This window comes from Passer domesticus, chromosome 15 (genome assembly GCF_036417665.1).
Source record: "Passer domesticus isolate bPasDom1 chromosome 15, bPasDom1.hap1, whole genome shotgun sequence".
Taxonomy (NCBI): domain Eukaryota; kingdom Metazoa; phylum Chordata; class Aves; order Passeriformes; family Passeridae; genus Passer; species Passer domesticus.
Genome location: NC_087488.1, coordinates 11,850,341 through 11,972,236, shown reverse-complemented (window position 1 = coordinate 11,972,236; position 121,896 = coordinate 11,850,341). Strand labels below are relative to the sequence as shown.

The 121,896-nt window shown below is 50.0% G+C and overlaps 6 protein-coding genes and 4 long non-coding RNA genes across 24 annotated transcripts in view; 6 read left to right on the top strand and 4 right to left on the bottom strand.

Annotated features, from left to right (window-relative positions):
• Positions 1-18,022: 18,022 nt before the first annotated feature.
• On the bottom strand, positions 18,023-27,765 carry LOC135281563 (uncharacterized). Of its 4 annotated transcripts, none has more exons than XR_010348166.1 (4): positions 26,291-27,765; positions 20,505-21,658; positions 20,240-20,323; positions 18,023-19,607 (listed from the first exon to the last, which is right to left on the bottom strand). It is a non-coding gene; the product is annotated as an uncharacterized LOC135281563 (long non-coding RNA). The 4 variants fall into 4 exon arrangements; XR_010348167.1 differs by having other exon boundaries at positions 18,023-20,323; positions 20,505-20,628; positions 21,489-21,658; XR_010348164.1 differs by having other exon boundaries at positions 18,023-20,323.
• LOC135281562 (uncharacterized) lies at positions 26,510-28,043 on the top strand. Its single transcript, XR_010348163.1, has 3 exons — positions 26,510-26,774; positions 26,890-26,968; positions 27,651-28,043. It is a non-coding gene; the product is annotated as an uncharacterized LOC135281562 (long non-coding RNA).
• An 863-nt stretch (positions 28,044-28,906) lies between these two features.
• On the top strand, positions 28,907-32,373 carry PSMG3 (proteasome assembly chaperone 3). Of its 4 annotated transcripts, none has more exons than XM_064390545.1 (3): positions 28,907-29,068; positions 29,609-29,831; positions 31,819-32,373. In XM_064390545.1, the coding sequence occupies exons 2-3, from the start codon at positions 29,611-29,613 to the stop codon at positions 31,904-31,906; spliced, it is 309 nt and encodes a 102-aa protein (XP_064246615.1). In that variant the 5' UTR covers positions 28,907-29,068; positions 29,609-29,610; the 3' UTR covers positions 31,907-32,373. The 4 variants fall into 4 exon arrangements, with proteins under 4 accessions (XP_064246615.1, XP_064246614.1, XP_064246616.1 ...); XM_064390544.1 differs by having other exon boundaries at positions 28,914-29,068; positions 29,609-29,826; XM_064390546.1 differs by lacking the exon at positions 28,907-29,068 and adding an exon at positions 29,137-29,260 and having other exon boundaries at positions 29,609-29,826.
• Positions 32,374-32,435: 62 nt separating this feature from the next.
• LOC135281561 (uncharacterized) lies at positions 32,436-34,131 on the bottom strand. The gene is made up of 2 exons (XR_010348162.1): positions 33,808-34,131; positions 32,436-33,176 (listed from the first exon to the last, which is right to left on the bottom strand). It is a non-coding gene; the product is annotated as an uncharacterized LOC135281561 (long non-coding RNA).
• A 3,349-nt stretch (positions 34,132-37,480) lies between these two features.
• TMEM184A (transmembrane protein 184A) lies at positions 37,481-46,487 on the top strand. Its single transcript, XM_064390543.1, has 8 exons — positions 37,481-37,705; positions 38,363-38,528; positions 39,349-39,439; positions 39,527-39,602; positions 40,154-40,245; positions 40,651-40,820; positions 40,920-41,117; positions 41,540-46,487. Exons 1-8 carry the CDS (start codon positions 37,481-37,483, stop codon positions 41,788-41,790), a joined length of 1,269 nt encoding a protein of 422 aa, XP_064246613.1. The 3' UTR covers positions 41,791-46,487.
• On the bottom strand, positions 46,168-60,324 carry MAFK (MAF bZIP transcription factor K). 4 transcript variants are annotated; one of them, XM_064390552.1, is made up of 3 exons: positions 60,132-60,324; positions 52,189-52,268; positions 46,168-50,990 (listed from the first exon to the last, which is right to left on the bottom strand). In XM_064390552.1, exons 2-3 carry the CDS (start codon positions 52,222-52,224, stop codon positions 50,556-50,558), a joined length of 471 nt encoding a protein of 156 aa, XP_064246622.1. In that variant the 5' UTR covers positions 52,225-52,268; positions 60,132-60,324; the 3' UTR covers positions 46,168-50,555. The 4 variants fall into 4 exon arrangements, with proteins under 4 accessions (XP_064246622.1, XP_064246621.1, XP_064246619.1 ...); XM_064390551.1 differs by lacking the exon at positions 60,132-60,324 and adding an exon at positions 56,295-58,189; XM_064390549.1 differs by lacking the exon at positions 60,132-60,324 and adding an exon at positions 53,163-53,588.
• On the top strand, positions 58,345-74,260 carry LOC135281557 (lysosomal alpha-glucosidase-like). Of its 2 annotated transcripts, none has more exons than XM_064390542.1 (20): positions 58,345-58,502; positions 64,574-65,105; positions 65,311-65,456; positions 66,406-66,571; positions 67,064-67,160; positions 68,404-68,523; positions 68,785-68,903; positions 68,972-69,103; positions 69,859-69,969; positions 70,773-70,886; positions 71,045-71,129; positions 71,473-71,590; positions 71,939-72,072; positions 72,161-72,312; positions 72,605-72,753; positions 72,834-72,975; positions 73,154-73,252; positions 73,369-73,533; positions 73,613-73,759; positions 73,936-74,260. In XM_064390542.1, exons 2-20 carry the CDS (start codon positions 64,584-64,586, stop codon positions 73,996-73,998), a joined length of 2,781 nt encoding a protein of 926 aa, XP_064246612.1. In that variant the 5' UTR covers positions 58,345-58,502; positions 64,574-64,583; the 3' UTR covers positions 73,999-74,260. The 2 variants fall into 2 exon arrangements, with proteins under 2 accessions (XP_064246612.1, XP_064246610.1); XM_064390540.1 differs by lacking the exon at positions 58,345-58,502 and adding an exon at positions 63,309-63,466.
• Positions 74,261-74,954: 694 nt separating this feature from the next.
• On the top strand, positions 74,955-102,863 carry INTS1 (integrator complex subunit 1). Of its 2 annotated transcripts, none has more exons than XM_064389913.1 (47): positions 74,955-75,129; positions 75,329-75,619; positions 76,178-76,374; positions 76,565-76,702; positions 77,299-77,458; positions 77,831-77,936; positions 78,192-78,378; positions 78,508-78,653; positions 78,956-79,097; positions 79,436-79,612; positions 79,862-79,970; positions 80,391-80,511; positions 81,158-81,235; positions 81,738-81,895; positions 83,064-83,160; positions 83,555-83,646; positions 83,963-84,023; positions 84,405-84,602; positions 84,870-84,999; positions 85,165-85,344; positions 85,434-85,583; positions 86,094-86,273; positions 86,461-86,565; positions 87,354-87,521; positions 87,839-87,950; positions 88,393-88,551; positions 89,302-89,448; positions 89,826-89,924; positions 90,293-90,417; positions 91,103-91,447; positions 92,033-92,192; positions 92,781-92,921; positions 93,303-93,477; positions 93,561-93,684; positions 94,215-94,333; positions 95,328-95,415; positions 96,009-96,235; positions 97,236-97,359; positions 97,836-97,969; positions 98,337-98,529; positions 98,780-98,907; positions 99,393-99,505; positions 100,059-100,172; positions 101,024-101,094; positions 101,592-101,683; positions 101,757-101,866; positions 102,252-102,863. In XM_064389913.1, the coding sequence occupies exons 1-47, from the start codon at positions 75,072-75,074 to the stop codon at positions 102,365-102,367; spliced, it is 6,645 nt and encodes a 2,214-aa protein (XP_064245983.1). In that variant the 5' UTR covers positions 74,955-75,071; the 3' UTR covers positions 102,368-102,863. The 2 variants fall into 2 exon arrangements, with proteins under 2 accessions (XP_064245983.1, XP_064245982.1); XM_064389912.1 differs by having other exon boundaries at positions 88,390-88,551.
• LOC135281223 (uncharacterized) lies at positions 98,830-102,253 on the bottom strand. The gene is made up of 3 exons (XR_010347936.1): positions 101,871-102,253; positions 100,999-101,204; positions 98,830-98,956 (listed from the first exon to the last, which is right to left on the bottom strand). It is a non-coding gene; the product is annotated as an uncharacterized LOC135281223 (long non-coding RNA).
• A 9,058-nt stretch (positions 102,864-111,921) lies between the features above and the next one.
• MICALL2 (MICAL like 2) overlaps positions 111,922-121,896 on the top strand; it is a 24,381-nt gene continuing 14,406 nt past the window's right edge. For 2 of the 4 annotated variants that reach the window (XR_010348012.1, XM_064390129.1), the window contains exons 1-2: positions 111,922-112,190; positions 118,729-118,777. Coding sequence is in view for 2 of the 4 variants with exons in the window: in XM_064390129.1 (XP_064246199.1) it covers positions 112,048-112,190; positions 118,729-118,777 (192 nt within the window). In the remaining 2 variants the exon portion in view is untranslated. Of the gene's footprint in view, positions 112,191-115,346; positions 115,458-116,002; positions 116,047-118,728; positions 118,778-121,896 lie in introns of those variants that run through there. The other 2 variants (XM_064390131.1, XM_064390130.1) reach the window with 2 other exon arrangements.

Here is a 121,896-nt window from a genome sequence, read left to right as displayed (position 1 = left end):
GAGCCGGAGATGAGCAGGGAAATGATGCTGAGTGGGGTAAAGCCCCCACTGCAAAAGAAATCAGGAAGGGAAATGCTGGGATTTAAAAGCAGTCAGAAGTGAGAGGTGTCTGCACCGAGGCCCAGTCGTGCACTGAGCAGGTGTTGGCAGCAGGGTGACTGCAGGGACTGAAGATGCTCTCCTGAAGGCACTACAGGGCTGTAGCTGGAGCACAACTCAATCTTTACTATCCTTTTCCTCCTGCTGAGGACATCCCTTCACCCACTCTTCATCCCTGGCATTCCCTCTGCCTTCGTGTGCATCACCAGGCATGACCCAGGCTAACAGTGAGTCACTGTTCAAAGCAGAAACCGAATTTAATGCATGAAAACATGGCTCTTCCAGAAGGGCCACTGAAATGAAAAGGCCCAGTCAAGACACCAACCACACCAGCAATATTTGGATAGAAAATCTTTCCAGACAAAGAAGTAATCTGAAAAAGCAATTTCCATCCTCCAGTACAAACTGAAAGGGTGGAACATCTGCCCTAATTATGAAAAGGATTTTTGCCTTTCATGCTTTTCTCCTTTTCTATTTTGTTTTTACTGACTCTCCTGCCTCACCTGTGAGATTCTTCCACACAGACCAGCCAAGGACTGCAGTGGCAGCAATAAAAAAAGGGGAAATTTGTCCAGCTGTCCCCACTGCCCGCCCCGGGTGGCACATTCACTGGGACACAACTCAGTAAGCACATCCTGCCCAGCTCACAGCTGATTTGGCCTCAGTGGGGGTGACCACCATGTAACATGTTCTTCTCCATCATGTTGCATCAGAGGTCAAGGAGAGCAATCGCCAAAACCACTGTCTGGATCCAATCAGCGTGGAGGGCTCTGCCTCAAGGAGGGAGAGCCCCAGATATACTCCCTGGAGAAAAAAAAAAAAAGTGAAATTAGCCTTGCCACACTAGGGAGTGCTTTTAAATTGCAGCAGAAGTGTTTGAGAGATAGCTCTGCTCTCCACAGGAGCTTCTCCCCATCCTTGGGATTTAAGCCTGTTAATAGTGGAGTATGATGATATTATCTGTTCGTATTGCACTTTTTATCATAAACACTCCCCAAAGTGATTTGCTATCATGTCCTTGGAATGCTGCTAAAACACAGGCCCTGGTGGGATGCAACAGCAGCAAAGCAGCCACCACCCTGCTTTTAGGGGAGAGGAAGGGGGAATTTGGACCAAGAAAACCACGTCCTTGGTTCCTCAGACCCTCACAAACCAGCAGGGATGTGGGATTTATGGTCCTACCCAAAAGATCTGTGTACTAAACAGTCCGGCCTGTGTTCACCTCATCTGCCAGGCCTGAGCCACCACCCTGGTCCTCAGTCGAGAACACATGGAAATGCATTTCTCTGCCCTCCTTTTGGATAGGTCTTCACAGAGCAAAAGCTGGGATTATTTCTGTAACCTCTGCTCAAAAACTGACCCACCAATATTAGAGCATGGACAAGGGAAAGGCAGTGTTAGAAGGAAAGGTGGAGAACTGAAAGGTGGAGGGGCAGGGGAGTGGGAGGAGATAAGGAGTGCAACTGGAAGTGGAAATTCAAAGGGAATATTCATCCTCCATGAGCAAAGGCAGGACCAGCTTCTGCCCAGCCACACTGAGGACTCACAGTGGCCTGTGAGCATCACCTGGAGATGCACACAACTAGAACAAATATTTCTGTGTGCTTTCTTCTGACACAAGGAAGCATTTCCTTCCCAAAAGCCAAGCACAGTTGCTGTGCCCAATTCTCCTTCCTACAGCCATGTTTTAATGAGACATCCTGGGCAGAGGCAGAGCTCCAGAAGCATGGTGGAGCATCCAGCTCCGTGCTGGGAATATCAGTGGAGACACAAAGAGATTTCACTCACAGCTACGTCGTCGCTTGACTGACACCCTCTAATAAAGAGATTTGCCACATAATTACTGTGCACTTGGGATGCAGCACCAGGGATTATTTTAACCCAGTGACAGCCTTAAATGGTAGTTAAAGTATATGTTTATATTAATACCATTAGTTATTTTTGTGTCTTTTACACAAAAGGCTTTTCCTCAAAATGGCAATACAGTAAGCAACAGCTCAGGTGTCTTCCATCTCTACCCCTCCTTCCTGATGAACTGTTGAAGCAAACAGGAAGATCTGAGCTGAGATTCAACGAGCAGCACCTTGAGTGGAGGACAACAAGTGGTGCAGGATAGGCACTGGTGTCAGGAGCCTCTCATCCTACAGGGAAAATGCAGGAGCTTGAAACAAAATCTCTTCCATACTAAGTGTCCAGCTGTGGCAGTAAGGAATTGCCACTCATGACACACTGCCAGTGGCTGAGACCTCTGTTAGCACCTACACCTGGGTACAGCTGCAGTCATATTCAGGTATCTATTCCAGCCTTGCCACAAAAGATGTTAATCTAGACTTACAACAAATGAGAGAAGGAGCTGAGCATTTACTGGTAGGGAATAACAATAATAAATGATGGTTTTTATTAAGAAATATTACCTAGAAAGTTTATTTCTATTTAAGGGCCTCCAACAGCCAGCAATGTAGTAAAAAGGAAAAAGAATATGGGAAGGGGAAAATTAGAAAAATGAAGGTGATCAAATAAAAACGCACGCCTATATACGCCTTAAGTCAATAACATCCAGACAACATAGTTGTGTTTGTGTTCTTCTGCAATGAGAGAAAGGCCACATTTCATAAACTGATACAAATTACCCTGGAATCCAAATGAAAATGGGTACAAAAGAGGGGGTGAAATATTGTCAGTCAGTAATGGGAACCCAGAGCCTTCCATCACTGTCACGGTGAATTGTGCTGCCAGCGGATGCACAGAGCCTGGTACAGCTCCTGGTGCTGCCCCTGTGCCACGGGTTCACACACCACCTGGGAATGGTGCTCCTCTATTTGACTCACATCCCTGTGGTGCTGAGATGGACACAACAGGCAGTCCTGGGGCTGGGTTGCATCTCTGCAGTGTGGTCACCCACCATTAACTACGTGACTCAGGCATTTTTCCCGAGCTGCTGCTCAGTTCCCAGCTGGTAGCAGAAGTTCTCCTCATCTGCCCTTATGTGAGCGACCTTGCACTGCTGGCACTCTTAGATTTAATCACTTCTACTCATGTTGAGATCACCCAGGTCTTCTGGTATGACATTATGTGCCTCTCTATTGAGGGTATTTCACAGCATTGCGTCTCTAGAGCATTTCATTAGCGTAACACTAATTTTTATACCAAGGTCATTAATTAAAACATTAAATGATGAAAACATTGGCATTCCTAAAACCTGCCCTTGAGAAACCTGGTCAGCCCTTTGCTTAGTGCTTTCCTGCTCCTCACCACCCCCACCTTTTATCCCATTAATTCCCACCTCCTCTTGTTTAATTAACAGGACATGAGACAGATGAGGCAGCCAGGCTGTGAAACTGCCCAGAAAGTCAGTTTTGGGGTAATGATGGAGTAAAGGACACAGCTTAGGGAGGTGACAGGTCTGCACAGCTTGCAAAGGTGACCCAACCCTGAAGTGTGCACCTCAGCAGCCTTGTCTCTGAGGGAGGAGGGGACAGCTGCTCTTAGGGACAGACTGAGGCCCTCTGCAGTCACAGTGACAGCCTGCTGCTGGTCACTGCCTTCCCAGGAATTTGAAGCAATGTGGGCATTTAAAGGTCTGTATCTGAATTTCATTAGAAAACACCCCAAACCCTTCCTCTTTGCATACATCCTTCCACAGTGATGCCTGCACTCCTTGGCAGGAATCTCAGCCTGCTCCTGGAGCACCACAAACCTGTCCCAGAGATCTTGCCATGGAAAAGAACAGCCTTCCAGCATCACCACATCCCAGAGGGATGTGTCTGTCAGCACTCATCGCTTGTGGATCACCAAAGCTGCTCTGTGTGTGTACAGAGCCAGGAGGCCTGCAGAGAGGACACTGAAGTGCAAGGGACAGGAAGGAGAAGGTCCCCAAAGGATGGAGGATGCCACAGGGTCCACAAGGAGCCATTCCAGAGCCTGGCTGGTGGGAAGGTCAGTGCACACCTCCTCATGGCCCAAAGACTTTTTAACTCTTCTCTCCAGCTGAGTGGCAGGCAAGAAGTAACCTCAGTGATTGCATTTCTTTGTATGACCCCATCTAAAACTTTCTGCATCAGATAAACAACTCCCAAGGGTCAATTAACATGTCTTGAGATGATTAGAGTCTGACACTGATGAAACCCAGCAGTAATTAGCAAATTAAAAAAAAAAAACAACCCTTTTGATTAGTACTCAGCATAATTCCCTCCAATTATTCAAAGTTCATGACTACAGGGGGTGGAATATCTCCAGGAATATTTATTTATATCCCTATTTTTTTCCAATCAACTTTGTGAATCTAGTTAATCATCAGCACTTGAACTTGTTAACTTGGAGAGTTTCAGAGCTGTCACTCTGTCTGATTGCTGGAGACAGCCCGGGGAAGAGTTTGGGGAGCACAGAGAATCCAAATACCTGTCTCAGGCAAAGAAAAAAAAAAAAAAAAACAAAAAAACAAAACACAAACCAAAAACAAGAAGAAAGAAAAAACTCCAACTGAGTGCAGCAGCAGAGAAAATAAAAATACCCTGTTTTCCCTCTCTTTGTTTCGAGTCACAGCTTGGTGCTGGCATGTTTTGCATTAGCCTGTCAGACAGTGCTTTGCAAAGGCAATACGTTTCCTTCTGCACACGGACAAAATCCTCTCTGAAGGGATGCTCCTGCCTGCAAAGCCCAAATATCTGGGCAGGAGCAGCCCAGGCAGCCAAGCTCCTCTGGAAATGTGCTCTATGGTAATGTAGGCAAAGAATGGTCTTAGTTGTGAAGCTCCTTGTCTGCAGGGGCAGTGAATCAGCTCCCCAGGCAGCCCCCTGCCGAGGCCGGGGCAGGGATGACCTGCCCACCATTCACAGGAAGGGCAAGCCACAAAAAAGCTGGAATTGCTCTGGAAGTCGCTGTTGCCTGCAGGGAAGCTTTGCTAAAGCATTTCATGCCTGTCTTCAGATGGTATGAGAACAGTTTTCCTGCCCTAAATCCTCCCACATCCTTTCCAGCAGGAGGGAAGGGACTGGGAGCCATGAAACCACTCCTTCACTGTCCCTCCCCGAAGGGAGGCCGCTGCTCCAGTGACCAGTGCTCCTGGCTGAACGTGGGAGCAGCATCCCCACCCTGCTGTCAGAGGGGGAATGTGTGATCCCATCCCGCTGCCACATCTGCTCCAGAGCTGCTGCTGTGTCCCTGCTCTCAGAGGTGGCTCCAGACCTATGGGAGAGGCAGATGAGGAGGGAGTTGGAGATGCCAGCATTTTAAAGGATCACAGTGGGCAGAGCACCACGAGGCTTTATCAGGAAAGTGCTCCAGTGGAGTCAGAAAAAAGCTACACTTTGCAGAGAGGACAGGCACTCTCTCATCTCCTGGCACAGGCTCTCAGCATCCCCATTTCTGCTGGCCCTTGCCTCCCACCAGCCCCATCCTTTGGGCAGAGACACTGCCCACCCTGCTGGCCTGCAGGGACTGCCCTTGTTGATCTACATGGGCAAGTGGCCACATGGAAAGTGGGCTTGTCAGGCTCTGAGCTGCAACTCCTCCACTCTCTGCTTCATTAAAAATTTCTTCCCTGCCTGACTGAGCCCTGAGGGATGGAGAAGTCTAGTCCTAGATAGGAAGACATACACTTAAACCTTTCAAAGCCATTTTTCATTGGACTTTTCTATATTCATCACTGCAGACTAACAGAGATTTTCTCTCTAGTTTAGATGATTTTTTTTTTAATTTAATCCTATCCAGAGAGAGCCCTCTAGGGAGCTCCTAACCCTGCTTTAATAACATGCTCATTAGCGAGGTTATTCAGGGAGTGGTTTCTATTTGACACTCCAGCATCTTTCCAATTAATGTTGCTTTAAAACAAGCAAACCTTAAAAAAGAGAGAATATCAAACAGCTCAGAGTCAGCACTGCAGGAAGCCAGCAATTTCCTCTGGATTTTCATCTCACTTCTCTCCAAAACTTGGTTCTCAGTATCGCAGCCATTTGATGAGACAGAAGTAAATTAAAAGACTACAAGGCCCTGCCATCTCCATAGCTCAGGGATGTCAAACCAGAAGCCACAACACCAAGTGGGACAACAAGGGTGGTTTTGTTGAGCTGGATCAGGTCCAGCACATGGCATTCTCTGGGCCATGCAAATGCCAGGTTGTACCAATGCACACAGGCACCCCCATGGCCCAAGGGACATCTCAGTGACATTTCCTGCCATCTCTACAACTGGAAATCCCTCCACCAGCTCAACACTGCCCAGCACAGGAGGTCTTTCCCTTGGTCCCTCACTTGAGGCTCCCAAAGGGAGGTCACTGCTCCAGTGATCAGTGCTCCTGGCTGAACGTGGGAGCAGCATCCCCACCCTGCTGGGAGGGGGTGGGGGTGTGACCCCATCCCACAGCTCCATCTGCTCCAGGTGCTGCAGAAGGTGAAACATTGCACTATCAGGACATGAGTTATTGAAGACCATTTCAAAACGTGCTCAATTTACCCAAGATGAGCAGGACTGAAGCACTTCCTCTCCTGCTCACCACTTCCCCTGCTGCAGTAGCAGGACATATTAATTTCATTTTGGGTGTAGAAAATTGAAATCTGGGTCGGAAGCGTGGAAAGCAGAGGCACACAAGGTACACAGTCACTGCAAAGAAATACCACCCCTGGCAAGTCAGCAGCTACAAAGGGAGCAGAACAGGGACAAATGCTGCACTGTCCAGCCCCAGTCCAGTGGCCAAAGAGAACTGCAGCAATTTGTACCCAGCTGAGCTTGGCCCCAGAGGCTGAGAGCCAGGAATGAAATCAAAGTGGTGAAAGAGCAAGAGAAAAAAGTGTTCAGAGCCTGTGAGTTCCTAGAGCTGGTAACAGTACCAAGACTTGTTGCCCTTGGTGCTGTCCTCAAGGCATTGCCCACAACTTGGACTGAAGGAGTGCATAACTGTGCTGCCTACCAGAACTCGCACACCCTGCTGCTGTGATGCAGGGAATGTCAGCCTTACCTGGCTCTGGGAACAGATCAACTCTGAGTAAGTCTGCTGGCATCCTCCGCTCTCTATTATCACAGGTCTCCCTCAGGCTCTTCCCTTTGCCTTCCCCAGTCTTACACAGAATTTTGGCTCTTTCCTTGTTAATTAAATGACAGCCGTCTGCAGCCAGAGCTTGAATTACACCTGCCTAAAGCGATCAGCAGTGATTGGAATTGTCGTATCATTTTGATTGCAAAGATTCCCACATGAGTCAAAACAAGCAGGGAGTGCAGGCATATGCTGAGAGCTCTTATGAGGCTGAGACTCCTTCCTTTCTGCTCTCACACACACCCAAGGCCTGTCCCAAGCTCGTCTCTGCAAGAGTTTAAGAGCAAGGCTGAGCAAAGTGCTTTTTTTCCCTTGGGCTGCAGCTCCTTGCAATGGTTTGCAGTGGGAGCAGATGATGCTGTTGCTGGCCAGAGCTGTTTGTGGGACCCGAGGTAGTGCTAGAGATGAGGCACAGCCCACGTACATCCTGCTCTGCTGTTTCAGGATTATTTCTTCACATCAGGCTTGCAGCAGTTGATGTTTCCCTGGCTTGTTTTACAGCTGTGGTGGAAGAAGAAAAGCCAATGAAAGGGCTATAACTGAAATAGAGCAACTTAGAAGCAGGCACATAAAGATGAAAGAGTACAGATCAGTGAAGCTCTATGGAAGCTCTCCCCAGCAAGCATCCTGCCAGGATTTCCCCAGGGATTGTCCACTCCTCTCCATGCTGCACTGCGGTGCAAGCACCAGCCCTCCTCTGCAGCTGTTCTCCACTCCCCCATAAAGTCTTGACCATACACACATCAAATGGGATGCCCAAGACTTCCCAGGACATGAGGAAAAGTCTGTGCCAGAGCTCATGGGAGGCAGTGATGGCACAGCTACACTGGGAGTGCTGTGAGAGGACTTGTGAGTAGCTTGGGGAAAGGAGGGTCAGGCATCAACTGAACCCCTGATCCCCTGTTTCCATCAGCTCTTACATTGAACCAGGCACATGTAAAATGTTCTCAGTAAATATCAAACCAGCCAGGAAATGGGCAATCCAAGAATTCAAAATCATTGGTGAAATCAGGCTGAATTTGGGAAAGCTGCAATGAAAATCCTGGGGGAAGAAGGCAGAAGAAAGATGTTGCCCTCTATAAATGAAATTTCTAACTTTGGTTTCAAAGGACAGTTTTCCTTAAGACCAGACCTCATTTTTAAAGTGAAGCAGGGAGAAGGCAGGAAAAGTGTGTGTCAGGTCAAATAACCTAAAGTAAAATATTTCAGTTCAGGTCTAGTGAGACAGCTGGGGTCCCCAGCTGAAAGACGAAGCAGGGGGAAACTGAACCAGATTTCCCTCCCTGATTTATTGGATCAGATACCAGCCAAAAGCCTCTGACTTGCCAGCTCTGCTCTCCAGCCCAGGCCCATGCAGGGGCACCCACAGGACGCTGCTGGGGGAACGTCTCCCTCCTGCTCGATCCCGCTCAGGAATTGCGGTGCCCCTCTCTGTTGCTACAGAAACAGCCGTGATGTCATCCCAGATGAGGAGCTCCCGGGAAGGGCACAGAGGTCACCCAGGACTGTGTCCTCCCTGTGCCAAACCCCAGGCACTCTGTCCCCGGGCATGCAAAGGTGTGCCAGGGAACACAAGAGCTGCAGGAGAAGAGGTGAGCAGATTTGTGTCCTCGAGAAGCACATTTTAAGTACTGAAAACTCACTTTTTTTTGGAGGTCTGGAATAGATTCTTCAATGTATTGGTTTGGAGCAATAATGACATCCAGTGGCTGGTTGGCTTAGTTCTCAAGGGGAATTGTGCATGAGCATCCCCCGTCCTGTTGCTGCTCAAGGGTGTTAGAGAGGGGCAGGCTGGAGCAAACGGGGCTGTCTGCAGGTCACTCCACACTCCTATTGCACCTGGCAGGAACAGCACTAGGATGAGAGGTCCAGCAGCTGCAGAACCTGCTCCCAGGACATGTTCCTGCTGCATCCTCCCCAGCAAGCCCCAAGCCTGCTTGTTTTGAAGTAAAGTCTCTTGGTTTCAGGGAGAGAGCAGAACGAGAGCCAAGAGCTCTGCAGCTTCCAGCAACCCTGGGCTTGCTGGAGAAGCCTGTATGGTGAACACCAACCTACAGCAGCCAGTCAGCAGCATGAACATTGATATGGTCTGTGGAATTGAGTGACAAGAGCTGAGACATCCGAGGCCAAGCTGAGCAATTTCTGCGCCCAGGGAAACCAAGGAACCCTGAAACACTGGGACATCATGGCAGGTTACATGGGCTCCAGGAGGCAACACAGAGCAACTCCACTGGATGTCACTGTGCCCATGCCAAGGCTGACACTGACTGCTGTGCCCCACAGCTTTCTCAGCAGCTGCCCTAAAAGGAGTCCCCAAGCACCATGGGGAAGGGTCCAAGGCCTGGGACACGTTGCAACCTCTGCATAGGAGAAACACTTTTGTCTGCATGGTGGGCAGGAGCACGTTTCCTTGGTGTCAGGCAGATGGTCTGGAGTCAGTATCTCTTCCCAGCCCTGCTGTCCCTCCTTCAGTCCCAGCCAGGCTGCGTGTGTGGCATTTGCAGAAGCAGTGGCTGGAGATCCTCTTGGCAGACCTCCTCCTGCAAGGTCAGGCTCCCAAGCAGGCACAAAGCCAACCTTAAAAAAACAAGCAGCATCTCAGGGCCTTCGGCAAGATGCAGAGTTGTGACCCTGTTGCCCAAACCAGGGTGTGGGACAGCACAATTTGGGGATCTGAGGCATAGAATATTAGCAGATTTACATGGGATTAAATGACACTCAGCCCCTGGGGGGTGGCTTCATCACATCTCCTAATGACATCAAAGGCAGGAGGATGATTTATTTGAAGCCAGAGCCCAGTTGTTGGGTTTTTAAGGTCTCTGAATGCATCCCTTGCAAAAAGCCAGGTTGGCAAAGCCTGTCAGGAGTGGTTTCTCTGCTCATCCCTGCCAATGATTACTGGGTCAGGCAGAGGTTTCACTCCGGAGCTGATGGCTTTACATGCATGGATGTTCCCGGTTCCCCTCAAGGCTGCAGCAGCAAACTCAGCTCACGTGCGCCTGCCCAGACCCCAACCAAGCCAGTGAGACGTGAAGGATACAGTTATGCAAGCAGAGAGCGAGCTCCAGTGCCTGTTCCCTCTGAAACTCAAAAATGTTGCTGTCAGAGGGGCTGGCACAGCATCCCCCCACATCCCTGCTAGAGCAGACAGGATGATTGGGATCAATGCTGTGCAGACCACGGCCATGGCATGGTCCCAGGAGCCTCTCACCCCTTGACAGCAGCCTTAAAGCTCTCTAAGAATGTGAGGTTTGTCCCACATCTGCTTCTCATAAGTAACTGCATCTCAGGGACAGCCACCTTGGTCCTGGATGAGCAGATGGAGCCATTTATCTCTGAGGAACTTAAAGCCAATTAAGCTAGGGTACTAATTGCAGAGGGTCAACAGGCATCTCTCACCGCCCTGGAAGATGTGCAAAGACCCATGAACAATCAGGGACACAGAAGATCAGTTGATTTGGGGAATCATCTCTTTAAAAAGCCACTTGAGCTGTAAGGCCACCACCTTATAGAACAATCTGTGCTCTCTGCAGTGACATTTTCCCAGCATGGATTGCACTGGTTTCCATCACAGCCTCTAAACTCACAAACACTTTCATTTCAGTGCTGTGAGGGCCTTGCTCACACTTCTCACTCCTTGGAGAGATTTACTCCATGTGCCCAACGCCCAAACACAACTGCAGGAGGAAAGTGCCTCCTGGCATTGCTGTTAGCAGGGCAAGTGTTTGCTTTAACAGCTGTATGGGCCTCAAAACTGCCTCTCTCCAGCTCCCAGGGGAAAGGGACTTTGCCAACACAGTGCTTCTCCGTGGGATGTTTCACCCAGGTGATGAATGAACAGGCTTCTTGTTCTTTTCTCCTTTTAAAATTAACAGCAAATGCTCAGAGTCACATCTGCATGGGAGATGCACTCTAGAGTCCACCGTGTCCCTCTCCTGCTGTTTCTGACAGGCCACCAGTGTCTCAGCAGTGCCAGAGAGGAGATGCCCTGAGGCTCTCTCCTTGAAGTGCCACGTGCTACTGTGACAGGGAAACCTCTGCTGAAGTGAGGGAGAGATCAGCCACAGATGGTCCAGGTGTTACCTTGGCCAACCATTGTCTGCATGGGATGTCTTTGTCTTTGCAGAGCCTCAGGAGCCTGGGGGTCTCAGCCAGCTCTTCTTGGCCAGCTGCTGCTGCACAGAGAGTGGGAAACAATCCAGGACAGTTCTGCTATGTAGGTTTCTCAAGCAAGGAGCAGAAGAAAGAGATCATTGCACAAATGCAGGAAAGCTTCTCAAATGTGTGGTAGGGATTCTTTCTGAGGGAGACATAAGGGTCAGCCAAACTTTGGGAGAGCAGAGAAACAGAACAGGTCTGGCTTCCCTGCTTTCATTTCAGAATTACAGAAATGATGGAGTTAAAACTCACATGGATTATCGAGTCCAGCTCTTAAGTGAATAGTTCATATAGGGACCAAACCCACAGCCTGGGTGTTATTAGCACCATGCTCTGACCAAGGAAAAAGGAAAAGAAATTGAAAGGAAGGGTAAAAAGAGAAAAGAAAAAAAAATAAAAGAAAGAAAAGAAAAAAGAAAGGGAAAAGGAAAGAAAATGAGAAGCTATTCCAAACCCAAAGGACCTTCCAGGCCAACATTTAGTAGGTTTTCTTCTGTTATATTAGCACTAGACAATCAAACTGTTCAGCACAAGGTTATTTCCCTCAAGAATAAAGCAGTGACCTGGTGAATGCTTAAGAAGATCTAACAGACATGTTATAGTGTTCCTGAAAGCTGAGGGGTCGCCAACAGCTCCTGCTGGTCTCTGATGGCCTCGTGCTGCTGGGCATGATGGGTTTGGAATGAGACAAACTGCATGTTTCAGCTGAGGGAAGCCATCCCAAGCTCTGCCTTTTGTCCCAGGGAGGAAGGGGCCCCATTCTCTGGCCAGCCTGAGACATGTGGCAGCTCTGTCCCAGCTCACCTGTGCAGACACGTGGCTCTGCTGGGCTCCCCATTGTGCTCTCACCAGCTGCCATTGAACAGCTGCCATTTGCCCCCCTGAGAGGTTTCCTCATGCCAGCATCCAATCCTCCGCTGCCTCTCAAAATGTGGGAACAAATACAGATCCTACCCACAGCATCCTCCAGCCACTGCCACAGCCCCTTCTGCCTGCACTGGGGACACTGAGGGATCTGCTGCCCAGTTCCACTGCAGCACAAACCCCAGCCAGTCTCACTGCTGAAAAGTGGGTTTCAGTTATGGTAATGGATTTTTTTTTTTCTCTTGCAGCTCATGGCCACAAGGTACAGTTTTGTCAGTCACTAATTAAGCAAAATCATGTATTTCCTTCCTCAGGCAGGGCTCCTTACATCCTTATGTCTTAGGCTGAATATCCCCTGCTTTCCTATACAGATTTAATTTCTTTAATCTTTTGTTTGTAACTCTTCCCTGCAACTTCCCATGCTGGTCCCTTATTGATGTGCCCCAGTCTGGGATTCATCTGTAGCATCCCCTGAGCTGGACAATCCAAACACATCCTGGGTCTTACACACAAAACCTCCACGTGGTACCTCACTCACCACAGGGTCTTTTCCTTCTCTTCTCTTCTCTTCTCTTCTCTTCTCTTCTCTTCTCTTCTCTTCTCTTCTCTTCTCTTCTCTTCTCTTCTCTTCTCACCTTGTTTCTTTTGAGTGCTCTGATTTCAACCCACACTCATCATTTCTGTCATATTCCCCCTCATTACACCTCATTTTAGGCCTCTAGTTTAGCAGGATAGAGTTACATTACAAAGACTAGAAATGTCCATGTACTTAAAGCTCTGGGGCTTGAGACAGGGGTTTAACTGCTCTCCCTGAGACACTGTTTGTACAATAAGGTGCTTAGATATGACACCAGTGAGACCCATAGAAAAATCCCTCTGAGGCTTATTTATGGAGGATGATAAACTGCATTTGAACATCCAGTCCCTACAGGTGCAGAGCTGCTCAATCTCACTCCTCCTACTCCATGTGACACTTCTGTGGAGTTTAGAAACCTCAATATTTCCCCAGCCTAGCACTGCTCTCTTGCTATCATAAATCCCAGCTCCCCCGTGCTGCAGCAAGCCCTTTAGAGCTCTTTTAAATGACATTACCTTTTCTTTGTATATTTTTGATCCAAAGCACAGGAGAAAGCTAGCAGAGGGAAATCAGCATTTTAATCAGCATTGGTGATGTGGCATTTCATAAGCAAGTCAGCTTATACATGGGTTTGGATGATACAAAAATTGGTTAGTGGGAAGAATATTTACAGGAGTCTTTTCCCAGCTTTGGAATTAGAGAAAATAATCCTACTAAATTAAACAAAAGTGATAATAATATAAGAAAGTGCTTCTTAAACACAACAGCATCCTTCCTTGCCAGCAACATAGAACTCAATGTTTTCAACACATGTATAATGCATTTTTAATGTAAACGGCATGAGGCAAAATTCCAGCACAGGATGTGAAATAGAAAGAGAAATTGTTTAGGAAGGGAGCTGGGGAAATTGCTAACAGTGCACACAGAATGAAACTTTCTCTAAATCCCAAGCTCTGTCTGTGGGGCATTACAGAATCAATACCATTATCGCTGCACACCATGGGCCGCTTATTGCTTTTAATTATGTTAGCAAAATAAAGGATCCTTTCTGGCCGGACTGGATGGACAATGTTAAGCCATGCTGGCAAAGCTGGATAAACCTCATTAAGGAGAATTTGGCACAGAGAAAGATAAGGCTGCACGCTCACCGAGCTGAGGATACTTCAAAGGGAAAAAAGGCTTTTGATAATGGATTTCTCGGGAGTCACAACATGACTGGGCACCTTACTCATCCTGCAGCCAGCTGCTAGAGGAGGGGAGGTGTTCCCAGGAAAAGGCCCTCTGCTTGCCTTGCCACCTCCACAGCCATGTGATGTAATGGTGCTGCATCACACCCTGATTGTGGGCTGACAAGACTCTGCCCTGTTGTTTTAGTTCCCCTGAAACCACCGAGCACGCAGTGAAAGGATCATGGCCCCAGGCATGCACAAAATGGGATGGCAGAGCCCTGCAGATCTGCTGCATCCAATGGCTCCCAACTGTAGGGACAGCTGGGCTGCACCTCCTCCTGTTTGCTGCACTCTGTTTGAATGGAAGACACAGTGAGGGATGAAGGAGAAGGGTTATTATGCATGCAGACAAGAGTGACTGGGGAGGGATGGCAAGGACACTTCGGGGACAAGGCTAGAATTCAGAATTATTTAGACAAGTTGGATGAAACGGCCCCAAATACTGAGGTGAAATGCAAATGGGGGACAATAGCCAGGCACTGCATTTCAGCAGGAGGCACAAACTGCTCACATCCAGGGGGGGATGAACAGAGGCTTGGCTTTTCTTCCAGAAAGGAACTGGGATAATGGCAGTTACAGGGTAATGGTCTTTCCTGCAGCTCCAAATGAGGAATGGTTCCTCTCCTTGCATAGTTTAACAAGTAGCAGAGAAGAGATGTTAACCTTGTCTCCCTCTCAGCTTAACTATTCAGTTCTTAAGGCCTTTAAAAGATAACCTTCTGAGGAAGGGAACAGTCTGTCCTGCACAGCTGCAGCAGACAGGACAAGATGACACAGGTTTAAATTGCAGAGAGAGTAATCAGGTTAGACATGCAGGACTGTTTAAGGGTCTGGAGCAGATAACTTTGGGATGCTGGGGAGTCTCCATGCCAAGAGCTGTAAACTTTTCTTTCTAGTCTACAGATCTTTTCTTCCTTCTGTGATGTCTAAAATGCTGTGTGGCAAAGGAAATTTAGAATTTTACCCATCCTTGAGGAGAGGAGCTTGTCTGGGTTCCCCTGAAGCATTTTACCTACCATGGGGGAGGAAAGGCCAGCTCATCATCCTATGTACTAACACTGCCCTGAATATTGGGAAAAGATAGAAGCAATGCTATTTTTGCAGGCAATATTGACTATAAATAGACATGGCAAGGTGCCAGCTTCAAAACAGAACTGTTTCCAATAGAGCTGGGCGAGGCACTCAAAGAGTCTTTTGAAAAATCCATTAAGGCTCCATCAAAACAAGGAGCTTCTCAGGATGACAGACACATAGGTGGCTCCTTCAGCTCATTCACTGAAATAGAAAAATCAGGCATGTTTTCTCCTTATTTCCTTTCATTCAGATTCAGCCTCTTAAGAGAGGAAAAAAAAAGTAAACTAAAGTTTCTGTTGCAGAGAAAAAGGCAGCACCATTTCAAGTTTTAACAGATCTTCTATTGATCAGGCTTAAATCAGATGTTAAATCAGCTGCATGCTGCCTGCAGTCGAGCTCTCGGCTCCGCTGCACTGCTGCTGACATGGAAAGGACTTAGCAGGCAAGCAGAGAGCTCCTGAGTCTGCAACCCTCATCTGGTGCTCAAAGCTTCAAAATGCAGAAGCTTTCAAGTCTGAAAAGCCCAGGCTTTTTGCCTTTCCACCAGTAGGTCTTTGAACACCTCTGGGTCTTTGTAATAGCAGCATCTGCTTCATCATTTCAATTTCTGCATGAGTCACAGTTCCCCTCATGTACTACTTTTCCTTTCCCACTCTGCCTCAGAGATAAGAATTCACTGTCCCAGAGCAGAGATTTGAGAAACCTCAGGCAATGGATTCATGTCCAGAAAAAAATGAATCTTATCTATGACAAAGAGGGAAAAGGAAGGGGGCGAAATATGTTTGTAGTAAAATTGTTAAGAGACCAAATCCGTGCTTCCTTAGGAAGTTCCTGGGTTGTAAAGCACCAATTAACGTGCACATGATGTGAAATATGAATAGACCAGGGCTTTGACTCACCCCCCAGTGCAAAGCAAGGGAAGAGCTTGAGTTGGCAACGCAAGCGGCAATTTCAGGAGGGAAAAGGAAAGCCTTTCATTTGAACTGGATGTGCCTCCAGCCACAGCAGAGGGACAGAGGAAGTAATACAAGTTAGGAAGTGCCAAGAATGGAAGTGGAGATGTGAGAAAAGGGCACCCGGGGTCTGCCCTGGCCCCGTGCCAGATGACAGCCCTGGGTGCACGCAATTATTTCCGTCATGAATCCAACAACCACCGCAGGTTTGCACACATAAGCAAGGAGCTCATATTCCAAAGGAACAATACACACTTCAGCTCTGGATCCCCAAGCACTGGGTCATGCTGATCAACCAACCCACTCAGTGCCTCTGGCAGCAGTGTATTTTTAAAATATTTTAGGAGACGGGACAATGATAAAATTGTTGAGAAAGCCACCAGAACTAATAATTTGATTCTTTAGAAGACGCTTGTTCTACATGATATCAGCTGAATGGTGGGGACACGAGGAGATAGATGGGTGACACGTCCTTGGTTGTGACCCCCAACTGTCCCAGGCAACACAGCATCAGTGCCCCTGTCCTGCCTGATCCCCTGACTGAAATTTGGGACCCAGCAGAGTTGGTGCTCAGATGCTGAGGACAAACCAAAGCCATTTCTGGTGCACTCTCTATTTACAGCTGCAGCACAACCAAATCCATCAAACAGGAAGAGGAGTTCAGTTGTCACTGTCACATCCTGGAGGAAGACTGGGCTGACTCAATTAGAAGACATACATGAGTATTGATTATTGCCAAGTACAAATTCTCTCTCCCTCTCGACTATGTGGTATACTGTTAGTTTATTTTCCCCCTCCAGGTTACTCTTAATTTCAAAATAACGTGATTGTTGTTGTTCCCAATGTACAATACAAATCGACAATATAATGTAGCTTGTACTACCACAATCCCTACTGGCTTCTGATGAGTTAGTAATTCAGCCATTTGATTTCCTTATATTTTTTTCCCTTTTCACTTGTGGATTCCAAGTGCACTGAAAATGTATTTCTTGTTTATGTTCAAAGCAAAGCCACCTCACAGCTGCAGGATGCCTGAAAAATCTTTCTTGCCCTTTGACTGTCCTATAGAGGGGGCTGGATCTGTTCCAAAGATCTCATCCTGTAATTGCAGCCATCAGTCACTTATTCCCAGGGAAACTTATTTACAGGGCATCAAAGTGGGACGAGGGCAGATTCCTGGGAGCCAACCCCCTGTGTATGCTGGGACAACTATTTTGGAGGGGGCAGCAGAGGCTGTGAGCTCTCTACCTCAGCTTGCAGGCTGGGAGTAATCAAGAAATGGATGTTGCAAGCTACAGTCTCCCAGGGTAAATGAAGTGTTAGAGCCCACCAAACAAATCTGCCTAGAGACCTGTTTATTCAAGTGGGAATCCATCATCCCTGCCTCTGGAAATAAAGCTATTAGGATACCTTGCTATAAACTCATAAGACTAAAAAAGAGTCTCCCTCATCTGAAAATGGAGATCTCATGGTCCTGCACAGAGCAAACAGAAAAGTCCAACTTTCTACACAAGCATCATCACTCTCCTGCCCTTGCAGGGGAGTCTGGGAGCCCAAATTCTCCCACACCTGCAGTTTCCTGCATGGAACTGGCAAAATGCACTGACTGCATTGAATAAGCCTAGAGACTCAGAGGTCCCATGATCTCACCAGGACATATTAAAATTCTTCATCTTCCTCTTGCCTGATGAAAGAGGCATGAACTGTGCTTGGACCAGTTAGAAATTAAACTATTTCCAGTGTATAACATCTATTGCTCTCCTTGGGGATGACTCAGGATGTGAGTTACACATTTCTGGTGGAATGGTACTGGAGAGGACAGCAGGGCCAGCACTTCAGTTCTGTATTTATGGATATCATCAGAAAAGTTTTATTGGATACATATTTCGCACCACTCTCTCTGGAGGATCTTGCTTACTTCCACAGTAGTTTTGTTTCTCTTGCTTTCAGTAACTGATTTTATACATGTAGGTATACACAGGGGATTTGGGTAAGAATTCCTCAAAGTATGGAGAAACACTGGTTGTTTCTTTATATAGGGAAGGAACATGGAATTCCAGCCTTGACTGGAAATCCAAAGGGGATGGAGGGGATCTAACCCTTATACTTGTCACCACATCACATCTCCTTCCTCTAAAGGAGGACTTCCATGCACTTGTCTTGCACAAAGGCCACCTGCCAAGGCTGTTTTTCTCCCCAGCAAGATATGCTGCTTTCTCCATTTAAATCACCCATCAAGGGCACCTGAGTACCCTCCTTGAGGGCTAATCCTGCTGGTGATCCCCTCAAGGAGCCCTGGGCTGTGTTTCAGAGGGTGAAAGTCTGCAGCACATGCTCCCAAAAGCCTTCCTGCCAAGCACTGAGCCCAGCTTTCCCCAGGGACAGTGCTCACATGGTGGCACGACTGAAACATTGGATCACTGTGTAGATAAATACAAAACCCATTGCATTCAGATGCACCAGAGAGAGACTCAGTACCAGTCCTGGTTTAGCACCTTGGTCTAGGTACCACATGCCCTCAAGTGTTGTCCTTTCTCCAAAATGTGAGACATCCTAAGATTTTCACCCAAATAGAGAAAAGGAATATTTTAAATCTTTTCACAAAAACAGCATGTCCTGCAGGTAGTTTGGGTCAATCAAATGTTTTCCTTTGCTCACTTCTCCCACGTAAGATAAAATGTGGATAAAAAAATAAAGGAGAAGTGAAATGACTGCAACTTTGTTTGAAAAATCATCAAAGCAGAACACTGTAACCTAAAAGTTACTTTTGAAAAGGGAGTGATCAAAACAATATAGCCTGATGTGTCGAAATAACATTTCCAAAAAAAAATTCCTTCAACAACACTTTCTCAAAAGCTCTTCATTGCACCATTCCCAAAAGGACCATTCCTAGTGATAACATAAAGGGATCACCTAGGAATTTTCTCCTCTTATTCTTCCTTTTAAGGCAGTGGTGACATGCATTGGTCTCTCCTTCTCTCTTCATGTGTTGGCTTTGAGACTTTTAGTCTTTTGTACCAAGTCCTGTTATTAATGTTGGGCATGAGGAGCAGGTGTGTGAGATGTACAGCACCACAGACCCTGCACAGCTGCATCACATCTGCCTGCAGTAATGGGAGACTGGTTGCACTGACACTGATGCCCCCAAGACAGAAGTGATCTTGCAGAAGGAAAGGCAGCCCCACGTGAAGGTCACACAACAGCTTTTTTCCCCATTCATATTGGTAAGTCCAGTGTGCTGCTGTTTGCTGCTGTGCATGGACAGAGCAGACACCCAGATAAGAGGGGATGTCACTTGTCAGCAGAGCATTGAGTTGTCCAGCATGTAGTAGAAATATATAGAGGAGATTGTTGGAGCATGATTGTGTGATCCCTCAGCCCAAGACAGTACATGCTGAACTCTGTCCACACCAGTAGGCTGGTACAACCTGAACAGAGCAGAATGAATGCCCTTCTTCATCACGCAGGTGTCACTGCTCCTGACTCAGATTCAAGTGCACTCATGGAGCTGATTGCAGATTTCAGCCTACTCTTGCATATCAAGCACATATTCAATATTCCAGGGACTCCATGAAACAAATAGTCAGCACGTGGTCTTCCTTACAGCCCCTGAGGCTTGTTCATCCCTGGTGGAGCCATGTAAAGAATGAGTTTGGCCTATTTTGTCAGATGCAGGGATATCTGTGGGATAGTATGTTCAATCCTTTATGCCATCTACTTCTTCTCAGCAAAATGTATCTGTGATTACTTCTCCATTTGCTGGGTTTTTTTAATGCAGAATTATACAATAACCCTCAAACTGAATGAGAGGGGAATAAAAATGTTTAATTTAAAAGTTTAACTAGTTAAAACAAAGTTAGGGAAAGCACTGAGCATCTCAGGTGCTGGTTAACCTACAAATGAAAAATAATGAAGGCTGGAAAAAAGAATATTAAATTAAATATATTCTTAGAGGAATCATATCTTGGCTCATATGCAAGTCCTCAGTGCTGCAGGAAAGGAATGGGAAAACTGAGCTGGAGGAAAAGTGGAAATCAGTGTCTTCTCATGGAAAACAAGGGAAAACATCAATGGAGCTTGAGTAAAATGGAAAATAGCTCCACTTTAAGAAGTTTAGGTCACATTCATACCACACAACAGCAGCAATGTGTTTTGCCCTCAAAAACAAGCAGCAAAGCAAGTCTCATGCTCACATACAGCTTATCCATGCACACAGCCCTGTAAGGATTGTTCCCAATGCATGGAGCTCCTGCCTTACCGAAAAGATGGAGCTGTAGTGTCAGGAGAGCACCCAGAGATGGAGCTGCACACTTCTCTTTCTCCTCCAGACAGGGATACAATCCTGTGGGAACACACACTGGCTTTTGCAGATACAGCCCCCTTCATAATTGATGGCAAGTTGCCTCTACATCCTCCCTGGATGCTTTCCTTTCCCCGGTGCAGGCATTTGGGACCCAGGCCCAGTGCAAGGGCCATCCCCTCCAGCAGCAGGTTTGGGGACAAGGATGGTACAGACACATCACCTGCTGTCTCCAGCTTCTCTGTGGGAGCTGATGCTGTGGGATCCGTGTTGCATTGTTGTGTAGAAAAGCAGAAACTCCTCTCCAAAGCTCTAATGTAGCTTCCAAGTCAACAGCAAATAAACTTCTGCAAAGAATGCTGAGTTGTAATGTTGGTCCCAGCTGGTTTGGGGAACATTGTTCTGTTGGAATCCATATTTCATGGTCTGTAACTGTGACAGGGTTTTCTGAAGATGGCCAAGCATGTGGGAACACTTCTCAGTCCCTGGAAGCTAATGGTTGTTCCTCAGCACATATTTACAATTTAATTGGAAAAAAAAAAAAAAAAAAGAGAGACAGAAAGAGAAGAAATTTTGATTAACACTGTTCTTAATCACCAAAGCTTTAGCTGGAAACCACCTGGTTTTCCCAGCCCAAGCCACAACATGTATTAGAGGATTAACAGTAGAAACAACCAGAGAGGAGAATAAAATGAGAATGGGGTAAATGATGGTCTCACTTGTTCATGAGCAACTCCATGACATAAATAGCTACTCTGCATTTGTCCCAGTGCCTTCTTAACACTGAACATCTCTCCTGCTTTCTAATCTTTAGGACCTTCCCCTAGCAAGTGTTCTGTCAAGCTTTTATTTGTCCTGTTTGCATGATATATCAGGAAACTTCTCTAAAAAGAAACATCAGTCTATGGCATGGAATTCTCTCTGGGAAATAATCTGCTGTGCTGCAGGCTGTGTAGGGGAGATCTGTTACCATTCAAGAGCTGTCCCATTCAAAAACTGCTGAAGCAAAAAGCAAAAATTCTCAGAGTCAACCCTGAACCAAAGTCCAGGCCAACATGAGGGAGCCCTTTTCTGTTAGAAGAGCCTCTTTTCAGTTAAGACTTTCATCCAAGGTTATCTGAACACTTGCAATCAAATGGCATTTTGTGCTAACATTAATCCTGGTGTCCTGGCCACATTCCAGTTTGAGTAACAACATTCTGCCAACCTAAATTCCTCCAGAGGTTTTAGTAGGATGGAATTTTCTTCTTCCTTTTTGTCTTCCATTTCTGGATAGTCAATTCTGGACAGTGCAAAAGACTCACCACCTTCCAACCCAATGCTGGCAGCACCTCTATCAGGAGGAAAGTGGACTTTGAAGTGAGAAGGACCAGAATCCTGCATGAAAAGACGTAATTAATAATAAATGGCTTTTCAAACACTTCAGTGCTTTTCTTTTAAATTCTGGCATCAGTTAAAAATGTAGAGCTGGAATACTACTGACATCTCTGAGAAAGTTTATCAGCAATCCCAGCAATCAGAACAGAGAGGTGCCTTTTAACTCCTAATCAATACACTTGTGACACAAATGAAAGGGAGATGTTACATAAGGAGGTTTTTTCCACTGGAGAGAGCCCTGACAGCCAGTTATTGCACTGAGGAGAGGAAGTCACCCAGATGGACTCTCCGTCACACTAATGAAGCCATCTCATAACTGTAACAGAGACCTCATGTATCTGCTGTGACACTTAGCAAATCCGGGCATGAATAAATAGCCAAAGTCCAATTGAATTAACCTCCAGCTGATCAGCCCTACTAAACAAATTATCCTAAACTCTGAACAAGATTAGAAAGACTGGCACAGGCCAGAATCATGTGGCAGGAGTGTTAATTCTGTTTAACAAGTTTAAAACTAATCCTCCAGTGTTCTCAGATGTCAGGGTTGCAGGGCAAACTAGTTCCAAAATGCTCCTGGAAGGGTTAGAAAAGGAGGCTCATATGAAGTTGAGAACAAAAACATGAGCTCAGCCTAGACTCACCTAAAGAGAGAGAAGAGGAATTGCAAATGCAGAGCAAAGAAGGATTTAGGCAGAGCATTTATTACAGAAACAAAAGAGAGTAGGAAAATAACATTGATTTCCTCATGGAATATTCCAACCTCATTTCCAGGATGAAATTTAAAAAGTTGATAGCATATCTGGCTTTCTTAATTATCATGTTTCTTGTGCAGAAACAGAAGATAAGCACCTATGAAATAAGGGACAATACTCTATTTTAATGCCATTTTCTCCAGTATATAATTGTATTTTCTTCTAAGAGTACATTTGTACAGTCCATCAAAAGCACAATTAAATTATCACAAACTTCAGTTCATTACTTAGAATGGCACTAACAAACAACTTCAGTACTTGTTTCTTTTTATGTTGATTCATAAAAGAATTTATATGGTCAGTTAAAATTAACTTTGAACTTCAACTTTAACCGATTCAATATTTTGCAGGGCTTTGAAATATTAAAACTGCTTCCAAGAGGAAATATTTATTTGATTACTCTCTAGACACAGGAGGAGATGTAGTAAACTCCACAAGTTTTCTGAAATAGAGATAACCAGGATTAGAAACTCTTTTAAAAACAAACTCCTGCAGTACATGCACATGATGCTTCACAAAATCTTTGAAATTGCAATAATCTTAATAAATATGTTTCCAATCTTCTGTTATAGGTAGGTCCTTCCCAGATTCCTAAAATTTCTCTCTTTTCAGTGAGTCTGCTTAATATAGGCAGATGAAGACAGAAATCTGAGAGTCTCTATGGCCCACTAAAGGACACCTGCCTGCACTCTCCTGCCTTGCCATGGAATGTCTTTATGCAAGGCTCACTTGGATTCTTTACTGTGGCTTCAGTTTTATGTGCTAAACTTAAGCACCAGACAGCATGATAATTTTGACTAGATGGAAAACAAATTTAATGTATCAGGAAAGAGACATTCAGACACCAAGCATTTCTATCATCTTCAATATCTTCAACACATAAAGAACTTAAAAATATGAGGCCAATCTTCACCTAATATTCAGAAGTAATTCATAAATCACTTTGTTATTGTTTTATTGGCAAGGCATTGTTGTCCATTTTGTTGAGAACTGCCTAAATGCTTCCACATATTTGAGTGTTGAAAATGAATACTCCTGTAATTCTGAATTTTTTGTTACACAACCCTCAAAATGGAATCATGACTTGTCTACTGTGTACTCTGCTGTTATTTATGCAGTATATAAATGCAAGGTAAATATTTATTCTCATTTTCCACTGCGTGCACTGACTGATATCTCCAAAAGTTAACAGCAGCATTATGAACTGCAAATGATGACACATTGTCAAAGTTGAAACCATTTGGTTAGATGCCTCTTACATTTTCAAATATTCCCAATGTAATTTCATAACTGTCTTGTACATAATGAGGCAATGGATTTTTCCTCTTTCAACTGTGTAACAATGAACAACTATTAGAACTACTTTATTATTTCCAGAGTTTGAGGGATCAGTGGCCACAGAGAAAGTATGCCCTTTTCAACCAAGTTTTTAATTGTTTTCTCACTTGAAAGAGGAGCTAATTTATTACTGGCAGCACAGAAGGCATTTGTCTCATCAAGATATATCATTTTAACTGTGGGTGAATTCCAGACAACAACACTATTTAATTTGCTGTCACAATTAAGTGATTTATAGGACTGACTATACTATTAGCATCATACTAATACTCTGACATTCTCGTTACTTCTGCAAGGGCCATGGAGTTATTTTCGGAGCTTTCACACTTCTCAGGAACAGAGGAGTATGAGTTTTACTCTTAGAAGCTGTGCCACAGTAATTTTTACAATCCACTCCATTTGCATGTTGTCTTCCATCTGACAGATCACCACAAGCACCTGAAAATCTCCTACATAAACTATAGTGAGCTTTAAGGCAATTACTGCTGTCTTTACTGATCCATGGAAATAATTCCTTTGGCCACTGCAGCAATACAAAGCTTCTGCTGCTCACAGAGTAGATCTGCTGATGGATGATACCATCCACAGGCGCTGTCATGGCTGTGATCTATGAGGGGCTGTTATTTGACAAATGAAAATTATGTAAACAGTACTCAAACTCAATCTTGCCTCATGATGACTCTGTCTGTTCCATACCCCCTGCCTGCAGTGCCCAGAACAGCCAGCTGTTATCTCATGATAAATATCGAGGATAAAATTATCATCAGACAGCACCAGGTTGTCTGCATGATGTAATCCTGACTCTTTTAGGTAGCTGGAGCTCTTTTAGCTCTCTTAGGTAGTCTGGAGTGTTTCTGGAGGTGTATCTCACACATTTCCAGAAAGTAACTTTCATTTCAGTGGTTGTTGAAATAATTTCTGCAGAAATTTTTGCTAAGAAATCTAAGATGTGCTGTTTTTAAGGGTACTGAATACATTAAAAATACTGTTGTTTGATACCAAGCACCCCAAAAACTGTTTTCAGCAAAGTCCTTCTGCCAGTGTGACTTGCTTCACTCCTGCCAGGCTCTGCAATCCTGGCAGGAGCCCCTTCCTAAAATTCTCCTTCAGCAACAAGGTTGCTCCTTTTTCCTCTTAGCCCCATGGATCTGTAATCCTCCTCCCCCAGCCTGCAGAGCAGCTCAGAAAACACCAATGACACAGCATAAAAAAGTCCTACAAGGGCTGGAGTACTCCTCTATTTATAGGTCGCTAAATCTGACTAAAAAAAACTTCCAGAGAGCACCAGTCAAATTGCTACCTAGACGTTTCCAGGCCCAGCCAGGGCATGCTGGCTTACTGCCATGTTTTTAAATCCTACCCTGTGCATTGAGCTTTCTTAGGAAAATCTGCTAGTGCTCATATGTGGGCTGTTACTATTGACACAAACATTAATGAACATTCCCCTATTGCTTCCTTACTAAGCTGCAAGTGCGAGAAACCAAAACAATAGCATGACCTGACAGTCTCAGGCATGTAAGCACATCCAGCACTTCTATTTCAGATGTGCAGCTGAGTGCAGCTCACTCAGAAAGGGAATAATTTGGGTTTAAGTGTTATGTTTGTTTTTTCTTCTAAGACTATGTTTTTTGCTGGCTGAATTCTACACTGGGAAAAAAAATGTTTCATCAACAACAAAGTAGGTTGGAGTGGTTCTGCAATTCGTGATGGATTGGCTGAGCCTTCCTCTCACACAATCAGTGAAATAAGAGATGTTCCATACAATAAGAGTCACAGGGACAACTTCAGAACAAAGCAAACCTCTTAGAATTGTCTCTCAGAATAAGAACTGATAATCTTGTTATCCTAGGGAGCACAGAAAAGGGACCTACACACAAAAGAGCCAGAATCCCCTCATCTTCCTTCAAAATATGAGCACATAGACTGAGAGCCTCACAGCTTTAACTCTGAGATGCTGTTCAGGTGTCACCTAATCCAGGACACATCTGAACACCTCAGCAGCTCACACCCCAGCCTCAGGCTGCCCTGCACACCTGATGTCCCATGTGCAGAAGCAGCTGAGCTGTGGTCGTGTTTTGCAGGCTCATCCCTCTATCAGAGGAGCTCCAGAAACCCAGAGATAAACCAACCAACCTGAGGTGCAGCAGGGGTGACTCCTGACTATGGACAGTCGGGTTCAAAGCTGTTTCCACTCTGCACCAAAGGCCAAAGCCTCTCTCTGCTGACTGCAGAGAACCATCCAGGGAGACTCGACTGCTGGGCTAACCAGCCCCAGGTGTGCTCCACTCCCTGCCTCCCCCAGGGCCTCAATTCACTATTATTTTCTGAACACGGTCTCTTCCAGACTAATTAAATGCCGTGGGGATGGCTTGAAAGGAGAAATCCAGGAGGTGAATTTCTGCCATTCTTCTACTCGTTTTATAAGGGCCCCATAGAGAGAGCCCTCACACAACCCCACACCACCCACACCCCGACCTTGCTGTGACAGTGATAAGGGGAAGAGGAGAGTTCTGATATTGTCTGGCCCAAGGAATGTACTCACAGGCAGCTCCACTTCATGTACCTGATTTATAACAAGGGTCAGAATAATTCCCAAGCAGCTCCTGCATCAGGGAGCAAACTAATTCCTTTCCTCTCTCCTCGGCTGCGCAGCCCAGAGTCCAGCTGCACCCGAGGTTCCAGCTCACAGTCTATATTCTGCATCATAAAAGAGACAAGAGAGAAATCTAAACTGGAGAAGTAATAACCTGTAAACTAATAAACCAACCCAGCACTTTGATAGTGAGGCACTCCCCAGAGCAGGGATTATTAATGGGTGTCCTGAAACAGTGTGTGTCTATGTTTGAGAGCAGTGGGAAATATTTCTGATGCTCTGTGGATCTTACACATATGCTCTTATAAAATCAGTTCAGATAAATGTAAAGACTAATATAAAAGCAGCCTCCTTCCAGTCTACAAACACAGAGACTCTTAAGCAGTTTAAAAAGAAAAGCAGCACAAAACTGCTTGAATAAATAATAATAAAGGTATTAAGCTGCAGTATTAGGAGTAGTTTTGCTTGTCAAAGTATGGGGCTGCACAGTCATTGATTTTCTCTTATAATTGAGATAGTGACATGCATGACTTATGTTTCTTTGGCAGCGAGTGCATGGGAATGGAAGAAGGGATCTTGAAATCCAGTGAAATCTCCAGCTGAGGATTTGATGGCTCTGAAACTGCTGTCGGTCTCGGTTCTTTATTTCCCTCGAACCATAAAATGGGTTATATTAACAATCTGTTATGATGAAAGACAGTTCATGAAGCTAAATGTAATAACGTTTGCAATGTGATCAGGGATCTGTGGAGGTAAAGTGTGATAGCAACCAGGAGTGTGAGTATGGATACGGACCCTTCTCAGCCAGAAATGCTGGGAAGCAGATGACAGGCAGACAGATACCCCCCGGGAAGGTCCCATTACCTGTCCTGGTGCTCATTCTCAAATCCCCATCCCCTGCCTCAGTCACACAGACAGGAGTCTTCTCCTTAGTTCATTTTTTAATGTATTCATTTTCAGTGATGAGGATTCAGTGCTCAGTTGCTTCAGTTTGCTATATCCCACCTCAGCTACATGCCATAATGAGACATCCAATTGACTGAAACTCTGAAAGACAACTCTTTTTTTGTCCCAAACTAATGCCAAACAGCAAAGAATGATGTTTCCATGTAAATCTGAACTACAGTGGACTCCCTTTGTTCCCCTGTCATGTAAAAAATAAAATAAAATCTGGCAAGGATGGCAGGAAGAATCCAGTCCTTTGTGTCCTGAAGTAAAGTTACTCTCTGGAGAAGGCAGAACAGGAATAAACTTCTTTATGAGTCAGGAGGTTTTACTGACAATAGCTGCTATTATCTCTGTCAAACAGGCAAAGCCTCGAGTGATTGTGGCAAGCAAGAAAGAGGAATGCTGTTTATTCAGTGCTGGAAAACAGACTATTTGCCAGACTGCAAAGAGTACCGAAAAGGTATCGAGTCTCTGTTTGAATTAACCACAAAAATAACCTGCTGAATGAAGAGCTTTTCCATGGACCTCTGCTGCTCTCTAATGGTGCCTTAAAGGATTCTCAGCACAAAGTCTATGTGTTCCTCCTGTAACCAAGTTTCGTAAAACTTTTAATGCAAAACAAACAAAGGAAGCATTCATTAAGTCCTTCAGATATGTTACCTGAACAGATAGCCCACAGGTCAGGTAGCTATTGCTGTACCCATGGCCAGGACATTTGGGATGTGGTGAGGATGCTAATAAAGGAGAGCTAAAACATGGGAATGCAGGTTTGGACTGTATTTTAGATGCAGCAATTGCAGGAGTCTGGGAGATTGCAAACTTCTGGGAAATACCAATTTTCAGGGCTTTGTATAAATTAGAACACAAAATTTTTGTTCATGACTACCAGTATTTCAAAGGAAAAAAATAGCACTGTATTAATTTGGTATAATTAATATAAACTAATATTAATTGCACTTGAGACAGAACATTTGGTTTCACTCTCCTCACACAGATGCCTTTATTTTATCCACCAATACAGTTCCATCGAGCATCTGCCAATGCTCAGTCAGCTAATAGCAAGGCCAGTTCCACGACCAAAACCAGCCTTGTTTTTATAGAATCACAGAATGGTTTGGGACCTTAAATATCATCTTGTTTCACCCTGTTGTGGGTGACACCTTCCACTATCCCAGGCTGTTCCAAGCCCTGTCCAACTTGGCCTTGGGCACCTCCAGGGATGGGACAACCACAGTTGATCTGGGTCAGGGCCTCGGCACCCTTATAGGGAAGTCTGAGCCCTGACAGCCAATATACATTTCTTCCCTTTAAGTTTAAAAGCATTCACTTTGTCCTAGCTCTGTCTGCCTATGTAAAAAGTTGCCTCTTTTGCACAAGCCTCCTTTATAAGCCACTTTTATTACGATGGGAAAGCACACTCGGGGTCTCACAGCGTGGCCTAATAAAATCCATTACTGGGAGTAATCGTATCCCATGGGGAAAATGAGGGAAAAACAGTATTCACAGCCCTTCTCGGTCCCCAGGTCACCTGTCCCCTCACAGCCACCCCCTCATGGCGCAGGGGGGTTCTGCGCTGTGACTCCTGCCCAGCTCCCGGCATGAAACGGGGAGAAAGGGGGCGTGGAGACCGGACCGGGGGAAGGGGTTCATCCCCGGAGAAGGGGCTCATCCCCGGGGACCATCCCGCAGGAGGGAGCGGGTGCGGCAGCCCTGCCCGCGGCCGGCGAAGGGCCGTGAGGAGAGCGCGGGGGGGCCGGAGATGGCGCCTTGCCGCGGCGGGTAATGGCGGCGGCGCTGAGGGAAGGGGAGGGGACAGGCCGTGAGGGCAGCGGCCGCCCTGCGCCATCGCCCCCCGCCGGCTGCGGGAGGGAGAGAGGGAGGGATGGGAAGGGAAAGGAAAAGAAAGGCGCCGCTTCCGCCACGGCGGGGCGGGCCCGGGCGGAGAGCGGCGGCGCGGCGGGGCTGGCAAGGGTAGGGGCGGTGAGGGCCGCGGCCCGGCGGGATGGGGGTGGCTGTCTCCATGTCTCCCTCAGGAAAAGCCTGGTGGAGCCGGGGTGGAAAGCAGGGTTTCCCCCTGGGTACCAGCTATCCGCGTTAGCGGGGCCCCTGTCAGAGGCAGCAGGGCCATGCGGGGGCAGTGATGCCATCGCTGCGGGGCTGCGAAGTCCCCCCCAGTCAGGGGTGCGGGTTTGCACTGAAATTAACTTAACCGTGGGTATTTCAACTTATGGAAAGGATTCGGTCTTTTTGTAGCTCGTGGCGCTTGTTTTTAATCCAATGTTGTCATACTGTTGTTGTCGTTTTGTTCTTTTTCGGAAGCGATGGAAGCGAGTCCCATCGTGACGTCCAAGCAGCGAGAGGAGGTGGTGCACGGCGTGCCGACGGAGGTGGTGTGCACGGCCTTCTCCAACTCGGTCCTCGTGGTGGTCACTCAGTACGGCAAGATGGGGACCATCGTCTACGTGGACCCCAACACCATCGGCGACAACGTGGGCAGGCCCTCGCTCACCACGAAGGTGCTGCTGGGCAAGGATGAGGTGAGGTGAGAGCGGATGCGAAGTGCAGAGGCAGCAAGGATAAGGGGGAAATGTGGTAGGTGGGGCTGTGCGAGTTGCCAGGGAGTTGATGAATCACAGCAGTTAAGCAGTGTTTGAATAGTGATAAGATTAATTTTAAAATGAGGAAAGAGGGGCTCATCAGAAAAGTATGTGTGCTCGTCTGCTCTTGGACATAAAAGTTTAACTAAGCGTGAGTGGTTTGCCGATCTGTTGTTTTGTGTCCTGCAGGATATGGATTGCTTCTGCATGTTTATGGAAAGTTTGATAAAGTTCTGTTGATTTAAGGGTTGCAAGATTAAATATGCAGCCATTGATAACCTTTTTGGGTTTCTGTTCCAGTGAGTTTGTTTTCTTTTTCAGATCTATTTTCCCACCCCCATCCTCCCCCGTCTATGCCAGCCCCATGGTGAACTTTAGTTGCCCACTCCCAAGTGTGCCTGCCAGCACCTTCCCTTGATAAAGTTTAATTTGTTTTGCTTCAACAAAATGAGGTTTTTATCGACCATTTCACAAAGCTAGAGAGAAAGCAGAAGCAAATGTGTTTCGTAAAGCATCAACTGGTAAAACATTAAAACAGAAAGTTACAGAGCTACAAGATTATGAGGCTTTCCACCAGGGTTGAAGAATTCATGAATATGAATCACATATTACTTGCTACCTTTAACTAGACAAGCTATAGCAGCACAAGTTCCTGATTCTATCCATGACTTCCCCTTGTGGAGTTCTTTCTCTTGAGCAATAGCCTTCCCTTTTTGGGAGATATTTTGCTTTCTCTGCTTTGATATCTGCAAATGATGACCACCTCCACCCCCAAGCTTATTTTGGGTTTTATTTGGAGATGGGAAGTGCTATGTTTACTTTGTTCATTCTGTTTTTAAATACTTCTAACTAACTGATCTAAAGTTCAAGAAAAGACTTTCACTAGTTTGCTGCTTTCCTGCTTGTCACTGCTAACATCCTTCTCTGGGATGTTGCACACTTCCAAACAGCAGCTAAAATCAAGCAAACTCATCCTTCCAACAGCTACACAGCTATGGGTGTAAATAAACCCTAGACAAGCTGGGTGGTTCCAAGCTGTGCTGGATGAGGTTGAGACTGGGCATGAGACAACACCTCTTCACCAAGAGTGTGGTCAGAACTGGAACAGGCTTTAGGTGGTTGATGCTCTGAGCCTGTCAGTGTTTAAGAGCCATTTGGACACTCCCCTGTGTTAACCTGGTCAGCTCTGAGTTGTTCAGGCAGTTGGGCTAGATGTCATCGTAGGTGCCTTCCAAGTGAAATAGTCAATGCTGTTCTGCTCTATTCTTGTTAAAGAAACCTCATGGAAAAGGTTATATCCCTTTTTTTGCCTCCTTCAGCCTCACTACTTATTTCTGCTTTTCATTATTCTATTAAAATAAAAAGCAACATGTCTGTAACACCAGGCATACAAAAACTGTGTATATAACACCATTTGGGGATCTCTAGGAATTACAAAAATAACAGCTTTTTTCCAGAGCTTGTCAGTGGAACATCCCCTCTTCAGAAGAAATTTTTAAACAAAAAAACTGTACTTGCAAACTTCTTTAGAAACCTGGCTGTGAAGGAAATAAAGGCATTTGGATCCACAGCATTTCATATAATTTAACACTGGTGCCATAGTTTAGGTGGGAGGATTATGGAAGGAAGGATTCTCTGTACTGAGTTTCCAAGTTTCCCAGACAGTGTTGAACTCAATTCAAGTAGTTTCAGGGTGGTGTGGGTGGCTGGCACACTCATGGGACCAAACTCTTCCCTTTTGAGCTGGTTGAGAAAGTGCTTTCTGAAGTTCCCTGTCCCATGGCTTCCCTTTGCTGACCATGTTGGAACTCCTCAGTGGGAGTCCAGGATCAACAGGTTCTCCACGTCAGTGCAGGACTCTTCCTCTCCTAACTCCTGCAGGAGGGCTCTCCCATCTGTAGGAGTGTACATCTGTATCCCTTTGCTTTTCAGCCCCTCGTTCATGTTTGTGCCAAAAACCTGGTGGCATTCGTGTCGCAGGAAGCTGGGAACAAACCCGTTCTCCTCGCCATGGCTTTGAAGGACAAAACCATGGAAGGAATACAGGCTCTACGAGAAGTGATCCGAAGTTGCCAAGTGTGGTGAAGTTGTGCCATCTGGATTCAAGGAAATGATCTTGAGCCCATGACTCATCACCACCTATTTAAAAGGACTAGAAATGAAAATGATGGAATGTCTTTGTGGTGGTTTTGGACGTCCTGAGGAATTTCATGAATTTTTCTCTACTGTGTAGAACATTTGTGGGTTTTATTACTGGGACAGGTTTGCAAGTCCATATAGACAGTGGTGAGACGAGAGCAATTGTCTCAACATAGAAGTGCTACTTTTATCATGGTGGGTGGGTCATTTTTTTGGGAAAGGGCTCAGCTCTGCACATGTGTCCTGAGCAGCAGCAGATGCCAAGCTCTGTAGCTGTGCCATACCGCAAAGGGGGAACACCCAGAACACCCAGTGCAGAGGGAATAAAAGGAACATTGTCCAATCAAATTTTACCTGTTTTCTTTTTTTGCTCTGTGAGAATCACTTCAATTGAAATACAAGCCTTGGTAAGAAATCAACAGTTGTATAATGGGAAAGGTTTTCTTGCCTTTTTTTAGGAAATGATTCCTAGGTGGCTGCTTTTGTCCTTATGTCCATTCCTTTCTGGATGTAGTCTGAATTCATTTTCTACTTTCACTCTGATTTTAAAGAGAGGCAGATCGTGACGCTCTGCAAATTTCATGAAAGCTGATGTTAGGGTGGAAGACAGGAACCCAAAAGAGTTGTAAGAAATAATCTCTGCCAATGGATTACGTGGTACCAACGCATCGGAGAAACAGAACATCCATAGGCTGATCACCTGCAATGAGCATCTGTCTTAGGAGACATGGGGACAGATGGTTTGAGGGGTTACACAGGGGTGTTTCTGCCAATTCATTTACAAAAAGTGTCAGATTATCTTGTTTTGAGGAGTTACACAGGGTTGTTTCTGCCAATTCATTTACAAAAAGTGTCAGATTATGTTGCATGAGCTGATGCAAAGATTAGTAGCCAAACTTTTGCCTTTTGCTTGGAAAGCACATTTGTTTTTACTTCTTGTAACAAACAGCAACAAGTAGTAAATTTTTAAGTGAGCTGTTACACACTTTTGTCACTTATGAACTTGACAGCCCGGACAGAGGCCAGGTCTTGGATTGTGGGCAGGGAGGAATTGTGCTAGAACCAATTGGTGCAGCAGAATTAACACTGAGTCTGTGCCTGCCCCATCATGGTGATCCAGCTGCCAGGTCATTCTGCTGCTAAAAAATCCCCTAGAAGTAGAAAAGCAGAAAATGGATTTTGAAAGGACTCTTTTCTCTGAAGTAAGAGTTATTTACAGCATTTAAAGGGATTATGAGAAATGAAAGTCTTTTTTAAAAATACAGTCAAACACTGCAGGCTTCCAGCTGCCCTTGACAAGAAATTTCATCTAAAAATAATTTTCTAAACTGTGCTTCCAAGAATCAAAGATTCGCATCTGTCAGAGCTATAAATTTTTCCTCTTTTACACTTCTCTTTTTTTTTTTTTTTTTTTTTTTTTTTTTTTTTGTCTAGGAAGGCTGAGAGAGACATGTGGAATTAGTTATTGTCAATCTTGGTTTGCTAGTAGGGATTCTCTCCTGACAGAACTGAGGCTCTTACTGTGTCCATAGTTCCAGCAGGTTGAGGAGAACATGCATGAATCAGCAAATTGGATGGAAATTGCATTTTCACTGTGGCAATACAGTGGCATACCACTGCTGTGCCCTAAAGAGCTGTGTGTTTACTACCTAAAAGCCAAGCACAAGTTAAGCACCTTCATTTCCTGGCTGTGTATGTGCCACCTGGTCTGCACAGGGTGGTGGGTGAGGAAAGGATGTGGAAACCTCTGTGATTTGATGCTTGGAGCCCGGACAGACTTACCTTGCTGCCTTTCCATGTGCGATAAATTAGAGCACGAGCAATTGGTCCTTCGACTTTGCTCCTCTCCGCTGCACAATAAACCAAGGGGAAGGCCTGCTCAAACAACAGGCACAAGGTGCCACCAGCTGCCTGCCTTTTAGTCGTCGCTCTCCTCTAGGCAGGGATTAATTCCCAGTTGCTGGGAAAGCTGCCTTTGCCACCCAGGCAGAGCTCTTGCCCTCGGCCGCAGGACGTGTGCTGGGCGGGGGGCAGCGGCGTCGGGCCGCACCGCGGCTTTCCATCCGTGTTTGCTTTCCGGGCGTGGGTGCCGAGCACGGCGGACTGGAAAGGTAAGTTGGGTAGCTTTTCTGCGGGAGACAAAGCCCGACCTGCTGCTCCAGCTCCCGCGGGGCCCGGGGCGCAGGGAGGGCGCTGGCAGGGTGAGCCGGGCACAGCGAGGCGGTGCTGTAAGGTAAGCGGGGCCGGCCGGGCCCGGGCCACAGCAAGGCCCGTGGGGGGCTGGCAGGGACAGTGGGACACTGGTGGGAAAAGCGGGGTGCTGGTGGGACAGGGGAGCAGCGAGGGCGAGTGGGGTGCTGCCAGGCCCAAGGGGAGCGGGGCACTGGCGAGAACCGGGGAGCAGCGAGGGTAAGCGGGGCAGCGGCAGGGCCCGCGGCCAGCGGGCGGGCAGGGCCGGGACGGTGTCCGGAGGAGGAGTCTCCAGCCGTGCAGGTGGAGCAGGGCACGGGGGATGCAGAGCCCGGTGCACGGCAGCCGGACTCCCTCCCGGAGCAGCCCCAAAGGGTGAGTGGGGCCCTGGGGGGTGTACAGCAGCTGGGGGAAACCCCACAAAGCAGGGTTGGCCCAGCCAGTGGGTCTGAGCACCTGTGGGAGCCGCTGGGAGGGCAGAGCCTGCTCTGAGAGCCCTGTGCCTGCGTCATGCACTCCTCCAGATGGGCTTCGGAGAGGGCTCGCTGCTGCCCTGCCGCGATTTGTAGCTGTGTGCTGCCGGTCCTTCCCCCTGAGTGGCCTGATGGTGGTGTGGAGAGGCTGGTCCCGTAAATAACCCGAGTGTCCTGGCTTTGTCTGACAGCAGTCCGGAGGAAAGGCATGCCTCCTGCTCTGGTGGGGCTAAACCTGGATGCTCCCTTCCCCAGGATGTGGGTCAGGGATCTCAGAGGTGCTGCTGGGGGCTGCGAGGTTTCACCTTTCCCTGCTGACTTGCTTCACCCCACGGGGGGCTGCCACTGAAGTGGGAATTTGTCCTGGGTGCTGCAGGACACAGGGAGGGACGTGAGCTGGGACTCTGGGCTCTGGCAGCCGGCAGATGGAGGGGAATCCCTGGCAAGGTGAAAAGCCCCATTTGCAGGTGGTCTGCCTGAATACAAGCTTCACTGCTCAGTTTATCTTTTCAGTTCTCACTTAGCATCTCTAATATCCCAGGGAGTGTGCGTAACAGGTAGGCACTGTATGGCACGTACCTGCAAGGTGTCTGAAAACAGACAGATTGGATATGGCTCAGTCCCATGGAGGAGCTGAATTTTGCAGCTGGTGTTATTCCCGGTGTCTCGTTGCTGCCTTTGTTTTGAAAGCAAATGGCTCTCTAACTGCATTGAATTGCCTGACTACCTTGCACGGCCGGGATCTAATTACCTGTGGAGCTGGGAGCCCTGTCTCTGAACGGCACCGAGGCTTTTGCTTTTAATGACTTGTTCTGCAATGTTCAGAGTGTGACAATGTCGGGGAGGCTGCCAGGACTGGCTGTTGGTGCCACCGTGCTCACACCGCGATGGCTGGGAAAGTTAATAGGAGATGGGATGTCTTGGGACAAGCATCTGTGGCACAGCACTGCGTTGAAAACAGAATAAATGGATCTAGTGAAGAGCACAGCTCTCTGCCGTGTCTTGGGGAGTAGGCTGGATCACTAGAAAAGTGGCTAGAAAAACACAGCTAGAAAGAGTGAGCTTTCATCCTGCTCTGTCATGATGCTCTGACGGAGGCAAAGCATGACCAAATCCAGCTATTTAGCCCCAGCCAGCATCAGGGCAGCCCCAGAAGGAGTGAGGAGTGATTTGGGATCTGGGCACGGCCGGACTCTCATCTCCTTCCCGGTGCCATCTCCGTCCTCCTGTTAATGTTTACACGGCAGGTCCGGCAGCATCCAAGTCTGTCCAAAGACCAGCTCCCGCCCCGGCTTTCCCGGGATCCTTTTTCCTGCTGCCAGGGCAGGGCCACAGGACGGTGGCAGGGGGAAGAGCGCGGCTCCCTGCTGCCTGTGTAACACTACCGGCCCCGCTGCTGTCCCGCAGCAGCTCCAGCCCCGCTCCCAGCGCGCAGCTCCTCCGGGCTGAGCTGCTGGGGCCTCGCCAGCTGCCCGGGCATCTCCGCTTACAGCACTGCTGCCAGGCGGAGCCGGGGAAAGGTATTTTTAGGGCTGTTGATCTGACACCAGCTGAGTTTGCTCTCCGGTGAGGTTGGGGTTCGGTGAGAGGGCAGAACAGGGAGCCGCAGGGTCAGCTCTTGCTTTGGTTTGTTTAATTGGACCAAGGTCATTCCCTGCCACTCTTATCTGTGGCAGATATTTTTATGCTCCTCTCCAGTTCATGCTTACAGTTTTACCACAGGTGATAGTTACCCAGCAGCTAAAATACTTGTTTATTAACAGTGCACTGAGAAGCGTCTATATTGTTAGAGTTCAGCTTGCAGGTTGTTGGGTTTTTAAACCACTATTGTTATACTTGGGAAAAAGCAGCTTTCCATAGATTAACAGAAAGAAAACCCAAACATGGCAGTTTATGCATCTGTTGGCCTTGAGATATGAAGCTGCCCTATAAATAATTGCTTATTATTAGGTTGGTCCTTGCTGTCTGTAACCACAGGGTACACGATGTCCGTATGCCCAGCCACCCTCTGCACCAGGAATGCTCAGTGCCTTGGGGCAGCCAGCTTTGAGGAACACACACCGAGCAGGGAGATGCCAGAGCACTCCTGCATCCCCCAGGGCAGCAGCTCTGCCTCTGCCATGGCAGGCTTGCTCCCTTGTGCTTAATTTGGGTGCAGGAGGGACTGCTGGCTGTCCTTCAGGTCTTGGGGTTGGCACTGCTGGCACACTGACACCCCCACAATCCCAAAATAGCTGGGTGAAGAATGTGGGTGACACTAAATGTCTGGTTTCTTGGGCATCCCCAGGCTTTGCCCCCAGCAGGCCACACATTATGAAAGGAGCTAAATTTGGGGAGGACCTGGTGTTTTCTGGGCTCCCAAGGAAGATGACACGAGTGTCCTGATGGCTTGTTGGTAAGGGACTCTTTATTATCCTGGATGAGGGACTGGTTTAACCCTTAAGTCTCTGGTTTCTGATTAAAAGATGCATAGATCATTCCCTTTCAAGTGGGAGTGATTCCTGAGAAAGCAAGGAGCAAAGCTGGGAAGGAGAAGTGTGTCTTTTGGGAGACATGGGAACTGCACAGACCTCAGGAAAAAGAGGGTCTGCTTCTGAAGGATATTTGCATTTTCTTTTTGGGAGAAGTAAACACAGTCATGGCAAAGGGGCTGGTTTGGGTGAAGGACACCCTGGAAAAACCCTGGGGAGGAGATAAACCTCACAGGAGGTTTGTACATGCTGTGTGGGCTGGGAAATCTGCTGGGACCTTCCCTGTCCTGCACCACTCCCCTTCCCTCTCCCTCCCTGCAGATGAGTAATGCCACACGTGCTGTGCCCTCTCCCGTGGCACCTGGCACGCCAGGGCCTGGCACAGCAGCCAGGCTGGCCTCAGCCCCGCCATTCTCAGCTGTTGCCCTGCTTACGGCTGCCCACAACAACTCCCAGGAGAGCCAGCAGCTTTTCCTGACCACGACAGCAGCACAGGCCATCTCTGGCATCTTCGTGTGGTCAGCACTCATCGTCACCTTCCACCAGGTATGGGCTGCAGCACACGTGGGGCTCAGCACAGGGGTTCACATGAGAGCAAAACTATCGATTGCCCCCAAGTCCCTTGCAAATCACTCAGCTCTGGGTAAGTATTTCTTCCTGTTGCTGCCCAGAGGAGATATCCCTGCTGTCAGGAGCCTGGTGCTGGCAGCTCGTAAGGATGGACTTTGCCCACACTCTCCCCAGGTGGTTGCCAGAGCCAGGAGAGGCTGCAGGGCATTGGCACTGCCCAGAGGCAACACCCAGTGGGGCACTTGGGGTGTTTGGGGTGCCCAGCAGCAGCTGCCTTGAGGGATACCCCGAGTGGGCATGGTTTAGGGGGTTGTGCAGGTCCATGCTGCTGAAGGCAGCCCTGGGGCAAGTGGCTGTCTCCAAGCACAGGGATGGGGCTGCACAGGGGAGGGCACATTCCTCACACAGCCCAGGGAAAGAACCTGATTTCCACATTTTTTCGTGCAAGGGATGGGCTCAGGGACTGGGATGGAGCCTGTTGTGTGTGTTCACTGTGATGGGTCTGTGGTGGAAAGCTGGCAGAGCTCTCACCCCAGAGAGGAAGGTTAACACAGCACCCCCGTGCCTTGGGGGCACCTCTAGTTCCCATCTTGACTGTGGCAGCCACAACTCTGCATGCTGGGCACTTTGCAGATCTACACACACCTGAGGAATTACACCATCCCCAAGGAGCAGCGCTACATCATCCGCATCCTCTTCATCGTGCCCGTCTATGCCTTCGACTCCTGGCTCAGCCTCCTCCTCCTCGGCAGCCACCAGTACTACGTCTACTTCGACTCGGTGCGGGACTGCTACGAAGGTGAGCACAGCATCTGCTCAGCAGGGAGGCTGAAGGCAAAGCAGGGCTCTCATCCTGCTCACCTGTCTCTGGAGCATCTTGCGTTGCAATCTCCATTGCTTCGCTTCCCACTCTCCCTTCCTCCATGAAGAAGGTTTCCCCTTCTCTGTCAGCAGCAGGGAGGGGATGCCTCACAAACAAACATGAGCTGCTGCCTTTCAGACACAGGCTTGGAAGGACCCCAGCACCACATCCCTGGAAAAGAGGTTTTCTGGCTGCCTGTGTGGTAGAAGTGCAGCTTCTCTAAAACACGAGGCAGACGTACCCAAGAAATTGAGGAGTTGGGGTGTGTTGAAGTGCAAGGGAAACTTGGCAGGATTAAGGCTGTTTTTCTACCTTGGTCCTCTCTTCTTCAGGAACTAAGCTGTGTGGGCATTTGCATTACTTCAGGTTTGGTGTATATGAAAAATAAGTGGTGAGGATGTCCAAGAAAACTTTCAAGACCTGCAGCTTGCTGGCCACCAGCCATTTGTGCTGCCCCTTAGTAATTCTGAAGTACTTCCATGCAGATGGTCCCTGGATAGACTGTGTATGCCCAGAGGAGCTGCTGTGTCTGTAATGAACTCTGTGCACATAGTGCAATGTGTCTGACTCCACTTGGAAGTCAGATAGATTTGACCTGCTGCTCCTCTCACTGGGCTCTCACCCACCACCATCCCAAATCTTGATGCAGTGCCAGGTTGGATGAGGAAACACCTGAGCAGGAAGGAATGCGAGATGAAACAACCCCCTCCAGGACTTCCATCAGTCCTGCTGATCATGTCTGCCCTTGCCTTGGCAGCTTTTGTGATTTACAGCTTCCTGAGCCTGTGCTTCGAGTACCTCGGAGGGGAGAGCACCATCATGACAGAGATCCGAGGGAAGCCCATTGCGTAAGTGCCAGCATCCTGGGGGTTCCTCCTCCACCCACTTTTCCCACCCAGCACCCCCAATGGCATCCCCTTGCCTTCTGCCTCCAGGTCCAGCTGCTTTTACGGGACCTGCTGCCTTCAGGGTATGTCCTACTCCATCGGGTTCCTGCGCTTCTGCAAGCAGGTGGGTACCCCATGGGGAGCATTGACTCCACTTCCCTCAGATGAGGGCTCTCGGGGGGCAGGTTCCTTCCCCACTGCCCTGCCCTGCCAAGGGGGCTTAGCTTCATTATTCACTTAAGATGCTGGATTTGGAGGCTTTTTTCCTCTGAGGGAGGCAGGTCACCAGCTTGCTGGCACCTGGCCAGCAGCAAGGCTGCTCGCTGTCCTTGCTTCTGACTCACTGCTGAGTCAGGGTCTCCTCCCACTGCAGAGCTCAGATTGCCATCTCTGTCCAGTCCCAAGTTAGCCTGGATGCTGTCTCACTCTCCAGCACTGCACTGTGGGCTGAATCCTGTCACCTGTTTGTCCCCAAGCCCTCTGGTCCCCCACCTTGGACTAGCTATGCTTCCTTTTGAGAGCTGCCTTCTGGAAGCCCCACTCCCTCACATCTGTAGACCTTGTGCTGGTTCATATTTCACCCCGGAGCACTGCTCTGTCCTCTGTGTGTGTCCCTGGAGCAGAGGGGTGGGATGTCCTGCTGCCCATGGCACACCATGTCTCTCCCCTGTGCAGGCCACGCTGCAGTTCTGCATTGTGAAACCCCTCATGGCAATTGTCACCATCATCCTGCAGGCGTTCGGCAAGTACCACGATGGAGACTTCAAGTGAGGATGCTGGGTGGGGCTGGGGGGGTGAAAGGGAGAGGATGGATCCCTGCTCCATCACCAGTGTGTCCTGCCAGTCTCCCCAGGAAGCTGCTCCATGGACAGTGAGAGCATTGTGAGCTTGAAGTGCCAGGGAACAGAAACTCACTGCCCCTAAACAATAAAGGGACAAAACTCCTGTGAGCCATAATAAATAAAATAATAAATAATAAAAAAATGAGGTCCCACCAGCAGAGGAGAAGCTGTTACCTCTGCCCTCCTCCCCCTCCTGGGCTGTGTTCTCCCCCACAGCAAAGCTATGCACCCTCCCCTTCCCCATTTGATCTCTCTTTGCCCCCAGCTGCACTTGCTTTGCTCCCCACAGCCCAGGGCAGCAGCTCTCCCTCTCTCTCTCTCTGCCTGCAGTGTCCACAGTGGATACCTCTACATCACCATCATCTACAACTTCTCCGTCAGCCTGGCCCTTTATGCCCTTTTCCTCTTCTACTTTGCCACCATGGACCTGCTGCGCCCTTTTGAGCCAGTCCTCAAGTTCATCACTATCAAGGCCGTCATCTTCCTCTCCTTCTGGCAAGGTTGGTCCCACCATGGACACCCCGTGCTTCTCCTCTCATAGCCCCACCTGGATCCAGGGTGGAGGAGCAGAACTAATCCCTCTCCCTCCCCCCACATAGGGACACTGCTGGCAATCCTGGAGAAATGTGGGGTGATCCCTGAAGTTCAGATCATCGATGGGAAGGAGGTGGGAGCTGGGACAGTGGCTGCTGGCTACCAGAACTTCATCATCTGCATTGAAATGTTCTTTGCTTCCATTGCCCTGCGCTACGCATTCACCTGCCACGTGTACAGGGAGAAGAAAGAAAACTCAACAGGTAACTCTTCCTCACTTCTTCCTTTCTTCAATGACTAAGGAAAGAGGAAACCTCCCTTATTTTATTAGTATCCCATTACCAACGGGATGCTAAAAGCTACAAGAGGAATTTCTTTATCCTGTACTCCATGCATTTCTTCTCCCTCTTCCCTCATGACACCCACAAGCTAAAACAAGGGGGCAGATAAGGAGACCTTGGTGTGGCTGGGTAGGATTAGGGGATGGTGATGTTACCCACATGCTCTTGGAGAAGATCTATCCTTTGGAACATGGAGCTGGGATTGCCTTCCTTCTCCTTGGAACCGCAAGCTGACGTGGCCCACAATGAGCCCCTGATCTTCAGTTTCTAAGGGGAAGTGTCTTGGATCACTTTGGGCTCATTGTCTGCTGTCCCATCACCCTCCTGCTCTCCCTGTTTTGCAGCAAACCTCGCCCCGATGCAGAGCATCTCAAGTGGGCTGAAGGAGACCATCAGCCCCCAGGACATTGTGCAGGATGCCATCCACAACTTCTCTCCTGCATACCAGCAGTACACCCAGCAGTCAATGCAGGAGGCAGAGCGCAAACCACCAGGGGAGAACGGGCATGTGGCCTCCAAGATAGATGGACAGAGCAGCAGGAAGAGCAAAAACATTGAAAAGAGAATGCTAATCCTGTCAGATGAGGAGCTGTAGGAGGTATCAGAAGAGACACTGACACTGAAGAGGTTGTAATCCATGCAGAGGGCAGGTGTCTTGAGGCTGAGACAACCTGGCTAATCAGAATACTGAGAATCCAGGAACTCTATCCAAAAAGCCAGTCTCTTAAAGAGAAGATGCAATAACCCAGAAAAGGTTAAGTGAAATAGTGCCAGCTCCTGCTGTCATGGATGAAGCTGTGTTGGACCCTGTGTTGCAGCCTGGGCTTTGCTGCCCCACTGCTGCTGTCTCTCTGCCAGCCCTGTGCCAATGCTGGGGGATGCCAGGCAGGGAGGGGAGCTGGAGTGCAGGACAGACCAGCCGCCCTCGCCCTACTCTTACCTCCAAGCAGTGCTGAGGCCTGAGAGAAATGCTTTTCTCAGCACAGTTCTGCTCTAATTTCTCCCAATTTGAGTAAAAAATGATCTCCAAGGGCTCCGTGGAGAAAACCAGCCCAGGAAGGTGACTTCGCTTCACCTCAAAACCCGGTAAAGGTTGAACGACGTCATTCCTTATTTTTACATCTTTCTCCCTCTCCTTCTCACAGCAAGCTTATAGAGATGTGCAAAAGACCTTTACCATGGAGAAAGAGTAAGTCATCCTCTTCTCCCTCCAGATGTGGATGCAGCTGTCCAAGTAACTCCCCCGGGAGTGTGGCAGGACCTCACTGGGACTAACCAGAGGTCTGCAGCTGCATTTCTGAGAGCTGCTGGTGACAGAAGTGCTTGTTTATGTCTAAACCAGCTTATCTATGAACGGATCAGAAGTTAAAAGGGATTCCAGCTTCCTTATCAGAATCTTTATTAGGGAACCAGACTGTGACTGGTGGTGGTAGGAATTCACTTAGTGGGAACTGTCTGTTCCTCCTAACCCTTCACTATTCCCCATCCCTGGGTTTTGCCTGACCTGTGGGAAGGCAAGCAGGAGCCGAGCCCAGGTGGGTGACCATGGTGAGGATAGAGAGGTACTGAGGGATGTTGCCACGTGGGGCAAGACCACAGGCAAGGGAAGACTGTGTATGGAGGGATGCTCTTCGTATCAGTGATGGCGAGCTCATATCCTTCTGTTAAGACTTCTTCTCCTTTCTTCCCCATTTCTTAGTCTAATTTCTATTCTTCTGTTAATGAGATGATCCCTGGGAATGAACTTAGGCACTGGTTGGGCTGTTGTCTGGGATGGTAGCTAGCTAGTGGAAGGGTGAGGGCAAATCTATAGCCTCAGATTTGCAGTCATGTGGCAAACAAACCAATGGATAAGGCTTGGAGCCCTTTTAAACACAACTCATAGAATTTGGATCTTTTTTTCCCCTGCTCTTAAGCTGCAAAATGTAAATCACAACACAAATTTTTTTTTTTTTCTAATAAACAGCATTTTCTTGCACAGAGCAAGCAAGCATTTTCACTGAGCTCAGCAAGCAAAGCCCACGATCTGCCTGTTCCTGCTATAATGCTGATGCTCTTAAGCTTAACGTCCTCCCTGCCCCTCAATGCTGGCCCAGCAGAAATACCTGCACACGCAGCATCCTGCACATTTTGGCATTCCTACAGGATTTGTGCTCATCTTTTTCACTCCACAAAGAACGTGCGTGTCTCTCGCTTCCTCTCCTTGCACAGCACCTCTTCCACCCCTCACCTAAGCTGGGGATGCAGTGCTTCAGAGGTGCTGGATCTGGTTTAGCTAAGCTAAGCCCAGACTCCAGCACCAACAAGACGAGCTCTGTTTATTATTATTATTGGAGAAATCTTAGCATGCTATAGCCCAGACTCCACATGAGCAACCTATAGCTCAGCCAGTCGTGCAAGTCCCTCTGGTTGGACGGAGCGCTGCTCATACCTGCTCAGCCGGTGAGACTGCTGCCACTTTTCCTGCAGGAAGGTCCATAAACAAGAGCCAGATGCTGTGCACATCCAGGCATTCATCCAGGATCCTGCACATCCTGGGAGCAAGACTGTCCTGCATAGAAAGTGCAGCCTCAGTACTCGGGGACAAGGCTGCTTGGCTTTGTAATGCAGCCAGAACAGAAGCAGGGACATCTCAGCTGAACATCTTGGTCTTCACCCCTCTGGGAGAGGACAGCCACAGCTGCAGGAACAGAGGCTGCTCTGGCTCCTGGGGCGAGGACAGACTGCAAAGGTGATGATGGCACATCTGCTGGCGTGCTCGCAGCCGCCGAGATAAAGACTTGCACAAGAACACAGCAAGAACCGTGGTTGTACTTCATTGCACAAATGATCGACTCCGCTGCATAATGGGCTGCCTCCATTGCTCTGCCAGCAGGTGCAATTCCCAATGCAGACAATAACATTTGCCTATTTATGTCAAGCCCTGATTACTGTATTATATGTAAAACAGATCTTTCTTGCAAGCCAAACAAGGGGGGGAAGAAAAAAAAAAAAGTCAGCTGTGACTCATGCAAGTCAGCAGTGTGATACCAGCCTGAAGGAGCCGTGCTGGGCTGGACACCAGCTGGCTGCCGCGACGGCAACAGCAGGCACCCTCCCTGCTCCAGCCGGCGAGAGCTGGGCCTCCTGCTCGTCCTTCTTCTTGGAGAGGGGAGAGAGGCAAGAGCTGATGGCTCAGGCTGGGCGCTGTCACAGCCCTCAAACCCTTAGGCTGTCAAAAGGCATCCATGGGGAACAGAAATGCCAGTGCTGATGTTGGCTGGACGCGGTCTCCTCTGCTAACGCGTCTCCTCCACCTCCTCAACAAGGACACGGGAAAGCTGGCGGTGAGCACACGGGTGACCTACACAGGAGCCTGCTGTGCCTGGAGCCACGCCAGCAGGCAGCCCGGGAGGAACAGGCGTCTCTCACTGCCAGCAGCAGGCTCCAGTGGTCGGCAGATTTGTTTTCCCGTTGTCGCTTTGTCCTCGGGCTTTCCCCAAGGACAAGGCTGAGCTGCAGCTATTGGATCTCCTGGTGTTTTTGGGCTTGGATCAGGCAGGTTTACACCCCACTCATGTCAGGGATGGTCATCACAGGCACACTCTGCCACTACACCTGCAGGAGCTCAAGCTGACCTCCCTAAAAGCAGAGGGGAAGGAAGGCAGCCACTGGCACCACAGCAGAGGCAGCTCTCATGCATGGCTGCTCGCTGCACAGCACCCAGTCAGAGACAGACACTTCTTTTTTTGGGTGCTAGCACTCACCAAGTGCCTGGGCACAGCTGCTGGCAGGCACCAGACTGCCAGACCTCTGCCAGAGAGCAGGATTTGTGCTTTCACCACCTTGTTCAGAGACCTTCTATGCTCCTCCCCTATGCATGGTGAACGTTGAGCTTTCTTTCACTTATGAACCTTCACCTGGCCCATTCCTGATGCCCCTTTCCTCTGAACTAATGTTCCTCCATTCCTTCAACAGTCACAACTGGCCCATCTCCCTGTCCCCTCTGTTGTCACCAGCTCCTTGCTGCAGTGACTCCAGGCAGGAGCCAAAGCAGCTGATGATGCTTTTTTTGCTCAGCACAGAGACTGCCATCACCCTCAGGCTTCAGCCACGTGCCTGCTCAGCCAAGCCTGCCTGGCCCCAGCTAATGACCATCCATTACCTGCTGACACACAAAGCCTTTCAGCCCTGCTCCTCTTCACTTTGCCCTACCTCTTAATTCCAGCTTTGGCCAACACACCCATCTGTCTCCAACCTGCTGCCTCAACACAGGCCAAGTGTTTTACCCCCTTCAGCTGTTCCCTCAAGAAACTCTCCCCTTTGAAATAGGGAATTAAAGCCAACACAACCCATGAAAGCTCACTGGCAAAAGGTACCACCTTTTCAAAGGCCCCAGTAGGGAAAAGCAAAAAGATGAAGTATTGATGTAAGGGAGTTAAAGCAGTTTATTCACAAGCAGTCACACAGGGAAACCATGAAGGGATATTCCACAACCTGAAGGAAGAGAGAGGAGTGTCTCTCTCCAGCACTTCCAGACAGGTCACAGTGTCTCTAAGCCACAAGTGGCTTTGCTCAGCATCACAACTACAGGCAGGTGCCTGCTGAGCTGTCAGTCCTGCTTGTGATAACACAGACACCCCCTGATTGTGCAGAGCCCCTGGGTCAGGAACAGACACACGCGGTCTGAGCACGGCATCGACCTGACAAACAGCTCGGACAACAGCTATCCCTGGAGCACATTCCAAGTGTCCCAGGAAAGCACCACAGCAAGGCTGAGATGGGCTGCAGGAGGTTGGGTCAGATGATTGCAAAAGCCCAAGCTGCCATCCCACTCGCCTCAGCCCAGCCTGCCTCCAAAAAACACCTCGGTCACCGCAGCGCCACGGCCAGCCGGGTGCTGCACTGGGGACAGCCAGCAAAAAAACCCGAAGAAAACACTCCCCTGAAGATCAATTCAGGCTCCAAAACGCTGACCATAGACCAGGGCAAGTCTGAAACCAGAAAATGCTTTATTGGAAAGGTACAAAAAAACCAGTCACTGCAGCTAAATTTACAGCAATAAATTACGTTGTGGCTGTCAAGAGAAGTAATGGACACATACACAGGGCTATTCGCCTTACAAACAGGAATCCACATTGCTTGGTATATCAATAATTTATTTTATAATAAAAAAGCAGCACAAAAATAAATATTGAAATGAAATTACTGAGTAACCACAGAGGATAGAATGAGCTGGTGATAAAAAACAACTTAAAACAGAAGACCTCTATCATTAAAAAAATGAAAGCAAGTATCCACCATCTACAGAAACACCCCAGCAGACTGAAATACAGACGAAGGAAAACAAATCCACATTACAAAAGTTTTTCAGTTTTGTTTTGTTTCTTTTTTTTTCCGCTTTTTTTTTTCTTTTTTTCCTTTTTTTTTTTTAAATAAAAACAATCATGACAATGAAGTTTAAATGATTCGAGAGAGAAAAAACTGCCACCTTCTCCTCCTCCCCGGGTCTGAGCCATTCTGTGGCGCAGCTCGCCTCCGCCCCGGCGCAGTGCCAGCGCCTCGTCCCTCCCGCTGTCCCGGAGCTGCCGTGGCACCCAGGTCTCTGCACTTTGTGGTCTCCTCCTGGCAGATGTAGAGCTGGGCAGGAGCAGAGATGCTGCCTTGTTTCAAAGGGATCTGGAGCTGCCCTGGAGGGAAAGGTTCCCCACTCCCAACAGAGAGCACAGCAAAGTCTACGAGAACAGAGGTGTCCCTTCCCGACGCCTTCGTCTTCTCCTGCCTCCCACCCAGCCCTCGCTTCCCACGTCACACTGCGGATGGGGAGCAACCAAAGAAAGGCCAGGCCCAGGGGAGAGGATCCCAGCACCCAAAAATCAGATCCCCCACTCCTCCTCAGCGGGGTTGGGGGGACAAACTAAGAGGGGCAGAGAAGGGAGCCCCGGCATCCAAAGCACTGCAGCAGAGACAGGCGGGAGGCGCGGCTGTGCGTCCCACGCCGCCAGCGCCCCACGCTCGCCCTGGGCGTCAGGCTGGCAAGTGCAGGACGGAGAGAAAAAAAACAAACAAAACAAAACAAAAATAAAATAAAACACAACAGAAACAAACCGAACCCCAGAGGAATGCAACGCGACAACCCCAAGCTGGAGGGCCCTCCAGGGAGGAGGGTGGAGGAGCTGGGTCTCCAACGCGATCAACAGCTTTCGGGTCATTCCTCCCTCCACGTTACCTTGCAATTCTGATCCCTCTGTGGAAGTTTAGCCAGGACATTTCATTCTCCTCCAGGTCACCACCCAGGGAGCCCTGGACTGGCAATTTCTTTTAATAAAGATTTACAGTATCAAACTTGGAAAAAAAATTATTTTTTTTCTTTTTTACGAAAAATCTGTACGATAAAATGTATATAATTATATATTTATATATATATTTCTCTCTCTTTAAATATTTCCACGTGGTCCTTATGGATATCCAATATGGATTACCTACCATGGCTATGGTATCAACAGCTTTAACAACACCCAGGCCTCTTGTTCTTTATCGAGTGACCAGAGATTTAAGTGCCTACCAGCACTAAACTAGCAATCACTTGGACAAGCCTTTGGCACCCTTCCAAGAACTGGAAAAAAAAGAAATACTTGGCCACAAGGGAAGTGCCACATAAAGATATGTTTCTCAACTCATTCCAACAGCAAGAAGACCCCAGGAACAAAGTTCAACCTCTGTCCCCTTCAGTGAGACAGGTCTGATTTCCCCGGAGGGGTGTCAAGGGCAGCCAGAGGGTGTTCCTATCTAGCCAGGAATGTTATGGAGCTCTGGAGCTGTTTTAAAGACTGGAAGCATTTGGGCATTTTCAAGTCAACTGGCCTTTTTCATTAAAGTTTTCACTTAAAGCCCCAACAGTGCCAGGAGTCTCCATTTTGCCTGTTTTTGGAGGCACCTGTAAGGTCTGGGAAAGTGTCCAATGTCTGTGAGCTGGAGAACATGAGAGGACCAGGAAATGACCGTAACATCTTTCTCTTCCTCAGCTTCTGCTGTGGGAGTCAATAACTGGTACTGATACACAGGACATCGATCTGCCTGTTTGGAGATAGGGAGGGAATGGAGGAGAAATGAGGTAACACTAAGTGCCATCCAAACTCTACGTGTTGGAAAATCACTTGAAGGAAACTCCCTGCTCCCCTCCAAAACACGTGGATCTGGCAGGGGGAACGAGCCTTCAGGAAGCGTTTCACTGACACCCTTTCTGGCTCAGTAAAGTCACGGATGTCGATGTTGGGGACTGAATGAGAACCAAGTCTGAGGTTTCTTCTTTTCATTAACCTATTTCACAATGGATCCTCCTGGGAAATCCAGAGACTCCGATGACAAGGTGAAAAAAAAAAAAAGCAAGCTAACAACTTCTTCCAAAGACAAGTAGGGCTTCACTAAATTTCTACCAACTTACTGCTATTCAAGGCAAGACAAAGCCTCAAACAACAAATTATACTGGGTGTCAGATGCCAGTTCACTGTCCTCTTTCCAACAATGGTAGCACTTGATTATTCTCTTTCAGTCCAAGCCACTTATGAATTCTCCGTGATCTTTGTTCCAGAGCCCAAATTCTCTAAGCTCTTCTCCTCATCTTAAAACCTCAGTAATCTCATTCTTTTCTCACCTGCATAACAACAGGCATCGTCCATTCCGTAAGTCTCTAACCTGCCCTACAAAACACACAGTCCCTTTCCTTTCCTACTTCAAGAAGAAAAAAAAACAACAACAAAACACACAAACACCAACATAGCTATTTTTTTTTTTTTACAGTGACCTGGAAACATTCATTGTTTCATCACTGCTGCGTGACAGCAGATTCTCTCCTTTCAGCTTCCCAAATCCTGCCCACTGCCAAGCCAGAAATCCCTCTCCCAAACCACTGCTCAGAGCCAAACAAACGACTTCTCGATCCCAATTCTTCTGTCCCCTACACGCACATTGATTTTCCATCCTGCCCTCATTGTAACTCACCCACTTGCAAGAGAAAGCATCAAGTTTCAGGGTCACATTCACACAGGTTGTCTGAACACTGAGGGTTGTTCACTGTACTCTTTGGATCCCAAATTCAGCATCAGATGTGCTATGGAGAGGGAAAGACTCTTCCAAGCTCCCATCTGACCTACCCACAGCCCTTCTCTGACCACCAAGGACTGATGATGAGCACAGCTCTCCAGCTAAGAATGCTCATTGCTAACATACCAATGCTTTCGTCAAGGAGGAGACTCTAAACTTCTCTCCTCCTGGCTGAATGCTATTGCCCTCTAGTTACACTTCAGTGCTTTAAAAACATCCTTCTGAAATCCTCTGCACAAACCCCTTCTCGTAGTGCTGATCCCAGCAGAACTGTCCCACCTTCTCTCACAGCCAATTCTGCCTCCGCCAGTAATACATGCAGCAGTTTTCCTCCTCATCTCCTCTTCTCCTCCTTACCAAACTGCTCTTCACAGCATTTACTGTGCCTCCCTCCCTTCAGCTTCAGGTAACCCAGGAAAAAAAAAAAGCTGCTACTTCAAGACTGTGGATCATTTGGAAGAAATAAACTGCATAAATATACCCAATTCACAGGCACACCTTTGGGAAGGAGCTATCAGGAAACTTGGGCTTGGAATAAAGGAGGCTGCAATGTAGTTTTTTTACAGGCCACACAGGTAATGGGGCATATTAAAATATGTAAAATATATATTTTTCCATATTTTAACAGCATGGATTGAAAACAAAAGGTTATTCTTAATGGGTGTGGTCAGACCCAAGCACTTATCTCCATCATCCTCCCACTCCCATCCACTGTTAGCAGGATGAAATCAAACCCAAAAAGCCTACATTCCTGCCCTCATAGTATCAGATGGAAGTGGGGAAGGTAGGGGAGACCCTTCTTACAAGGAGTAGGAGGCCACTAAAGGAAACTCTTTTTCCCATACATTCATCTCACACGATGATTTCTACGGTCCATATGTTCCTGGCTCTTGAGCATCATTCACGAAGACTCCGGAGGCTCCTCAGGTATCTTCTCCCAGCTGGAAAGCTGCCCAAGCTGAGAGGGGTTTGTGGAGGCAGAGGGAAGGAGGAAGCAGATCTTGCAATTTGTACTGCATACAGAGCTCAAATCCTGGACACGAGAGGTTGATGGAGCCACTGAGTCCAGACAGAAGCAGCCAGTTAAGTTCCCTTTGTAGGAACCCTTTGGGTTTGTTTGTATTTCTCTTTTCTTTTTTTATATTCTTCTGTTTTTTGCACTTTTGGAAGAGACTTCTTAAAATGCCAATTCTTGACGTGACCAAGGACTCCGGAACAATGCATAAGAGCCTTATCCCCTCCCCTCTGAAAGGCTGCTAGTTCCCCCCACCGAGGGCACTAGGAGGCTGCTGAAAAGGGCACAGAACTGGATGAGATTTCAGCTGATTTCACGATGGTGATGACACTGGTGGTGGCAACTTTGGTCGGGGTAATAGGCCCTCGCGCCACAGTACGAGCAAAGGTCTGGAGTGCTTCGTACTTGGAGCGCAAGGCATCCAGCTCTAGCTTCATGCTGCTGTTTTCTCTGGCCAGCTTCTCCACCTCTTGCTGCAGCTCAACCCGCTGCCTCTCGAGCTCCTCTTTCTGAGTCACACGCTTGATGCGGCAGCTGGCAGCGTAGCCCCGGTTCTTCAGCGTGCGCCTCCGCTGCTTCAGACGGATGACCTCCTCTTTGGTGAGACCCCTCAGGTGCTGGTTCAGCTCCCGTACGGACATTGACACGAGTTCATCATCACTCAGCACTGGGGCATTCTCTCCTGACTCCTCCTTTACCTGCAAATACCAACAGCACAGGGGTAGCAGCAACCCGACGTGAGCGGATGCTCTGGGCAGCAGAAGGAGAAAAGGACAGCCCTCAGCAACGTGACATTCCTACATGGAAAATACTCCTGATGTGCTGTGGAGACCACAAACTCCACTAAAACATCTGGGTTAAACATGGCAGAGATCTGAGCACTGCAGTTGTCTGAGTTTGGGTTAGCCTCTTAGGTCAGAGGAAGCAGTGATCTTTATATACCCAATGTGAACCCAACAGCACGATTTTCAAGAGGATAAATGTGAAGTCAGCTGAAGCCTTTTTATGTGAAGTCCTTTGTCAGGACCTGGAATTCATAATGAATGCTAAAGATGACACCTTATCCCAGCATTATGCTGGGACACCAGTGCAGTATCCCAAAAGCAGAATAGCTACTTCTGTGCAGGGCTCAATTCAGCATTTTGTGGTTTTTTGTTGAAGATTGCTCATTTGAGTCGTGAACAAAACCAACCATGCTTGGCTTCAAGGACAGCCTGATTTGGTTTTGCTAGGGCACAGCATTTAGTAACTGAAGTTACATGGAAAAACCACCAAGGCTTTGCCCTTTCCTCAAGCACATTTGCCACCACCATTATTTTCAGAATCACAAAATTGTTTAGGCTGAAAAACACCTTCAATATCACTGAACACAGGACTTTTAAGACACCATCCTTTTGTCTTTTCAGAGACTGCAGGAGATATGGAACGAAAAGCCAAAACACTAGAAAGAGATTTCAACCACGCATGAACAGCCCAGGCACAGAGCACCATCAAGCTGGTATGTCTGAGGCATTTACTGTCTCATGGATCTGGGAGACACCAGCTGAACAAGCCCCTTCCCCAGTGCCGACCAGTCCTGAGAGTAAAAGTAGTTCATTGCCAAGACTGGGAGCACTGGTTTCAGGATGCTGCCAATACCTCCTGTAGTCAGAACTCTCTTGGGTAGCTGCTGGGATATGCCAGCCTCCATGGCATCCCAGAGACTTCAAGCCTCTTTCTGGTTAATGCCAGTATTCTTCTACCCTAACCTTTCCTGCAGACAGTGGGAAATGGTATCAGCACCCATTGCTAAGAGTCTCTCGGAATGAAAAAGAACAGTCACGTACGAGCAGCACGGCACAGCTCTGTGACAGCCTCCCCAGCCACCCAGCACCACCCACTCAGCTTCTTCCCTACCTTTAATGCCTTGTTCGGTTTGGGATTAGTCGTCATAACCTGAGCACAGTCTTCCGGACAAAACTGCTCAGAAATTGCAACTGGAAAAACAAAACAAGGTTTCCAGGTTAATCACAGAGACGAGGGCAGGAAGAAGATACCAAACACATCACCCAAACCCCCAAATCAACCACCATTAAAAGAAATAAGCACACAGTTGTTTGAAGCACTGGGATGGATTCAGATACCCTTTACCCTGTTCAGATAAGAGAAAGAGAAATTGGTGTTGACAAGTGCATTCCTTTTTAACACCCAGACCTCGTATTTTGCTGTTAACCACTCTAAGATGCAGCAGAGAAGACAGTGCAGGGAGGAAAGAAGGACACACACATTCATCTGTAAACAAGAGTCACACTAAGCATCACGCACCACCTTGCCATGTGCCACCCCTTCCCAAGGGGAGAATGGAGCGTGGCCTCCAAGGCCCCGTCACCGGCTCACCTCCCTCTGGAGGCATCCCAGACGCTCCAAATGGCCTATTAGGGACTGAATTAAGAGTTACCTCTGCTCATAAAAGGGAATGAAAAGCCACAAGACAACAACTCCCTTCATTCTCATTTTGATGATTATTAGCTCGGCTCGAAATTGAGGCAGCAACCCAGAGAGAAGCTGCCTGGTTTGTAACCTGCTTCCAGCGCTGTCCCCACCCAAAGGAGACGCTACCAGCAAACCCAAACAACAGAAACAAAAGCCCCCCAATAACAAAGCCAGGAAGGAGTTCACCTCTCCCAAAGCACCAAGACTGTTGCTTCCCAACCCTCCAGCCCCAGACTGCGAGACCAGACCTGCTTGATATTTCTAGTGACGTGGAGACGTGTCCATCGACAGCCTGCCGTGACACTGCCCTTCACTCTCACCTTAGCCAAGACTACACCCCTCCGACCAGCGCCCTGCAGAAAATCCACCTGCCCGCCCCTCCACCCCATGGTACCTACCCCGGGAGAGGCAGCGGCAGCCGTGCCACCATCACAGCCTCTGCTATGGCTCCCCAGAGGGGAGGGGTGAGGCGCCGGTGCCCCCGACACAGGGCGGCTTCGAGGGCTGCACACCCGCGGCACCGCAGAGCTCCTGTCTGGCGGGAGTCCTCTGTCTCCCCCCACCTTCTCCTGCCCAGCCCAAACCCTCCCCATTTCCACGTCTGCATCGTGTCACACATCCTAATCATTCATGAAAAATCCAGCCAAAGCATCCCAAGCATGATTCCCTTCTGATAGTTGCCATGGTGACCTTGGGAAAGTAGCCAACCCGGAGACAGTCACCATGGAAACAGAGAAGCCCAAAAGCAATAATGACTTCAGGTCATGTCTGTGCAAAGACATCACGAGGTCGTCGGAGAGTAAACAAACTCATTCATATCTGCAAACAGGGGTGGCGGGATTTGGGGGGGTGCAAAGGTGGGGCGTGGGGACCAGTGGGAGCCGGGTGGCTGAAGGTGCTGGCTCAGCCTGCGCTGCTGTCACTTGAATTTTATCAGTCAAGGCACCTCATCATCACACGACTTACATAAAAATCAAGATGAAGAGCAGGAGGGGGAAAAAAATAATCCTGTAATTGCAGAGCTGCAAGATACTATCCTAGATATTAGGGAGTGTATTTAGGCGCCTCCTCTATTTTTAAGCCTGAGACAGCACAGCTCTTCATGTCTGGAGGAGGGACAAGGACAGCCGCACAGCACACAAGCCAAGATGCTCCGTGATGAATGGACCACTTACAGCAACTGGTGTGCGCTGCATTTTCTAGAGCATCAGCGAGTCCTTCCCTGCTCTCCTCCAGCACTGAGCCCCACCCCGGGCACACCTCCAGCCACAGCCCCTCGTCTCGCCAGGACAGCAGGAATGGGCAGGGCACGGGGCAGGGGGGCGAGTGCCAGCCCCCCTCAGCTGCCTCCGATGGACGGGATGTGCCCAGCCTCTGTCTGCGCGCTCTCCTGCGAGCACGGGCACTTCTCCAGACCCCAGCGCTGCCCTTCCCCTCCGCACCGGGCATGTGCTGCCCACCCCTACCTCCCGGCCGGAGCCGCAGACCACTGGCAGCCGGGGGGGGAAGGAAAAAGCTCCTTGTCTTGGCCAAGAGGTCTCGGAGTTGAGGAGCGCCGAGGCGCTGCCAGCGCGCAGAGGAAAGGGCCGGCAGCCCCCTCCCTGCAGAGGCGCAGCCGGGCCGCAGGCAGTTGGTGCCATAGTTATGCAGTGAGTCACCAGCTGTTTACAGAGTTTGAGCGCTCACATTCCCACAGCATCAGAAACTCTTCCTTCCCTCGGCGGCATCCCCCCTCCCTCGCCGCCCCCGTCCCTACAAGGGAAGGGGCGCGCTGGCCACCGGCCGCGCTGCGAGCGCCGGAAAAGGAAAGGCAGAAAGGAGGGGGAGGCCAACGACAGCCCCGTCACACCCACCGACTGCACAAAAAGCCTTTTGATCCTCACCCAGCGCGTCTTCAAAGCGTTCTGTGCGCCAGCCGATGGAAAAACTGAACGCGGCCACTTGGCCGCGCGGAGATGGAAAGAAATGTAAAGTATCATGGAAAACAAGAGCCTCCAGTGGGGGTCAGCGTGAGGGCTCACCTGCCACCCTGAGCAATGCTCCCGCTCTGAGTGATGAAACCCTGCTGGTCACCTGTTGCTCCATGTCACCAAAGCAACAGCTCCTTACCCTGCACATTCCTCAGAGGACAGCACAGGCGCTTGGCTCAGCGTCCTCTGCTGCACACCTGTCTCCCCCACACCAAAACACCCTGGATGGGTCAGCATCCCTCTGACATGGGCTAGGATCCACCCTACTGCACCAGGGGCCATGGCCAGAGCTGCTGCTGACACAGGTTAACGAGGAGGTTCAAGGCACCATCAGGAATTGTGATGCCAGACCCTCTTAAAACAAGGGTGGGAGACTGTGGGCTGGCCTGACCCAAAGGGCAAGATTTCATACAGCAAGTAGAAACACTCAAACAGGCTCAAGTCTCACACTCATATCTGAGTGCAAGGGTGAGTCTTATCTCTGCACTAGGTGAAGGCACAGGTGTGGTCCCAGCTCTGCTCGAAACTGATACAACAACACTCGCAATCCTCACCAGCAGTCCTCCAGGGCCTTGGGCCTCATCTCATCTACCAAATCCTTCCCATCAGGATTATTTGGGACTATTCAGCTACCAGCAAGAAGACACTAAAAATCAGCATGTCATCTCCCTTACATTTGTTACTTACAAAGCAAAACCCCGCAATGAAATCATAAACCACTCTGCAAACAAGTCATACCCAGCAGCGTTCCCTAAACATGCTGCACAGGGGTCTTCTGGGACCCTGCCTGCGATTTGATTATTAGAACCCTTTTAGTCTTTACCCTGCTCCTGCCCTTCTTTCCTTAATTGCATTTGCTGCATCACATCTAAAATTAGGAGCTCAGCTTTTTGGAACAAGGACCGCGCTACATCTCTGCTCTGTAAGCAGTACGGCACATTCCGAATGCCACATCAATAAAACAGCAAGTAGTATTACACCAACTGTGAGGGGAAAAAGCTTTTCCAGAGCAGCTCCACGCTCGTATTTACAGCAAGTGTTTTGACTGTGGGTTACATAAAGAGCCCTTGTAATTCTGCAATAAAGTTACCCATTGACAGCCTTGCCAACGCCCTCTCCCTCTCTCAGACAGCTCCTATGCCTCCTGCAGCATCCTCCCAAAAACCTGGAAGTCTCCAGCTGACATCCTAAGTCTGACAGTCTCAGAGCATCTAGAGATCCCAGCTCCTTTGCTTTGAAAGGGAAAGGCAGCAGAAAGCCTGACTCAGGCAGAGGTAGGACAGAGCTTTCCACACAAGGCTTGCAATTAAGAAAGAAAACATGCCAGAGTGAGATTTCAGACTTTCCACGCTACAGGGCTTTCCAAGCGCATTACACATTAAGGAATTACTATAAAATCACTGCCGACACCCGACAACTGCAGATGAACTTGAATTTTAGAACTCTTTCTACACTGAAAGACAGCCCCGGCCAAAACATCAGTGCCTGGCAGACAGCCCTGCTGGTGTTTAGCTTCCATCCTCACACACATGCAGCAAACTGAAAACATGCAAGCCTCACCTTCCGCCAGGCCAGCGACGACTTTCCGAGGGCAGAAAAACAGCGCAAGGTTCAAGCGGCGGCGGGGATCTCTGCCATCACGTCTCAATCCGGCACCGACAGCTACGCAGGGAATACTCTACTCACTCCCAAACGCAGCCATTTAAATCCTAGGCAGCTGTTTAAATTTCTCGTTTATCCTCAAGTTGCTCCCAGCTCCAGAGCCAAACGGTTGTGCCTACCACGGGTAACATCTGAGCTGACAGGTGAAGGCAACTACAGATGCTTAAATCCTCATCGCCGTGCCTCTGCCGCTCGGAGGCACGACACGGATTTCCAGCACATTGCAGCATGGTAGGCAGAGCACCATCCTTCTCCCCATCACTCAAAAAGCCATTCTCCTGCTCTGACAACCTTCACACATCCTGTAAGGCAGACTGACGCTTGTCACTCATTTGTAATGAGAGCGGGGAGGGACGGGCTGGTGGTGTGAATCAGAGAGTAGAGAAGCATATGCGAGGCAATATATTTGACATGAAGAGAGAGAAGACACAAGGAGGGGGTGAGTCACTGTTTACTGTTCTAGAGGAGCTCCACGCAGCCCTCGCCCAGCTGGCCAGCTTTCCATTTCCCTTATGGATCGGAACCAGCATCCAGCAGCAAAGGGGAGATTCAGGAACCTTCAGAGCACATTTGAGAGCTGCCAGGACACAGCTCTCTGAGGCGCTCTCTGGGGAAGCCTGGACACGGATCAGACAGTCTTCACTGGTTTGGTAAACAACCTAGTCAGAAGCTGCAGAGAGCCTGTGGTTAGGGAGCAGGGATATGGAGCACCAGGCGGGTACATCCGTGTGTCACCTCTGAAACTTCATGGAGGAGGAGGCTGAAGGGGAAAGGTATGCGACAGCCAGCCCTGGTACTGACAAGCTTACAGCACTTTTTCCATCACGTGCTTGTAAAACGCGGTGACAGAGATATACTGGAATTACACCTCAGCATCACCAGCCCAGAGTTGCAGCTCCCCAGCTGGACAAGCAACAAATAACTTTCTAGGATGCACAGCCAGACCCTGGGGCAGAACTGGGATTCCTGACTTTGCTGCTCCTGACCCTAAGTGCCAGCCATCAGTCAGAGATCTTCACTAACTGCAATAATGGGACATAGCATCACTATTTGGCGTCCTGCAATATTGCAAAGCAGTGGGATCCACTATGCAGCCTGTCCCTCAACTCAGGAGCACAATGCCAGGGTAATTGCTCTCATTACTGCCTCTCCCCAGCCCTTGTGCTGATGGTCACAGAGCACTGCATCGCTTGTGCTTGCTTCATGCTTGGAAGACTCTCTGCCCAAGTTTGAAGATAGCCTCAAACAATAGCTGAGGCAGAAGTGGAAATTGCCTGTTCATCTCTACAGGGTGCTGAGCCTGAAACTTCCTGATAATTGAAAGTGCTAGCACCGCTAAAGTATTTCACAGCTGGATGTTTACAAAAATGATCAGCGAGCGAGCTTATCCCGCAAACCCCGACTGCCGCAGGGGCCAGCGCTCCCAGCTGTCCTTTCTTCGCTTCCCAAACATCTCACACAGCTAGAGATTTTCAATACCAAGTCCTGCAGCACATTCCATGCCATTAATCATCTTCCAATGCTGATGGAAATCAGAGGGTATCAAGCTGATCTGTATTTCTCCCTTTCAGGAGGCACACAGCAGTACTGAACTCCATGCCGCAACAGATTGCTGAGACGGGCGACGGCGCAGAAATGACATAAAACATGACAAAGCACGCTGTCCTTGACAGGCAAGCAGAGGGAAAAAAAATAAAAAACCCAACAAATTTCCACCTCTGGTTCAGAAACAGTTGTGAAGCAAGGCAAGAAGCTGGCGTAATACAGCCAGGAACATTTCACAGGGCTCAGAGCCCTGTCAAGCTCAGAGCCCGCAGAAGCGGGCAGGGCGTCCAGAGTCACCGTGTGCCCAACCTTGCGGCAAGTGCCCCGTCGGTGTCGCCGGCAGCCGCGGGTCGGGCAGCCCGGGCGGGCGGGAGCGGGGCGAGCGGCGGGGCCGCGCTGCCATTGGGCCGCCGCGGCGTCCGTCAGCCCGAGGAAGTGACTGCACGAGGAAGGCTCGAGGAAGGGCTCTCCGCAGGCAGCACCGCGGACACACACGGAAGGAGAAGGGGGGAAAAAGCGGAGGGACGCACGCTCCTTTCACCAGCGAGAGAAAACCAGCAGGTAAACTCACCCGCTGCTAAAACCCCGACGGCAGCCGCGGCTCGACGCGCTGGGCTGGGGCGCAGGGCTGCGTCCGCCACGGGGCTCACAAAAAATGAAAGTGCAAGAAAAAGGCGTGCAGCTTTTCAGGGAAACACTTTGCTCTCACTGGCTCCCTCCACCTTCCGCAGCCCCAGCTCAGCTTTAGGCACGCTGGCAAAGGAGGGGGCGGCCAGGTGAAAGCGAAAATGGAGGCCTTTCCCTTTTCTGTAACAACTTTGCCCAAAGGGGGCTCGTTCCTAATTTGAGACCTCATGGCCTGCTTTCAGCAGAATCTGTAAAATAAATCCTCCACGGAGAAACCCACGAGGGAGGGGAGCGGGCTCTCAGCCTGAGGAAGAGGAGGAAGGAAGCAGACCCTGACACACTGTGAGAGTTTGGAGATCTCAGTTCCCGTCGCTCTTGGCCTGGATGCTTCCCCGCTGCCGTCACCGGGAGGTTGAAGAGGTTCCCCCCCACCCACCTCCTCACTTCTGATTAAATCCCCAAACCGTCCCGCACCCACCAGACAGTCACGCGGCAGTGCCCGCTCCCGGAATGTCACCGTCCCCTTTCCTCCCACGGCCGGTGCCCGGGCGGCCGCAGAGCGCCCCGTTTCCAGGGCGGCCCCCCATGCACACGCATCCCTCCCTCCCTCCCCACAGGCTGCGGGACCAGCCCGAACACACCACTCTCCTCTCCCTCTTTCCACCCAACCAGCAGCTGTGCTCAGCAGAGATAAGCCCCCCACCCGCCGCAGCCCTGACCCCCAGCCCATCCGACGGGCAGCGACGCGCCCGCCTGGCATTTCCCGGTGGCGGCGGCTGCTCCTGCCCGATAACCCGGGGCGGACAAGCGGATCACGAAGCCGCCACCACGCCCGGGCAGCGCCGCACGCCGCGGCCACGCCGCCCGGCCCCGGCTGCGCCCCGGCTCCCTCCGTACTACAAAAGCTGCTATTTTTAGTCGGCGGAGCGCGCGGCGTCACAACAGGTTTCCTCACATGTATTTTAAGAGCCATTCAAAGGCAGAGGCAGGCAGCGCGCTCATCCTCGGGGGGAAGAAAAATAACAACAAGAGACCGGGAAAGCATCACCCCGGCAGACACCCAGGAGACCCCCAGCGCCGTGTCCCCGAGGGTGCGGGGGCGCTGCCGGAGCCCCGTCCCGCGGGGGTTCAGCGGCGCCGGCTCCGCACCGGTGCGAGGTGACAGGGCAGCCGTGCCGGCGGGGCCGCTGCCCCGCGGGGGCCGCTCGGCGGGGGCGGGCGGCGCTCCCCGAGCCCCCTCCCGCTCCCCCTCGGCGGGGCCGCCGCCGCCCGCCCCTCGCCCCCCGCCGGGCCCCACGTGCGCGCCCGGCCCGGCCCGGCCCGGTGCGAGGGGCGGCGGCACCACGTGCCCGGCGCGGTGGTGACTCAGCACTTTTACCTCCGCCGCCCCGCCCGCCCGCGCCCAACCGGACCCGACCGGACCGAGCGGGACGCGGGCCGGACCCCGACCGAGCCGCCCCTTCCCCCGCGATCGAGCGGCAACGCGCGGCCACCCCCCCTTCCCTGCTCCGACCCACCCCCCCGCCCCCGCCCCCTCCGCGCCGCGCCCGGGCGGCTCCTCACCTGCGTGCCGGCGGGAGCGCCCCGTGGCGGGGGCGGCTGCGGGGGCGGCGGGGGCGCGGGGGCGGCGGCGGGGGCGCTGCGCGGCTCCCTCCTCCCTCGCTGCCAGCGAGTCCCGCGGACAACAACAAGCGCGGGGCGGCCGCCTCCCCCCCGCCGCGCCGCCGACCAACCAGCGCCCCCGCCGCTTCCGGCATGGCGCGTCACCGCGCGCGTCACCGCCCGGCCCGCCCCGCCCGCCGCGTCACCGCCGGGACCGCCCGCGCCGTTCATTCATGGGGAAGGGCGCGGGGCGGGCGGGGCGCCGCTGCCCGCACGTAGTCGCCCCCCTTCATCCCCATCCCCGTCCCCATCATTATCATTATTCTCACCCTGGTCCCCATCCCTCTTTCATCTCCATCTTCCTCACCCCGATCCTCGTTCCTCTTTCATGCCCCCTTCATCCCCATCCCCATCCTCATCCGCGTCTCTACACCACGCCCCGTGCCCCCGCCCCGCTGCGGGGCTCACCCCGCTCCGACAGCTCCCTGCCGCCCGGATCAGTCCCGGTGGCGGGGCGCAGCGTGGCCCCGGGTTTTGCATACTGACACACGGGTGCGTTTTGTAGAGTCATAGAATGGTTGGTTAGGGAGGGACCTTAAAGCTCATCGCGCTTCAATCCCCCTGCCATGGGCAGGGACACCTTCCACTAGACGATGTTGTTGCAAACCCCATCTAAAACTGGCCTTGAACGCCTCCAGGGATGTGGCATCCACAACTTTTGTGTGCAACCTGTGCCAGTGCCTCACCACCCTCATGGAAAAGATTTCTTCCTGACATCTAATCTATACCTGCTCTTTGTCAGTTTAAAGCCATTACCCCTTGTCCTGCCACCACATGCCCCGGTCAAAAGTCCCTCTTTAGCTTTCTTGCCGGCTCCCTTCAGACAGGGAAAGCTGGCAATAAGATCTCCCTGAAGCCTTCTCTTATCCAGGCTGAGCAATACCAATTCTCTCCTCATACAGGAGGTGTTCCATCCCTCTAATCAATTTGGTTGCCTCCTCTGGTCTCACTCCTACAGCTCCGTGTCCTTTCTGTGCTGAGAACCCCCGAGCTGGACACAGCACTGCAGGTGGGGTCTCGCAGAGCACAGCAGAGGGTAGAATCATTTCCCTCGACCTGCTGGCCCCTCGGCTTTTGGTGCATCCCAGGACATGGTTGGCTTTCTAGGCTGCAAGTGCTTTGTTGGCTCATATCCAGCCTCACATGCACCTGCACCCCTAAATCCTTGGAAGCCTGCTCTTGATCTTTTCAGCCCCCAGTCTGGATTGATACCAGGAGTTACCCTGACCCAGCTGCAGCACCAGCAGAGCGTTGTTGCAGAGCAAATCATGGTGGAGAAATGTGTCCTGGGCACCCCAATGCTCTTAGGAGGACTCACTTGTTCCCTGGGCTCCTGGAGGTGGCCACTGACCAGCCTTGTCCTCCACTAGCTCTGGGCCAGCCTGTGCCCAGCAGTGCCTGTCCTGCAGCTCCCTGAGCATGGCACCAGGGCCAAATCCTGCCCAGGGCTGGATCCTCAACCCTATACTTGCACTTTCCTTGTGCAGTTGTGTGAGCTGCTAAACACAGCCCCCTCACCCCAATTGTGTGAACAGTATTTCAGACCCTGGGGACATCCAACAATGATGATAATGCATAAAAAATGCAATAACACAGGCAATTGACTAAACCAAACAGCATACATCTCAGCTGTGCTTGTTTTGATTTCTTTGCGTCCATAACAATGTTGGAAAGTCTGTGTCAGCCCCATGCAATTTGTGCTTTCCAGCCTTGGGGCCAAATACTGGAGCAGTTCTAAGGGCCATAACAGGCTGTGAGTAAGATCCCATCTCTCCTGCTCCCTTTGAACTACACAACACTGAGAGCCTCATATCTGGCACAGCCCCATGGATCTGGGCAGCCAGAGCAAGGTTTAGTGAATGCACCTCCCTGATGTTAAGAAATCCCTGTTTATCACTGGAATTGGGCTAATGGGGTTGGCTGAAGCTCCCAGGTGGTGGGTGGCATGAAGCTGCTGTCCAGTGTAGCTGCAACAGCTTTGGCCTTCACCTCTCCCAGATTTGCAGGCACTGGCTGAAATCCTGCACTGGGTGCTGGGGCAGGGTGAGCTAAGGGCTGGAGGGCAGATTCCAGCCATCACTGTGGTCTCCACTGATGCTTTGAAGTTTGTCTCCAGATCTCCTTTCCATCCAGGAAGGTTCTAGTGGCTCAGAGAGCCAAGACAAGCAAGGAGAGATGCTGGGTGTGGGAGCCTTTGGGGCCACTGCTGTCCCCAGCACAGCCACCTGTGCCTGTGCTCTCTCTGAGTGGTGATAACCAAGAGTGATCAGAGCCACCCTAAATCATCCAGGGTTTATCCCTGAGACATCCACGAGGTGGTGATCCTCAAGGAGGACCACCAGCAGGAATGGGCTGGCTGCATCCTGGATGGGCGTTTCACCCTCTGTGGTGACAGCCCCACACATAGGGCTCACCGGAATTAAAGTATTGCCCCCAATTTTTGCAACAACATGGGGTTTGACAGATCACATATGGCAGGAGGGGAGCAGCTGTGTCGCCCAAAATTCTGTTTCTGGATGAAATGTGCTATTCACAACAAGTTACTTTTCGTTTCCATTCCCTGGGGAAAGTACCTGTGCTCCAAAGGTCTGGTCTTATTTGCTGCTGAACTTTAGACAGCGGTGGCCTTCAATAATAAACATGCAGCAGCTCTCCAGTCCCTTGAAAAGTGGGAAAGCCTGTGCAGCACACACACTTGTTAAGCAAATGAAGAGGAGTGCATGGGAGACAGGACCTCTGGTGAGAACTTGGATGGAGAAAGGGTCTGGGATGTTTGGGATTTTGTGAGTCTGGCCCAAAACACACCCAGCATCACGATTCCCTGAAACCACTGAGCAGGGATAAAGTGCCACCCTATAAGGGAGCACAGAGGTTTAGTCACCTAAACAGATGTTTAGTCACCTAAACAGAGGTGTTCGTTCTTTGGGTTTTGACACCCTGCGTGCATCAACTGTGGAAAAACCTAAAAAACCCGCTGCTCTCCCATGCTCTCCACCCTTGAACAGCACCGCGTAGACACAAACATTAAAAATAAAATTTAAAAAGCGCCCAGCGCGGAAGAGCGAGCGGAGGAGGGGCGTGCGGCGATGCGCTGCTACTAGAGAGGCGCGGTAGGAGCCGGCGAGCGCCTCGTCGGGTGTTTACGGCGGGGCCGGCGGAGCCGCAGCGCCGGGAGCGCTGCCCGCCCGCTGCCCGCTGCCCGCTGCCCGCAGCCACAATGTCAAGAGGAGACCCGTGTATGTAAGCGCCGGCACGGCCGGAGCGGGGCCCGCAGGCGGGCAGGGGCTCCCGGGGCGCGGCGCTGCCCGTGCCCGCCCGGGGGCCGTGTCCCCGCGGCTGTGTCCCCCCGGCCGTGTGTCCCCCCGGCCCGGCCGCAGTGTCGCCGCTGCGGAGCGGCCGGGCAGTGCCCCGGTGTGCCGCGGCGGGCGCACGGCCCCGGGGCTCGCTGGCAGCGCCGGGAGCGGCGGGCGGCGGCATCGGGCGGAGGCGCTGCCGCTCCGGGAGGTTCGCGGCCAGGCCCCGGCGGGTCCAGCCGTCGGGGTGGGAGCGAGCTGGGGACTGAAGCTGTTTGTGGGGGATGGAGCCGTTTTCTGAGCCTTTGCAGGGAGGAGGGTGAGGGGAGCGGGATCTGAGTGAGAGTGAGGAGACGAGACGAGAAAGTTGTGTCTCTTTTTTAAAGATGCTGAGATTGCTGCCTGCAAACTTAACTAGAGCATGAGGGTCTCCTTTGCTCAGAGTCCGGGAGATGTTTGCCTGAGAGGTTGTCAGAATCAGCATTTATCAGTGGAAAGCAAGGACTAATGGCATATTCCCAGCCATCCCTTGCTCAGCCCTCCTCGGGTCTAAAACCTCTGAGTCAGGGCTTTGGACGATGATGACAGAGGATGCTCAGAGCAGAAGAATGCTTGGAGCAGAAAATGCTCCACACCTCGGAGCTGCAGCTCTCAGCATCACAGCTCTGTTCCCACAGGAAGAGCAAGCTCGGTTTTACTTGCACCTTCCAGAAACACTGCAGCCCATTAATTCAGACCAGTGAAAAACTCCTTGAGGGGCCACTCTGCCACCTCCCAAAAGCAAATGGTGCTTTGTCCCTCGGGATTGGTGGACAGTCAGGTGTCGGTGTCTCCCCACACTTAGCAGGTCAGGACCACCTGACCCTGGCAAAGCCTTCCTTTGCTGAGTGCATCTTGGCTGAAGGTGCAGATGTGATGCTGCAGGGTGCTGAGGCGGGCAGGCTCTGCCCAAACCACAGGCATCAGGAGAGGGGGAAGCTGTCCTTGAGGCCTGGGCAAGCTCTCCCTCTCTGTCTCCATCACACCTGCCACATCTCCCCTTCCATCCAGCACCAGGACAATGAAGTCGTACCAGAAGCTGAGGACAGCACAGCCAGCAGCATGCCGGGTGGAAGAGGAGGGGGCTGCCCCAATGCCCCCCGGCCATGGGAAGCTGGCCCCGTGGTGGGTGGGCAGCGGGCTGCTCGTGGCCGCTGTTCTGCTGAGCACCATCACTGTCTGGGTGCTGCGGCAAGTGTCGGGGGGCTGGCTCGGACCCACAGCACCCCCAAAATGTCTCGTGGTACCCGAGAGCCATCGCTTTGACTGCTACCCAGAGCGGCGCGTGGTGGTGACCCAGGAGCTCTGTGAGAGCCGAGGGTGCTGCTTCATCCAGAGTCCCCCGCTGGCAGAGGGCAAGCAGGGGGTGCCCTGGTGCTTCTATCCCCCTGACTTCCCCAGCTACGCCCTGGAGAGCCTCAACCAGACAGCGCTGGGCGTGGTGGGGCTGCTGGTGCGAAGGGAGAAGGCCTATTACCCCCGGGACATCGAGAAGCTGAGGCTGGATGTGGAGTTTGAGACGGACACGCGGCTGCACATCAAGGTGAGCTTGCTGCTGGCTGCCCTCAAGAGCCTGTGACTGTGCTCCTGACCCTTGCACCTGCCACCCTGTAGGTGACCATCCCTTGCTTGGATCAAGTCTGGAATCTGCTGTGCTCCAGGCATGGCTGTGTGGGGCCAGTGAGCTTCTCCAGCACTTTGCCCTCTTGCTTTGCTGGTCTTTAAAGCCCTTTTTCTCCCTTTTGCAGATAACAGATGCAGCCAACCCACGCTATGAGGTTCCCCTCGATGTTCCCCGGGTGATGAAGAGAGCAGAAAACCCCATCTACAGCTTGAACTTCTCCTGGGACCCCTTTGGAGTGCTGCTGCAGCGCAAGGCAACAGGGACAGTGCTGTAAGAACCCACCTGATGCTCACACTGTACCAGGTGCAGAGAAGCTTTTCCCACCCTAGGCAGGCTCCAGCATACTTTCTAGGGGTTTTCCATTAAGAAAACCCATGCTGTGAGGTCTCCAGCCAATTATTGCTCTTTCTCTTGTATCTTTTGAGCAGTGCTGACATGGGGATGTGGCAGCAGGTGCCTTCCTGGCCCCAGGGGCTGGCCACGTGCTTGCTCTGGCCATGGCAGACCTGTGTGGGATCAGCATCTCTCCAAAAACTTCCCAGTGCTCTGATTCCTCCCAGGGTGCTACAGAAGCCAAACATTGTGTAGACCCCAGCACATCACCAATAAATGATCTGGTGGCTCAGGAAAAATGTCAGAGAACAGTTGTGGCTTTGCCCTCTCCCTGCTTTTGGGTTTCCCTGGCTGTCCAAGCTATAGGCACACCCACAGCTCCAGGCTTTTTGTGGAAAAGCGCTGTGGGTGACTTTGCTGTACAGCTTCTGTCACCTCCACAGCTTTGCCCACACTAAGTTTGTGGCAAGCACCACCAGCTGGACAATGTCTGGTCAGGGTGTTTTGGGATCCCATCCTTTCCTCCCCTTTTCCATTTGCTGGTGGCTGTGGTCTATTCTGTACTTGGGAGCTACTTATCAGTGACAGCAGGCTGAGAAACCCCATGGCCATATCACCTCAGTGGTTAATAATAACCTGGGTGGAAACTTCTGGTGTCAAAGGGAAGGCTGTGCTGTGCTGGCTTGTGCTATGCCTTGCGTCCAGCCAGACCTGAATTTGCTCCTGGGCCAGGGTGTTGGGGCTGGATGCAGGGTGGGATGTGCTGCTAGACTTCCCCTTGAGATGTTTTGAGAGGCAAGAGAACAATTATTCAAGGGCAAATGCATCCTAATGAGTCCTTGAACCTTCTCTTGACTCTCTCTCTTTCTTGGTGTCACCCTGGCAGGCTAAACACCACCGTGGCCCCCTTGATCTTTGCTGACCAGTTTCTCCAGATATCCACATCACTCCCATCCAAGTTCCTCTATGGGCTGGGGGAGCACCGTGGCAGCCTCCTGCACAGCCTGGACTGGAACACCCTCACACTGTGGGCCCGTGATGTCTCTCCCACGGTACGTCTGCCCTCTGTAGAGGGTGCAGGGGCTGAGGGCAGGAGTGCCACTCTCCTGTGCCTTGGAAAAACCCTGGGAAAGCATGGCAGGGGTGGGCAGCAGCACTGGGAGAGGCTGGGGATGGTTGAGGCTGATGAGCAGGTATGTGCCAGGGAGGATTTCAGAGCAATTGCAAAATGCTCTTGGCACTCCAAGGGCTCTGGGTGTTTCCGCTCCACCCTGCTCCTCGTGCAATGTGTTGTGGTGAGGCAGGAGGTTTCCCCCTCACCCAGCCCAGCTCAGTAGCAGCCCCTGAGCTGGAGGAAGAAGCAGCCTCCCATGTGGCCTTAAGCAAACCTATCCTCATTCCTTGCCTTGTGCTCCAGAGGAGTGACAGATGCCTGGTTAGGTGGTGGCAGCATATACAGCTCAGGGTCATTTATTCACCTTCAGTGACATGGGGCTCTCCTGCTTTGCCCTCTTTTGTGTCTTACTGAGAACCTCTCCTTGCAGGAATCATTCAACCTGTACGGCGCCCACCCCTTCTACCTGCTGATGGAGGAGGGTGGAAATGCTCATGGTGTTTTCCTACTCAACAGCAATGCCATGGGTAAGTGTCCAGGGGACCCCAGGCCAGCTTGTCCATGGTGGAGGACCTGGCAGATTGGGACAGATGGGAGCTGCTGGAGTGGCCACTTTGGGAGCTTGGGGTGAGAGGAAGCCATAAAAAGGAAAGATGTGGTTTGATGGCTCCGTTATTGAGCGCAGCCATCTGTTTCCTGGCTACGGCGAGGCTCTTTAGCAACTGCCGAGCAGTTTAACCACACGCCCAGCTGCCGAGCTGCCATCAGGAAAGCCAGTCCCCTGCGTGCAGCTCCGTGCCCATTCCCCTGCTCTGGCAGCAGTGGGGTGCAGCCAGGGGTGCCATCTGTCACCCACGCTCTTCCCAGCTGTGCTGCACCAGCTGCGCCATGGGGTCTGCCCCTGTGTGCCAGCTGATAACACAGCAGCTCCTGCCGTGCCAGGGGCAGCACCAGGAGCACCCGTCCCTCCCTGCAGCTGCCTCTTGCAGCCAGCTGGGATGATGCTGCTCGCACCGGGGCTCCAGCTGTTGCTGTGAGGCTGCTGAGGAGCTCCTGTGAGATGCAGCCAGCTGAGCTGAGGTGAAAAGGCTGCTCCATGTGAAGAGCCCTTCCCAGGAAAGGCCTAGCTCCCACGTGCTTGCTTGTACAAGTGGCTCTCAATTCACTTAGGAGGGGATTTGAGGGGAGGACATGAAGGAAAGCACTGCACTGAAGTGCTTAGTCTTGGTCCAGCAGTGGAAGCTGGCACAGATTTGAGATTAAAGAGCAGATTTTCAAGATAGCATAAACCCATGATCTCTCTGGGCTGTGATGATTTAAGCTTCCAGACACCCTTTTAGCATCTGCTGAGTGCAAGACAGGGATTTCTCTATTCCCCTGAGCATTGCCTGTGGTGCTGCCTGGGCCCCATCATAGGGGCTAACGTCTGGGGTCTGCTCCCCAATTGTGACCACCCTCTCCTCTCCTCTCCTCTCCTCTCCTCTCCTCTCCTCTCCTCTCCTCTCCTCTCCTCTCCTCTCCTCTCCTCTCCTCTCCTCTCCTCTCCTCTCCTCTCCTCTCCTCTCCTCTCCTCTCCTCTCCTCTCCTCTCCTCTCCTCTCCTCTCCTCTCCTCTCCTCTCCTCTCCTCTCCTCTCCTCTCCTCTCCTCTCCTCTCCTCTCCTCTCCTCTCCTCTCCTCTCCTCTCCTCTCCTCTCCTCTCCTCTCCTCTCCTCTCCTCTCCTCTCCTCTCCTCTCCTCTCCTCTCCCCCTTTCTATTTTCCCACTCAAAGAGGTGGCTCTGCAGCCTGCTCCAGGCCTGACCTGGAGGACCATTGGAGGGGTGCTGGATTTTTACATCTTCCTGGGGCCTGATCCCAACATGGTGATCCAGCAGTACCAGCAGGTGATAGGTAAGTGCCCACACCCCAACACAGCTCTGTGCAGGCACCTCCTTCATGCCCACATCCCTGTCTCACCCAGCTTCCCCACCATCCCCAGCCCTCTCAGCTGGGGAGGGATCAGCATCCCCCAGCTGTCCCATCCCCAGCCCTTACAGCACACTGCTGCCAGTTATCACCTTTTATCCTCCCTCTGCCCTTACCTTCCCATCCTTTTGAGATGCTGCTGTCATCTTGGGAAACCCCATCCATGCTCCCACTGTCCCACTGCAGGTTTCCCAGCCATGCCACCCTTCTGGGCTCTCGGCTTCCACCTCTGCCGCTGGGGCTACGGATCCAGCAATGACACCTGGCAGACCGTGAGAGCCATGAGGAACTACCAGATCCCCCAGGTAACCCCCAGGCCTGTGGGGCAGGGAGTCCAGTCTCCATCACCCATTCCTGAGCCTCTTTCCTGCAGGATGGGCAGTGGAATGACATCGATTACATGGATGGGTACCGGGACTTCACCTTGGATTCCCAGAAGTTTGCCTCCCTCCCCTCCCTGGTGGAAGACCTCCACAAACACGGGCAGCGCTACGTTATGATCTTGGTATTCCCCCTCCTCTCCCACGGTGCTGTTTTTGCTGCAGGGATGTCAGACAAGGGCATAATGGATGCTCCTGGTCCCAGCTGGTCATTCCTGGCTCTGGGGATTTTTGTAGGAGGCCAGTTCCCAGTGCTGGTCAGGCAGCTGGAAACTGTGACTGGAAATCCCCCTAATGCAGGGACCTTGGAGACACAGCCAGGTTCTTGTGCTGTTCTCCTGTCTTTCTGTGGGTACAAGGATCCTGTGAGAGAAGGAATAGAGGAACTGTGAGTCAGGCAGTTTAACTTGTGGATGCTCAGCTCAAGTGCTCTCACATCTCCACAAGTGCTAGCATCTTGTGACCTGGCTGTGATGTCCCTTCTTCCCTCTTCAAGGAGTGGAGGCATGGGTTCTGCTTGCTGCAGGCAGTGGGGACCAGCAGGTCCTTGCAGGGGGAAGTTGGATTTCCTCCTCATTGAACTCTCTGTAGTAGCCCTTTCCATGACCTGACATTTCTTGCATAAAAACAAGAGTTCTTGTATTTGTCCCCTCCTCCCCAAAACACCATAATGGGTCTTGGGGACTTGCAGAAGTGGCATTTTAGAAAACATGCCTGGAAGCGTTGAAGCAAGTTTCTCTTCCCCTTGGGGGGAAACAACTGCTGTGTGTGGGCTCTGGCTGACCCTGTCTGGGTTCTCTTCTGTGAATCACACTGGTCTGGCCGGGAGAAGGAGCCGTGGTCTGCCTGGAGTGGCACTAACCCTCTGCTCCATCCCCAGGATCCTGGCATCAGCAGCACCAGCCCCCACGGCTCCTACTGGCCTTTTGATGAAGGCTTGAGACGGGGCTTGTTCCTCAACACCACCCAAGGGCAGCCACTCATCGGGCAGGTGAGCAGCTCCAGGGGGAAATCCCAGCCCGGTGGGTTGTGCAATACCAGGGCTGGGATTTCATCACAACACAGGGAAAGCCAAGTGGCCAAGGGACTTCTCTGGGATAATTGCCAGAGCCTGGCTCAGCCCTTGTCCTCCTCATGTGTCACCTCCTGGTGTCTTCACCAGCCTGGGGACCAGCCCCTGCTCAGCAGAGGAGCCTGTGGAAGTCATATGAGCTTAACAGAGTCAGCAGTGCTGCCTGAGGCTGATCATCTGATTTCTCTCCCTTCCTGTTTCTGGGGTGAGGGGAGGTTGTTGTGATGAGCAGTGTGCCTCGAGACCTGCTCTGCAGCTGTTCCTCCCACTTTGACCCCTCTGGCTGTTTTCTCCCACCTGCTCTCTCTTGCTGCCTCCAAAAAGGGAGCTTTTGATGTAGCCTGAAAGCATGGGGGAAAATGAATTGGCTAAAATTCCTGGAATAAGGCAAAGCACAGAGAAATCATGGCCTTTCCCTGACATGTTCTTGGTGAGGTGGTATCAGGCCTTGTGCAAGTGGGGACAGAGCAGCTCCATCAGCTGCCACTGCCCACGGAGTGTCGGGACTCCTCAGCACCTGGTTCCTCCTGGTACCATGGAGTAGAAGGGATGCTGTGTGTGTAGCACCCAGGACTTGAAGCATTGGCTGGGTTTGTCTTCTGTTTCATTGCCTGTTTCACCCTCAGTTGAAATCCCTGGCGTGCTGTGGTACCCTGTTCCCCATGGTGGCTCCCCACAAATCAGCTGCTTGCTGAACTCATGGATTTGTGGTGTCCCCACAGGTCTGGCCTGGTTTCACTGCCTTTGCAGACTTCTCCAACCCAGATACACACCAGTGGTGGCTGGAGAACCTGCAGCACTTCTATGCCCACGTGCCCTTTGATGGCCTCTGGATTGTAAGTCCCTCCTTGCCCGTGGGTTGCTCCCTGCCTGCAGCTCAGCTCATGCCTGGCGTGTGTCCTGGCAGGACTGTCCCTCAAATGCAGCTTTTCCAGGTCTACCACTAATCCCAAAAACACACACCCGAAATTGCAGCTCAGTTTTCTTTGCTTAGGACATGAATGAGCCATCCAACTTCATGGATGGGTCTGAAGATGGCTGCCCCCCAGGAGAGCTGGACAACCCACCCTACACTCCGGGTAAGGAGGGAGATGAGATACAAGGCTGTGCTCATAGGTACTGTGTGCTTTGAGACAGCTGCCAACTGAGTGTGGTGACAGAAAACCATTTCTAAGAGACATTGTGTCTCTTTTACACCCTGAATGCCTCCATCCCTTCCTTCATGTGCCAGTATCCATGTCTGAGCCATGCACACTTGTTAGGGCCATGTCAGGGTGCAGCATGGGGCCATTTGCATGATCTTTTGGCACTGGGTTGGCAGTGCCAGCTGGCTGTGGGAGGGCTGACCCAGAGCCAGCAAGTGTGGGGAGTCCATATCCCCTGCACCCCAGCTGAGTCCACCTGGGCTCTCCCTCCTGGCAGCCGTGCTGGGCGATTCCCTCTCTGCTAAGACGGTGTGTGCCTCGGCAAAGCAGAAAGTCTCAGTGCACTACAACCTCCACAACCTCTATGGGCTGATGGAAGCCAAAGCCACAGCAAGGTACCTGAGCATCCCACTTCCTGACAGCCTGGGAATGGGTTGGGACAGAATCCTTCTCAGAGCTGAGTGGGAAAAGGATGGGGATTTGTGAGTGGGATCTGAAGCGGAGAAGCTCTGGCTGCTCACAGCCTCTGGGATGGGAATAATCCAGGAGAAAAGGGGAGCTGACACTGCTCTGGGAGGAATGGGGGAATGAGGCTGCTCCTGCTGCGAGCCTTTGCCACACTGCTCGGACTGACTCTCACCCCTCTGCCAGAGCTGGAACTTTCCCTCAGCTGTTGTGGGGTAAGGCAAACACATGGTGGGCTGCTCTTCCCTTCTGCCCCCAGCTCTCCTGTTGTTTTCCAGCGCCTTGATCAAGATCCGGGGGAAGCGGCCCTTCCTCATCTCCCGCTCCACCTTCCCCAGCCAGGGCCGGTACTCGGGGCACTGGCTGGGTGACAACCGCAGCCAGTGGAAGGACATGCATTACTCGATTCCAGGTGGGTGGCACAGAGCCCCTACCAGCACTCCTGGAGCTTTTGCTTGTTCGGAGATGTCTCTAACCCTGTTGACTGTCCCTGCCCCCAGGGCTGCTGAGCTTCAGCCTCTTTGGCATCCCGCTGGTCGGGGCAGACATCTGCGGCTTCTCCGGCAGCACCTCGGAGGAGCTGTGCACCCGCTGGATGCAGCTCGGGGCCTTCTACCCCTTCGCTCGCAACCACAACACCCAGAACGAGAAGGTCCAGGGCAGTGTGCCCCGTGGGAGGCATCCTGGGGCTGGGATGCAGCATATGGGATGGGGATGCAGGATATGGGGTGTGGAATGGGGGATGCAGGAGGTGGAATGGGGGATGCAGGAGGTGGGATGTGGAATGGGGGATGCAGAATATGGAATGGGGGATGCAGGATATGGGGTGTGGAATGGGGTATGCAGGAGGTGGAATGGGGGATGCAGGATATGGGATGTGGAATGGGGGATGCAGGAATTGGGGTCGGGGTGGGACAGCTGCTGACTGCCTGTGTCTCCCCCAGGCCCAGGACCCAGCAGCGTTCAGCCCCGCAGCCAGGACAGCCATGAAGGACGTGCTGCTGACCCGCTATTCCCTCCTGCCCTTCCTCTACACCCTTTTCCACCGTGCCCACCTGCAAGGGGACACCGTGGCCCGGCCCTTGTTCTTTGAGTAAGGCCATCCCCACCGGGAGCTGGGGAGATGCTTGGGCTGAATCGGGGAGATTGAGCTGCGTCTCCATCCCGCCGCAGGTTCCCTTGGGATGTGGCCACGTGGGAGCTGGACAGGCAGTTCCTGTGGGGCCGGAGCCTGCTGGTAACCCCAGTGCTGGAGCCTGGCGTGGACTCAGTCACAGGTTATGTCCCCCAAGGCACGTGGTACGACTTCTACACGGTGAGGAGCATCACGGCATTTGGCCAGGGTGATCCCTGCTTGACCCTCCTGGGGCTGTGGGTGGGAAGCCCTGGCTGAGCCCAGGGAGCCCTAGTGAGGGAGAGTTGGGGATGGCTGCCCTGCAGACCCGTGCCTGAGCCCTGGTCCTTCACACCCATGTCTCCTGCCTCCTGCCCAGGGCTCCTCAGTGAATAGCAGTGGTGAGATGCTGAAGATGTCAGCCCCTCTGGAGCACCTCAACCTGCATATCCGGGAAGGTTCCATCCTGCCCACCCAGGTGAGTGCCCACCCATCACCTCCCTGGGTGCTGTCCACAGCGTGTGTGTCCCCCAGCACCTCAGCTCCTGGACCCAGTGGTCATGGCCCTACAGAACCCATTTCTTTGAACCCCAGAAACCAGGAACCACCACAGAGGCGACCCGAGGGAATCCTCTGCGTCTCATCGTGGCCTTGTCCTCGCATGCCACTGCCTGGGGTGACCTTTTCTGGGATGATGGCGAGAGCCTGGACACCTTTGAGAAGGGCAACTACTCCTACGTGGTGTTCAATGTCACACAGGTGGGATGTGGTGGGGAGGGCAGGAGTGGGGGTCCCATGGTAGCTGGTCACCTTGAGCTCATGCTGTCCCTTCCTACAGAACATCTTCACCTCCACCGTCCTCCATGCCAGCACTGAGGCCACCAAGGTCACCGTTGGCACACTGAGCATCTTTGGGGTGCAGAAGCCGCCCAGCAAGGTCCTCCTGAATGGCCAGGAGAAGCCCTTTTCCTACCTGGACAACCAGGTATGGCCCCATTTCAGGGTGCCCTTTGCTGGGTGGGTGTCCCCATCCTGAGGGTCTCCATCCCTCCTCCTCAGGGTCACAGTGTGACCCAAGAGGGGATGAGGACTCTCTGTTGCTCTCCTGCCATGCCAGGCTTTAGGGGAAAGCATTCTCCAATGTCTTGTCTCCCCCCACAGGTTCTCAGCGTGAGTGACCTTGGCGTGATCCTCAGCCAGGGCTTCTCCCTGCAGTGGCTGTGAGCAGGGGGCCGTGGGGTCCCCCTCAGCCCACCAGGACACCCTGCTGGGACATGGCCCATGCTCCAGCCCCTGAAGCCGGGATGCTGCCACGGAGAGGGCACTGGGGACTGTCACCTGCTGCTGCTCGTCCCCCTCCAGCACAGCTGGGCACAGGGGGCGTGGGATGGGGGCTTGGCTGCTGGGTGCCCCCTGCGTGCTCCTGGGTGGGTGGGTGGAGGTGTGGGTCCCTGCGGTCCCCACTGCAATAAAGGCATGTGGAGAACGTGTCCTGTGAGTGTGATATGGGGACAGAAGGGGTGGCATGGGGGAGAGGGGGTGGGCAGCCAGTTGCTGTGGGTCCCCTAGTTTTAGTCCTCAGCCTCAGTTCTCCTGGCTCCATCACCCTGAATTCAGCTGCTCAGACCCAGTCCAACACCCCCAATTCCAGCCTCACATTCCACTCCTGCAACTTCAGCCACTACTTTCAGCTCCCCAATTTCAGCCCCTGACTCCAGTCTCCAATCCCACCTCTTTGATTCCCCTCTTTGATCCCAGATCCCCCAATCACAGAATCATTTAAGCTGGAAAAGACTTCCAAAATCAAGTCCAGCCGTGGACTAGTCACTTTTTCATACACCATGGTGCTAAGTGCCGCGTCCAGTCATGTCTTGAACACCTCCAGAGACTCGATCACCACCCTGGGCAGCCCATTCCAATTTGTAATCCCCCTTTCCGTGAAGAAATTCCTCCTGATGCCCGGCTTAACACCCCCTGGTGCTGCCTGAGACTATGTCCTCTAGTCCTGCCGCTAGTGGCGTGGGAGAAGAGCCGGATCAAGCACCAAAGAACACCTTTTTTTAGGAAGATGTTCACATTTTCCGCATCCCGCAGCCCCGCTGACCTCGGGCTCCCCGGCGGTGCAGTTCCCCTCCCGCCCGCCGGACGGCGCTGCCCCGCGGGGCGGGCGGGGCGCTGCGGCGGTTCCGCTTCCGCGTGGCCGCGGCCGTCGGTCTGTCCGGCCGTCGGTGCCCGGTGTCTGTCTGTCCGTCCCGGCCGTCGCTCGGTCCGTCCCTGGGCCGGTGCTCGGCGGCGCCATGAACCGGCCGAAGGCGGCGGCCGTGCGGCGGCCCAGCGCCGTGCCCAAGCCCTCCGGTGAGTCCCGCGGGGCGGGCGGGCGGGGGGCTGCGGGCGCTGTCCCTCGCTGTCCCTCGCTGTCCCTCGCTGTCGCTCCCTGTCCCTCGCTGTCCCTCACTGTCCCTCGCTGTCCCTCGCTGTCCCTCGCTGTCCCTCACTGTCGCTCCCTGTCCCTCGCTGTCGCTGTCGCTCACTGTGGCCGTGTCTCCCCTCGCAGCGCACCCGCCGCCCGGAGACTTCATCGCGCTGGGCTCCAAGGGGCAGAGCGGCGAGGGCAAGGCCGCCGTCACGCTGCTGAAGCCGGCGCCGCCCGGGCTGCCCTCGGAGCGCAAGCGGGACGCGGCCGCCGCCTTGGCCGGCCCGGCGGGGCTGCCCGGGCTGAGCAAGCGGCCCAAGCTCTCCTCCACGCCGCCCCTCAGCGCCCTGGGACGCCTGGCAGAGGCGGCCGTGGCGGAGAAAAGAGCCATCTCGCCCTCCATCAAGGAGCCGTCTGTCATCCCCATCGAAGGTGAGGCGTCGCGGCGCTCCTGCCGTCGCACGGAAGCGTCCGGGAAACTTCTCCTTGCTCTGGCGTCTCATCCCAGGATCTTTCTTGAAGCCCACACTGCAATTATGTGCTCTTCTCGAGGGTTTCCTTGGCTGGATATTGGGCTGAAGTCAAGGTTTTCTCTTCTGCTGGCGTTGGGTTGTGTTCATTCTGTCTGACAGCTGTTTAGTAGCTGTATGTGAAATGCTCCTTTGAGGAAATCTCAAAGTCTGGATTGTGGTATTTTATTCACATACTGCTTTAGCAATCTCGGGGTTTGGATGCTGCCGTTTGAATTGTCATTCTGTTTCTGATGTTGGATACATTTGCAGAGGAGTGTGCTAGCATGGAAAAACAATGAAGGGGCATTGTCAGTTGTGAAACAGAACTTTTAATGGCAATTGAGTAGGGAAAACCTATTGCAGGGGCTAAAAGTGAGCTGGTCTGTGCTTTGCTGTCCCTTGTGATTGGTCCTGCAGCATCTCAGGGTGGTTATTTGGCGTGAGGGTAAATGCTGATGCCTTGTGTTGGTGGTTGCAGTCGTCCCCACGGTGCTGCTGGATGAGATTGAGGCAGCAGAGGCAGAGGGCAACGATGACCGTATCGAGGGGGTGCTGTGTGGAGCTGTGAAGCAGCTGAAGATGAACAGAGCCAAACCTGACACCACTCTCTACCTGAGCCTCATGTACCTGGCAAAAATCAAACCAAACATATTTGCCACTGAAGGGGTCATCGAGGTGAGGACTCCCAAAGTCACTGGCAGATCATTCCTGCCAAACTGTGAGCAGAGCTGCACTTTCTCTCAGACCAGAGCGTGGTCTGCATGGCTTTGTAAATACAGAGCTCTGCAGTTTGTATTTCTATTTCTGCAGCTTCTCTGCAAGCTTTCTCAATAGATGATTTGTTTATTGTTTTATGTTATTCCAGGCACTGTGCAGCCTACTCCGAAGAGATGCCTCCATCAATTTCAAAGCCAAAGGGAATAGTCTTGTGTCTGTCTTGGCATGCAACCTTCTCATGGCAGCTTACGAAGAGGATGAGAACTGGCCAGAGATCTTTGTCAAGGTCGGTGAACTGAGGGGGCTTCTGCTGGACTGAGGCAGTGGTGGGCAGACTGGGCTGGGAAATGTGCATGTGTTGGAGCAGGAGAGCAGCACAGGATTTATTATAGATGTAGGGAAGGGGGTGGCTAGTGTCCTCTTGTCCACTGTGGGAATGCAACTGAAAGAGGCAGAAACTGGAGCCTGGGCCCATCCTTTTAAAGAAAAATCTCCATGGGTTTCTGGAATATAGCCTCCATTGCCTTTTGTTGCCTTAATGCTGCTCTTCTGAGATGTCTTTGAGAGTCTGTATTGATGTAAGTGTTGCAGAGACTCCTTGCTCTTTGGTGTGTAGGGATTAAAACAGTCCATTAACTTAAAAAGGTTGAGCTGACCAGCTTCTGTATTTTGATGGCAGAAGTCGTGGTAAAGTCTTTCTTGAGAAGGTGCCCAGTAGAGCTTGGGGTGTGGTGGTGTATATTTTTGCTCTTGTATGATCATCTGGTCTGGTTTTCATCCATACATTGGTTATGCTAGTTTCCTACTCTGTGTATTGGAAATAAAAACTCACAAATGCTCCTTAATTAACCCCATGGAAATGGGCTGTGCTCCCTGCTGCAGGTGTACATCGAGGACTCCCTTGGGGAGCGCATCTGGGTGGACAGCCCTCACTGCAAGACATTTGTGGATAACATCCAGACGGCTTTTAACACAAAGATGCCTCCTAAGACCATGCTCTTGCATGGAGAAGTTGGACGTAGTGGAGGGGACCTTAGTGCTGGTAAGAAGATGTTTGGGAACCAGGAGCAAAGGTTTAGGGAGAGGATGGAGCCTGCAGTGCTTATTGACTTGTGAGAATAGTTTGGTGTTAGATGGAGTCATATAGACCAGGCTTTGAGTTCTAGGCATTGCTTTTCTTCTTTTTGGGGCTCTTTCATGTCCAGGGGATGTTTGGGGGTAGTGAAAAATGGGCCTCTATGGGATGCAGTGTGAGAGGCTATGATCTTTCTGAAAGGGATCCCTGAAAGATGCTGAACAAACCAGAGCATAAGTGATTGATCTCTAGAGAGAGGAGTTGTGTGCTGTGTCCAGTGATTGATCTCTAGGGAGAGGAGTTGTCTCATGGAGTGTGCTGTGTCCTGGTCTCTCTTAGGGAGTAGCCCACACCCTTCCATGACAGAGGAGGAGGACAGCCAGAGTGAGCTGCTGATTGCAGAGGAGAAAATGAGCCCGGAGCAGGCGGGCCAGCTCATGCCCAGGTACAGTGCCTCTTCCTCTCCTAACAGTTGTGTGCAGGTGTGTCTGTAGAGGTGTCTGTGCTCACCCACCCTGCAGAGCTGTGGCAGGAGCTCTGTGCTCCTGTGGCATCTGCTGGGGGACGTTGATAAAGATAAAACTGGTTCCAGGAGAAAAGAGGGGATTTTCTTGGTTTGCAAGTCATACCACAAAGAAGAAAGAGTGCTGATCTCTGGACTGGCTTTTGTGGAAATGGGTAAAGTTCAGTCTGTGTGCAGGTATGAAGACCTTGCAGAGAGTGTGGAGGAATATGTGCTGGACATGCTCCGGGACCAGCTGAACCGGCGGCAGCCCATGGACAATGTCTCCAGGAACCTCCTGCGGCTGCTCACAGCAACCTGTGGCTACAAAGAGGTGCGCCAGATGGCCGTGCAGAGGCTGGAGATGTGGCTGCAGAATCCAAAGGTAAGGAGAGGAGCTGCTGAAGCACAGCCCTGGTATGGAATCCAGCCAGGAGGGCTGCATGCTGTACTCCAGTTGTGTTTCTGGTCTGTAATGGCGAGTGGCTGGAGTCTTTCTGCTCTTTTTCTGCAGTTGACCAAGCCAGCTCAGGACTTGCTGATGTCAGTCTGTATGAACTGTAACACCCACAGCTCCGAGGACATGGAAGTTATCTCCAACCTGATCAAAATTCGTCTCAAGCCAAAAGTCCTTCTCAACCACTACATGCTGTGTGTCAGGTGAGTGACTGGGTCTGTGACAGGAAGGGAAAGCACTGTGGGAGATGTGCCCAAGGACTCGACAGTCTCAGTTTCTCTGCACAGTGGTGTTAAATACCAGCTTGGGGCATGGAGTGTCTTGTGTTCATTTAAATGAATTTCATTGTCCTAGAAATCTTTCAGTAGTCCTTTGATATTATCCTTTGATATGTGCTGTTCTATCCTTTTCACTTTTGTGTGCTAAGTACTTCAAGGAGAAATGGAATGAATGTGTCCAGCTTCAAAGAAATGTCAGTTCAGGTATCCCTGGTCTTCCCTTGCAGGGAGCTGCTGAATGCACACAGGGATAACCTGGGCACCACCATTAAGTTTGTGATTTTCAATGAACTATCAAATGCAAGAAATCCCAACAACATGCAGATCCTGTATACTGTGCTTCAGCACAGCTCAGAGCAAGCTCCAAAGGTAGGTGCAGTGTCTTGGATGGCTGATGATAACCCCAGAACCCCACCTGGCAGATTTAGTTGTTTTGAGGCTCAGATGAATCTTTTCACAGACAGCTGTCTGATCTGTATCATACTATTTTGAAATTATATAATTATTCTTGGTAGGAATAAACTTAAATGGGCATTTTCTAGCTCCCACATTCTGGGTGATAATGCAGTTTCATGAGAGAAACATCATTACAGCTCCCAGGGGTCTGAAGGACAGGATACCTCCAGCATGGTTTCCCTGTGTCTCTTCATTCTGTGGATGCAGACCCATTACAGTGCACTGAAAGTTTTCTCTCTGTGTGGCCCCAGTACCTGGCAATGGTGTTCCAGGACCTGTTGACCACCAAGGACGATTACCTGCGAGCTTCACGGGCTCTGCTGAGAGAGATCATCAAACAGACAAAGCATGAGATCAACTTCCAGGCCTTCTGTCTGGGCCTCATGCAGGAGCGGAAGGAGGCCCTGTATGCAGAGATGGAATTCAAGGTACCATTTTTGCCCTTGTGCTGCTGGATGTGCCAGTGATGCACTGAGCTCTTCTGTGTCTGCTTTCCTGGCCATTCTTCCTTTGCTCTTTGGTGTCTGAGTGAGTCACTATTTGTATGTCTCATAGCAGCACTTCCATATCTCATTTCCAAACATCCATGTTCATAATTTTTGATGACAGAACACTTCCAGAAGGCAGCTCTGGGTGTTGCTATTCAACTCTTTTTTTTTTTCCTTTTCTATTTTAAGGAGCGATTTGTCATCCACATAACCGACCTGCTAGCTGTCTCCATGATGCTTGGTATCACAGCCCAGGTGAAGGAGGCTGGAATTGCTTGGGACAAAGGAGAGAAAAAGAGTAAGCAGAAGAACCTAGGTTCTCTCTGAGGATGAGCATTTTAGTAGATATCTGCCCCTGATGTTGGGAGAACATCAGCTGGGGTTAGGAGTCTGCTGTCATCCTGGGGCTGACAGAGATTGGGGGTGTGGCATTTGCATGGCTGGGGTTTTCCTGTAGCACCTGTCAGAAAGCAAAGATCATGTTCTGTCAGGGCTGGGGGACTCAAGTCTTTCTCATACACTCTTCTGGCTCCCCTTCTCTAGTGGAAGGTGTGGTGCAGGAATTGAAACAAAATTATCTTTAAGGTTCGTTCCAATTCAAACCATTCTGTGATTCTATGATTTACTGTTGATGTTTCAGAGTCCTGGTTACTAATTTGAAACCACCATACTTCTGATGAGGCCCATGTGTGTATTTTGTGCCCTGATTGTTTTTCAGACCTGGAAGTGCTGCGCTCTTTCCAGAACCAAATTGCTGCTATCCAGCGTGATGCTGTCTGGTGGCTGCATACAGTTGTTCCATCTATCAGCAAGCTGGCTCCTAAGGACTATGTGCACTGGTGAGAATCAGCCTGGTCATGTCTGTGCATAACCAGTCCCTTCCCCAACACTGATATATTATGAAGAGCCAGGTATGCACCAGGGTTTGGTTAGATTTCTCTCCCATTTTCAGACAGGGTGCAGAAACAGTTTTAGCAGGGACTGTCTCCCTCTGAAATTGCTTCAGATGCATCCTCGTACCAGAAATATATGATAGTGGAAAATATTTCAGATTTATATTATTTGGATCCACTCAGTAGGGGATTTTTAGCTATCTGACCAAACAAATTCCCTCTGGACTCCTTGTTGTTTTTTTGTTTGACATCCTTTTTAAGGCTGTATGGCTGTGTGCTCGACAGATAGTTCTGTCTTCTGGAGGACAGATGGTATTCTGGGGTCTTGACACACACAAAGCATTACTGAGGCAGTTCAAGCCAGAATTAATAGTAAGCAAGGTAGGCTACTGAAAGTATAAAAGCCCAGAGCCCATATTGATTGTACAGTCCTCTCAATTCCGAATCATGTTACTGTTGTTAGACTCACTTATCTGAGGGGGCTCCTTCATGTGCAGCTTGGGAAGCTTTAGCAGGATTTGAGGGAGACTGGACTGTTGTATGTATTCTTAAGCCTCACAGATGGTGTTTACTGTCCTCTTCATCCCTACAGCCTCCACAAGGTGCTCTTCACAGAGCAGCCAGAAACCTACTACAAATGGGACAACTGGCCCCCTGAGAGTGACCGCAAGTGAGTGTGTGCCCCTCCCGTGGTGGGTGCAGGTGGGGAGCTGCTCTGGCTGGAGGCAGAGGAATGGGTGTTTTCTGGTGATCCTTATATAGCTCTGTGTTGGAAAGGCTTGGAACTGTGCTCAGATTTTCTTCATCTGTTACACTGCCATAAAACTGGGGGGTGTTGTTCCACTCTCCATCTGTTTCTCTTCCTCCTTCATTCCAGTTCCCTGTGCCAAGCTGTTCTGTATCTTGACAGTGTAATTGTAAGGAGAGCAGCCCCACAGTGTGTGGGTAACTGGGGTAACATTAGGGAGCTCAGGCTTACGGAAGCTGAAGCATAGAGGTGCGAGGCACTGCAAGTGATACTCGGATAATAATTTGTTTCAAATAGTTGCCTTTGAGATCGGAAAGAAGCTGTGATGTATCTTCTGCTCAGACGAGCTGTAGGGTCTGTGGAGTGTTCCAGGAGCCCTGGCACTGTTGTCCAAGGTGTGATTGATGTCTGGTGTGTCCTGCAGCTTCTTCCTGCGCCTGTGCTCCGAGGTGCCCATCCTGGAGGACACGCTGATGCGCATCCTGGTCATCGGGCTGTCGCGGGACCTGCCCCTGGGCCCCGCCGACGCCATGGAGCTCGCCGACCACTTGGTGAAGAGGGCAGCAGCTGTGCAAGCAGATGGTGAGGCTGCACACAGCTCCCACCAGCCAGGGGTTGCTTCTGTCTCCCTCCTATTGCCACCCAGGGCTGAGACAGCTCCTACCACCTACCAAAGAGCCTTTGCATCACTTAAAGCATATTTTAGTCGTGATGGCTAAACATTTGGCTCAAAGCCAGACATGCTGATGTTGCTTTCTCACTAGAGAAGCTTCTTATTTTTTCTTACTGTTTCTAATTTTGTATCGTGGAGTGTTTGGGAAATTATTGGTTGTGTGGAGAATGAAGGACTGTGAACAACCACCCAGAGTTTTGAGTCAGCATTTTAAAATTCAATTTAGTCCTTTGTACGTACTGTAAAATGAAATTTGTAGGCTATGCAGAAATGGAAGGATTGGAAGTTAAATTAATTAACCAATTGTGTGCTCTTCCCAAGTCCATTATTGGAACACTTACAGAATAGCAGTTACAAAAGCAATCTTTACTCTTACTCCTTTTATGAATTCATTTAGCATTTGTCTAAATTCCTGCATTGCTGGTAAATACATCCATTCAGCTGAGCTGTATGTGTTTGTGGCAGAATTGAGGGTGTTGTCAGAGTTTGATTCTGAAGCATCTTACATGCTCTTAGTGCTGACTGGTTAATGGCAAAGAGTGATCTTGAACTGCTCAATGCTTGTGGAAGGATCTAGACTTTGCTTGCTTTGTTGCTGTTCAGTATCCTCTCAAAATGTGTCCAGCCTCTCATTTAGGATTTTAAATCCTGTCCCATTTCATGTACTGGAAAACTCGGTTTGAATCTGAAAACTTGCAACAAAGTTGAAATGCATTTTTAGTTCCTTTAAGCCCCAGGAGTTCTGAGCAGATTTGTTGCTTACCTGAAATAGTGTATCTAAGTTCTAAAAAAGTTACAAGTATCATATTGGATGCATTTGGGAAAAAAAAGTACCCTTAAGAATTTAAACCAGATTGCTGCTGAAAAGCTCCATATCTTTATATATTGACTTATAGGATTTTTAAAGTGTTGTTGCTCTTTAAATGTTGATTTTTTGTTTCTGTAATATCACAAGAACAAGCCCACAATAACATAGTTGCTTGAAGTAAAATTCTTTTATACTGTGCTGCTTTTTTTGAAGGACTTTCAGGTAGGTAGACAGGTCAATAACTTGTTCAGTCTTTTCTTCTCCTCCAGATGTTGAGGTCCTGAGGGTAGAAAGAATCCAGCTGATCGATGCAGTCTTAAATCTGTGCACTTATCACCATCCAGAGAATATCCAGCTACCTCCAGGGTAAGACTTATCACACAGCTGTGATCTAGCTCACTTTCACCTTGTGACTAACATTACCAGCTCACAAATTTTAAGATGCTTTTCTCTATTAAAATTTGTAATAAAAAAATGACAGGGATTTTCAGGGTCATGTTCAGGTGGGTATTTCCCTAGAGCAGTCCAAGACCCAAGTTGTGGAATGTACTTTGATCTGCAAGCACTGACCTTTCTGCCCTAGAAATCTTCAGCTGAATCCTGCTTCCCCTCCTGAAAGGATTTTGTGTGGGCGTGGCTGTCTTTTTGTTGGGAAAAGCACTGAACTGGCAAGACTGAATCTAAACAGTGCATGATTAAAGTGAAAAGCAGGCTTAAGGAACTAAACTTGACCACTTATCTCTGTTGATGGCTTTTGCAGGTACCAGCCTCCAAATCTAGCTATTTCTACTCTATACTGGAAAGCCTGGCCTCTCCTGCTAGTAGTGGCTGCATTCAATCCTGAAAATATTGGTGAGTTTGGACATTTCTCAGGGTACCAGTTCTGCTGCAAAAGGTGGCCAAGGTGCTTTCTGCAGAAGTCTGGTTGCTTGTGTGCAAGGCCTGTGCTGGGTTGGTGAGGTACCTGCACTTAAATACCCGTGTATCTCCTGTGGGTGAAAAATGTGTGCAGGTGGGGTTTGGACCAGCATGTGGCTGGAATTGCCTTGTTTGTGCTGAGTGTTATGAGCTGTTCTCAGGTTTGTGTTTCCCCACCTTGCAATGTGTTAGAGTATATATAAAGGCTCTATTTTTTTCTTGTATTCCTTATAGTTCTTCTCTGCTGCAGGTCTGGCTGCATGGGAGGAGTACCCCTCTCTAAAGATGCTCATGGAAATGGTCATGACCAAGTTAGTATGGTTAAATCCCTATGTATATCAAACAGACCACTGAAAACACACATTTCTGAATTAAGTTTGTGCCATGCAACTGCTTCCTTTCCAGTGGGACTTGTGTAAGATAAACTGGCATCAACACTGCAGTTGGAGTGGGAAAAGTGCCTTCCCTTGACAAAAATATTATAAGCAAGGGAATAAAGCTGAGAAAAAGGGGGAGGGGGATGACTGCTGTGCCTTGCTGAGAAGGTCTCAGCCTCCTGGTTCCACTGAGAAACTACTTGGTTTTCCTATGTTGTCTGTCAGAGCTGGGGTCCTGTGTTCTTTCTGACTGTGGTTCATGAATTTTGAATAGAACAAGATAACCATTTCCTTTTTTTAAACTTATTTTCTCAGTAATTATTCCTATCCTCAATGTACCTTGACGGATGAGGAGACACGCACAGAGATGATTAATCGTGAACTTCAAATCTCCCAGAGAGAAAAACAGGAGATTCTTGCATTTGAAGGTCATCTGGCAGCTGCATCCACAAAACAAACAATTACAGAGAGCAGCAGCCTCTTGCTGTCCCAGCTGACAAGTCTGGACCCTCAGTAAGTAGCCTTCTGCGTTCTAGTACCATCATGAAATCTTAGTTAACAGCACTAGTGAGGAAACCCTGCTCCTCCACGGGGTGGTTGATGTGGGGAAGAAGAACCCTGTGGGATCACAGAATCATAGAAAGGTTTTGGTTGGAAGATCATCTGGTTCCAACATGCCTGCCACCTTCCTATAAACCCCTCATGCACTACAGAGCTGACTGATCCTCCTCACATCAGAGTGAAGGTCTGTCAGCCTGTAACTTGCTGTTTCTGTGGCAGGGGCCCCCCTCGCAGACCTCCACCCCATGTTCTGGAGCAGGTGAAGAGCCTGAACCAGTCTCTTCGCTTGGGCCACCTTCTGTGTCGCAGTCGCCATCCTGACTTTCTTCTCAACATCATCCAGAGACAGGTGGGCTGTGCTGGGACTGGATCCCTTGCCTCTGAAACGTGGGCAGAGCGAGGGGTGAAAGGGACCTAAGTGAGATTCAGGGGAAGGTGGTTTGCTGCTCAGGAATTATATTATCAGTATGCTACATCTATGTTCTGCTGACCTTGCTACTCTCATCCTTCTCAGGCCTCATCACAGTCAATGCCATGGCTGGCAGATCTGGTTCAGTCCAGTGAGGGCTCCTTGGACGTCCTGCCCGTGCAGTGTCTTTGTGAATTCCTGCTTCATGATGCTGCTGATGAATCAACCTCAGGTGAAGAAGAAGAGGAGGGTGAAAGTAAGGACCAGCGTGCCAAGAAACGCCAGGTGAGCAGTCTCGGGGATCCCTTCTGCTACCTAATTTCTGTGCAGCCCAGATTTGATTTCACTGGACAGACAAACTTATCACTCCACAGAGACAGCAGAAACAAAGGCAGTTGCTTGGACGCTTGCAAGACTTGCTGTTGGGACCCAAAGCAGATGAACAGACAACCTGCGAGGTGCTTGACTACTTCCTGCGGCGCCTGAGCTCCTCCCAGGTGGCTTCCAGGGTCCTGGCCATGAAGGTGAGCAGAATGAAAATCATCTTGACTAGGGTCTGGCTGAAGCCCAGGGCAGAGCCCTTGCTTATCTTGAGTCCAGATCCAGCACAGTGAAATTGTTCCATGTCATCCTCCTTCTGTGACTTGTCTCAATCTCCAAACCCCATCAAATGCACTTCTGCTCCCTGCTGCTCAGAAGTTATTGTTCAACAGCTAAGTTGTACTTAAGATAGAGCTGGATTTACTATGTTTCCTGTAGAGTTCAGGTGTAGGCTCAGGAGATCATGTGCCATGTGGAGTAATTGGCAGAGGCTGTTCTCTGTGAGTAGTGTGAGTGAGTGCCTGGTGCTCAGACTGAAACTTCAAGCAGGGTATCTGTCAAGAAAACACATTGTATGAGATTAAATCTGTTGTGTGCTGCATTTGGAGCATTCTGTGGTGTTTGAAGCATGTTCCTGTTATATTCACTAATATGAAACTAGCAGTCCAGCTGTGGCTTCATGTACAACAGCTGTATGTGTGTGACTTGTGCAGGGCCTGTCCTTGGTGCTGTCGGAAGGAGGAATGCGTGATGGGGAGGAGAAGGATCACCCCATGGAAGAGGACTCTGGTGATTCCGAGCTGCTGCAGGGATATCAGTGGCTGCTGAGGGACCTCCCAAGGCTGCCCCTGTTTGACAGTGTGAGAGCCACGACAGCTCTGGCCTTGCAGCAGGTGGGTGGAAGCAGCTGAAGGGAGGAGTGTCAGGTTTGTTCTTTTTCTGCTAGTGCTGAAACAGATCTAAACAAACTGGACCTGGCTGTGATATTGTCATGTTTGTGTGCTTGCAGAAGAATTTTGCTTATGCTGGTGCTTGTTTTCATTAAATCCTGATTTTTAATTAAAGGAATTCTCATTCCAGGCTATCCACATGGAGACAGATCCCCAGACCATCAGTGCTTACCTGGTGTACCTCTCCCAGCATGCCCCAGTGGAGGAGCAGGGACAGCACAACGACCTTGCTCTGGTGAGAGGAGGGATTGTGTGGGGAACACATGGCATGTCCCAGGACAGTGGTAGGCATGGGACTTGCTGTACCACCAGGATGAGTTTTGGGGAGTGTGTTACTCTGATAACTGCATGTTTGTGTCTGTGCATGGGTTGAAAGGCAAGCCTGTGTCTTAGGCTTATATAATGTAATGGTAATCAGAGCAATAACCTCTGGTGCAGCAGCCCATCAGCTGGAATGGGGAATGCAAGAATGAATAGTGTTTTGATGGAAATCGCACCACCTGGCAGTGTTTCATAAGTAAGCAGGTGCTAAACCTACAGTCATATGTGTTTGGGGAGAGAATGGGAAATCAGGAACTTCAGTGGTGGGATATGTACTCCCCATAACCAAAACTAGATTGCTGGGTTGTGTGAGTTTTTTTCTTTTTAGAAAAGCTTTTGGTGATTTTTTTATAATGATTTTTTTCTTCTTTTTTTCCCCCGTGTATTTTTTTTGTTGCTTTTAAGGCTCATGTGCTGTGTGTTTGGATGCACAGAGGAGGTTGAATGATAAGCATCAGGAGATCTTTTTCTTCAGAGTAATGCTATGTAAATGCTTACTTTGTAATGGGGTGCATCAGAATGCATCTGTGCTCCACTGGGGCACTGTGAGATGCATGCAAAGCACCGGCCTTTTCCCTCCTGTGTCAGTTCTGATCTCCAGAGTGGTGTGTACTGGGCTGGTGATGGGAGCTGGAGAACATGGTGCAGTGAAACAGTGCGACCTGGCTGTGTAAAGACCTCCTGAATGTTTTCTCCCTGCAGGATGTTGCCAGACTGATCGTGGAGCGCTCCACCATCATGTCCCACCTGTTCTCCAAGCTCTCCTACAGTGCTGAGTCAGATGCAGTGCTCGTGGCTCTGCTCTCCATCTTCTCCCGCTACATCAAGCGCATGCGGCAGAGCAAGGAGGGCGAGGAGGTGTACAGCTGGGTGAGTGCCTCCTGCCTTGCCCCAGCAGGGCACAGACACTGGGCAGCTTAACAAAACAGAAGCCCTTAATGGGTTACTCAATTTGAATAAACCAAGTCCAGCCCAAGAATTCCCTGTTCTGAAAATAATTGGATTGTGACATAGTATCAGAGCCAAGCCTATGTGTTTGTAAAATGCCTTTTTAACTTTTCCCTAAGTATCTTTTGTGGCCACTGTTGGAGATGTTGGGAACTGTGGTCTGACTAAGTTTGTCCATTCTCATATGCTGCTTTCTCTCCCCATCTTTGCTCATCCTGTCTTACCCTGCCTTTTTCCAGTCAGAGTCCCAGGATCAGGTGTTCCTTCGCTGGACTAGTGGGGAAACAGCCACCATGCACATCCTTGTGGTCCATGCCATGGTTATTCTGCTGACACTGGGGCCACCTCAAGGTCAGTGAAGTATGCTCAGATTTTTTTTGGGGGGGGGTAATGGTCAATACAGGATATCTTTTCTCTGTCTTCTGTCTCCTAACAGGTCAGACTGGTATTAATCCTACTCACAGGTTTGACCTTGTAGTACATGTTTATAGCTGTTATTGGAATATTACTGCAAAGAGTGACGGATTTGCAGGCTGGTTTTTTTTTTGGGGGGGGATTGTTTTTGGGGTTTTGTTTGTTTGTTTGTTTGTTTGCTTGGTTTGTTTTGGTTTTTTTTGGTTTTGTGGGGTTTGTTTGTTTGTTTGTTTTTTGTCTTGTTTTGTTTTGTTTTTTCTTTCTGCAGACAGCAGGAAATGCCAAAACAATGGTGTGTTCTGATGTATTGATAGAGAAGGGCAGGGCTTTCTAGGTGCTTGTGAACATGGGAAATAATTTTTTATCCACTCTTAAGCAGGGGATGGTGATTTTTACACCTTACTGGATATATGGTTCCCTGAGAAAAAGCCCCTTCCTACTGCATTTCTGGTTGACACCTCCGAGGAGGCTCTGCTGCTCCCCGACTGGCTGAAGCTGCGGATGATCCGCTCCGAGGTCCCACGGCTCGTGGATGCAGGTGAGCCTGTGCCATGTCTGCTGGTGTTTCAAACCCTGCTGGAAGGAAAGGGAGAGGCTTCCTTGCTCAAGTGTGCCCAGCCATCCTATTTGGATGCCTTTGGGTGTAGCCATCTGTCTCCGTTATTTTTAAAGTAGGGGAGTGAGTCTGAATGGATATTCCCCTTCCTGTGTATTTTAAAGGAGTGGGAGACTCTGAATTGAGGTCCCATCTCTTCTACAATGCAGATGGAACTAAGCTATGCAATCACCAGACAACAGGCACAGCACTGTGGAAAGCTGTGCCTAAAGGATGTAAGCTAAACCTCTGGTTACTCTGGTCCTCATACCACTCGTCAGGGCTCTCTTTCTTCTTGGTATTCAGAGCTTTCATCCCATTTTACTAATTAAATGACAGCTGTCTATAGCCAGTGATTGAATTATTCAATAATTCCTGCCTGCAGCCATCAAGAGATAGGGTGGAAGTTATTTTTTAATACGAATGATTGCATTACTGAGGTTCTAATAAAATTAAAACAGAAGATCAGATTAGCCAGTGAGTGAATTAACTGGAAGATGCAATAAGGCAGCAATGATTTGCAGAGGAAAGAAAATATAGTAGGCAGCTGTCAGACTTCTGGCTTTAGGCTCTCTACAGCTCTGTCATTAATGTGTCACTGTTGGTCCAGACAAAATCATAAAGATCAGGTAATAAATGTGACCCTCCATGGACAGTTCAGAGGTCTGAGGACTCAGTGTTTGTCTGTTGCAGCCCTGCAGGACCTGGAGCCACAGCAGCTGCTTCTCTTTGTTCAGTCCTTTGGAATCCCAGTTTCCAGCATGAGCAAACTTCTGCAGTACCTGGATCAGGCAGTATCTCATGACCCACAGACACTGGAGCAGAACATCATGGACAAAAGTAAGAGTTACAGAGGAGGCTGACTAGGCATTTAACTTTTTCTTGAACAGATTCCATGAGTATCTCCTGTGACTTCCTTGGAAAAAGCCAAGCTAGTTCAGCAAACTTTGTGCACAGGCTGCTTTGGCAGCGTGTTGTCACTGTAGACACCTGGGTGGCCCTTGGCTGTATTTCCCAAAATAGAGGAGGAATTTTTGGATTGGAATGTACAGAGTCAAAAAGAACTTTGGAAGGTACTTTGTAAGAGAAATAAAGCTTTCAAGGCATCATACAAAGCAGATTCTCTTGTCTGTAGGAGCTGTACAAACAGCCAATTCTGTCCTGCTTTAATGAAGAGGGCAAGATGATGATGTGCTTTTATTTCCTTCTTTCTTCAGACTACATGGCTCATCTTGTGGAGGTTCAACATGAGAGAGGAGCAACAGGAGGCCAGACTTTCCACTCCCTGCTTACTGCCTCCTTACCAGCCCGCCGAGGTACTGCCCAGGGTAGCCTAAATATCAAAGTCATCTTCCAAACGTCCCTCCTTTGTTGCGGTTGAGAGGAACAGGCAGAGATGTCTTAAAAAGCAGTCATGTTGTAATAAACCAGCAAGCTACAGTTAGACACCAGTCCTTGCTAGAGTTTTTTGCTTCTGGCAAAGAGAGAAATTCCAGTATTTTTGGAGTTTATTACAGTGAGTTTTTCTGAGTCATATGGAAAAGTAGGTCTTGCTTGGAGTTAAGAGGAAAGCTACTGAATTCCTCAGTAGAGACTGTAAAGCTGAAGGTGATCTGGTGTTGGGGCTCCAGATGCTATCTACCATAACAGCATTTTCATTCTTTTCCTTTTATTCCTCTTGCAGACAGCGCTGAGACTGCAAGGTCAAAATCCAGTCCTGAAAACTCTCAAAGTCAGAGTCGGATCCGGGCCTTGAGCCAGGTCCGTGTTCTGGGCCCAGAAGATGATCTGGCAGGAATCTTGCTGCAGGTACTGTTATAAGCTCCAGCTGAGTAGCTGCTTCCCTGCAGCAGCTTTACAAAATCCATTTCTCTTATACTTGCATCTTGTGACTCCTTATCCTGCAGTGTTTGCAGGCAATAAATATGAAAGCCCTGATGTAATGAGGCTGTGCCATTACAGCCTGGTGGAGTTGATACTGGCAGGAATTTTCTCTTGTAGTTGGAACGTGATGTGGCTTTTGATCGTGCCTGGTACTGTCAGTACCTACTAGTATGTTGCTGTCTCTGCACCTTGTTTGTTCTGTGCATAGTGCCTTTCCTCTCAGCAGTGGATGCAGGATTTGTGAAATGCTCACAGGGCCCTGGCAGCAAAGCTGTGTGCAAACAGCGTTTGTACTCTGGCTTGTCTGCTTACAGAGCTTCCCTCCCTCCACTGACTCCAGAAGGAGCCTACAGGGAATTAATTGGCCAAGTTGGTTGTTGGTGTTTGGGTAGTAGGATTCCCCTGCAGTGTCAGTGTTGATAATCATGTTGGGGTTGCAGAGATGCTGCTTATGTTCATAGAATATAACAGAAGCTGTATCAGAAGGTTCCCGTTAGCCTACAGTCAGTATAACTGTACAAGGTGAATCGCTCCTCTGCCTCGGGGTGCTCATGGTGCAGCAATCCTTTCATTGTCTGTCATAAATGTACTCCCTGTTGTATCTCCCCAGCTTTTCCCACTGACCCCGGACCCGCGGTGGCAGAACTCCAGCCTGCGGCCGCTGGCGCTGGCACTGCAGCAGTCCCTGGGGCAGGAGCTGGCCCGCATCCGCCAAGGGGCCGCGCCGGAGAGCGGGGTCACGGCCAGCGGGGTCACGGCCAGCGGGGTCACGGCCAGCGGGGTCACAGGCACTGGGGTGACAGCCAGTGGAGCCACAGGCAGCGGGATGGCGGCACGGCTGCTGCAGGCCGTGGCTGCGCTGCTCAACTCCGCGCACAGCGGCGCCCTGGTCATGGCCATGCACCGCCACCACTTCATCTCCTGCCCGCTCATGCGCCAGCTCTACCAGTACCACGTGAGTGCCTTGGGGAGCATCCCATAAAGAGGGGTGAGGGACAAATGGGAAATCTGTTTAGGAGCATTTCATAAAGAGGGGTGAGGGACAAATGGGAAATCTGCAGGGCATCTGCTCTGCTGTGTGCACATTCTGTAATGCTCAGCTCAGGTTGCCTGGCCATGGGCATCTTGGATGCAGGTTGGCAGCATTAGCTTGGCACTGCTGAGATTACCTGGAGTTAGTGCACCTTACACAGCCTGGTAACCGTTTATTTGATTTACAGCTGTAGGTCTCTGCTGGTTTGGGGATCTGTAGTCTGTGCTGTTCTGTAGCATTGGACGTGTCTTGCAAGCCAGGGCATTTGCAGACAGTTTGAGAGCAGAAGTCTAATTCATAGAGTCATAAAATGGTTTGGTTTGGAAGGGACCTTAAAGATCACCTGGCTCCAATTCCCCTGCCATGGGCAGGGGCACCTTTCACTAGACCAGGTTGCTCCAAGCCCATCCTACCTGGCTTTGAGCAATTCCAGGGATGGGGAGTCCAGAACCTCTGGTCAACCTCTGCCAATGCCTCACCACCCTCACTGTAAGAATTTCTTCCCAGCGCTCCGTGCCACAGGACACTGCCTTCTCCTCGCTCTTCTTCAAAGTGCTCATGCAGATGCTGCAGTGGCTGGAGAACCCCGCGGTGGAAGATGGTCCCCTGCGAGCTCAGCTGAAGGCCTTTGCTGTGCAATACTCCTCAAGGCACAGGATCACTGATGGTACTGGCACTGGGCAGCTTATGGGACTCAGAGGGGACAAAGTGGGACAAGAAAGACACAAAACTGCACCTGGAGCAGGAAGTGTTGTGGGGAGCCTTTTAGACAGGTGTCATAAGGAGTTACAAAAGTAGCATGTTGTGCTGCAGAAGCTCTTTGAGGCTGTGAACGAGTGCCTTAGCTCTGGGGGCTTGCAGTAGACACCAAGCACACCAGATCTCTCAGGGAAAATTTACAATTTCTCAGGCCAGGAATTCTGTGTGAGCTATAGTTTTGGTAGGTGAGCATGCAGGAATGCCTCTGGAACAAGGTCACATCATGACTTGTAGAGTTTATCATCTGCCATCCCTTGGGAGCAGGAGTCTAACCAAGAGATTGTGCATGGAAATGGGTTTGTGGTTACAGAGCTTCTTAGCCACATGTCCATGCAGGAGAGCTGTCAAGGGTTCTGGTGGCCATAAATGGCAGTAGAATGTGTATTTGTATGTTTGAGTAGTTGTGCCCTGGAGCCACATGGGGAATCTGTGGGAGGGAAGTCTGATGTGGGGGCTGGCTTGTCCCTGTGATGCCAGTGCTGTGATTCTGTTACAGTTCGAGGTGGCTTCTTGCACCTCACAGAAGCTCTTTCTTTCCGTCGTGACCCGGACTTGATCAGCTCCACAGTCTGTGCCATCATTGCAACCCTGAAATCAGGAGAGAAGTGTAATGTGGAGCCAGAGCTCATCAGCAAAGGTATGGATGTCCTTCTGCTCTCCTTCTTTGTAGCATCAGCTTGAACTTCCAGCCCAGCAAGGCAGTGCCTAGTGTGCAGGCTGTGGGAATCTGCCTTCTCCTGGATCAGAAAATTTGAACTGATCTAAGCTTGGTCCTGTCTTGGATCACTTCCTTTCCCCCACTGTATATGGGTTTATAAACTGTCATCGGGGGCTCAGATTATGTCTCTGAGCAAACTGTTGGTTTTCACTAACAAAAAGAACTGAAAGCCTACTATCCCAGATAAAAATGGCTTCCCTCTTCCTCACTGAGCCTGGCTATCAGGAATAGTACGTGCAAGGTTCCATACCTTTCACCACATCCTGGAGCTAATGAGTGGCATCTTTCTCTCTCTGCTAGTCCTTCAAGGTCTGATTGAAACCCACTCTCCGTACCTGGAGGAGCTCCTGACTGTCCTCTTCTCAGCTACTGTTGAGACCAGGTGTCCTGCCATGAAACCAATTGCTGTGGTGTGCTCCTTGTTGCTCCAGGACAAAGAAGAAACCCCAGTAAAGAAGGAGGTGGAGAGCTGCAGGTGAGCCAAGGCAATGATGGGAATTCACAGGTAGGTCTGGGTGCATGGTATCACCAGTGACACTGGCCTTGCTTTGTCCACAGTGCTGAATCAGCTTGGCCAGGGCCTGCCTCTGGCCTTCTCAATGACTGGCTGGAGATGTTGGACCCAGAGGTCATCAGCAGCTGCCCTGATCTACAGCAGAAGCTGCTGTTCTCCTGGAACAAAGTAAGAATTGTTGGGCAGAGGGACTGCTGTGCTGAAACAACTTTCTGGGGTACTGACCTGCACTGGAAACAGGGCAAGGGGTAGTTTTATGTTCTGCCACAGGTTACTGTGTGAGTTCTAAAGCAATACAGGCTGACTAGGAGGACAGTTCTCTGCAAGGCTCACATTTCTCAGTGCAGGGCTTATGTTTCCTCTTGTCTTTATATTTCCTCAGTTATGTTCTTTTAAGGACTTCAGAGTGCTTTACAGACACAGCATGGTCCTATAACAACCCAGCCAGCTGTGTTTTCGTTGGTATTTTTGCAGACAGATCAATAGCTTGCCCAAAGTGCCATGCCAAAATTAAGGCTGAAACTGAATTTCACATCTGATGCCATGTTTTCTCAGAGTGTGCTGCCCTAAATCCTCATGCTGTCTGTGCTGTCTGCCCTACTGGGTTGTCATCCTTCTGCAATACACATGGCATGTCCTACAGCCACCTTGCTACCAGGACCTGTTCATTACATCTCTTCCTCTTTTGGTGCTTCCAGGCAGGGTCCCAGGTGCCCTCCTTCCGCCCCTACCTCTTGGCTCTTCTGACTCACCAGTCCAGCTGGACCACACTGCACCAGTGCATCAGGCTTCTGCTTGGCAGGAACAGGGAGCAAAGGTGAGTCTTGTTTGGCCTAGCCAAGGGATTGAGTTGGGCAACTCTGTCTGAGAGAGAACAAGACCTGCCATGTTCATGATGTGTCTGCCAGGAGATGTAAGTCAGCCAAAAATAGACTTTGTGAGAAGGATGCAGATTTCAGTCCTGCTGATTTGTGTACCTTGATATAAATATTACCTACTGTTTGATGGAAGCAGCACATAAAGATTTGGCTGTGTTCTAAACAGGAAGTGCTAATTGTGGGTAATCCATCTTGCATTGCCCTTGTTGGTAGTCTTTATGAACACAGGGTTTGCAGGATGGCTTGGATAGCAAACTGAGGGCTGTCTCTGTACCTGGGCAGGCTCTGATGGATATTTTGGTTGTACTAAACTCCATTTCCAGTCTTTTTTCTAACCCTTTCATGGCATCAGCCTCCCAGTTTTGATCTCTGCAGCAGCCCTAGCTCTCAGCTTCTACACAGATTTCATACACTGAAGTTCCAGTGTAGTCGTATTGTTACAGTTATGGACCAGGAAGTGCTAAAACCTAATAACAGCAATACTTCTAAAATTTACTTCTAAAATATTTCCATTTATTATTTTATTCATAATTTCTTGCTCAAAATCAAATTACTTTCTCAGTTCAAGGTAACTGCTGTAATAGGGACAACAGTAAGGTCATTGGTCTGATTGTACCAACTGTTTCTGTTGGTACAATCAGACCAACTCCTGGCCTTGGTGTAAGGCTCCATGTAACCCCCACACTTGCTGAATGCCATTTGTTCTGTTCTGTTCTGCACCCTGTGCTGTGCTTATTGCAACAACTATTTAGTCATAATCTGGGAACAGAACCAACCCCCTTCTTGGGACTTAATAGGTCCTATTTTTACATTTGCAGATGTTTCTTTCTTCACAGCACTCATCATGTTTAGTGATGCTTCCGTGTGTTTGTGTGCTGCCCGAGGGTTGTGTTGACTCTAATTGCAAATCTGTCTTCTTTTGTCTTCTGGCAGGTTTGACCCAACTGCATCCTTGGATTTCTTGTGGGCCTGTATTCACATTCCTCGGATCTGGCAGGGAAGGGACCAGAGAACTCCTCAGGTACTGGTTCAGTTCTTCCAAGATTACTATCTGGATCAATGTTTTCACAGTGCCTGATTTTTCCATGGCCAAGAGGTGGCTGGAGCGATTCAGGTGCAGTGTGCCAAGTTTGCTGCCTGTACCTCAGCTGATTATTTAGCTGCTCTGCTGTTACATATTACAGTGGCATTTTAGAGTCCAGAAAGCTGATGGAACACATAAAGTTTGCCCACTTGGCATTTCCTCTGCAGCAGTTGCCACAATATCTGGTAAAGGCACAAGAGAGTGGCAAGCAAGCTAAAACTCAGCATGGGATAATTGCCATTTTACAAAGAAAAGGAGGCTGTGTCTCTTGTCCACAGAATTTCTTTGGTTTGGTGACTGAATTAGGCTTTCTGACCCGTCACACATGCTGAGATGGAAGTAAATGAAGAAGTAGAAGAGGGGTAAAGAGATTTTATTTGGGGTTGTGATTTTTTCAGAGGTCTAGATATGGGGTGTTCTTAAGTCTGGTTCTAAGATGTTCCATTCCAGTCGGGGAAGGCGTGACTAGAAGGAAATAAGGATCTTGGGATTTGGTGTGGAATAATTTGGGGTGTTCTCTTGCATTGCAGAAACGCCGTGAGGAATTTGTGCTCCACCTGAAGGCATCAGAACTGATCAGCATGGTGGAGCTGATCCTGGCTGAAGCAGAGACCAGATACCAGAACACTGACGAGGCCTCCTGCACACTCATCCAGTCCCGGCTGCCGCTGTTGCTCAGTTGCTCTCATGGAGACCTTGAGAACATCAAAAAAGTAACAGAATATTTGACCAGCTGCATCCAGCAGTGGGGAAGCAGGTGAGGGTGCAGATGAGGAGCATTGTCTGCTGGAATTGTAGTTCTTGGGCACAGGCAGGCAGGTAATGCTGAGACTTGCCAGTATGTCTGCATTAAGAATGTCATGTTCCAGAGCCTGTATAAAAATGCACACTATCCTTCCTGAGGTTTGGGGAAATAACAAGTGGTTTAAGTGATACTCAGCCCAGGAAGCTGACTTCAAAAGTGAAATTTAAGGACCTTCTTGATTTTAGGACTTCAGAATGAAATTCTTGACATGCTTGAGATTTTTACTTTTGTTCTTTAAGGCAGTGGTTATTTTTAATTACTAGTTCCTAACGTGGGATTTCTTGTCTACTCATCCCTTGAGTCACAGCTTGTAATACATCCTGCTTCTGACTTGCTTTCAAAGCTGAATGGAGACCAAATTGTTTCCTAACAGCTATTTTAAGACTGTGGAAAGAACAGGAAGATGATGTTTTTGTGGCAGTGAAAGGAACTGACCTAATTCCAACCTTGCTTATGATGATATTAGGAAAGATTCTAAGTAACTGTTGCTTTCTACTGCCTCCCAGTACAGACTATGCCAGGGATCTCCAGGGGTTTCAGGTGTATAGAGAACATGCTGGTTAGTCTGAATAGTTGTGGTTCTGGCTTATTTTCCAATTGGGATGGGGCTGACCCTGAGTACCACAGAGGAGCTCTGCACTGGAGATGTAAGCAGAGCTTTCTTCTCTCTCTTGTGCCCTTTGAACTGCAGTTTTCTCACTCCAAATGGCTTTGTGGATGGATGGATGGATCCCCATAGACTGTGGATGGATCTCTGTAGAAAGTGAATGATTTGAGTTGTTCAAAAGAAGCAAAGACTTAAAAAAACACTGGTTGAGATTAGTGATGTCTGTGTTTTCACATGCTGTGTTTGCCACATGCAGGAAGGCTGTTACTAATCTGATGAGTCTTGGATGTTTGCTACTTGAACTAATGTAGTTTTCAGTGGCTGACCTCTCCCTTTCTCCTTCAGTTCTGTGGGGAAATGCTGCCAGGACCTTCTGCTTCAGATATACCTGCAACTACCTGAGCTCCTGGTCCCTATGCCTGAGATGCTTCTTACCAGTGAAGGAGCCAGAGACAGCAGCACGTGCAAGGTAAAGTTAGAGACAGAGGAAGGCCCCTTTTCAGTTGTGTATGCAGAATGGATGCTACCTTGATGCCCAGAGTAGAAGGTGAGGGCTGGCAAAAGCTTCCTGGGTGACTTTGGTTTCTTTATTTTGCTTTTCTGTTATCCTGTCCCTGCCTGCACTCTCCAGAGAAGAGAGTTCTGGTGTGGTTTATTTTGCAATGTCCTTCTAAAATAATGTAAGCTCCACAAGCTTCTGTGTGCCAAAGGCTTCTGTAAGACAAAAGTGTGCAGACATCTGATCCTACTTTGATGTCTGTAGGGACTGTGGACTTCAGATCCCATGCCAGCTGGAGCACTGCATCTGCTCACAGATTCTACCTGAAAATAATTTCTGCTAACCCCCCTGTGTAGCTGGAAAAGAATTGGGAAGCACTGCTGGAGAGCCAGGGGCTGGTTTGTACATTAAACTTCTTAACAGTTTGCTCATTATTTTTCTTCCAGCTTGATGCCCTGGTTCACAGATTCATTAACCTCCTCGCAGACACCAGTGACTCCAAGTCATCCGAAAGCCGCGTGTGGGATGCCAATATGGCCTGCAGGAAGCTGGCTGTGGCTCATCCCATCCTTCTCCTTAGGTACCTCTCTCTCCCTGTGTGTGGCTGGGGCTTATTGAAAAGCATCCACCCTTGTCCTAGAAAGGGAATAAACTTGTAGCAATCACAGTGGTGGTGGGAGAATTCACCTTCATGTACAGATGTCAGAGAAAAGGCAGCAAAGTTACATCTTTTACAATGAGGCAACACCTTGTGTCTGTCAGGAAGTAATCTTGGAATTGGAGACTAGGGAGCAGAGTATGGGTGGGAAATGGGGCATGCAGAGTCTATCTGTACAGGGATCAAGACAAGAACTCAGAGAGAGGGTAAGGGATTTTACTTTCCAGGAAATGAGGTAACATGTACCTTTGAAAGATCTAGGCTTAGATTTTCTTGTTTGGTGTTTCAGGCACTTGCCAATGATTGCAGCACTGCTGCACGGCCGCGTTCATCTCAATTTCCAGGAATTCAGGCAGCAGAACCACTTGACCTTCTTCATCCATGTCCTGGGGATCCTGGAGCTGCTCCAGCCGCAGGTCTTCCAGAACGAGCACCAGGCGGCACTCTGGGACTGTCTCCTGTCCTTCATCCGGCTGCTGCTGGTAGGAAATCCCTGCTTCCCTCCCTGTGCTGGCCACTAGATGGGGAAGCTCCTGTAACACAGGGTGCTTCTCATTTGAAGGGAAAGCCTTCCTAAATGCCTAAGAACAAAAAAGTGCATTAAGTACCTTGGAGAGCTTGAAGAGGAGGCAGCAGACCAAGAAACTGCTCCCTGGTACCCAGAGGTGCACGATGGAGCAGTGCATTGTTGCTATTTTTTGGTTAACTCTCACCTTCTTGATCCTTTCCCAGAACTACAGAAAATCCTCACGGCACCTGGCTGCCTTCATCAGCAAGTTTGTGCAGTTTATCCACAAGTACATCACGTGCAATGCCCAGGCAGCTGTCTCCTTCTTGCAGAAGCACTCGGATCCACTCCAGTAAGCTTCCTTATGCCCGTTAGCCCATGCACAGTCAGATTGCCAGGAGCTAATCAGACAGCAGACAGCAAGAGGATGTGACAGAGTAGCTGCTAATATGGCACATTTTTACCCTTGGCTCCTTTAAGCCTCCACTGAAATGAGCAGCATATCTCTTCTTTATAGGTGAAAACTGAGCCCAAGGAAGTCACATAATGACTTTAACTCACATAATGGCCTAAATGTTATATTGAAGTATTATAGTGCCCTGCAACCTTTCCAGAGAGGCAGCTGGAGAGTCTTTCCCCAGAGCAGTGACTGCAGGGTCCCACCTACAGATATGTGGGGAAATGCATTTGAATTCCAGTTGTGAAGAAAGGAAAAATCTTGTTTCTGCTTCTGAGAAGTTCTTTGTTTCAGTGTACATATCTGTATTTGTATCAGTGTACATATCAGTGTACATATCTGTGCTGTTGAAACCCAAACACACCACCTCTTTTTCCCAGTGACCTGTCATCAGACAACAGTGACCTAGCAATGCTCAAGTCCCTGCTGGCTGGGCTGAGTCTGCCTAGTAAGAGTGGCATCTTGGACAGGGGCTCTGATGAAGAGAAGGATGGTGAGTCTGGCTGGGAGAAGAGTTATTCCAGCTGGTGAACCTACACTCTATTTTGGAGAATGGGTGTTTTTGTGGGGTGTATACTGTGCTTGTTCTTGAAACAGCTCAATGTGTTTAGGGTGGAGAATGGCACTTGTATGCTCAGCAGTTGGGAAACAGTATTTGGGATGGGTTAATTTGTTTTCCTGACAGTGGTATCAGGACTGGAGCAGAACAGCTCTTAACAAGGGCGAGTTTCCTGGTCGTGGATTTTGCCCTTTTAATCCACACTTAAGGATTGACCTGCTGGGGGGACTCCAAGGGTACATTCATTCTTCCACTGTTGACAGCTTGCACAGCTTGCATGGGAAAATTATTCAGTATTAAAAGAGCTTGCAAAGCTTCCTTCTCAGTGTCAGCTGAGGGGGTTACAGGAGGTGCAGAGAGATTAGAGGCAGTGTGAGACAATTGTATCTCAGCGTTGCTGGTGGCTCATGATGCACCTCTGCACTGGTGGGGAATACTGGGCAGTGCACAGGCTGTCAGCAGTGCCCTGCTCTCTCTCTCCCCCCAGAAGAAGCAGCTGCTGGCTCTCTCCCCCTGGTCAGCGTGTCCCTCTTCACTCCCCTCACGCCGGCTGAAATGGCCCCGTATATGAAGAGGCTCTCCAGAGGCCAGACAGTGGAGGGTGAGTGAGGACCTGTGTGCAAAGCCACAGGGCAAATGCAGACATTTGTCAACCTTCTTACTTATCTGTCAGCAGCAGCCTGGTTTCCCGTTTCAATCCTGTGTTTGGAAGTCACCAGCAGTTAGGATGTTGTTCCATTTTTGGATTAACTTGTCCATAGCCTCCTGTGATTCTGTGACAGAGGTTTCCTATGATTCTGTTATCACTGAGCTCAGCAGTACTTCAATGGCCTTTTAGGTTGAGGTTGGCCCTTGTGGACCATTTGATGGCCCCTTTGAGGCTCTTCAAGGATCTTCAAGCATTTTGGGACATAGTGTGAATAAATCAAGGAATGCTGCAGTTTGAGCCAGGTCTGAAGTGCTGATAGGAATGAAATACCAAACTGATGAGAAGCAGGGTTTGCTGGAAATCCCCAAATGGCCTTCATGGAAGAAAACCGTGTTAATCTGGCATATGGGAACAATAATCTCCAAAGGTCTTCTGAAATTACAGGTGTCCTGTGTTCAAACCTAAGTTGTGACAGTTTTCCTTCCAATGTAGAATAGGACAAAAAAGTCCTGCTTGTACCTCGTGTTTTAAAGAGACATTCTAAAGGTCTTTAGTTACAGAAGAAGGTGTTCTGAAACTGAAACCTCTTGCCCCATTGCATTCCTTCCTTTGCCTGGGCAGGTTGGGATGTGTTGATCTGGCACATCCCTGGTCTCCTCCTTTATGAAGAACTGCCTTTATTACACTACCTCTGTGTGCAAGTGGGAAAACTTGATGGCTTGGGAGATTTGTTTTGTGGGGAAAAAGATTCTTTGCTGGATCAGTGAATTTCAGTCACCTTTTCAACCTGTGTCTTCTCCCAGACATCCTGGAGGTTCTGACAGACATTGATGAGATGTCCAGACGGAGGCCAGAAATTCTTGCCTTTTTTGCTGTGAGTATGGGTGTCTCACTGCCACTGGAAGGGATTCTTTTCACCAGAGTCTGTTGCACAGCCAGCTTAAGCACTACCCTTCCTCTGCTTTTTGGGGATTGTTGCAGCACCTTAGGAGAAAAGTGTCCTCAGTTAGCCCTGCTGAGGACAGACAGTATTTCCCTCCATTGCATACTGCCTCAACTATCATCTGCTGTATGTCAGAGGAAGAATTAAACCTCTGTCCTCTTCCCAGGGCAAGGAGAGGACAGAACAGCTGTGTTGAATAAGCTGGAAACTAGGGAAAACTCAGCTGTCCCACATGAAATAAGATTACAGAAGGGTACTTTAAAGTATTCAAAACCAGGATAATCTGTTTTACAAAGAGGGATTTCTGGGGTCAGCCAGTACCTGCTGGATTTGTGTTGGGCTGGATTGGTGTGGAGGGGGAGTAATGCCAGTCTGAGGAGTTTGTGCTCCTTGAATGGCCCTGTGATCCACATCTGTCCATCTTTCAGACAAACCTGCAGAAGCTGATGAGTTCATCAGAGGATTCCTGCCGAAACCTGGCCTTCAGCCTGGCTTTGCGCTCCATCCAGAACAACCCCAGGTGAGCACCACTGCAACTGAGGCTGTGCTGGCTGATCTGGGGCTCTACTGACCCTGTCATGTTTCACTCCCAGCATTGCTGCAGATTTCCTGCCCACCTACATGTACTGCCTGGGCAGCCGAGACTTCGAGGTGGTGCAGACAGCACTGAGGAACCTGCCTGAATACACCCTGCTTTGCCAAGGTACCTGTGGATCAGCCACCTTTGGGGCATGCTTGGCCTCACAAGGGTCAAAGCTGGGTCCTGTGCTCCCCTGGGAAGTTGCCATGGATTGTTGTTGCTTAGAGCAGGCTGTCAGTGCCAATAGTAGCTTTGGGCTGAGCTTCACAAGGGGGATTTGTCATAGAGACAAGGGGGGCTTCCTTGAAGCAGATTTGCTCCCTTACAGTCTTCTCTGAGTTGTGACCTCTCACATGATCACAGAGCTGTTGGGGGGGCGTTGTGCCATGTTCTTATGGAAGGGGAGATTTCTCATAAAGCTGCAAATGCTCACCCAGTGGTCGTTGGTGGATTGCTCTTGCACGTGGAGCCCTGGGGCCATTCCTCACTCTGCCTTTCCCTTTCCCAGAGCACGCAGCAGTGCTGCTGCACAGGGCCTTCCTGGTGGGCATGTACGGCCAGATCGACACCAGCTCTCAGATCTCAGAGGCCTTGAAGATTCTGCACATGGAGGCCATGATATGAACATGGGGTTCTGGGAGTTCCACTTCCAGAGGAATTAATTTAATGGACTCATCAGCTGCATTTCAGCCCTTTAAGAAGAACACTGTGTTGCAACCCATGTGCTGGAGGATCAAAGAGGTGATGTGGCAGGCCAGACTGGGCTGGAAAAGAAGAAGGTGCTGACTGAAGATCAGAAAGGGGCAAGGATCAATCTGGCTGGCTGAGATGCCATTATTGTGGGAGAAAAATCTCCTAGACATTGTGCCAAACAGGGACCACTTCCTTCTTGGGGTCTTGGGGCAGTGGCTGTTGGTTTGCTGTTTGGGTTTTTTTGTCTCTCCAAGAAGGCAGAGCTGCTGGGAGAGCAGAAGGGAGAGAGTGATGGCCCTTAATTGAAGTGTCTGCATTCTCTGTGTTGGAGAGAACATGCAGATTTGTGCAGGGGGAGAGACCACTTTGGTTTCTGGGGGTGGGTGGTTTTTTTTTTATTTTATAATTAAAATTCTCTTTGTTTCCATTGTGCCTTTCTCTGCTCCCTTGGGCGTAGCTTTACATCCCTCTCACCCTGTTCTCCAGTCTCTTGTTCCTCTAGACAAAGCATCTCTGGAAGACCTGTCTCCATGGCCAAGTGCTCACAGGGCTGTCTAGGCCTTTTGCAGGACATGCAAGAAATGGAGCAGATTTGGAAGGGTCAGTGAGGTACCGTGGATGAGTTGGGTCAGTACCAGCTGCTGACAGGACAACTTTTAAGAGATTCCTTGGAAAACTTTTGTTTAAAAACAAATAAAACAAACTTCTTGGTACATCTGCAAACATCCCAGCAGCTGGCCACTGTCACAGTAGAGGATTTGAACCAGCAGCTGGGTTTCCTCATTGGGATCTGCCAGTTCCTCCCTGTGACTCTTCTGACCACTGCTCTCTGGTCCTTGCCTGCTGATAGGGGTGATGGTTTATTTGCCAGCTGTCATTTGAGGACAGGAAATCTTCCTTTCCCCTGCTCCAGAGAAATTACTGCTCCATGTGCTTGTTCTCCAGCATCACTTAATTCTAATCACCAGTTTGTTCTCCTGTCTTTTATCTTTTTTCCTCTGGTGTTCCACTTGTTAGTAGAAAAACACTGTAGTATAGTAGTGGAAAACATCCTGGAGGAATTTTATCTCTATCTCCTTGCTGGTGGCAGGGACAGTTGTGACCTCATAGGTGGCTGGGTGGGGAAATATTGGCTGTTCTTGCACATGAGGAATACCACAGCTGAGCACTTTAGCTGGTGTGTCAAAATATGAATGAATGTCCAGCTGGCTTTGCAAAGAAATGGACAAGAAAAGGGGGAGAACTGAACCTCCCATCAACTCTAAGTAGCCTTGTCTTTAAATAGAGATTAGAGCCATCAGTTATGGATGCAACATGCTCTTTTTCCTCAGCAGCATCTGCTTTGCATCCGGAGCCACTACTGTGGCAATTAGCTCCATATAAATTATGTGGAGGAACAGCTGAAGGAGATCAAGTCAGTGGAATGGGTTTCCTGAGGGGCTCAGTGACAGCAGGATTAATGCCTGTCCAAGGGGAGCCAGTAATCTCACTGGGAACCCTTACCTTAGTCCCTTATCACACATCATTAAGGCACTGCTCAGTTTGTCAGGGCAGGGAGGCAGTTCTGCTGGTGCTGCTGTGGGCCTAGAGCAGCTGGGAATTTGTGGGACTTCCTGGAAAAGGGCTTTTAAGGACTTCGAGTCAAGGAGCAAGGAAGATGTCTCAAGACTTATTGTGCAAAGACAGTGACTCAAACACGATAGTGGTGCTTTGGTAAAGATCCTCTCTGCAGCTGGGGCTTTCCAGAAATTCCACTCTGGGGCTGCAACTAGAAACATTTACAGGCAAAACCAAACAATGTGGTTGGTCCCAAATTGTCCTGTGTCTGTTTTGCAATGCCTGTGGTGAGCAGACCTGCTCCAGGATGCTTGGGTCACAGGAGCAGGGCACGCTTGGATGTTGGCAGAACTACTTCAGGACCCCCAGTCCAGAGCAGACAGGCTTTGCAGAGCTGTGTGGAAAGAGATATGTCTGGGAAGGTGGAAGGAGCATCTCTATAGCAGCAGCAGCAATCTCCTTTTGGGAAATCAGGAAATTAAGTCAAATGGAGATGATATGGGTGGAAGTTACTCTGCAGAACTGAGACTTCCCATACATCTCCCAGGACAAAAATCATCATGTGTGATTTGTTGATCTCTCATTTTTGCTGTGTTGAAGGTTCCCACAATGCATTTTCTCTGCTGCCATCCTCTGCTTGGACCCAGTGGAGCTAAGCAGGTTGCCTTGGCTCGAAGTAGATCATCAAAAGCAGATCAGTGCTGAAAACAGGGCTGTCAGAGGGTGCCTGGCTGGGTGGAGACAGCTCAGGGCAGGGCCCCATCCCTGCTGTCAGGGAAGGCAGCTGTGAAACTCTCAAATGGTTGGTGACAGTGGTACTGATGCCCTGACACTTCCCTGCCTGTAATCTGTGCTCTGTCATTTCCATCTCTGCCTGGCTGAGCACCTCCTCTCCTCCCATCCTGGCTGAGCTGACAGTGTCACCCTTCACAGCTCACCCCAGGCTCCTCCTGGGGCTGCGGCCATCTTCTGTGTCTTCAAGAGCTGGTGCCTTGATCAGAAGAGGAGTGGTGAGGAGGTTTGCAGGGTTTTTCCTGGCCAAGCCCATGGGGCCCCATGACTCACCCAGTGCAAGTCACTGCTCCCATCTGCCTTACAGGCAGCACATCCCAAACTGGTGCAAAATGATTGTTTAGACACTTTTACCATCATCTCCTGTAGTCAAGAGCTTTCTAAAGAGACTGAGCTGCCAGAGCTGGTGGTTGGGGCTGGGGAATGTGTTTAACACTGGCTCTGGGGAGGCTTTTTGTCTTCTCAGATACACTGGGAATTCCTTGCCAGCTGTAGGGGGAGGCCTGGTGGGGAAGAGAACATTGGCCAGAGGTTTGTTTCTCATCCTGTGGCTGCACTCAGCTCAGGGCAAGGCTGGCTCTTGTCCAGCATGCTCATGATGGGCCTCCACTGCTTGGCTGGGCACAAGTGGGCATCTCTCAGCTGGCCAAACCACACACCTGCCAGGCTCTGTGTGGCTGGAATTGTGGCCCCTCACATGTGCCAGTGTCCTGGAGGTTTGTGGCTTTTTGGCACAGCTCTGGGCAAAGTTGTGCATCCCAGGAACTGTGAGTGGTATCCTGGAGCAGCATGTAAATTTGGTCATAGCAGGGTGTGGCTGAGCAGGGAGGTGCCTGCCTGTTCCTGCCTCGGTGGCTGCTGCCTCTGGGACGTGCTTGGCATTGAGGAGCTGGACAAGCCCCACCACTGAGCTCAGAGGAAATTCTGCCCAACCTGCTACACCAGCGGCAGAAGCACAGGGAGAGGTGTGCAGGTAACAGCCACCAACTGGGATTTCATGGCTAAAGGCTGATGTTGTGCCAGCCATGGGAAATGAGAAAGGGTAAAGAGAAGTCTCACCTTGGAGGAGGTGCAGTCGAGAAGTCTTGTGCAAAATAAAAAAAGGAGAGGAAACCTCTCTTTCTACCTGGTGTCTGTGAGTGGAGCCTGTTCCCAGGAGTGCTCCCTGGGTCCTGCCATCCACTTCCTCCAGCCAACCTCATCTGTGACCTCCATCAGTGACAAATGCAATCCTGGCCCTGCCTGCCCTCAATTAACTTCCTTCTGGTCACACCACAGTTCAGGACAGTGCAGTTCACACTTAACTTGAGGAATGGTTTGCTAAAAGCTAAAAATGGTAAGACTTTTGTTAACTTTAGGACTGTCAAAGCCAGCCCCATGCCAACTAAGTAGCCTGGCTGCTCTAGGGGTAGCATTTGCCTGAGGTGAACTGTTCTTTGTGTTGCCTGTCCTTGTATTTAGATAATTTGCCCCTAAAGTAGGAGAATATAGAGCCTGAAATTTCCCATCATTTTAAGATCAGAAGACCTCTGTAACAACATATCTGCCTGTCCCATGTTGCTGGTGGTGTTTTGGTATCAGCCTGTTTGCAGGAGCACCATCTCTAACACAAGAAGATACTGGCAAAAAATGTCAAGACTCCCAGCAACAATTAAAAAATTAATTAAGCTACAGTAGCCCAGTCATTGCTGGGTAATTATTAAGCTGTAAGAATTGCTAATTGTCTTATTAGCATTAAGCAATTATGCAAATAATGGAAAACATACCATAAGAGCAATACAATTACCTCCCTTTCTCTCTCTCTTTTATTTTTTTAAACCAATAATGATATTCAAAATTGAAAGTGATACTTATGGTTTTATTGTATCTTTGGAGAGGAGTGAGATCTCTAAGGGTGCCCAGCCCTTTTGGGGCATCCCAAAACACAGCTACCATGAGTTCTCTTGCAGAGCTTGTAGTGCTCCACACGAGGCCATCCCCTGGTTCTGCACCCACCAAGGCACCCACACAGGGACACGGGGTGGCCAGGACTGGAGACCCACAATTTTATACTCTCATAGATGTTCTAGGAGAGTCCCTGCTCTCCCCCTAATAAAGCACATAGTGCTTCAGGTTTGGTCTGGGTGAAAGCAGGGCAATTTGTAGTTTTTCTGTCAATTCAGTGAAGAAATGGAAAGTTCTGACCTTTGGAGTTGCTCTGCCTCAAGGATTTTATTCCTATGAAGTTCATAACCTGAGGCAGGAGGTTATGAACTTCATAGGAATAGGAGGTATTCCTATGAGGAATAGGAATAGGAGCTGGCTTCTCCAGGTGAGGTTCCAGCTGGATTTCAGGGTTCAGGAATAAGCTGAATGATGAGCAAGTATTTTTGTGTTCCTTGAGACAAGAATAAGACCTCACTTTCCCTCACTATTGGGAAAAAGAAACTTCACTTACTCATATCTGCAATGGGCCTGGAAAATATAAAGTGCTTTTTTGCTTCAGCACATTCACACTGTTAATCACTAACAAATTTTATTGGTTTTACAGGCATTAAATTCTGCTTTACTGATAAGACTCAGCATTTCAAAGTGCCCAAGCCAGTTCCTGCTCCAGGGTGTGTTCTGCTCCCATGGTGGGGCCTTGATAAACCTGGGCTCACTTCACCCAGTTGCATGATCCAAACAGGTTTTGGTCTGCAAAACACACCTTTGCTTTTGCTTTCTGATAAGAATGGGGATGTTTGCAGCTCCTGGAGGACTAGAGAGAGTGCTCTGCCATGGCACTGCAAACACTGAGGATCACCATCATCTCTTTCCCCTCCTTGTCAGACAAGGGGAGATCACCTTGGGAAATAAATGCCACCCCCAACCCTCTTGGAGTGCTCCTTTCAGCTCCCTGGGACTGGTGGCTTACTAAGCTGCTGTTTATGCCCTTTTCATTTTTCCCATCACCTGGTGTGTAGGATGCAGGATGTGAGTAATCTCTTATCTTTGTTGCCTGGAAACAACTTTCTGAAATCACCCTCTAGCCTGTCCCTCATTTCACTGCACTGGGGGACAGAAAAGCCAGCAGGACATCTGGCTGCTGGGTAGGAGGAACAAGGGAGAGAGACTTTTTTCTGTTTTGATGTGAGATTGTATTATACCTGGGTGATAGGACACTCTTTTTTCTGATGCTCACTGGTTTTGGTCCTTTGAGATTTTAGGATAATGGGTTTACCATTTGTGAGCTTCTCAGGGGATGTGTTGCAGAGAGATTTACCAAAGTGCCTTTTCCTGTAACTCCATGTTTCTCTTTCATCTTCTTGGAAGAATGGAAGAAGTTGAAATTCTTGTTCAGACTTGAATTTCATAACTTTTTTATTCTGCCACTTTTACAGGTCAAGCTAGTCAGACTCTGAGGCGAGGCAGGTATCATGTGGAAGCATTTCTGCGTGAGTAGCTGTGAAATTGTTGGGGCTTTCTTTTCCCTGTTTGGGGCCTTTCCATCTCTGTGGAGTCAGCCTGGCTGCCTTCTGGGAAGGAAGAGCTGATGAGGCATGTTACTGATGAGACAAATGCTTTTTCCTTCTTGTTTTAAATCCCTCAATTTAATTCAAGCCATTGGCACGGGGATGTATGAGAGCTCTTGGCTACGACACACACTTCCTATTGTTGGGAGTGAACAGCCCTGCACACAGCCTGAGGCAAAATTATGAACTAGCTCAATTTGATCAGCTGATTTCTCACAATAGTTAAAAGATGTGACTTTTTTCTGTGATGTTACGCTCTCTTATGAGAAAAAAAAAATGCATCACTTGATTCTCAGCTTCATGGCTGAGGCCCCACATTTCCTGATACAAGGAATTGGCCCTTTCTCCCCTCCAGTCTTCAAGGTGACAAATGTTGGTTGGGTTTTTTGGGCTTTAGGGTGGCCTAGTCAGATATTTTAGTTTTTTCTCCACTAATGGTAAAGTCCATTGGTTGCTGCATATGGGAGCCAGGATAAATTCAAGAGGTGATGGCAGAGTAATCCCCATAGTCATAGTCATAGCAACTGTCAGGAAGCACCAGCATTTCTCTGGTGCAGCCTGGTATCTAAAAGGAGAACTGAAAAGAACCGAGGAAGAGAAAGAAGAGTGTCTATAAGTAGAGAAGAATAAATCAGTCCATGTCTGTGGATTGCTGCTCCAACAAGCTTCCAAACACAGCTTGGGAAGAGAGCTAGGGGAGCAGGCCTGTGCTGCAGGACACACTTTGCTCCATGAGCCAGCTGTGCATCACAGGTGGGAAACCTCACCCAGCAGCTCTGGGAAAAGCTCAGTGAGCAGGGTCAAAGTCTGCAAAACAGGATAAGGACCTATAAGGCTCCCTCAAAGGAAAAGATGCAGAAAGGAGAGGTACAATCCAGAGTAAGGATTTGTGAGCATCATCCCCTGAGGAACATCCTCAGAGAACAGCAGCTGTGGGTAATAGGCAGCTGCACAGGCAGCTCTGCTCCCTTCCTGCCCCTTCCTCTCTCAGTGTGTGCTAGTTTACCTGTTGGTGTATTAAAGGCTCATCATAGCTGTAAACTCCCACAGAGCTCTCCTCCAGAGGTTGCACAAGTCTCTGCTGCCTGTACTTTGGAAAGCCATTATTGGGCCAGCAGTAATACCCTTCCTGTGTTAGCAAACTCCTTCAGCAATGTCATTTTAATCACCTTAGTGGAAAATGTGCGCCTGATTCTTCTGGTGTACCAAGGGCTGTACCTCCAGACTGACCCTCTCTTGGGATGCACAGCTTGGAGCCAGCAACTAATAGTTTCTTCTTCTGCTGCCTGCAAGCCTAGATTTGTGGTCTGACAATCCTGGTGAAAAACAGGGCTCAGAACAGGGAGGGAGGAGGTGAGACTGGTGGCCTGTGACACACAGGAATCACAGCTGCTCTGAGCCCAGCCTGGCTTTCCACTCCGTGGGTCTGTGTCCCCTGCCACCCAGCCCCAGCTGCCCCTTCCCAAAGCACGAGGTAATGAGAAGGGACTGACTGCATTGACTCATTGAGCTGGGTTTGTTAGAAGACAGATTGTCATGTTAAACAAATATATTTAAAAAAAAAACTAAGTCTCATTCCCTGGGCCGTGCCCCATCTGGGCCATTAAATCTGAAAGGGGTAAGTACAGCTGTGTCAAAGCTGCACTCAGGAGCTGATTTTCACTGCTTGTATGACTGGCAACTGGCAACCACTCCATTTCCAAACCTCATTTCCTTCTCCTCCTTTCCCAGAGCTGCTCTATGTCGATTGGAAGCGCAGCAGGGGATGCACACTGCTAAACAGAAACTCCACAGACACGTTTCCTAAACCCAGCACGTCCTCTTTATTTCTTACCAAGCCCTAAGATACCTGAGGATGGGAAGGGCTGCCATTGTTAGCCAAGCTTTTTGTAAATTATACTATTTTATCAAAGGTGTTGTGGAAATGTGGGACAGCTCATCTTTCAGGGCTCCAGCAAGTCTTTTTTGAGGGAAGTGAGGGGTAAAAACCAACTTTGAGTTAATCCCGCATTTCTTTTGATCGGTCCCTTGGTAGTCTGGTTAATTTTGAGTGCAGATGTTTCTGCTTTCCATCACAGAATACACCCAGGACCTGGGAGCAGCCTCACAGTGCCGTATTTCCTCCTCACCACACCACTCTTGTTACGGTTGTGCAGCAACATATGCTAAGGCCTTATTACAAGGGATTCCTATAAATGGCATAAAGGATTAATAATGTATTTATAACACAACTTTTTTTTTAGTATAAAGTGATCTATAAATTTGTAATAAATGTTTTATAATGTTTTTGTAGCCTGTTATAAATGATAAATGGGAGACTATAGATGCCACATCAAATATTCATGCTGCATTGTGTGCATTATTATGCCATTACTGTTCAGGAAACCATTAATAATAAAGTGAATGGAGATGTAAAAGTTGCTGACATGCCCAGCAAGCCATTTATAATGAAATGTATAATCCTTACCATAAAGTAAATACATTGGCCAGTGATTGTTGATGAAATGGAAACACTCTGAATTATTTGTGAGGTATTTATATATTAATGTATATTATCCATATCATGTCACAGAAATGCCGTTAATATATTATATGTATTATTGATTATTTCCCCCTAATTTATAGGCAGCTGTTTAAGCGTTACCTTGTCTCTTCTCGTGTTTTGCCAGCTGCATGAGGTCTGCTGAGTTATTTTATGGGGCAGCTGTTGCGGGCTGGCCATCACAGCGCTGGGGCGAGCCCGGCGGGGCAGCACGGCAGCGGGGCTGCTTGCTCCCTTGTCACCGGGACGGCCTTCCTCCCCTGTCACCGGGACCGCCTTCCTCCCCTGTCACCGGGCCACCCCGCACTCCTCTGCGGGGACAGGGCGGGGAGGAACCCGCGGGTCTTTTCCAGCCTGAACATTCCATGATTTCACGGCTCTGCCGATGCCTGATGCGCTGCCCCAGCAGGGACAGACCCGCTGCTCCCGGCTGGCCTCCCTCCCTCGCCACAGCGAGACCTCTGCGCCGGTTCTGGGCTCGTTTCTGGGCTGGTTTTGGGCCGGTTCTGGGCTCGTTTCTGGGCCGGTTCTGGGCTCGTTCTGGGCCGGTTTTGGGCTCGTTTCTGGGCTGGTTTTGGGCCGATTCTGGGCTCGTTTCTGGGCCGGTTCTGGGCTCGTTCTGGGCCGGTTCTGGGCTCGTTTCTGGGCTGGTTTTGGGCCGATTCTGGGCTCGTTTCTGGGCTGGTTTTGGGCCGGTTCTGGGCCGGTTCTGGCAGCCGAGCTCGGTCCTCCCTCCTCCTCCCCGTTCTCTGGCGGCTCCGGCACCGCTCGCCCCTGGCGTTACCTGCTGATGCTGGGGATGTATCCGCGCCCCCAGCTCAGGATTATCCAGCGGACACTTACATTTAAGTGCTTTATGGTGCTTTTTAACTTTTTCTCCTCCAAATAGGGAGAAAACATCCCTCCCAGTGACCAAACATGACCCACGCCTCCCCTGCCGGCCGCCCCTTCGGGCAGGCCGTGTTGAGGCTGTTGTGTGGGAGCCCCTGTGCCGGGGGTGCCTCAGCCCGGTGCCCGGGGCGAGGCGGCGCCTCAGCCGCGCCTTCTCCGCCGCTCCTCCGCCCCTGAGCCGCCCCTTTCCCCGCCTACCGCCGCCGGTCCGGCCGCCACCCGCGGGCTGCTCGGCCCGGGCTGGGCACGGCACGGCGCCGAGGGTCCCCGGCCCTGCCCGGCCCTGCCCGGCCCTGCCGAGCCCCGGGCCCCGCGCCCTGCGGCCCCCGCGGGCCATGGCGGCCATCCAGAACCTGCAGCTGTGGTGCCGGCAGCAGTGCGAGGGCTACCGCGATGTCAGCATCACCAACATGACCACCTCGTTCCGCGACGGCCTCGCCTTCTGCGCCATCCTGCACCGACACCGCCCCGACCTCATGTGAGTACCGTGCCGGGCATCGAGGGCCGCGCCAGGGCTGCGGATCCCGTGTCCTCCATCCCCGCAGAGCCCATGCTGGGCTGTGCCCAGCCCGCCGTCCATCCTGCCGCGGGTGTGCTGTGCCCATCCCGCTGTCCACTGAGCTGTGCATGAGCTGTGCCCATCCCTCCGCCCATCGATCTGTGGATGTGCTGTGCCCATCCTGCCATCCATTGAGCTGTGGATGTGCTGTGCCCATCCCTCCGCCCATCGATCTGTGGATGTGCTGTGCCCATCCCGCTGTCCATTGAGCTGTGGATGTGCTGTGCCCATCCCTCCGTCCATCGATCTGTGGATGTGCTGTGCCCATCCTGCCATCCATTGAGCTGCAGACCCCGGGTTCTCCATCCCCACAGAACCCATCCTGGGCTGTGCCCATCCTGCCATCCATCCTGCCATGGATGTGCTGTGCCCATCCTGCCATCCATCGAGTTGCAGACCCCAGATTCTCCATCCCACAAGAACACTCTCCAAGCTGTGGCCATCCCGCCGTCTATCAAGTTGTGGATGGGTTGTGGCTGTCCTGCCATCCATTGAGCTGTGGATCCTGGTCTTCCACCTTCCCTGGGTTCTTGCCCTCCCTGTGGGCACATCACCAGCAGCATTCTGCTGACACCCACGCTGAGAATCTCCAAGAGAAAAGCTCCGCTCTCCCAGCCTACGTGCTGTTTTTTTCCATACATTTTTCCTTTTTCCCTTTTCTCCCTCAGTAGCCGGATTATAAATGTTCCAAATGTGTCCTTTCCATTGCAAAACAAGTTCGGGCACTGATCTTTGGGGCAGCATTTCCTTCTTTGCTGTTGTGTTTGCTCTGGCTGGGCTCTCCTTGCTCAGCCCAACAGCAGCGCAGTGCTCACAAGTTGCAAGGCAAGGGCTATTTAAACAAACTGCAGTAAAAGGGCAGGGCCCCACAGCCTCTGGATTCCTGCACATCCTTGTTTTTCCCATCTAGAGCTCTGCCTGTGGGAGCTTAAGTGCTTTTCTTGCCTTGCTGGGGCCATTTCTGGTACCCTGTGGGTTTTGAACTGTCCCTGCCCAAATGCTGACATTTGGGAAGGTGAATGGCCAAAGGGAGTCATAGATCCTGCTTCATAGCTGGGGTTTTTTGAGTTTAATTTGTTTTTTCTTTTGGGTTCTTTGAGATGATGGGATTGAGGGGGAAGATGAAGGCAGAGGAGCCCTGGAAAGAGTGCCCAGGAGTATTGATTTAAGCATTAGGTCTCTCCTGGTCAGATGTGCCCAGCTGGGTGAGGAGCAGATTGGGTGGCCTGTACTGCAGTTTTCCTCCTGTCCTGTGTCTTCTCCCTTTTTCTTCATGCTCCCAGGACAGCCTGCCACATGGGTTTGTGTGCACCCATCCCTCTTGCACGTGTCTTGCTTCTGGTTGAACCCAAGAGAAGACCTCTTGTTTTCTCCCCTCTGTTATCTTGAAACCTGACAGGAGCTGGAGCAGCCGTGGGCAGCAGGAGGTTGGTTCAGGAGCTCCAGGCACACTTTGTTGTCCCTGAGCTTGCGCCATCACCGTGGTGTTGCCATGTATGACTTCCTGACATGTTGTCATGTCCATGCTACTCCAAATATTTCCTTTCCTTCCTTTAATTCACAGTCCCAAAAATACAAAACACTGGGGCAGAAGGGTTGAGGTGTTCTTGTGGAGGGGCTGGGACTGCTTCCTGCAGCTGGTCCATCCGGAGCACAGGGGCTCAGCGATGTGGGAGCTGGGATAATCCTGTTGCCCGGTTTAGTGAGTTGTTTACAATGCTTGAACTGTGCAAAAAGTGTTGTGGATAGACATCTCTTAAAGAAATTTTCCTGTGCTGGAGAGGGAAGATGTTCCTTGAGGCATCTCTGTGTTCCCATTCAATTTTTTTTATGGTGGACATTCTGCCTGACTTTATTTGGGACATCACAGAAGCTCTTCCTGACTCAGACCAGCTCAGCAAGGGCTGCCTGAAGATTAAAGTAAGAGAAGCTTTTATTTGTCACCTCCTTCATCCGTGTCAGTGCTGTAATACAGGAAAGCACCACGTGTACCTACTGACTGGGCAAAGTCCTGCTGGAAGGAAATGGTGCCTTTGGGTGGTTGGTGGCCAGGGCTGCCAGGTGCCATGTGTCAGATCCTGGGGCAGAATACTTGTGCAGATTCTCCATGTATCCCAAAAAGCTTCTCTGAGTGTCCTTGGTGCAGGGTACAAAGGTGGAGAAGTGCAGCTGGGTGCATGTGTGACTGTCACTTCTGCTTCCCAGGGGTCCACCCTGGGCTCCTGTCCTTGCTTCTACCAAGGATCCTAGTTAAAGATTAAAAACACCAGACTGAAAGTAAAACTAGAAAGGGATGTTTGATGTGTTTGCAGCAGCTCTGCTGAATAGATCACTTGCAGAGTGATTCAGTCACAACATCAGTTTTGCAACAGTGGGTTTTCTGTCTTGGTTTACACAAATTGCATTCTTGGGCTGAGTGCAGGGGATTTCTCCTGCAGGAGCCTGAAAAATTACCAGGAAAACTTCCAGCTCAAAACATGGATATAAACATGGGCTTGTCTTGTGAGGTATGTGGCTCAGAGGACAGGCTGGTGTGGGTCTCTCCTTCCTTCCTGTTTTCTTGCTGGAAAACATATGGAAAATATGATAACTTCTCTCAAACTTAGCCAGTGTTGGCTTGTGTGTTACCAGTGAACAGGGCAGGGTGTGTAAAATTAGAAATGCATTTCCCACTCACTTCCCACTCATGCAGGGATGCTTGGAGGGGTGAAGATCCATGCTGAATTACCATGTAAATCCACTTCTTTTTTGTCCCGGATAAAGAGTGCTTCAGAGTCAGTCCCAGCTGGGCACACACGCTGTTTCAGGCAGGCTCCAGCCCTTTTTCTGGGGTGATTGTAGAGCCTGGGAACATCTCTTGTCAGAGGAACATGAAGCCTCATGGCAGCATGGTAGGAGGCTGAGGTCAGCAGCTGCCACATGTGGTGGTGAAGGTTGTGCAAGCCTCAGCCAGGATTTTAGTGGCCTTGTCCTGATAAATGAGTTAGAAGAGGCAGGGGAGCTGTGCACGCTCACTCAGATATTAATGCCAGATGTCAAGGAAAGGTTTTGATTAAGATCCTTCTCTTCATCCAGGATCTTGCTCTTTCCCAGACTGCGAGCTGGTGTTCTGGGAATGGGCTGGTGGTGAAATCCCCCTTGGCAGCTGAGCAGCAGCAGTGCTGTTTCCTCCAGCAGCATTTCCAGGTCAGTGTCAGCTGAGCAGGGCAGGGTGAGGTCACGCTGGCCCTGCTGGGGATGGGCTGTCAGCAGAAGGCTGGGGTGAAGCAGAGCTGCCTGCTTGGCTTGGTGGCTTTGTGGTTTGTGTGACAGGGGAGAATAGCTCGGGTTCATTTCAGCAGCATTCTGTCACTTGCCAGCCAGAGCATGGCAGTGTGGAGCAGGCATTCCTGAGAGGAGGATGAGCACATAGGGGACATCTCCCTCCTGGAATTCCCAGCCTTGTCCCACCTCCCTGGCTTTGCATCTCCAGAAAGAGCACAGCTGAAAGGCTCCCAGCAGAGCACGCTGGATTGGAACCCCCTGTCCAAGGCTTTGGGCTGGCAAAGGCTGCTTCACTCTTACAGTGATCCTTCTGACTGCACATCTTATTGTCTGTAGAGAAAGTAGCACAAAAGTGCCAAAAAGCAGAAACTTTTTTGGTGCCATTGAGTCTCTGGTATTTTTTTTTTGCTCAGTCTGCTCCAAGGTCAAGTTTCCAATCAAGTTGGTGCTTGCAGCAGCAGAGATTCCTCCTGTGGAAGCACATGTGTTTGCAGAGGACTGTGGCATGTTTGTGAGTGCTGGGTCTGTGCAGCTGGAGCAGGGGGTGCTCACAGAGATTTGTGGGCATGAGAAATGCTCACCCACTTATTTGCTAAGGGAAGGGGTTTTTTCAGAGCTAAAAGCTTCTCCTGTTTTAAAACAGGAATAAAACTATTCCTGTGCTTGTGAACTCCACTCTGATTTGTTTCCAGCACTGGAGGCCTCTCTTGGGTCACATTTATATTTTTCACATTTTCCAATTAATTCAGTTGCCTGTGTTTTCTCAGTGGAGAACTCCTACTTCTGTGTTTGTATTACCTTTGCTGTCTTAGGATTACATTGGTCCAGAGAGCTTTGATATTCCAAGATATGAGATGCACCAGCAAGATCAATTTCCAAAAGAAATATTAGATGTAATCAGTTCACCTGACTAGCCAGGGAAAGAATGATGCTGAGAGGTCAGGGGACTCTTGAAATGACCAAATAACCTGGTTGTTTGCACTTTCTTTGGAGGACTAGAAGGGGATTTGAGACATTCACCATCAAAAGATTGGGGTTTTTAGGTCTCTGCTGCATGCCAGGGTGTGCACACACCACCACAGCAAACAGTGTTGAGTGTGGCTAAGGCCACTGACTGACAATAAATAGTAATTCCAATGTCTTACATGTCAGAATGACCAAGGAAGCTGGAGCTCCTCTTTGTTCTTGCAGTGTTTTGCTGCATTTCCATGCTACAGAGATTGCTTGGGAGCAGAGCTGGGAGTGAGGCAAAGTTCTGATATCACCTCCTTCAGCTGGGTCTTAAAAAAAGCCAGTTTTCTGGCCTGACTTAACCCAAGGATGCTTGTATCTATTGTTTCACTGAGACTTTTTTGGCGCATGATTATTTTTGTTGCTCTTTTTAATCCATTGTCTCAGGGAAGGGAAATCTTTGGGCAGGAGCACTGCTTGAAGAAAAACCTCTGCAATTCCCTTTGATTTTGCACAGGAAGGACTCTGTGGTTCAGAGGTGGGATGTGCCTTGTCTTTACGTGCTCCTTGGGGGAGTTTAACCACCTCAGGGTCTTATCTGTCATTCCTCCTCTCCTTATCCCACGTAGCAATACCAGATGTGGGAAGCAGAGAGGAGGCAGAGGCTGTGGCATGATGAGTGAGCCTGTTTAAGGTTCCTCTCTTATTTATGATGTAATGCTCCACTTTCTGTGCTGAGTAGATAAAGGACCTGGCTTGCTCCTTGCTGTTCCAAGCAGTGGAAAAAGTTCCCCTGCTGCGATACAGATCATGTGTTTCTCTCATGAATAGGGTGCTGTGAGCCAGCTTTGCCCTGGCTCTCAGAGTTACCCTGGCTCATCCCAGAGGAGAGGGATGGGCTGAGAATGTGAGTCCACACCGGGGATAAAGGTGCTACATACAAGGAGTGCAGAGCTGGTGCTGTTTTCTGTTTATCATTGTGAATTCCCTCTCAGGTGTCAGCCTCTCGCTCAGCTCTGTGCCAGCAGACACAAGGATTGGAAGGTGAAACGGGGTTATCAGAAAGGAACTGACCCTGCCAACTTGCCTGGGCAGGAGGAAGCAGTGTTGGAGAGCAGGGCTGCCAGCCAGCAGCCAGTTTTGTATTCCCTGTTTAGCAAGTGGCAGTCAGTTTAAAACAAAGCTGATGGTGCTGTTTCCTAAGCAAGGGACTGAGGGAGCACGTCCAGAGGGCTCTGCCTGCAGCAGCACAAACTCTGCCCTGTGCTTTATCCCTGTCCCAGCACAACCCAGGTTCTCAGTTCACAGCACAGTGCAGGGAATGTGGTATCTGGGTTGGACCAGGGAGAGGGAATGCAAATCTGGGGAGAGGTGAAGAGGGAAGTGATGTCTGGAGACAGCAGAAAGGAGTTGTTGACTTTGGCTTGGATTTGTGAACAGTAATTGTCACTTCCTTTTCAGTTACTGATTATGAGCACAAATCAAAAGTTACAGCCCTAGGGAAAGCAGACTAAAATTTCTACTGGCAACTTTGGTGTTATCAGATGCAGTATGGTGTGGGCAGAGGTTTTCCCAGGCAGATCCCTGGTGCTGGTTTTGTGGAGTTCTGCCAGAGGAAAAAAGAAGATTTGAAGCCAGAACTCATGTGCTGCTGGACCCAGGAGCTTCTGAGATCAGAGCATGTGGGTGTGTTGGAAAAGCATGTGATATGTGCAGTGTGTGAGGGATCCATGAGAGACCTCCTTGGAGCTGAGCTCTCTCTGTGTGGAGACAACTTTCAAGGCAGGAGAAGAACATGGAAAGTACTTTCAGGGAGAGTGTTCATACCTGGCCAGCAGGTATTGGTGTGTCTCTTTGAGGTGGGAGAGAAGCAAGGCTTTTCTGGGGGACAAGAAACCACCCCATGAATTAGAGGTTGCTCCTTGCTGTCTCAGCAGAGCCCCTCAGTGTGCCTGGGATGTTTTTGCACCAACATGTCCTGTCCACAGGCAGCTGTGGGAGTCAGCCCTGCAAAGGCAGATGTGCCAAAATTGTCTTGTGCTGTCTGTGGACAGATGCTGTGCCTGCTGCACGTCCCTGTCCTGGGTACAGCAGGTCTGAGACTCTCAGGTGGGATCTGCCATGCTGCCCTCTCTGCCCTCCCAGGGGTGGATGGGGTGCTCTGTCCCCTGAGCCAGAGCTGGAAGGAGAGCAGCTCACGCTACATCACCAACCTGAGATTTTTCCTCTTTTTGTATTTCAGAAACTTCGACTCCCTCAGAAAAGAAAATGTGTACGAGAACAACAAGTTGGTAAGTGGCTTTAATGTTTACTTTTGGTCTAGTCTGTGACCTGGCACTTTGCTCATGGGATTTAGCATGAAACCCTGCAGACACAGTGTGCCCATTGTGCTGTGTTCCAATCCTTTGCCTTCTTCTGCACCTTCCAGCCTTCTCCTCTGAACAGCAATGTCCAGCCTGGCTGGCTGCTGCAAGCACCTTCAGGCTGTTCACTCTTCTTAGCTGGCCACACAGTGATGCCTGTTCCCAGTGTGTCCTGTGGCAGCAGGAGCTCAGACAGAGCTGCTAGAGCTCAAAACATGGACGTGTTGAGTATGTGATGCTCCTGACGGGTGGAGCAGGAGCTGGGAAAAAACTGGTGTGAGGGGAAGCACAGGGAGTGTCCTCCCACTTCTGTTCCTTCCTGCTGCAGAGGATCAAGGTAGATACATCCTAACACCTGTCTGGATGCTGCCTGGACACTTCACTCCAGCCTGGTATTGGAGTTTCTCATGTTCTTTCCCTAAAGAAAATAGAAGTTGGGCAGGCCAACCCCCTCCTGCACTAGATTCTTGCATGGTCTTAGTGATCCAAGGAAGGATTTTCCTCTCCCTCTCTCCTTTTCAAAAGGAGAGGCAGTGAATTATAACACTTCTCTTCCCCTGGCATTGCTCCACGCAGTTTCATGGCTGCTTGACAGGAGCTTGGGGTATGAATGAGCCATGGCAGCTTACCCTTGTCTGGGCTGGGGGAGTGACACACTCTCAGGCAGTGAGCTGGCTGAGGTGCTTCTTGCCTCTGGAAGAGCTCAACCTGTCCCCTCATAGCTCCTTAGCTTCTGCTGCCCTTCATCCCTGGCATGTCCACAGCTCCCATCACAGACCCTCTGTCCCAGGTGGAGCTGCAGCCTGTGAGGAGTTAGTGACACTCTGGGGCTCAGCCCCGTGTGTTCCTCTCCTCAAGGGGAGATTCAGACCCTGCATTTTGCCCTTCAGGTTTGGTGTTTGGCAGGAGTTGGGGCCTCTTCTCCATGGAAGCGTATCTTGGCTGAGTGCTGAGGATCCCTGAGTGTTGCTCCTTGTCCAGCTGGGCTGCTGGTGTCTGCTTGTGTCTGGAAAATGAGCTCTGCGAGCTGCCTCTGCTGCTTTTATTAATGAAAAGCTTCTTTGTGCTTCTCATAAAGAGTTGCTCCCCTCCTTTGTTGCAGTCTGTGTGTCCCCTCCTCCCCCTTTCTGAGTTTCTTTTATGTCCTTTGTTTTGCTCTCTCTTCCTCACTCCACCTGCTGTGGGATGACTTGTCTGTGTTGTCCTTTCCCTGCTGGTGTCCTGCTGCCTTGGCTGTGCTGTCTGTGGGATTGCCCCTCCACCCCTCTGTGCTTCTGGGCTGGCCTCCCCCTTGGGCTGCTCTCCATCCCAACTCCCACACTTCCTTGCTCTGGCTGTCCTTGGGATACAAGTGGGTCTGATTTCTCCTAGAATTATTTCTCTGCTATTGTCCAGACCCTCCTTGATGCCTTACTCGTCAGAGGTTTCTGTTCAAGGGCTGTATTGTGCATGTAAAAAAGCCTTGTTTGAGCTGCAATTTGCCTTATAAGGTCATCTTTCAAAGAAGAATGTGTCACTTCTCATGTGCCACAAGACCAACCCCAAACCCTAGAAAAATTTCAGTTGGCATTTTTTGCTAGAGATTTCAAAAACATATGAAGAGGAGGAAAGTTTCTAGAGGCCCTGGAGTCAGTGCTGGTGGATGGTGGTGTGGTGTGCCAGAGGGAACCTGTGCCAGGCCAGCTCAGGTGGCCTCAAGCATATCACTTTCCCATTTTGCATGGACATGGCAGCAGTGGCACTTTCTTCCCCTGGAAAGCACTTGGAGCTGCACTGATGAAAACCATGATGCAAAAACAACATGTGGGTCCTTTAAAGGGCAGGCAGGCAGAGGAGGAGGTGACAGGGTCCTGTCAGCTGCTGATCCTGTTGGGTCTCCTGGCAAGAGCAGCTCCCAGGAGCACGAGGATGCTGCAGGCACAGGGGGACACCACGGTGCTCTCTGCATTGCCCACCTGGCTCTGGCCAAAGCAGGTGGGTGCCCAGAGCATCCTCCTCTCTGTGGTCCAGGCAGTGCCCGCTGTCACCCGTGGCACGGCGTGGCAGGAAGTGGCATGACCTCTGTTCCCACTAAACCTCACACCAGGAATGTCCAGCAAGAAAACTCGACTGGTCAGACCAGTTGTGCAGCCAGTGCAGTGGGGAGCACTCCAAAAAATGCATTAAGTACCACTTTGCAAGGCAGGAAAGTGCCAGGCTGGGCTGGCAGCTGGGGTGACACAGCCGGTGGTGACTGGCTGAAAGCATTTTTAATGTCAGCTCTGTTACATTTTTACTGGGATACCCAATGGAAAAAAATGGTAATTATCTTGCTGAAAAATAGTGGCTGTTTGTTTCTTCTAAGCAGAAATGGTTGGCTTGTACACCAACACTGTGTGTGTCCGTGCCAGAGGTCAAATGCGGAGGGGTTTAATATATTCAAGGGGTTTTTTTAACCCTTTCACTGTGGATTTTAGCACTAGCCTTCCTTGTGCCTCTGGTCCTGCAAGTGCTGTTTTCCTTTGCTGTGTTGGCATTTCAACAGGGATGCTCCAAAGGGGGAGAAAAAGGATTTTTTTCCCTTAAGTTGGGAAGGAACAAGGCTGGAGAAGGTCCTTAGTAAAAGCCCTAAGCTGAGCTGGGCAAGGGTGAAGTTGGTTGTTGCAGTTTTTTTTCTATTCTACTAAAGGCTTTTTTCAGAGGCAAGAGAAAATAGCTTTTGCCTCCTTTACCTGCAGTTTCAAAGCAGAGGACACCAGAAAGAGGAATATTTACCCCAAATACATGTTAGGCAGCATGGAAGCAGTTAAACTGGAAGGGAGCTATGTATCAGGAATTTTTCTGCATTACACCTCTTTTCCCCCTTTCTGCTCTGGGAGTGCAGGGTCCCTCCTGCAGCCCAATTTTCAGATGGAGAAGAGCAGGCAGTAGGAGGCAGGAAGCTTTAGCACAGCACTCAGAGATGAAAGCTGCCTGCAAGCACCTACCAGCCCACCGTTAATTGGGGAGAGCTCCAGGTTGGGCTGGGAGCCTGGAAACAGCTCTGCCAGCCTGGACTGACACATCCC

What these genes read in the sequence shown, in the direction of transcription:
- LOC135281557 (XM_064390542.1), top strand. Translation starts at nt 64,584, where the DNA reads ATGAAGTCGTACCAGAAGCTGAGGACAGCACAGCCAGCAGCATGCCGG. An exon ending in CGTGGTACGACTTCTACACG is followed by an intron (nt 72,976 to 73,153) that starts GTGAGGAGCATC and finishes CCTCCTGCCCAG; the next exon opens with GGCTCCTCAGTGAATAGCAG. An exon ending in TGGTGTTCAATGTCACACAG is followed by an intron (nt 73,534 to 73,612) that starts GTGGGATGTGGT and finishes CCCTTCCTACAG; the next exon opens with AACATCTTCACCTCCACCGT.
- PSMG3 (XM_064390544.1), top strand. Translation starts at nt 29,611, where the DNA reads ATGGAAGCGAGTCCCATCGTGACGTCCAAGCAGCGAGAGGAGGTGGTG. An exon ending in TGCTGCTGGGCAAGGATGAG is followed by an intron (nt 29,827 to 31,818) that starts GTGAGGTGAGAG and finishes TTTGCTTTTCAG; the next exon opens with CCCCTCGTTCATGTTTGTGC.
- TMEM184A (XM_064390543.1), top strand. Translation starts at nt 37,481, where the DNA reads ATGAGTAATGCCACACGTGCTGTGCCCTCTCCCGTGGCACCTGGCACG. An exon ending in GGTGCGGGACTGCTACGAAG is followed by an intron (nt 38,529 to 39,348) that starts GTGAGCACAGCA and finishes TTGCCTTGGCAG; the next exon opens with CTTTTGTGATTTACAGCTTC. An exon ending in TCCTGCGCTTCTGCAAGCAG is followed by an intron (nt 39,603 to 40,153) that starts GTGGGTACCCCA and finishes TCCCCTGTGCAG; the next exon opens with GCCACGCTGCAGTTCTGCAT.
- INTS1 (XM_064389912.1), top strand. Translation starts at nt 75,072, where the DNA reads ATGAACCGGCCGAAGGCGGCGGCCGTGCGGCGGCCCAGCGCCGTGCCC. An exon ending in AAGGAGGTGGAGAGCTGCAG is followed by an intron (nt 93,478 to 93,560) that starts GTGAGCCAAGGC and finishes CTTTGTCCACAG; the next exon opens with TGCTGAATCAGCTTGGCCAG. An exon ending in CCTTCATCCGGCTGCTGCTG is followed by an intron (nt 98,530 to 98,779) that starts GTAGGAAATCCC and finishes ATCCTTTCCCAG; the next exon opens with AACTACAGAAAATCCTCACG.
- MAFK (XM_064390548.1), bottom strand. An exon ending in AACCGAACAAGGCATTAAAG is followed by an intron (nt 50,991 to 52,188) that starts GTAGGGAAGAAG and finishes TGGTATTTGCAG; the next exon opens with GTAAAGGAGGAGTCAGGAGA.